General features: G+C 40.2%; 3 protein-coding genes across 4 annotated transcripts; 2 read left to right on the forward strand and 1 right to left on the reverse strand.

Annotated features, from left to right (window-relative positions):
* The first annotated feature begins 10,425 nt into the window (after positions 1-10,425).
* Positions 10,426-91,831, forward strand: arhgef39 (Rho guanine nucleotide exchange factor (GEF) 39). Of its 2 annotated transcripts, none has more exons than XM_075472544.1 (12): positions 10,426-10,501; positions 15,268-15,439; positions 17,386-17,480; positions 30,038-30,158; positions 33,618-33,736; positions 46,074-46,144; positions 62,949-63,077; positions 70,855-71,084; positions 83,435-83,523; positions 87,544-87,664; positions 88,970-89,058; positions 90,678-91,831. In XM_075472544.1, exons 2-12 carry the CDS (start codon positions 15,290-15,292, stop codon positions 90,715-90,717), a joined length of 1,254 nt encoding a protein of 417 aa, XP_075328659.1. In that variant the 5' UTR covers positions 10,426-10,501; positions 15,268-15,289; the 3' UTR covers positions 90,718-91,831. The 2 variants fall into 2 exon arrangements, with proteins under 2 accessions (XP_075328659.1, XP_075328660.1); XM_075472545.1 differs by having other exon boundaries at positions 90,681-91,831.
* Positions 91,832-97,382: 5,551 nt separating this feature from the next.
* Positions 97,383-107,818, forward strand: il17ra1a (interleukin 17 receptor A1a). Its single transcript, XM_075471997.1, has 11 exons — positions 97,383-97,653; positions 97,871-97,895; positions 99,880-100,026; positions 100,351-100,472; positions 102,900-103,026; positions 103,209-103,256; positions 103,338-103,480; positions 104,852-104,929; positions 105,021-105,096; positions 105,708-105,815; positions 105,953-107,818. Exons 1-11 carry the CDS (start codon positions 97,558-97,560, stop codon positions 107,419-107,421), a joined length of 2,439 nt encoding a protein of 812 aa, XP_075328112.1. The 5' UTR covers positions 97,383-97,557; the 3' UTR covers positions 107,422-107,818.
* A 9,232-nt stretch (positions 107,819-117,050) lies between these two features.
* tmem121b (transmembrane protein 121B) lies at positions 117,051-118,430 on the reverse strand. Its single transcript, XM_075472546.1, has one exon. It carries the CDS (start codon positions 118,383-118,385, stop codon positions 117,210-117,212), a length of 1,176 nt encoding a protein of 391 aa, XP_075328661.1. The 5' UTR covers positions 118,386-118,430; the 3' UTR covers positions 117,051-117,209.
* Positions 118,431-122,080: the final 3,650 nt, after the last annotated feature.

A 122,080-nucleotide genomic window follows, 5' to 3' on the forward strand; every position in this document is an offset into this window, starting at 1 on the left:
TTTATCCAAATATAGAGCTAGACTGTTTTTGGTATAACTGGAGTAATTATGTCATGATGTCTGCATTTACTGCATTAAATTGTACATTGGATTCCCAGGTTTTGCTGACGTTACGCACATAGACACACTGTATGAATTTTCTTCGACCTTCACCTTTCCTGCCTCAAGGACAAGAAATTCCTTTTGATTATGAGCTTGCTCACCCTCAGGTTGATTAATTCTCAAATGAATATTACCAGGAGATCAAACACAAAAAAACGTTTGGATTATCAACAGACATGCTGTTGCTCGCAGACTAGCGAAACACACATTTTAAGAATATTTTTTCCATTTAGCGCTATGTACTTGTTTCCATCATCTTGGGCAGCTGGCAAAGATTAAGCAAATTCTTTTAAGACAAGATTTTGAAACAGTAATTCATGCCCTCATTACAACTCGGCTCAATTACTGTAACGCTCTTTACTTTGGAGTTAGCCAGTCTTCCCTCAGGCGTGTCCAGTTGGTCCAGAACGCTGCTGCTCGGCTTTTAACCGGAGTCGGGAAGAGGGAGCACATCACCCCTATCCTGGCTTCTCTCCACAGGCTGCCAGTGCATTTTCGGGTTCATTTTAAGATTCTTTTATTTGTTTTTAAAAGTTTACATGGTCTTGCCACATCTTACCTCTGAGCTGCTTCAGGACTAGTTTTTTCCAGTTGCGTCTCCTGGCCAAAGTTAAAATGTTTTTAAGTCGTCATGACCTTGAGAAAGCCATCCATGCCCTAATAAGTTCAAGGTCAGACTATTGCAATGCACTTTATGTTGGCGTCTCCCAGTCTTCTCTCAGTTGCCTTCAACCAGAGATGGGGACTCAAGTCACTGTGACTTGGACTCAAGTTGACTCGAGTTGCTGTTTTGATGACTTGACTTGACAAAAAATAAAAGACTTGAGACTCGACTCGGACTTGGAAGTTAAAGCAGGGCTCAGTAAAACAGGGTTTGTTTACCATGCAATACACACCCCAAAGCTGTAGGGGGAGCTCCGTAGAAAATAGGCGAAAGTCTAGCCAGACTGTCGTAAACCCACCAGAGGCAATTTACGGTTTATTTTTCAAGACTATGGCAGAGAGTTGGAGAAGACGATACAATATGCATTTATTTTGAGCAACATCACAACTAAGAAGTTTTCTCAAAGCGCTTTACACACACAAACACACACATACACATTCACACCAGCTCTAGAGGCAGCCGTACGGCGCCATTTGTCCTGGGTCCACATGAGAAAGTGAACACAGTCACACACACACACCCAAATAGTAATAATAACAGTCCTAAAAAGATCATTCTGGAAGCGATCGTAACATAGCCTAATTTCATTACACCAAGACCTACTTCTTGGCGCAGGAAGACTGTGTATTTGTACAAATGTAGTTATACAAAAGTCCTTATAGCAACATCCACTGAAAGAAACCCGAACGGACATGTCTAGTCCCAGTGCTATAGCCAGCCGCTTCAGAAACAGAGAATTGTTATTTTAGATATAGTTCGTGAGGCAGGAACAATACATAACAGTATGTTCACCTTCACAGTTACAACTCAAATACCTTCAACTCCAGCAAGCCGCATTCAAAATTATTGTAATGAAAACGACAAGTTCTACACCGACATCACTGCTAACCTGCACACGGCAACTGCTCAACATTTGTCTATATACTAGCAGCTACATCCACTGATGAAAACGGTGTTTTGACTTGGAAAATGTAACGATCACCAAAAAGGTTCAATAGCTCCACATTTACTATGTCTAGGAAAAAAACTTAGGTTCTAAATATGAGCATAATGTACTTACGATTGCAATACAAAACGAGCCACTTTGGCATGGTCTCTTTCCCCGCTGTTCTAGGCTTTTTGGGTGGTTCTGCCATCACGATATCTATTACAAACTATATTACTACTCTAGAAGCTAACCGCATTCGATTTAGCCGTCGACAGCTAATGGAGAGAGGGTGTGTCTGTCAGGCTACCTGGCTCGGCTCAGAGCCCTTTACGACCTGCCGTGAAGCAGTAGTTCTCGGCTCTCGTGTGTCGCGAGACTTCCAGAGCTAAACAAAGCACGCGGCGCCACAGGCAAAGTTGCAAGCGCTGTTTCGGGCTAGGGCCACCAGATGGAGATGGAAATGTCACCGTTTTCATCGGAACGGGTCAGCCAAGCAAACTGATGATTGCCAAGCAATTTTATGACCATGAAAAAGTTGCATAGCATGTCTTTAAAGACTCGGCACTTGACTTGACTTGAGACACGATGACTTGAGTTTTAAGCATCTAGCATAACTTCGAACTTTGTTCGTCATTTGAAGATCCATTCTGACCAATAAGTGCTTGTCAAATTAGCTAATATTATCCTGTTAGCCTAGTCGGTAGTTAGTTAACGTTAGTTTGATATGCTACGGGGTGGAAAGATTGGACACATTGGCCAATGATGTTTACAGACAGTTACTTATATCTTGTCTTTTCACTTTATTAAGATCAGATTCTGCAGATAAAATTGAAATAATAAGGTGACTTTGACTTCGACTTGACTTGACCTGTTACAGGACTTGACTTGACTTGCCCAAGAAAAAATTACTTGGGACTTACTTGAGACTTGGTCCCATCTCTGCCCTCAACTTGTGCAAAACGCTGCTGCCTGTCTTTTAACCAACACTAACAGACGTGTGCACATCACTCCTGTTCTTAATTCCCTCCATTGGCTTCCTGTCCTTTATAGAATTGATTTTTAACTTTTAAATGTTTGTTTTTAAAGCTCTTACCGTTAGATATTAAGTGTTCCTTTATTGTCCACTTTTAAAACTCATCTTAAGACACATTTTTATTCTTTGGCTTTTAACACATCGTGTTTTATTGTTTCTGTTGTCTTTTCCATATTTTGCATGTTTATTGATTTTCGTCTGTACAGCACTTTGTCACAGCTACACTTGTTTTTTTAAACATTTTTTATATTTATTTTTTTATTTTTATTTTTTATACGCTACGCTTGTTTTAAAGTGCTTTATAAATAAAGAAGCAGTAGAAAGAATTAGTAGTACTTGTACAGGCAGCTATAAACTCTTTACACTCTAACAAAAGGCTGTTACAAATATCACTGATCTGGAATTTCAGCAAAAGTATGTGTTGGTTGTAATATTGTTCTCAAATCAACAACAATACACCCTTTACATTAGTTTTGGATGGAAGGCAATTGCCCCTTTAAGACATGCTTTCATCAATAATATGGCAATTGAGCATGTCAGTGCTGTGTGTGAATCCCAACCCCGAAACTTGTCAGTGCAATGGCAATCTGATAAAGAAACATACATTAAACATGACACAAGTCTGCGTTGCAGCAGTCCCATTACAAGAAAGGCACGCTTGCAGGTAAGATGGGTTAATGTGGCTTATGATCAGCTGTTTAGAAGAACCTAACAGATTGCATTAATGTCTTCCAAACTTTCCTCCTTCATTGCTTTGCTAACGCTGATTAGCAGCAGCACTGATTAGTTTTTTTTCTGTACCAAATAAATTCCAAAGAGAAAACTGTTCATGTGTTTGAGCTGTAAACGTCTGCTTTCTGCCATGTTAAATATTATCATACTGGCATTCACCACTGTTTTCTTAAATACAATGCTACATGTATGGTAGCTTCATGTGTGGCCTGAAGCTGATTTCGCTTAAGCTCCTAACTCTGTAAATAATAATAATGATGAATACGCACTTTTCATTAGCAAAAATCTCAAAGTGCTACAAAGTACAACTAAAATCAGGGATAAAAATCAACATCATGAAAATCATGTGGCGGCAGAATAGGCTTGCTTAAAAAGAAAAGTCTTTAAAGCAATACTATGTAACATTTGTACCTTAAAATAACAGCTTGAAAAAGTTTGTGCGGCTAGAATGAGTTTTAATATTACGATTGGCCTGTCTCCTGTGCCCTTCGGGGGTCTGAGTTGGAAAAACTGCGCTATGTAACTTTGCTGGACCGGCCCAGGAGCTGAGTGGAAGTACTTCGACTTGCTTTCTGGCACACCTACCGCAAAAACAAATAGACCCCTCTCACGCTCCCAGGTACATTTGATTACTCTTACCTTCTCGGTCGACATAGCTTGCACCTTCTGACTCCTCGCCGGTTCGTCAACAAACGTGAAACGTGAAAGCGAAAGGGTGTTGTATTTACGACAGTGTAACCGTACATTACCTCCAAGCCTGTAGGGGGAGCTCCATAGTGGGCTTTTTGAGAAGTTATATTGTATTGCTTTAAGCCTCTTTTGAAGTCGCCCAGTGGTTGCGGAGCTCTCAGATAGACCGGGAGAGAATTGCAGTAGTCGAGCCTAGAGGAAACAAAGGCATGGACGAGAGTCTCGGCATCAGAGAAAGAGAGAGATGGACGAATTTTGGAGATATTACAAAGATGAAAGAAGCAGGTTTTAAACAGATGCTTAATGTGATTTTCAAATGTAAGTTGAGAGTCCATTCTTACTCCAAGATTTGTAACGGGTGGAGAGGGAGATGTCTTGTCCAGAAAAAGAAATAGTCGTCAGAGTTGAAGTTTGAACCTGGTGAGGAGTGCCAATCAGTATGGCCTCAGTTTTCGAGCAGTTTAACTGAAGAAAATTCTGATTCATCCACGTCCTTATCTCCTCCAGGCAGGTAGTGAGGGCAGTGAGTGAAGATGGTGATGATGATGCTCCAGTTCTAATGTAAAGTTGTATGTCGTCAGCATAACAACATAAACTTTAGCAACATTTGAAACATTTTCAGGCGAGAAAGTAGTCGTTTAGATCCCCAACATGTTGAAAACCTGCCAAAATACAGGCTATTTACAATTTTGTTGCGACGAATTCGGCGCTACTAAAGCTAGCCGCAGTGAGCAACGCACTTCCGGTTATTTTCACAAAATAAAATACCCGTTGCCTTTTATCATAGGGAAAGCCATTACGATACAATTGGTGCTTTTGTTTTGAAAACAGGAAGTGAACCTACCCTTGTTGTAGCTAGCCTGAAACTGCCGTTTTGACAGGAAATAACGATCGGCGACGTCAAGTTACATTGCATCTTGGGTAGTTTGAGTATGAGTAGTAACCTCATGATGCATACCCAACATTTCGGCGAATCTAGTATGCATCTGGGAAAAAAAAAGTCAGTATGAGTAGTAGGAGAAGTATGCAGTTTCGAACACAGCCATTGTTACTCAAGTAACATACTGACTCTGATTGTTCCATGATTGTAAAGATGTAGAAAAGTTGCAAGGCACTTTATGTACAGTGTGATGTTGGATGAAAGTTTCGTGTCATGGATCTCTCCGTCACATCCTCAGGAATATAGAAACCCAAAAACGATTGACACCTGAATGCCGTGATGTATAAGCTTGATTAACCATGAATAAAGTCTCTTGTCTGAAAAGGGCTAATAAAGCCCCGTTTCCACTATGCAGTCCGGTACGGGTCGGTTCAGAACGGCTCGCTTATTTCAGTGTTTCCACTACCACGAAAGCGTACCGGTCCCATGGTACCCGTTACCATTTTCGTAACCCTTCTGCTTGGGGTACCTAGCACACAGGACCGGTTCCAGGCTCTGCTCTCCGTTGGTGGTGAGGAGGCTGGGCAGCGGGAGCTCGATGGCGCTGTGCGAAACCAAAAAGTTTTCCAGCTGATTGCCGCAAAAATGGCAGAGAGTGGTTTCAACCGAAACCGCGAGCCAGTGTCCCATTAAGCTGAAGAAGCTTCAAACCGATTGACGTAGTGACGCAAAACTGACCCCAAAGCGACCCGACCAGTACCGTAGCGATACGAAGTGACCCGAACCGTACTGACAGTGGAAACGAGGCTTTAGTAACAAACAGTAGCAACAAATAAGCTCACGTGTTTTGATGATGACTTTCTTTTCATTTTGGCAATTACATATTGAAAGAGGGAATTTGTGTCTATGAGTACTATAGTTGCACCAGAAACCCAGTGTGGGATATCATACTGTCAGTTGAAGACAGAATTAAATGCAATCTTATTGGTGCTTTTCTCTCCCTCCTTGAACAATAATTAAAAATATATGTGACTGCAACCTGGTTACAACGGATTAACCCTGTTTTGTTTTTTTTCCCTCTCTTTTTAAATCACATCAGTCATGGATTAAAGTAAAATTGGTGTCTTAATGTCCAGTATCAAAGGCACAAACATGTAAAAAGATTAGCTGCAGTTTGACAGAAAAGTCAGCGGTGTGAAAACACTGTAGCTCATGCCGTTCTGCTGTGCTGGGATGGAGCAGACTAAAGCTTTACACGATATCCTTGGCCATAATAGCCAGCGATAGGCACTCTGTTTTTTACAGACCGTGCTCTATCTTAATTAAAAGAGCAGAACTATAATCTACAACTCTGACAGCTTGACTAGATAGCATTTCTGTCCAACAGGAGTTGTTTGTCTGTAATCAAAATATTTTCCAAGGTGCAGCCCTATTATTAAATTCTTTTCATAGTGGAACTGACATTTACTTGCAAATTGATTTTGTACATCCGTAACCTTTGTGAAAATAAGCGAAACAATGACTGCGACTCATTGAGAAGCACTTTTCTATTAAAAAGTATGTGTATAGCTGAATGGCTGTGAGTGCTAATATTGTTTGAACAGTTTAAACAGGCTATTATACAAATGAATGAGCGGAAATAGTTATCTCTACTAAAACAAATGATCTAGTATCATTTTAGGATTGTTTGTTCTTGTTTTTTTTTTTTGTTTCTTTAGAAATTACAATGCCATTTGTAGACACAGCAGGTTTGGGTAGTTTAAGAGTAACAAAGCTAAAACATCTCACACATGAAATTAAATAAGCTGAACCGAATTTACCTTCAACTTTTCTGTGGATCCGAGTAGGCTGAATGCGGCCGGTTTCTTCTGCAAGCAGTATAATGCAGGTCCAAAGGTAGTTGGGTTACGATAAAGTGCCTCAGCCAATCAGAGTGGCGTTGACCGATTCAAACGTTAACGGTCGGGTTCCAACGCCCCCGCAAATTTCTAACATATCAAACCACACCAAGGGGACGTGGCAGTGAAAAAAAACTCACATCCGGATTAGTCGTTGCTACTTTGCCATATATCGGCCAAAACTGGCCCAAATATGTTTTAGCAAAGGTGGGCCAAGTGTGTTTCTTTATATGTGGGCCACTTTAGGCTCACATCCAGATTAGTCGTTGCTACTTTGCCATATTTCGGCCAAAATTAGCCCAAATATATTTTAACGAAGGTGGGCCAAGTATGTTTCTTTATATGTGGGCCACTTTAGGCTCACATCCGGATTAGTCGTTGCTAACTTGCCATATATCGGCCAAAACTGGCCCAAATATGTTTCAACAAAGGTGGGCCAAGTATGTTTCTTTATATGTGGGCCACTTAAGGCTCACATCCGGATTCGTCGAAACTCACTTGCCATATATCGGCCAAAACTGGCCCAAATATGTTTCAACAAAGGTGGGCCAAGTATGTTTCTTTATATGTGGGCCACTTAAGGTTCACATCCGGATTCGTCGAAACTCACTTGCCATATATCGGCCAAAACTGGCCCAAATATGTTTCAACAAAGGTGGGCCAAGTGTGTTTCCTTATATGTGGGCCACTTTAGGCTCACATCCGAAATTAGTCGTTGCTAACTTGCCATATATCAGCCAAAGCTAGGCCGTATTCGTTTTGTGATATTTGGCCCAAATGTAGCATTTACTACATGGGCCAGTTTAGGCTCACATCTGTTTTGTCCGGGCCAGAAGAATGCCTACAGTGCAGGATCGCTGCCTCAAGTGGCCCACATCCGCATGCTGTCTGGGAATGGTGTAGAAGAAAAAGAAAAACTTAATAAAACTACCTAACATTGTCATGATCTATGGGTTTTTCTTGGTTTTCCTTTATGTCATCATTTGATTCTTGCTTTTTAGAAGTGTCGCTGATAAGTTGACGTCCTGTTTCACACCTGGTTTTTTGTTGCCGATTGCCCTAAACTGCCGTTCAATTTTGTAATTATCCCTCAGTATATATTCTCTGGGTTTTTCTTTGTTCCTTGCCAGTTCATTGCCATTTTCTGTTGGTAACTCTGTCAGCCAGCCAGTCTGACCTCTCGTTTTTGTTTGTTAGTTACTTTACTTTCTGTTTGTTACTTGCTTATCCTGCTCAAGCAACTCGTTTGTTTAGTCAATTAAAGCCTCTCAGACCTTCTGCCTGTTTTTGCCTCCTTCATTGGTAGTGCTGCATTTGGGTCCTGCTCCCTCAAGCTCACCATCAATTGGGACAAACACAGACTTTGCTATCTTAATCTTCGGCATTCAATAATTTTTTTATCATACCGAGTCCTTTTAGGTCACATGAAAAGCAAAGCTGAAAAAGAACTTTAGTGCCCCTCAAGGAACTTAAAGGTAGGGTAGGAGATCCTGGATTTTGAGTCCAGCGAAGCTGCATTTTGAAAATACACAGGTAAAAAGTCCCAACCCTTTTTTTCACTTTCCCCCCGAAGGCACGCCTCTAGAATACATGAACGCGCACGAGCACAAAGGTGCACAAGCGCTGTTCTGACAGCAAGCATCGATCGTTGCTGTATTTAGTATTTAGTATATGCTAACTATGCGTTTAATAATGCTAGGTGCTAGCCAAGCTGGCTCTAGTTTAGCTTCCTGCCAAGCTTCTGGACGCGTAATTCGTTCACGGAGCAGGGTACGCACACAGGAGGAAGGAGGGGGAGGGAGGAGCAGATTGCAGTTTGATAGACGGCATCAGTATCCAATCCAATGATTGGATACCGTTTTTGCTAGATTGTACGTTCTAGAGGCCACTAAAACTTTTCATTTTTGTGTCAAAGCTTTTAATTAATTGGTTGCAATGGGGGTGTGAAGAGTATTTCAAGCAATATGTAAAAAAATGTTCCAGAAAAAGATCCCCTACCCCACCTTTAATTTAAGCAAAATAGCTATGTTTCAATATAGTCTGGACTAAATTCAGGTGGTGGTTTAATGAAATGACATGAATAACTTAATTTATCCCAAAGAGAAATCATTCATTTTTGCATGTGATTTTAATAAAATTTATTTTAAACTTTGTTTTTTCCACGCATACATACAGTTTTGTTTCTCAGTGCGAACAAAACCAAAGAGCTCATAAGAAAGAAGACAAAAGATGCACAGTAATGGATTTGAGGTGGAGATAGTGAATTTAGATTTAAGTACCACAGAGAACTTGTCTTAGTTATTCTACACCTCCACCATGGTTAAGAAACATTTTAAATATTTATGCTTATCAAGGAAAGTTAAGTAGCTTAAACTTCCCAGCCAAGTTCTTGTAAACTTCCACAGAAGATCAACGGAAAACACCATTTCACCCCATGACACCCATAAGCCGCTTTCGAACAGAGCAGTTCTAAGAACGCAGTTCTAAGAACGCAGTTCTAAGAACTGTCCTACTCGAATTTCGTTCTGATAACTGTCCTTCCCCAGCGAAACTGTTTCAGTCTGCATTCGCACATGAGTTGAGAATAAAGTCGACATGTTCAGAATAAAGTCGACATGTTGAGAATAAAGTCGACATGTCGAGAATAAAGTCAAAATGTCGACAATAAAGTCCACATTTCGAGAATAAAGTCCACATGTTGAGAATAAAGTCGACATGTCGAAAAATAAAGTAATCTCGATATTTCGACTTTATTCTCGACATTTATTCTCGACATGTGGACTTTACTGTCGACATTTCGACTTTATTCTCGACAGGCAAAATATTATTATTTTTTCTTATGCCTGGCCCTAATACTCTTCTGTACGAATGAGTGAAAAGTACTGATGAAATAAATTAAAAATCATAAATTCTTATCCCTAAATTACCATTGATGATAGTTATGATCTTGTGCAGACAGTTAATTTGATTTAGATTTAGACCACAAGATACACTAAGATCATATTAAATCATGCTGAATTTCCTTTATGTTTGACCAACTGTCATGTTTGCTAGTCTGATAGAGCCCTACTCAGTTGAATTGTATACAGCTGCAAATTGATGGGATGCTGGTTTATATATCTATATCTATATCTATATATATCTATATCTATATCTATAGATATAGATATAGATATAGATAGATAGATAGATAGATAGATAGATAGATAGATAGATAGATAGATAAATAAATGTAATATTGGTCATATTTCGCCTGCATAGAATATCAGCGGGTTGTACTGTCACAATGATAACTACTGCAGACTGTGTACCGTCATATATATATATATTTTAATTTAACGTAAAGAGAACAGATCGAAAACTGCTGAAAAACCATCTCACTTTGCTGAAACGTGTGACTCCACCCGCTGTCGCCGTTGCCTGAGTTTCAGGAAGGCGCAGTTTGAATTCCTCTTGAAGGAGCCTCCTTCCTCAGCCAATCAGCGCGCGCGTCAACATTCCATTCCGGAAGGAAAAAGCTCGGTCCTGAAAAGAGCGCCCTTGTTAAAAGTAGAGACGTTGCCCAAGTTAAAAGGTAAGCCTTATTTCGCTTCAAATAAAAGCCATGTAAAAAATATTTCATGTTGGCGCTGAATGACTTTTTTCCACACGAAACCGCGCTATCATGAGTGACATTACTTCATGAAAAAGTTTTGTAGAGGCTCTGTATGTTGTCTCCTCAAACCATACTAACTAACCGAGGAAAACTTTTTTTTTAATGAAGCATTAATGTTTGTGGAATATACAAAAGTTTTGTCATATCTTTTTCGATGTTACAGTTCGCAATAAGCTGGTGGTGTGGTGTTAGTTTGTCCGAAAGAAGAAGAGCCTTTTTTGCACGTCGTTTTATGTCAATGTAAAAATACTTTGAATCATTTGTCTCGTGAGCATCAGTGAGTTATATTGTTGAGATGAATATCAGTCGAGGTATTTTCTTAAACTGGTAAGAAGTCATGAAAACGTTTTATCGCTACAGTCGATTTCAGAGAGGTTATGTTTGGTCTGTGAGGTGTGGCTGTTGAACACTGAGATGGGCAATGCATTAAAACCAAGGCTTTGGTTTCTATCATTCTGTTTGTCATCTATTTCTGCTACTTTTTTTCATTGGTTTAGTGATCAAAATTTCACTGGAAGTTTGGTTAAATGGTGGATTAGCAGCTGGCCTTTCACTCATTTATCCTCTGTAAAGGGATAGTTCGCCTCTTTTGACATGAAGCTGTATGACATCCCATATTAGCAATATCATTTATGAACATCGACTTACCCCCCGCTGCATCCTGTGAGCCGAGTTCCAGCCTCGTTTTGGCGTTGACGAAAGTAGTCCGGCTAGTTTGCTAGGGTCCCGAAAATAAAGCGTCTTGCTTCTCAAAACAATATGCGTTCAAAAGAGTAATACTTTTGCATCACAAAATCGCTCATCCAGAAAAAGTTAGACCTCACAATCGCTTGGCACTATTTTCTCTCCCTTCGTATCACTGCGTGCTGCCACCTGCCGACACCCGCACCTGTTACGGTGTTTGCTGCTCGGAAGCAGGGGGCTGCTCGGTCTGCACTTCGGTCTGCACAGTTTACACAGCCCGCAGTGATACGAAGGGAGAGAAAATGGCGCCTAGCGATTGTGAGGTCTGACTTTTTCTGGATGAACGATTTTGTGATGCAAATGTATTACTCTTTTGAACGCATATTGTTTTGAGAAGCAAGACGCTTTATTTTTTAAGCCCCAGCCAACTAGCCGGACTACCTTCGTCAACGACAAAACGAGGCTGGAACTCGGCTCACATGACGCAGCAGGGGTTAAGTCAAATTTAATAAATGATATTGCTAATATGGGATGTCATACAGCTTCATGTCAAAAGAGGCGAACTATCCCTTTAAGGTCTGGGTGAAGGCAGGAGAAGGACTAGCTGTGTTTGTCCGCATAATTTCTTGTTGGTCCATCTGAATTTAACTGCTGACAGCGAAGCCTAGTCAACATGTACACAAACACTTTTGGCCTCACAGCAAGAAGGTTTCTGGTTCGATTCCTGGCTGGGGGGCCTTTCTGTGTGGAGTTCACATTTTGTCCTCGTGCATGCGTGGGGCTCTCTGTGGGTACACCAGCTTCCTCCCACAATCCCCCCAAAAATATTACCTGACTCCCGCCCTCTGGTATTCGCATACCATCTGGGACGAGCCCACAACCGACATGATTTCAAATGGGGCTATGTTTTCTAAAACTCGTGCATGTGATTGGATGAAGAATCTGTCCGTCATCTTGACTGACACGCCACTTCAGCCACTCCCAATGACTCAACCCGTGACGTAGCTCAGAGCGACACCAGGACCACTATGCAACCAGCTAGCCTTTCATAACAAACACCATGGCGGCAGATAGTATGAAACGGAGCGAGGAGCGATCAGTGAACGATTATTGTCGTATGTGCAAAGAAAATCTCAGGATTAAAGGCAACATTTGCAACAGCCAGCCATAACGCCGCCCATTCATCCAAAGTCCCACCCAGCGATTAGTGATTGGCTCTGATTATTTTCTAATCGGACGAAACACCAAGGACTCCCAGGCTCCTCAGATGGTTGTGTGAGGAAAGGGAACGCCCCCGCCTGTAGTTGGTGAACGCAGCCAGATGATGAGAGTCAGGTTACCAAAAATATGCGTGTTATGTCAATGGATGATTCTAAATTGACCCTAGGAATGAGTGTGAGCAAATAAGACGGGACATTACTCGTTGTACTAGAAGAAAAGAAACGACACGTTTTTAGTTCCGAGTGGTGCTCCTGTGCTGCTGAACACGTTTTCAGACACATGATCTTTCAGTCTCACAAACCCTCCACGACCCTGAACTGGATTAAGCGGGTATAGATAATGGATGGATGGATGGATAATGAAAGTTAATATTTCTCATGGAGAGCTAGAGATGTTTTGGTCCATCAGTTTTATTGTAATTTAAGGCACTTCCGCAAGGTCTAGATCAGGGGAGTCAAACTCATTTTCCAAACTCAGCTCCACATCAGCATAATCGTTGCCCTCAAAGGACCAGATGTGACTTATAAATGTAACTAAAATAAATGTAACTACTCCTTAATGTTTATTACTTATTCAAGTTACAAATATTACCTATATATTTGCATAGATGTAAAAAAAAAAAAAACATGTTTGCTTGTTGCTCTGTTATTTTATCATAAATACTATTAATTTGTCAGGTTATGAAACCCACATCACTCCATCAATCAACGATCAAACTATCCAAGTGAATAAAGAAAAATAACATCAAACACAAGTTATGACATTTACTTTGTTCAAAACTTGAAATATCAAACAAAGCTAGCTTTTACTGCCACATTGTTTTCGGTTGTGGCTTTCGCGAACACATTGTGCTGCGATCGCAGTTTGCCTTTTAAGTCTTGGGCAATTTGTTGTTTTTCTTTATGCCTGATGTTGGCATACTTGGCTCCGTGTTTGGTCTCAGAATGCGGACGTCGATTGGACTCTTTGACAACCGCCACCGCCTCACAACACAAAAGACAGACCGTTTTTTTCTCCTTGAAGCACAAACACGTATTCGCCTTTCAATCTTTCTTGAACATTTTTGGATCATTATTTGTATTTCTCAATTCCACTTGTTGGGAAAATCGCATCGATTTGGAAACATTGCAGTCTAGGGGCGGGATGCCGTCACTTCGCGCGTAACATAATTGGCATGCATTGTGGGAAATGTAGTTTTTGGTCACTGCACGTATTTGACTTATTTATTTTTTAGACAATCAGACCTTTTAAGCTCTCACGGGCTACTTGAGTTTGACACGTGGTCTAGATTATTATTTTTTTACTTTGTCCTAACATGTGATTCAATTTTTTTTTTTTTTTTCATTTTTTTTGGGGGGCTATTTTCCTTTAATTGCAAATGGTAGATTTTGTAGAGGGAATGATGATTGGGGGGGAAAGAAGGACGTGTCAATTTTATCGTCACACAATATAATCGGTTTTAAATCATTCAACGTACCCGATCATCATCTATTCCGATAATCTGCCATAATGAATGCACAGTGCAATATTTCCTTATTTTCTTTATCATTTGCATTCAGAAAATGAAAAACGATTTTAGGTGCAACAGTGTTTTTTTTTTTTTTTTGGTTACTTTTTGTGACCATAGACACTAAGTAGTTGAATAGAGAGTTTATGGTTAGCCAGAAATTTGCACCATATCTGGACTCAAGTACATAAATCTAGGCTCACTGCTTTTTAATAGGAGTAGGAGAACATGAGTCTACTACAGCATATTACATTATGTAACCTTTCAGTGAGATTTATCATTCACCACACAGGCAGTGGTATGCAATTGAGATCAGGGCCTTAGCGGGTCACGTTGAGCTGAAAGTCATGACGTTGGCTCTATTTTAAGCACTGGTCACCGTGGTCGGTGAAGCTGAAACCATATTAAATGTTGTCTGGTAGAATTATTGAATGTCTGACATTATAACCGCAATGAAAATGTTTGATTGACATTGAATTAAAGTCGGATTGAGGAAATGACCGACGGGAAATCGATAGCGTTTCAAATTTGAAGGGCACAAAATTGGTATAGATGCAGGACAAGTCATCGGTGCTGCAGGTTGTTTATTAGGAAACGACAAACTCTAAAATATCTTCAAGAGTATTGGGACAGAAGCTGTTCTACAGGCTTTGTATCGTGCAAAAAAACCCCAATTAATTTGATGTTATAGGGTCTTTTGAAAAAAAAAAAAAAGATAAATACTCATATGTAAACTGATCGTTTACCTGGTACCCTCACAGCAATAAACCATGATTGATTGTTTAGACTTGGCCAAAAGCTTTACAGTGACAGTATAATGGGTGACATGTGAAAATCTGCATTTTTCTGACTTATGCCTTACCGGAACATCGCTATTCTGGGGAACCCTAAACTAAACAGCAGTGCCAATGCTTGCAGTTATATGTTGCAAAACGAGTGAATGACATGAAAACATGTTTTTGTTGAGCTGGACTTCTTTTTCTTTTGTGTCAAAAGAGCGTTGCTGGTACATTGAAAATGAGAGAAGGATTTTCTTTAGTGTCAGTTAACACAGAAATAGTGCCGGTGTACTTTAGGGCATGTTTCGTTGTGGGCTTATTTATACGTTTCTTCATTTTGTTTTGATTTGTTTTTGAATTTCCTACATTTGGACAGACGCAGAACGGAAAATGTAAGCGTGCACACGCTGTTGTGTTTGGCATCTTGAAGTGGTCTGCTATCGCGATGCCCGTGGGTCTTACTAACCTGGTCTGATTGTTTTGTGTTTCTGCAGTGTTTTCCTCATCACCATCAACATGAGTTTCTCCCCTCATCCTTCCGTCCCCCCTGGGTGCAACAGTATCCAGGAACAGAGAGATCGCTGGGAGAGGAAACGCAGTCGAACTGCCAGGGAGTTGGTACAGACAGAGCAACGCTATTGCCAACAGCTACAACTTGTAACCACAGTATGTATTGTCACAATCAGGAATGCTTTGAGGTGTTACTATCAAAACATTGTGAAAGACCTTGTATTTGTTAGCGTCGCTTGAATAGGTATTTTTAAAATTTAATTTTGTGTAGCCTATATTGTGCTCCGACACTAATTTCAACACTAATAGTATCCCGTGGCCTAATGTTGTGGAGCAGAGTGAACTAGAAATAGATCTAAATGAGGCTAGTGCATGTTTTGATCAATGTTGGACAGGTTTAAAGAATCCACTCGATACCTGCTTTAGTGTTGCCTTCTTTCTCTCACAACAAAATTTTATGGTAACCACTGAATAAATGATAATTTAGCTTCTTTGCTAAATTCCCAAACTAAGCATTAGTAATGAATGGACATAAACAGACTCATAAGTCGGCTTGTTTCGTCCGTGAATGGTGGGGGTACATGTCAGAGATATTCTGTTGCTTCTTTCATCAGTAGTAAAACTGAACTTACTGCATAGATGTTGTCTCTTAAGTCAGTGGAAGAGTGATTATGTCAGATGATGCTGCGGTTATAGAATCAAGATTCAATTCAAGCGGAGCGACAGCTGGGAAATGCCTTAAGTGGCTGTGAGTTGACAAAGACTCGATGGACTGATTTTTCAATCAGAAGTTCCGACACGTTTGGCATTTTTTGGGGGGGAGGGGGGCAGCTTTAATAGGAATTTGACTGTCTTAATATGCAACTACACTTCACTAGTTTTACAGAAAGATGGAAAAGATGGAAGTTTAGAGTCTGTGCACAGCCCCATGAGCCAACTGAGCCCACTGGAGTATATACATGCAAAAGCAAGAATGACTCAAACCTAACTGCAGCATCTGGGTGTGTTATTCCAGGTTTGAGAAGCTTGATTTTTTTATTTTATTTTATTTTTTATTTTTTTTTATTTTTATGATTTCGGTCTAGTTTTGGGTGGACTAATATGATTTATTTTTTAAATTTTTTTTTTTTTTAAGTTGAATTTAAACATGCTTAGTCAAACTGCTTACAACGTGCATACAATACAATTAGTAGTCACCCTTGACTTGAATTGAAGGCGGCTCATCCTCAAGAGATTTCAGCTGCTTCTGCATATTGATTTGTTCATTTCTAACTAAAGTTGGTGCTGACTAGGGATGGGCAGTGATTTTCAACTTTTCAAAGAGCCATTAAACTATTAAGAAATAAAAATAAAAAGTTTATGCAACTGTTGTCTTGATTTTAACTATTTTGATGTACAATGAGCTTCGATTGTGTACAATCGACACAAGAATTCTTCGTCAGGCTCAATACAACCTATTCGGTACTATGAGCTTGGATGCCACCGGTGGTTCAGCAAGAAAAACATCTTCTATGTGGAACTCAAACAAAAGTGATGTCCATTTAAAAACTCACAGGTAAATCTAACATACGTTAACATAAGTTTTACCACAAGTAGGCTCTGCTATTTGAGAGTTAAACACGAGAGCATTTGTTTTTTTTAGCCCATGCATGAAGCCGTTTGTGACGGGTATGATGATGTATAAAATGTTTTGCATGGAACTTTTAGAATTGCATCGTGAAAAAGAGCGACAGCAAAATAAACAGACGTGAAAAAGGTAATTGGCTGTCGCCCGTACTTTCCCGTAACATGTGTTGCACAGTGTGGGTTAAAGGAGTGGGAGTTCCTGTTAATTGAAAAATTGGTGGCATAATTCACTGTGATTTCAAAAAGTATCTTTACTTGAAACAAACAGATTTGGACTTGAACAAAAGTTTAGATTCTTTATCTACCTTTAAAGTTTATATTATTTTACTTATTGTTCTCTTTATTTATTACCTGGTGTAAAGCACTTTGGTACATCGTAAGGATTGTCTGTAAAGGGCCACTCTCCTTCAGCTTACAGGTAGGAATGCTGAGCCATCACGTCCCGATTTCTTATTTTCCACTGTTGTTTTTCACAGTTCTTTGTGGAGATTTTGAAGGCCAAAGGAACCCTGCGGCAGGATATTAGAGAAGGCATCTTCAGTTCAATGAAAGACATTCATTCAGTAAACCAGTAAGTATTCTTTGAATAATTTAAAGAACAGTGCCATGAGGATAATTGTGAGGGACTACGTAAGGAGGAGGGAATTATTAGTTTTTCTCTTCTGTAAAAATACAGTCTAGATAAATTCCTATTTTACAAATGCATAGTCCTTATCAACATGACCAGCAGGAGTCTTTGTCATTATGTTGCACTTCAAAGGTATTCTATTCCCCGTTGAATACATTACAAATAGCCAGGTGTGATTATCACAGGTAAAAATAAAAGGACCATTTAGGACCATTATTTCTGCTATACAATTGTCATGAACTTTTTCAGCCTGTTTGACCATGTAATGCATGCCTAGATGTCAGATTGATCTTGATGTTTAAGATGTTTGATAAAGCTGAGGCTGATACATACATAAAAGTTGGTGCTTGTGCCAAAAGGAAAAACAACCAAATGTAAAATAATATACAAGAAATGTAGACATTGCATGCAATTTGCTCTACTAACACAGTTTAAATTGTAAGTTGTCTAACTTACTTATTAACATTGGGCCGCATGCAAAAAACATTTTCCTATTCTTATTCTAAATTTCTCTCACTTTTTTTGTATGAAGGTCTCTTACGAACACGCCACGTCAGATTAAACAAACGCTCTTAATTTCGGAAAAAAAGTGTGTTAACGACCTGCGTAAATGTTTAATGTCACCCGTGCGTATTTAAGTGCACGAGGATAGTAAATTTGCATACTCCACGCCCAAAGTAATACCATATAAGGCTACGCTTCCTCTCTCCTGTGCCAGGAAGTGTTAGAGAATGGCATCAAGGCGCAAAAAGAACAACTTTACAGGCTCCGAGTTTTGAAGTTCTGCTTTCAGAAATCCAAAAAGGAAAAAACGTCATTTTTAGCATGTCAGCAGTGGAATTATGGGACCTGCTAAAGAGAAGAAATGGGAAGCAATTACAAGTGCTGTTAATTCCGTTTCCCCCATAGTTCGTAATGTCACCAAAATAAAGAAGAAATGGTTTGATATGAAAATTGCTTTAAAAAAAAAAAAAAAAAAAAAAAGTCTTGCCATGGCCAGGCGCTCGGTGACTGCAACTAAAGCCGTGCAATCAGTTGTTGCCTCATCATGATGGCACTTTGATGGGGTGGTACATGAGGGGGGTCTTCTGCCATGTTTTCTGCCCTGGCTGCTTCAGGTAGTGGGAGACCCTTGGTCATGGCAATATTGTGCAAACGCAGCATGCCAGAATAATCTGGCATGCCTTCTCTGGGCTATGGAGCAGTTTGTCCCCCTCTGTATCGAGACACACCCACCTGGCCTTCAGCACACTACTGCGCTCCACAACGCACGGGTGCTTTGGTGCGTATATGTGTGCAGTCTATTGCTGATTATGTTTGGCAGTCCAGCTATGGCATGAAAGTCCCTCTTAATTTGTACTTGTTCGACAGCGGTATATGGGAATTTGATGTACCATGGTTGATAAATTGATGAGAGTTTAATGACCAAGGGGAGCGCACGACTCACAGAGGACTGGGACACACCCGATCTGTCTCCCGTGGCCAAAAATCCAAGGGCGGTGAGGACCTGGACGTGTGGTGGAATTGGGTTTGATCGTGTTTCTCTCTGGAGTTGTGGCTCTAGCAAGCTGCATATTTGCAGCAGCACAGTCCTTGGCAATCTAAATTGCGATGTTAGCCATTCGTCTGTCTGCGCAAGAATATCTACACGGTCTCGGAACACGCGCTCTCTTCCAAGAGCCTGACGCGCCAAGGCATCCAAAAGTAGCACGTCAGCCGCTGGTCACACTTCCCATTGACCTTGTTATATCCAGAGTCAAATTAACTTTCAATTAGTGCATAATTTAAGTAAAACAGAATAATATCAGCATAATTATGGGGTATAATGTATATATTTATTTCTGTTATCTTCAAAGTAATTAAATATACAATCCATTAGTCAAGCAAACTTGATTCGAGCGAGCTATTTTACATGACTCTTAGGACAGGTCTGGAACGCTGGTAAATTCTGTTAGTACTTGAAAGAAAACTCAAATACGAAAAAATTGGTGAATGCGCAAGTTCTCTTAAATCACTCGTACGAACAAATATATATATATATATATATATATATATATATATTGTATTTTTTTTTTTTTTGGACAAGTTTTTGCAGGTTAAGGGGCCTTCACTTTGAATGCATTATAATCTGCACTTGCCTTGGGAGGTTGTGTGCAGAGCAGGAGACATGGTGCATGCACACAAATGGCATCTCCCCTCCCCCTTGGCTTTTTACCTATTTTGTTACATTCTAACCTGTAAATTGAATGTTTTTAAATCTTAGTTCATATGATGGATCTGCAGAAAATGGTCTAAGTTGGTGAAATGAAATGAAATTTTCCAAATGTGTGGAAAAAGGGGCTTTGTTTTCACTTCAGTGCAGAGAACTTTAGCAAGCTGGACACAGCGCAGATCTGTTCTTGTACCTCTTTTGTTTTTGACACAATTTTGACGCATTGTTTCCTGTACCATGGCATAAACTCTGTTTAACTGGTTCCCTTAAGCCCTCATCCTCTGACTGACAAGCTTCCCTGTTGAGAGTGCTGCAATGAAGATTGAAGTATAGATTAAACAATCTGATGTATTGGATGAATGGTACCACGGCTCCCATACATCTTCATTATGACCTTGTTATTTAATCAATGCTTGAAACATAACGACAACCTCTTCTTTTGAAAATGGTCCATTGAGAAAAAGCGTCTTACTAACTGATTTACCAATCCATTGTGATTGATAAAAGATTTTCCGATACTTTCTCTTCATTTCTCTCTGATTTTTGGTATACACTCCATATCTGCGTGACGATATCAGGAGTAATTGATCATAACAGTGAAGATAATTGGCTCTTAATGATGGAGCTTTAGGTGACTTCCATCGGTCAAACATGAAATGTCAAGTGTTTAACTTTTTATTGTGCAAGTCCAAATGCATTAAACAGGCTCACTGCAATCAAGTTGCATGTTGTAAAAGGCTTGCTAATGCTTTATACAGCAGTTTTGTTGCCTTAGTTAAATGAATGCTGGACATCAAACCAACCAAAGCACCCTTTCTTAGTGGCACAAATGTATATTGAATGTCTAAACTGATTTAGAAGGACTTTTGAAAATGGCGGTGGGTCTATTGCTGACTGGTCAACAGAGCATCGTTGTCTTCTGCTCTGTTTTGAGTAGCTGTAACACAAATTTGTATGTCACCCAGTTGTATCAACACATAGCAAAGACTGTTTTGCACATGGCAGCTGTTATCTTTTCGTACACAAATGTTTTTTTCGGAGCCTTGTTTGAGGCTTAGCACTGTCACCTCACAGCAAGAAGGGTCCTGGTTTAAATCTTGGCACAGATCTTTTTGTATGGAGCACACTTTCCCTCTGCCTACGAGTTTTTCTGCAACTACTTCGGCTTCCTTTCACATACTTAAAAACATTTGGTTAATTGGTTATTTCTAAATGGACTATGGGTATGAGTTTGTGTTTTCACACGTGGTTGTATGCTAGGTACAAGATGTACAACCAGTGACCTCTGCCTGGTGACATCTGGGATAAGTTTGAGCAGAAATTTCAGGACTTTAAGGATAAAGGATGTTTGTGTGCCTCAATATTAAAATATTTTAATAATGTTGTGTTTTTTTTTTTTATTCACATCTCTTTAACTATGTTAAGTTATTGTGGTCAATCCAAAGGTTCTTACTGTGGTAGAGCTGAAGTATAGTTTTGATCAATATGTTGTTTAGTGGGTGTGCAGTATTGTCCATTATGTTGTGCAGCCTGTGTAACATTCTCATTTCTACAACGAGCTCCAAGGATTCCAGGGTTGTCCCTTGCACAGAGCCAGCCTTTATCGGTTTGTTGAGTTTCATTGTTTCACTGGCACAAATGCTACTACCTTAATGAATAACTGAAAGGGAAAATAGCAATTTCCACCTGAAACTTGTTGAAGATATCGTAGAATAGATCGTATAACAAAAAGTAGTTCCCCTCTGTCCCTTCTTGTAGACAACTTCACAACTTTTCCTTATAAACTCAAAGGTATCTATTGTTCTCCCAAGATGAAAATAGTGCTTAGCTTATACTAGTCCTAAGCTAAGTCCTACTAAAATCCACAATCATTTTTATTTATGTGCAAGATGAGATGACTCACTTCACAGCGAATTGTAAAAGTTTGAGGTGTACAAAGTGTTCAGGAATTGTGAAAGTACAATCCCCTGCAGTGCTATTTTGCTGTTGACCCTCAGCTAACGTCAAGACCAGACCATGCAATGCTTGGAAAGATTGTTTAAAAAAAAAAAAAAAAAAAGGAATCCCAATCGCTAAGATGGACAATAATTTTCCAGTCATTTAATTCTTAATTTTGGGTACCTGTAGATTCGTTTTGCACACATCATAACTTCAAATAGTTTATAATTTGTTCAGAATGAACTGGGCATGTATTGTTGTAATGTTTTAAATACTTGAACGCAGTTTTTCTAGAGAAGATAATTGTTTTGTATATGTGATTATCGTCCATCGACTCTTTTGGGCTTTCACATGCGCGAGCGTACAACTAACCGGTGAGTTACATGCTGTTTATAAAGTTGTTTTGTAACGTCCCCATGCCAGTAATGTGAGAACCATGCATATGGTTTTGATGGTAAGGCTTGTGACTTTATTGTCGGATGGTTTATAAAGTGGTGTGACGTTTCTTCAGTGTGCAAGTTGTTGTTTTACGTGGAAGGGTTAGCGCTTGCCCCTTAGCCACCACGTATTAGCCTCGCATGACAGGCTGCCCAAACAGCGCTATCTCCACACAGGCAGCGCAGATTTACACCTGTCTGTGTCCTACTATCAGTATTTGACAACCTCTAGCAATGGGATTGCGCTTCAAATGCCCCGGAGTTCCCCTTTAATGGATAGGAAAGTTCAGAGAGACAGGAAGCAGGGGGCAGAGAGAGGGGGAACAACACGCAGCACAGGGCCGTCCGATGCGGTACTTGAACTGGGGCCAGCTGCAGCGAGGACTATAGCCTCTTGTACATGGGGCGCCTGCTCAACCCACTACGCCACAAACCACCCCTGTTTTATCATTTGTTTCATTATTGTAAAAGTCTGTTGCTCACAGGCTTTTATTTTGTAAAAGTCTGTTGCTGTCTGCTGTGGAACCGGAAAAGAAAGTAATTGGCGGATCCACCAAACATGGAGAAGGGTACGGAACTTTTACTCGGCCATTTTCATTTTAAAGTTCTTCCAGACGGCGGAGTCGACAGAACCAAAGTCATCTGTAAATACTGCCAAGTTGAATTGTCTTCTCAGCGTAGTAGTTCCAGTCTAAAATATCACTTAAAGGCAAAACACACAACTGATACCAGCAAGTCATTCAAGGAAACAGACAGTGGAGCGAGTCTTCTACATAAAAACTACATAAAAATGCTGATGTTAAAAGTGTGTTTGCACAACAAATGTTATGACACTTTCATTCATATGGCAGCACATTTAAAATAAAACTAAATGCTAAAAGCTATACAATACTTTTGAATTCATTTTTGGGTTTTGTGTACAAATGCGATTATCAGGGAAATCATGTGATTAATTAGATTAAAAATTTTAATCGTTGCCCAGCCCTAATTTTTATATTAAAAAAATGGTGGCACGACTTATGTTTGCAATGTTGCATCTGAACAGACCCAAAGACTTCTGGAACAATGTCCTTTGGCAGACGAGACAAAATGTTCTAGAATGATGCTACACTAGTGACGGGCTGCCACATGAGCTTTGTTGAATTTTCTTGAGATTTCTTGGGATTTTTTTCTGTCAAAAAACGGAGTTGATTTCTATTTATGTATTTATTTTTTTCCTATGTTATGATACGGAAAGTTGTTTGCATTTAGACTAACTGATAGATCTTGATAATATAAGACCCCAAATCCAGACAAGTTGAAGAGATGTCTTGGATACAGAGCAGGAACAGCGTAGAGAGAAAGGAGGAGGAATTTTAAACCATTTTTTCCCCTTGATCGTCTTGGGAGATGTAATATCACTGACAGATGAAATGAATGAGCTTGGAGCGCCGCCAAGGATGCGGCATGAATTTTGGGAAAGTGAAATTATTAGTTTCACAGTGACATGGCTATCGAAACAACTCGTAACACCTCTCTACTCGATTTCCAGACTACATGGGCAGAGAGAAACTGCAGACAGAGGTAATAAGGGATTGCAGTTCTTGTTTTGCAACATATAATATATTTTCGGACAAGTCACTGAGAAAAGGTGTCTCAGCATCTCAGATCTTGAACTGCTGGCTGTGAGTTTCTGTCTCTGTTGTTTACCAAGTACATTTGCCTACCAATGCCGTGTTTGACCTCATCAGTTATGTTGCTGCCGAGCTACAGAAACAACACCCCTGACCTGTCATGGCCATCTCTGAAGATTTTTTTTTGTTTGTTTTTACCATATCTCTGTTTCTGCTACATTTCAACTTTCCAAAGGTTTATCAACTGATTTGTATTTACCTATAACAATAATTTATACCACAGCACTATCATTTTTCTGATTACTGAAGCATTATTGAACTGAATAAAATCTAACCGCACTAAACTAAACTGAACACCACAATGGAGAGTTTTGGCCACAATGCACAGCACTAGGTTGAAGAAAACCAAACACGACATATTAGCACAAACGCATCATACCAACTGTCAAACACAATGGTGGAGAGGTGATGATTTGGACTTGTTTTGCAGCCACAGCACCTGGGTACCTCGCAATCATTGAACTGACCATAAATACCTCGTAGTATACTGAAGTATTCTATAGTCAAATCTGAAAATAGGCAAATTGGTTCCTTCAACAGGACAATAATGCTAAGCACACCAATAAATCTGCAATGGCTGGAAAAGAAAAGAAATGAATCGAGGTGTTGCCCTGTTGTAGTTTAAGTCCATACAACAGTCTCATTTAAATGCTTAAAGGTAACATAACTTGCAATGTATAAACAAAAGTCAGCAAGCCTAAGTGGACTAAAGAGAAGTGTAAAAGAAGACTTAAAGGGATAGTTCGCCTCTTTTGACATGAAGCTGTATGACATCCCGTACTAGCGATATTATTTATGAACATTTTCTTAGCCCCTCCTGTGAGCCGAGTTCCAGCCTCGTTTTGGCGTTGACGAAGGTAGTCCGGCTAGTTGGCTGGGGCCACAAAAATAAAGTGTTTTGCTTCTCAATACAATATGCGTTCAAAAGAGTAATACATTTACATCACAAAATAGTTCATCCAGAAAAAGTCAGACCTCACAATCGCTTGGCGCTATTTTCTCTCCCTTTGTATCACTACGGGCTGTGTAAACCGTGCAGACCGAAGTCCCGACCGAGCAGTCTCCTGCTTCTGAGCAGTAAACACCGTAACAGGTGCGGCTGTCGGCAGGCGGCAGCACGCAGTGATACGAAGGGAGAGAAAATAGCGCCAATCGATTGCGAGGTCTGACTTTTTCTGAATGAACGATTTTGTGATGCAAATGTATTACTCTTTTGAACGCATATTGTTTTGAGAAGCAAAACGCTTTATTTTTGTGGCCCCAGCCAACTAGCCGGACAACTTCATCAACGCCAAAACGAGGCTGGAACTCGGCTCACAGTACGCAGTGGGGGGTAAGAAAATGTTCATAAATAATATTGCTAGTATGGGATGTCATACAGCTTCATGTCAAAAGAGGCGAACTATCCCTTTAAGTATGCCAGATATGAAGATACCAGTTTTACTTAATCTGGTGCAAACTGCACTAATGTCTTTTTAGATGCAATGTTTTAAAGGACACAACATTACACTTCACATGGCGATGTCCTAAAGCCACACTATTTTAGTGTAACGTAAGGGCTCAACGGGAAACATGAATTTGCATGGCTATGGCAGTCCCATTAGATGCGATCTTTTCTCCTTGGAAATATAACAAACTTGAAACTAAGCTAAAGCTCCAAGAGATACAAGCCTTGTTGCTTCCAGAAAGTGTAACTTACTAGGCTGGTATTCAGATTATCTGCTCTCTATCAGTTTGGAGTGGTTTCATCACAGACCAGTAGTATGATTAAGTTACATTGATTGAAATGCTCCAGCAACAAACTCATCCAACTCTATGCCAGAGCTATAGTTCTAGTAAGAAATAGTGCCTCATGTGGGATGTGTTTCAACACGGCATGAATTACATCCTGTTGTTCATTAAAGAAACAAAAAGTTTCTCTAATGCATCGTGTCTTATCATTGATGTGGAATTCTCTTTATTTATTTTGTTGATCAGTCATTCTTGTTTAACACCCGCCGCATGTGCTGTGTGTTAACAGCATTTCTTATTTCTTTCTCCTCCAAACGAAGGAAGGAGTGCCTCGGTCCAAATTGTTCGGTTGAGATTGTATACATTGCAAATGTTGCAATTGCTTGGTATTTACTGTGGATTAACGTGACACACATGGAATGCTAATGTCATCCCCATCCTCCCGCTGATGGCCAGACAATTTAATTGCTGTGAAAAAAGTATAAAAAATGTAATCCTTAATTTCATATTTATCATAATAGCCCACGGCAGTAAGAGAGAGGGGGGGGGGAACGGAAACACAGTTTTTCCCGCTCTTTGGCCTCGTTAGAATCCCCTCGCCTGCTTCTAAGTCTCCTGATTATGTACAGTGTCTACCTTGGCATGCAACTTCATTAGAAACTATTTAAATCAACTTCAGTTGCAAAGTGCTCCTTCTTGCAGGATGTACGCACAGAACATGCTGTAAGAAGTCTCTGGGAACATCATTAGAGAGTAGAATTGTGTGCATGTGTGTTTGTGTGTGGTACTTCCTCTAAGTTTAGATAACGAGCTCCTTCACAAGTGTCAACACCCCCATCAATTGAGTCCATGTTACTGAAATGTGCCTGACAGGCTGAACAGCTGCTTTCCCTCTGCCTTGATGCAGTTATTTTGTTCCTTAGTTCAGCAGGCGTGCTCTCTCTACAAAGTGGCCCCGGGTGCCCTGAAGGTAGAGCCACCGTGTGGGTCCCAGTAAATACATCGCCCACAGGGATAGGCTCTTAAATAACACCTCAGAACCTCGGTTGCTGAACTACTCATTAACAGGGAAACAATTCTCTGAAGATTGCTCCACTTCCTCACTTTCTACTAAACATGTCGGTCTTTGGTGAAAACGATGCTTAAGATGTGATCTTGCTTTGAGCTTTCTCAGGCAGTACCGTGCACTAACTCAAATCCAGAGCAGCTCAACAGCTCGACTCGGCTAACAGCATTAAGGATTGCGTGTGTCTCGCTCTTTACATTTGATGCTGAGCTTGTTTACATGCACTTCAAATTAGTCCATGGGCCATTACATCATATTGTACAAATGTATGGTACAGTTTGTTCGGTTGGTTTAGGATTGAATTTGGGAACATCAAAAAAAAATTCAGTGCCCAATGTTTAATCAAAAGAAATCCTCTCCTTTCTATTAACATGAACAGAATAGCATAGTTAAACTTGTTTGTTGTAGCCTCGCATGAGTTAAAGTTAAAGGGATAGTTCGCCTCTTTTGACATGAAGCTATATCACATCCCATATTAGCAATATCATTTATGAACATTGACTTACCCCCTGCTGCGTCCTTTGAGCCGAGTTCCAGCCTCGTTTTGGCATTGACGAAGGTAGTCCGGCTAGTTGGCTTGGGCTTAAAAAGTAAAGTATTTTGCTTCTCAAAACAATATGCGTTCAAAAGAGTAATACATTTGCATCACAAAATCGTTCTCCAGGAAAAAGTCAGACCTCACAATCGCTCGGCTCTATTTTCTCTACCTTCGTATCACTAAGTGCTATGTAGACCGTGCAGACAACGATTTTGTGATGCAAATGTATTACTCTTTTGAACACATATTGTTTTGAGAAGCAAAACGCTTTATATTTTAAACCCGTAAAATAGTCCGCTGTTATTCAAATCCAGTGTTTCCCGCAGGAAATTGCTTAGTCAAGGTGGTGAGTCGTCGGCCGGGACCAGGGGTTTTGCAAAGCATTATTACTTCGGTTTCAAAAATTTATTTTTTTATTTTTTTTTGGGAACGTTGGCAAGGCGGCTGTGCGAGTTTGCTAAGACGGCCGCCTTAACTATAGTGCGCTGCGGGAAACACTGAAATCAAGTTTGCTTGACTAATGGATTGTATATTTAATTACTTTGAAGAAAACATAAATAAATATATACATTATACCCCATAACGATGCTGACATTATTCTGTTTGACTTAAATTATTCACTGATTGAAGGTTCATTTGAATCTGTATATAACGAGGACAATGGGAAGCGTAACCAGCGGCTGTCTTGCTACTTTTGGATACCTTGGCACGTCAGGGTCTTGGAAGAGACCGTGTACAGACAGACGAATGGCTGACATCGCGATTTAGATTCCCAAGGACTGTGCTGCTGCAAATATGCAGCTTGCTAGAGCCACAACTCCAGAGAAACACGCCGATCAGTGCGCAGAAAAAAAGGATCTAGGTGGTCTTCTCCAGTTGCTTTGCGACTATCAATTGCTAGTAAAGCAGATAGCACTGTATATTTTGAAACAGGCTGAATCTTGAATTCCTGATCATTGTCTCTGGTGATATGTACATCATTTGCAGAGACATTTCCAGCCTGAGATGTACAGGAATGACTATTGCTATTATCGAAAATTTGACTGGCTAAAGAGAAGTGTTTGTTTAGAGTACAGCAAATGTCAGATTTGTGCTGTAATAGGCAATTATCAAATTTAATGGAAGGTGTGGTGGCAGAAGACCCCCCCTCATGGACCACCCCATCAAAGTGCCATCATGATGAGGCAACAACTGATTGCACGGCTTTATTTGCAGTCATCGATCGCCTGCCCATGGCGAGATGTTTTTTTTAAGCCATTTTCATATCAAACCATTTTTTTTTATTTCGGTGACATGGTATTAACAGCACTTGTAATTGCTTCCCATTTCTTCACTTTAGCAGGTCCCGTGATTCCACTGCTGACACTTCTAAAAATGACAGATTTTCCTTTTTGGATCTCTGAAAGCAGAACTTCAGTCTCAGAGCCCATAAAGTTGTTATTTTTGTGCCTTGATGCCATTCTCATGACTCAACACTCAACACTTCCTGGCACAGGAGCGAGGAAGCACAGCCTTATATGGTATCATTTAGGGCGTGGAGTATGCAAATCTACTATCCTCGTGCACGTGAACTTAGATACGCACAAGTGTGATTCATCATTTACGCAGGTTGATTACACACTTTTTCCGAAGTTAAGAGCGTTTGTTGAATCTGACGTGGCGTGTTCGTACGAGACCTTACGAAAAAAGTAAGAGAAATTTAGAATAAAAATACGAAAATGTTCTTGCATGAGGCCCATTGACTTACCCCCTGGTGCTTCCTGTGAGCCGAGTTCCAGCCTCGTTTTGGCGTTGATGAAGGTGTTCTGGCTAGTTGGCTGTGGTCGAAAAAAAAAAAGCGTCTTGCTTCTCAAAACATTATGCGTTCAAAAGAGTAATACATTTGCATCACAAAATCGTTGTCCAGGAAAAAGTCAGACCTCACAATCGCTTGGCACTATTTTCTCTCCCTTCGTATCACTACTTGCAGCCACCTGCTGACAGCCGCACCTGTTACAGTGTTTACTTCTCGGAAGCAGGGGACTGCTCGATCTGCACGGTCTACACAGCACTCAGTGATACGAAGGGAGAGAAAATAGTGCCAAGCGATTGTGAGGTCTGACTTCTTCTTGGACAACGATTTTGTGATGCCAATGTATTACTCTTTTGAACACATATTGTTTTGAGAAGCAAAACGCTTTATTTTTTAAACCCCAGCCAACTAGCCGGACTACCTTCGTCAACGCCAAAATTAGTCTGGAACCCGGCTCACAGGACGCAGTGGGGGGTACGAAAATGTTCATAAATAATATTGCTAGTATGGGATGTCATACAGCTTCATGTCAAAAGAGGCAAACTATCTCTTTAATTTAGCAGCACTGGTAATTAATTTACACAACATTGGGGTCGCATTTTCTAATATATCTAAATTCTGCAACATGCATTAAAGTCTGTTCTAATATGTTCAATGCTTTTTGTTCTGTAAATCACACACTGGTGAACCCTAACCCAATACCACTATATTGCCCATGAGCACTTTGGCATTTGGAGGCATTGGTTATCACACCGCCAGTTTTTTGACCAATTACCTCATTTGATTCGCCGACTGTGACCTTTTTTTGGATATGAGAGATCTTTTACGTCTGTGAAAAAGATCTCAAAATGACATTGAATATTTTTTGTTCAATGTTAAGAAACTTCCTAGAGTGTTGTGGCGGGGGGGGGGAGTAATTTGGTGCACTATTTTCAACAACATATATTGTGCAGAATCTAGCCAAGAATTTAAACTTATTTAACGAAATCTAAATTTCCAGTTCTAATACAGCTACAGTAAAAGTGTCCATCATTTTAATTAGCATGCATTCAACTTGCGATGTATTCATTTTTAATTTGAATTATATTTAACACATCTTTCTTTATCTTGCAGATCTCTGCTGGTACATTTGGAGAATGGGTACTTTGGCAAAGGCTTGGACCGTTTCTGTTCACATCTGCACTTCTACAACACCTATGTGGACAACATCTATAATGCCAATAAAGTGCTTGAGGTAGGAACACTGCATTTTCACACATTTACTACACATCTGACTCGTATTCCCATTTATTACTTTGCGTCAGTTGTGACTAAAAACACAACAACAGATGCTCTGTTTTTCTGTATGTTAACAGAACCAGCTTTAACGTTTCCAATGAAATTGGTACTGTAGTTAAAATAAGCTATGAATATTGATTTGATAAGATTTTGATAATTTGCGGTTTTACTGGGACTTAGATAAGGAAACTATATTTACAGTGACACCCTTCACAAACAATAGACCTGACACAGTGGGGTTGTTAGGACCAAAACTAGCCCTTGCGCTCACCGAGTGCATCTGGCAACTCACATTAGTTACAAAAAAGTGGGGGGGAGGGAGTCGTAAAAGGACCAAGGTCTCATTTTTTTATTGCCACTAGGGCTGTAGCGATACACTAATCTCACAATACGATACACGATATTCAGCCAATGATACAATTCGATTCGATACACTTACATCATTTTCTGGGGGGAAAAAAGGGACAGTGTGATTTGACATGAATCGTTGCTGATTGGACTGGTGGTCCAACCTTTGAACCGGAAGGACAACACAGCCAGACAAACAGAAACAAACAAACATGTCACATGTTTTGTAAAATGTGACCGCCTGGCATTGTATTGTATTACCTTAATGTTCTGTGTTTTCACTAATTGTAATGTCTGCCTTTTCAATAAAGTTTGCTTAAAAAAAAGAAGAAAAAAAATCCATACTCGCGGCTGAAATTCGATACTTATCGGGAAACGAAATATCGATATATATCGCAGTATCGATAAAATTGCTCAGCCCTAATTGCCACTACATCAATCTTCAGCTGTCACTGAAACCAAATTAAAAGTTGCTCATGCCCAAGTGAGGGGTTGAAACCAGGATGAAAAATCACGAGGGGGAATTTGAGGGATGTACTTTGATTCTCCCATTTTTTTCCCCGAACGTTTCTTTTAGCACAGGCTGTGCTGTTTACACCACAGTGTTCCTAAAGTCAGGAAATGGAGGACTTTAGTAGGGGTGGGACGATATGCTTTGGTCACTATTCGATTCTAAGGTGCCGATTCGATTTGTGTCACGATTCTTGATAATTGCGATTCTACAAGTATTACGATTTGATATAATCAGTAATTGCGATTTTCTTCCTCCTTAAAAAAAAAAAAAAAAAGTTGAATCATACATTTCTAGAATGAATGTCGTTCTCATAAGCAATGCACATCAGTCTGTCAGTCAGTCCAGCTGCTGACATTTATTTCAACTGAGACAAAAAGAGGTACATAACATGTAGAACATTTTTTTAAAGTTTACAGTTACAAAATGAATTGAAATGTCCACACAGCACAAATGTGGACAAGTTTTATTATAACTTAATGTAATGAATTGATGAAGTTTTTCTGCACACGGATATGATTTAATATAATCGATTCAGATCGATTTTTAGAATCATTGCGATATGTACATGAATCGATTTTTATTTTTTATTATTATTTATTTAGTTATTTATTTCTTTATTTTTTTCCCACCCCTAGACTTTAGACATTTACATTTAGTTGATGCTCTTATCCCAAATAACTTACAAATTAATTGAATATTCAACTTCAGTACAGTGGGGAACCCTGGCCAATGCGTTGGGTTCTTAAGCTATTTAAAGCACAGAATACAATTTAAAAACGCATAGATGTGCAAAGTAAAGGGCGGTTTATGGTCGGAAACCAGGTCGTCTGCGTGTGTGTCGCAGTTAACGCAGACATGCCCCCCCCTTACGCAGACACTCTGGTGCACCTCCCCAAAATTGTAACTGACCGCAGACAGTGCCGCAGATATCGTCGCAGGGAGGAGAGAAAGGAGGCCTCTGATTGGTCAACTCTACATCCGCTCTACACTATGCGTAATTCCAGTTTGCTAACCGGCTAATGGTGACGCTAACCGTGCTAACTGTGACGATTCTTTCGCCTCTCTGCCAGCTCCAGTAGTAGCAATATTTCTTCTATTTCTAGATCGATCAGCTGCATCTCAAAGTGCGCATTCGTCCAGTCGCCATTGTTGTTGAATGACCTCCGTAACCGGAAGAGAAACACGCCACCCACCACACCCACAATTCTAGCTTGTTCGTGATTGTCCCTCTTGCGTTGTGGCGTGGAATTAACATAGCGCAGACCGCTCTTCAAAATTGGGCATAAATCAAAAATAACTGCGTCATGTCTGCGACAAGCTCACTGCGACACACTGCTGCGAGAGTATACACGGCCCTTGAGTGCATGTTTATGTGATGGGAGAGGAGGTGTATTCTGAAATAAAAACCAAATTCATATGATGATATTCATTGATGTTATAAATCCAAATTTTAATTCCAAAATTCTGATAGCACATTAATAGCAAATTGAAAACTCTCACCAGGGTTCTAGCTAGCGCAAACTTGCGTCACGGCCCGCTACGCTATAATTTTGGACCATGGCGATGGCAGCCAAGAAAGGTTGCGCTGCCTGTCAGTACAACCGCAGACGAAACTGTAGCTCCAGGCAGAGGCACTCCGCGTCCGCGGCTCCTAGAATCTCTGGTAAGAGTGCTCCGTAGCCATGGTTACTCAAACACGCAGAAGCGCACACGTAAGGGGATTCGGCAGAAATCATGTTAGAATAGCTGTAGCCTATTTTAACCCGTCCCTATTTGAAGTAAGCAAAAACGGTCAAGGTTGCTGTGCTTTTTCAAAGCTTCTTACATACAATATGTGATGAGCTGATCAGGTTATCATTTAAGCTGAACGTGCAGTTGACTTGGCGCTCGAGAAAAGAACAGAAAACAGTCCTCTCCACGAAAGATGATGGAATAAAGCAACCACAAATGCTCTGTCTCTTTCTCTGTCCTACTTGTTGTCATACCTAGGATTTACCCTACTGTTTTTACCTCTGTCAAGGAGGTTATGTTTTTGGTCGCGTTGCCTGCGTCTTTACCTCTGTCAAGGAGGTTATGTTTTTGGTTGCGTTGGTTTGTCTGTCATCAGGATAACTGAAAAGTGTGTAACTTTAATAAACCTTTTTTTTAATCTCTATTCCTGGTTATGTCTAAATTTAAATGTCTTCTGACAAGGTCCATTATGAAGGTAACACACTGCCAAAAGCAAAGATGGGAACATCTCCCATTAAGACTTTATTGTTTTTAAAGTACAATTTCTCCCTTTGGGTACCCCTAGAAGGGCCAATTTTTACCTTAAATTTCCAAAATCTCCGCATCACGGAAGGGGAGGTCACCCCCCCTTCCGCACTATCCCCCCCCGGGCTTGGTCGCTTCGCTCTCTCGCCTACACCACTACGCTGTAATTTCATCCTAGCTAGAACCCTGCTCACTGCTTCTCAGATCACATTGGATTTTGCAAAGCTGGGTCTATAAATGTGTCAATATATAACACTGAGAATGACCTCCCATTATGTGTGTAATGTACTCTCTTAGATCCAGCTGAAGAAAAATAAGGCCTTCAGACGTTTCAAGAAACTACAGGAGGCTCGGCCAGAGTTCAACAACTATAAGCTGGAGGACTTACTTCAATTGCCGATTCAGCGGATTGCTCAGTAAGTTGTCTGCATTTTGTGAGAATAAAAAGACTAGGTGTCACTTTTCTGCTTTTCTGGCTACATAGACTTGAACCTAAGCTTGAGTCGAAGATTGAATTCTTCCTTTGAGTTCAATATGTTTCTTGTAAATTCAGCATATATCTCCTGACAGTCTGGTAACTGGCGGTTTGGTTTGTCAGCTGAAAGAAAAAAATAAAATAACATAAATCTAATCAGCTATTACTGTTGGTTACTGAACCCTCGCTATGCACATGGGGAATAATACAAAGTGACCTGGAATGATCCCTGCAACACTGTTCCAGCAACTGGAGGTTAGACATAAACTAAAGTGTAAACTTGTGTTCGTACCACAGGATCAAGACTCTTTGAAGGGTTTTATATTTTCACTACAGAGCAGAGAAACTCATTGCGCTGCTCGCGAGCCACATGCGGCTCCTCAAGCTCTAATTGGTGGCTCGCACTCGCATAGTATCTTATAACAATATGGTAACAATAACAATAAATTTTTTCAAATAACACACAGCGAATACTGCACAGTATTAAGTATTTTTTTATTAAGTATTAATTAAGACTTAATGGTGTTTCCTAAAGGGGGCTCTGTTAAACCTGGCAACGCAGCCCGCTTAAACCACCGTCACACTTGACCGCAGAGCACGCTAGCTCCTTTAGCCAGCGCGAGATGCAGGCAAAATGGATCGGTTTTTAATTAAGAAAGGGCAAAAACCAGCACAAAAACCATGCTCATCTTGAATGTCTCACTATGATTACAACAACAAACCACAAATACAACATGAAGAAAGTCAAGGACATGCATGCCAGCTCATTCCAGTATTAAAGGTAAATGTGGTCTTAATTGAAAATGTATTGGCTGTGTTGTTTCTTTTTTTGTGGGATGTTTTAAATGTAGAAATGCATATTTGCAAGAGGGTACTTTAGTATGTTGTCGTAAAAGTGGCTCTTCCCTTGATTTTGCTCTGCCAATGTGGCTCTTGTGAAAAAAAATAGTGAGTATCACTGACCTAGAGACTAAAATAAGTCATTGGAATATATTTTCACCTTTAAAAAAAAAAAGGCCTGGACAAGCACAGGAGTTGTTGTAAATGTTTTGTAACCACAACATTTAACCCAATCTAGGAGGAATAGAGTGCACACATCATCCACACTTCAACACTATCATGTAGGATAGATTATGTATTAAAAACAGCTTTAGGGAACTACCTCCTACTGTGGTACTGTGTTAAAATTGAAGAAATAGCCTGTAAATGATTATCTTTGAATAATGTGATGTGACATTGACTTAGTCAGGGATTGACTGCAACAAGAATTCATCTGATTTATTTTACTCGGTGCCACTGAACATGTCCAGGAAATAGATTCTTTACAAGAGAAATGTTCAGGTAACAAGGTAATCCCCCATAGAGATTATTGTTGTATTTTGCTTATTTTTCAGTCTCAAGCTCAGCCCTCTTTCACCATACATTTTTCTTTGTACTTCCCATCATCGTCATTGATTTCTTTTATTTATTTATTTTTGCCTTCTCCGGGAAACTCGGGAGACTCGAGGGACATATCTAATTGTAAGATGATTTTAAGTGGCATGACTACATAATCTTCCACAGCTGGTGCCTTACCTTTCTTCGGTTCTATTGCTGGAAATGGTAGGAAATTGTCACTTATCACCATTCAGGTATGATGGATGACAGGCGGAGCCTGCAGTCTTACATTGCTGCAAGGGGAGGAATGAAATCATTGCCTTTTTATTAAGTGGCACTTACTAGAGATGGCTTGAGCAGTCATTGACGTCCTCCTTGCTGACGTCATAATTATGACAGATATGGGCTCTGGAGTTGATTGTGGCAATGATTAGCTGCCTTCTCTGCTGCTATTGGCCGTGTTTGTGAGACAACAGAGATATAGTACTGTAAGAGATGGCAGTAATTGAAGACCTTGGGATAAATCAGTTCTAACCTGAGCTCTATTTGATATAACAAGCAAATGGCCCAGTGGTTGGCTTGTTGTAGAGCGCAAGCATTCTTAATTTACAGGCTACAACCCTAGACTATCCAAGGTCATTATCTCAAGGTTATTTATGTGCTTGGTGTTCAGAAAGTGTGAACCTGTGTGCTTTATGAGCCTTGCTTGATTTATTCTTAAGAGCACTTATTCTTGAAGTAGAATTTCCAGTTTGCTTTATGAGCTTAGTTCCATCATTATGAACACAGAGAGGTTCTTCAATACAAGGTCTAAGTTTTTGATTATTAATTTTTGTTAAATTGTCTGTCAATTTACCTTGTCCTTGTCATTTTTAAGAGAAGTAGTGACCTAAGATGGTTGATGGTTGGCCCAAGATGTGGCTTCAATTACCCTCAGGACCAATAAAGTATCTGTCTAAGATGTGCAAATCGCTTGTTCATGATTGATTTTTTTTTTCTTTCTTTTTTTCTTTTTTGGACCATGATGGAACAGACCACTCTTCTCTAAGGATAGATATCACTGGATTTCGTTAAGACGACACTGTTTGTTACCTTCCATAGTCTTATTCATACTACTCCCCATGATTGTAGCCAAGAAATATAGATGTTGTGTAAATATGTGAAAACATTCAACAATGCCGAAACATTCAAACTTTTTCTGTCATTTGTTTTTGTTTTTATCATTATAACATTAAGACAGAACGCTGTTGAGCAGCACTACTGAGGCATGCCCCACTGTTCATATACTTTCACAACTTATTTGCATGACCTCAGACACAGGGGCTGTGTTCGAAAATGCATACTACATACTTTCAAACTGCATACTTCCATTCTACATACTGATCGATCAGACAGTATGCAGACAGTTTACCCACAATGCATTTCGCTCCAGCCCGAGCCGAAATCAGCCGGTCTGAAGCTGATTTCACTTAAAGACATGGTTGGTAATCCTGTTCAGAAACACATTTTGTAATACTGGGTGAAATGGTCCATCTATCCTGAGAGAAATCTATACAAGATGTATTTAGAAAAAGGGATGAAAATAATCAGACCTCTGTGGCAGCTGCAGGACTGAGAAAAAGCTGACAGCAAAAAGTCGCCTACAAAAAACCAATCAGATGCCTCTGCTTTCTGCCTACGCCCCCCCTCTGCCGGCTCCCTGCTCCATGTGCGCATGCGGTTCTACCGGCTTTGGATGAAGCACTGACGGAATGGGGAGGGGGGGGTGGAGCTTAGAGGAGGGGACACTTTCGAATCTTGCTAGCTCTCTTGCTAGCTCTCTAGGATTACCTACCATAGCTTTAAGTAAACTCTCTAAACTTTAGCAACATTTGAAACATTTTCAGGCGAGAAAGTAGTCGTTTAGATCCCCAACGTGTTGAAAATACGTCAAAATACCGGCTATTTACAATTTTGTTCTGACGAATTCGGCGCTACTAAAGCTAGCCGCAGTGAGCAACGCACTTCCGGTTATTTTCACAAAATAAAAATACCCGTTACCTTTTATCATAGGAAAAGCCATTACGATACAATTGGTGCTTTTGTTTTGAAAACAGGAAGTGAACCTACCCTCGTTGTAGCTAGCTTGAAACTGCCGTTTTGACAGGAAATGACGATCGGCGACGTCACGTTACGTTGCATCTTGGGTAGTTTCAGTATGAGTAGTAACCTCATGATGCATACCCAACATTTCGGCAAATCTAGAATGCATTCGGGAACTTCTCGCTTATTCAAACTCGCTTACTAACTCAAAAAGTTAGAATGAGTAGTGGGAGTAGAAGGAGTAGTATGCGGTTTCGAACACAGCCAGGGTCTGCTTTGTTTCCCTATGGCTTCCGCTTTAGCGGGCTAGAAGTGATCACGAGCAGCCAGTGAGTAGCAAATTTCTTTAATGGAGGGTCAAATGTCTGCATCTTGGAGTAATCTTTACCTTAAGTTTAGTCCTATTCATTTGCTTTGGTGACCTGGTACATACAAGATCAAAGTAAAAATTCATAGAAAGAACTTGTTTAATTTAGTATGGACAAATACTATATAAGTTAAACTGATGTTAAGTATTGTACGGGACTTCAATGAATCACAATGTCATGTCCCTGAATAGTATAGCACCTCATGCATCTTGATTGTCTTGTAAGGTGTTGGTGCAACCAAGGGGTGTCCTCATAGTGGTAATTAATTGTTAAAATAGTTTTTTAGATGCAAACAAACTGAGTTTACTGTGAAGAAACTTATCAGCGCAGATGTTGGTGTAGACATAAAATAACCCAACATAACTTCTTGTGTTTCGTGCGAAACCTTGCAAAGACTCTGACGGTGTGAGCTGATTAGCAAATCAGAAAAAAAAAAAAAGTCTACGCGACTGAAAGTCTCCCTGTGGTTCAACAACAGACACACATTAGACCCATATCGTGGTCTAAACCAATCATCCGAGGGGCATGTGACTGCAATGGAGGATAGTCCATAAGACATTGAGCCATGAGATGTTCAGTTTGAAGCCCTTAAAACACTCGCAATTTTAATTTAGATTTTCTTTTTATTTCATTTATCTTGAGATGTTTTAAGTTTAAATTTCAGGTCGATGAAGCACTTTAAGCATCAACACTTTTTCAGTAAGTTTCAGTAAGTAGTTAGTAAGTTAAGTTCAGTAAGTTTGTAGAATTGTGCTTCAAATAAAGAACTTTATTTTGACCAGATTGCTAGTTAATCATTTACAAGTCAATATTGCCTCTATGGACAAAAAAATAAAAAAAGAACCTGTAAAACTGCAGTGTTAAATGCAATGCGGTTGAAAATTTGGGTGCACCTAACTTTTGTGCTGGTGCACCTAAGAAAAAAAGTTGGGCGCACCAGTGCAAAAAGTTAGTCTAGAGCCCTGCCCTGGCTCAGGAGTAATTCTTACACACACTCCACAGACACTCTTGGACAGCTTGAGTTTTACACCCATATATTTCACAGCCAACAATCGTTGCATATAAGCAGCCTTATAACACCAAGCTGACAGTTAGCCATCAGGGCGTCAATGAACATCTGTCTTTCAGGTATTAACACTCCTGAAAACCTAGCCAGGGTAGCATGTTTGCTCTTAATCTGGCTCCTAGTATTGTGTATGTGCTATCCCCACCCTCTGCACAGGCAGGCTACGTCTTCATGTGACAGATTGTGCTTCCTGGCTGACAGTTGAAAGTCATCTTTGTAGTGTGTTCAGTGCTGTTTTGCTGGTTCAGATGCTCAATGACAAGACAAGACCCAGCAGCGGGGGCTCTTGTCGTCGCTGTGTCTTCATGTCGGTTTGGCGTATACGAGCCCCAAGGAGAATGGGGAGTCTGACTAATGGCCCACAACTACGCTAATCACTCTCACTTGGCATTGTTCCCTGAATCCACCTGCCCTGACTCTGACCCCTGCAGCTGAGTAAAAAAACAGCCTTTGTATCTGCAGTAATGCATTTGATTTACTTGATTCTTATCTGTCAATTCAAGCAGTGAGTAAAAGTTCACAGAACAGCCCTGATTGTTCATTTATTTGTACTTTTTTCACTGCGAAACAGCAGGTTTCGACTGTAAAGTGAATTAAAGCAGACTTGGATGGCAGCACAGCATTGTCCTGTTAAGTCCCTCTGAAAGTTTTTGTGTTCACATTTCCGCAGACTTCATTTCTTTGTGTAAATCCCTGTTGGTCACTCATTTAGAAAATGATGAGACACTTTTCAGTCCCATTATATTACACCTCAGCTGCCCATACCGAATCAGAAGAGTACTTCTGGAATGCATGTGTTTTTACCACATAATAATGCACTCCTCCTTTCGAGTCGTTGAAGCAGGGTACATGCTAAGGCGCCCATGCCTTGATGTCTGCCGCCACTTCTTGTCTCTTAATTACAAAACTGAATCCTTGATGTATAGAAAGCAAAAATAATTGGGCAGATATTTCCTCTATTCTGTTTTCTTTACTGGTGATTGCAGGCGCCCAACTGACATGCCATGTCTACTATGAGAGAGGGAAAGCTTGCATATCATCTGCATATTACAAAGGCATTAGTGGATCCTACTTCCGCCACAGCTGGCACATTCCTGAACCAGAGCGTGCTTTCTGAAGCTGCTTTTTTCATCGGAGTATCTAAACTACTATGAATATGGTTCAGATTACATTATTGTCTCATTATCCTTTTTTTTTTTTTTTTTTTTTGCTTTGCTGCTAACGACCGAGACAGTGCAACTAAATGAGAGAGTTTCGTTTACGTTATTTGAGATGTGCTATAATAATGCTCATTAGAGTGTTTCCTTTTTGTAACACAGTTGCTTTAATTAGATTTTCTTCTTCACTTGGCACACAACGAGAACACTCGGAACAAGGCACACAACACTAATGATGCCTGTTACGTATTTGTTATTACAAGATGAGACAAGAATTGCCTCTTAAACGAAGAAGCCTGAACTAGAAGCGGTTTGGCTCTTATGTTATTTCCAATTAATTATCGACTACATGAGCAGTGCTCTTCAGCAACCATAGATCCCCGACCTTCAGCTCTACAGTTTGGCTCCTGTAAGACGGAACGTTTTTCACCACGACAACTTGTGTTTGACGGTAGAGATGGAATCGAAATGGTCAGTTCCAGCTGTCCATGGCTGAACTTTAAAAAGGGGACATATGAAGCTGAGGTTTTGATATTTGAATTTCAAGTAGATAGATGGATAGATTTTTATTTCCGAACATGTATGAAATGTATGTAACTATTTGTACATACAAAAAAAAAAAAAAAAAAAAAAATTCAATCACATAAAGTGCTAATACATTGTTCGAAAAAGGAATGGGAAGCGGTACAATACTTTTTTAGTTTCTCACCCCTTTTTAACTACTCTTCAGTTTGTAAATATCCTATCTACAATACACCTATATAAATATATGCCATATATACACTTCCTAAATATCTAAATAAATATATAATCACAAATTAAATATATACTACACACATATCCTTGTAAATATAAATGTAAATATGAATATATATATATAACTATCCCCATAAAAATATATACCATATATGCCATATACTAATTAAATTACAATATATCAATTAACCCTATTCTATTCATATATTTATCCCTCATTGTCCTCCGTTAACATACTTCCTCTTCCATGTACTTGTTTAAAAATATATATTTTTTGTACCTTTTTTTTATCGATTGATTGTTTCATTCATCAGTTGATAGATTTTTCTGTTGTGCTTAAGCCAAGTGGGTTTTCTGTCCATAGCATGTCAAAATGTATTTCAATATGATTTTAGGAAATTGTGCCAATAAAAAGTGAATTTAAGTGGTTGCACATGCGACATATCGATGCAAAGTGTTTTATAATATGGTGATCACATTCGGTACAATAATGCCAACAACAATCTAAGCAAAGATTAAAACATTGAGGCAGCTCATTGAGGCAAAAAAGTTTCAACTTTCAACTACTAGGAAGCGGCGAATTAAACATAATCTGAATCTGATGCTTGGCAGAGTCGGAGAGATGGAGCTTGAGGACTTTGTAGCGTGAGTGTTTTATGCTGACAATCCAAAGTCTTGACGTCCTCATTAAAGTAACATTAACATTGACGTTTTTGTTTTCTGGTCATTTTGCTCCTGAGGCGCAACCTTTTTGTGACGGTTTAGTAATCGTGCTCATTGTGCTGGTAGAACCGCGGTAAGCTAGCATCCTGCATGATGTGCATTTGACTTTGAAGTCCACTTAAGTGAAATCCTGCCATGCTGCGCTTCATTTGGTTTCTGTTGGCGACATCCGCGCCGGTCTGTTGGTTCCACTATAGGTGCAAACTCCAGCAGAAACGGCGCCGTAAACATAAGTTCCGCACCTCTGCTTAGTGTAACACAAGTTAAAACCTTTAACTCGCTGCATCATGAATACATCAGAGGGACCATTTAGCTTGAGCAGTTTGGAGACAAAGTTAGACGCAAGGCTGAGATGGTTTGGACATATGCAGATGTGGTTCATGGTGAAAGAGGACAGAAGAGGACAGACGGAGACAGAGGATTTGCTGTGGAGATCCCTAAAGGGAGAAGCTGAAAGAAGAAGTTGTCAAATAACCGCACAAGAGTAAATGTTCTGAGATAAAATGGACAATATGTTTTTTTTTTTCTTTTTTTTTCCATGTATAGAATTTAATTTGGGCTTCAATTGGGTAATGTGCCCTGGTAAGCAGAGGAATGGGCCCGTGTGTTTGTGAATATTGGATGAGCCGAGCTCTTTATTGCTCAGAAAATTGATGAAGCATGTCCAAACCTTCACTGGTAAAAAAAAAAAAAAAAAGGACTAACAGCTCTCAGTTTGGAAGCTAACTTTAGCAGCAATTAACCCACAATTTTGTCCTCTTTTAACAATGTCAAAACATTGCCAGCGTGGAAGCTTGCGACTGGGCAGATGGGGGAGAAAAAACAGGTAATTGGTTGAAATGATTCGATTTTTTTTTTTTATTTGTGGCCCAGTCCTTAATCTTTAAGAATAAGAATTGCATTCTTATTTGAATTTTTTTTATTTTTTTTTCTTCCCACACCTCGACTGCACATTTGCTGAACATTTTCCTAACAGTTATTCTTGAACCTCGGCCCATCTAGACATGGATCGATGCACTTGTTCAGACCACTTGTCTTGTCTTCTTTCACTACAACACTAAAACTTTGTGTTTCCTTACATTGGGACCTTCCACCTCATCTGATCGTCGAGAGGATGTCATGTGCCCTCTCAAGATCAACTGAATATAATGGAGCAAGTATTGGTGCGTTTTAGTCGGCAGTTTTAAAAGAGTACAGGATTGCTGGATTTTTGTAGCCTTGTAAAACAAAAGCAAGCTTTTAGAATGACTTATGTGTTGTTGTATTTTGAGATTATGTATAACCACTATCACTTTACTCTGCAACTCACTTCATGCCACCAAATGGTCCAGTGACAATGCTGTGGTGTCTGCAAGCATCACTAATGGTCTCTTTAAGTGGCACCACAATGTCTGTAAAATGGACTCAGACTAGAAGCAGGGAGGGGTAAAGGCAGAGACAGACACAGTGGAAATCAATGTCAACTGTCAATGCACCTCAAGGTCAGATCCCAGCAAAAATGATTAAGATTTTGGGGAGGCCGAATGTCTTCACAGCTGCTACTTAGATAGAGACTAAAAGGAGAGAGGAAAACACAAAAGGTTCATGGTACAGCTTTTGTTTCCCAAACGGCAGGGAGACTGTGCAAAAAGAAGAAAAGATACATATATATATGCGCAAAAAAAAATAAAGGGAACACTAAGATAACACTTCTTAAATCTCAATGAATGAAATATTCCAGTTGAAAATCTTTATTACTTACATAGTGGAATGCATTGAGAACAATGTAACATAAAAATGATCAATGTAAATCAAAATTATTATCCCATGGAGGTCTGGATTTGGAATCCTACTCTAAATAAAAGTGGAAAATTACACGCTGATCCATCCTCAGTGGAAAGTCAAAATGAGGCTCAGTAGTGTGTGTGGCCTCCATGTGCCTGTATGAACTCCCTACAACACCTGGGCTCCTGATGAGGCGGCGGATGTTCTCCTGAGGGATCTCCTCCCAGACCTGGGTTAAAGCATCAGTCAACTCCTGGACAGTCTGTGGTGTTGGTGGATGGAACAAGACATGATGTCCTAGATTGGACTCAGGTCTGGGGAACGGGCAGGCCAGTCCATAGCATCAATGCCTTCATCATGCAGGAACTGCTGACACGCTTCAGCCACATGAGGCATTCTCATGCATCAGAAGGAACCCAGGAACCACTGCACCAGCATTTGGTCTCACAGTGAGTCTGAGGATCTCATCCTGGTACCTAACGGCAGTCAGGGTACCTCTGGCTAGCACATAGAGGGCTGTGCGGCCCTCCATAAAAATGCCTCCCCACGCCATTACTGACCCACCGCAAAAACCGGTGATGCAGGATGATGTTGCAGGCAGCAGAAGGTTCTCCACAGCGTCTTCAGACTCTGTCACATGTGCTCAGTGTGAACCTACTCTCATCCCTGAAGAGCACAGGACGCCAATGGCGAGACTGCCAATCTTGGTGTTCTCTGGCAAATGCCAATTGCCCTGCACGGTGTTGGGTTGTAAGCACAAGCCCCGCTTGTGGACGTCGGGCCCTCATACCACCCTCATGGAGTCTGTTTCTGACAGTTTGATCAGAAACATGCATATTAGTGGCCTGCTGGAGGTCATTTTGAGCTGCACTGAGCATCTGAGCAACTTCTGTGGGTTGTAGACACCGCCTCATGCTACCTCTAGAGGTGAGAGCACTGACAAAATGCAAAAGTGACCGAAACATCAGCCAGAAAAGATGAAAACAGATAAATGGTCTGTGGTCACCACCTGCAGAACCACTCCTTCAATAGGGTTTGTCTTGCCTTTTCTTGTCTTGCCTCTCATTTCCACCTGTTGTCTGTTCCATTTGCACAACAGCAGGCAAAATTGATTCATAATCAGTGTTGCTTCCTAACTGGACAGGTTGATTTCACAGAAATGTGATTGACTTTTTATATATATATATTTAAATCCATATATATATATATATATACACGGATTTAAACCTAGAGAGAAACGTAGAAGCACTGCAGCAGTTATTTTGCATATAAAAATGTTTGGTAAATCTCAAAGTAAAGTATTTATTGACAATATTTAAAAGTATTAGTTTGAACTACAGTACAAACAGGTATTCAGATTCAGATTTTTATTTGTCACATGTGGATGTACACCCATAGTGAAATGAAATTGCAACAAACTCTGTTCAACTGTGCAAAATAGGATAAAATAAAATATGAAATAAAGATAAAAATAGAGTAGAAATAGAATAAAAATAGACTTCTGGAAAATATACAGTTATACAAATATACAGAATTATACAGAATTAAGTGGGGGGATTAAAGGTTCAGTATCCTGATGGCCTGAGGGAAGAAGCTCTTCCACAGCGGATCCCTCTATGAAGAGCTTTCCTGTCCTGAGCCGTACAGCTGCCGTACCAGGCGGTGATGCTCCCGGTGAGCACAGACGCGACTGCAGCGGTGTAGAAAGTCCTCTGCAGTGCTGTGGAGATCTTAAATTTCCTCAACCTTCTGAGGTGATACAGTCGCTGCCTAGACTTTTTCACCAGGGTGGAGATGTGGGTGGTCCATGTCAGGTCCTTGGAGGCTCTGCAGTCGTGGGTATAGAGGGAGTAGAGCAGAGGACTCAGGACGCAGCCTTGGGGGGCGCCGATGTTGAGGGTGCGTGGGATGGAGGTGTAGCTTCATATCCTCAACACCTCTGGTCGGTAGGGTCGCATTTTGAAAACTCAGTAAAAGCCGGAACTCGGCTCACAGGACGCAGCGGGGGGTAAAAAAAAATGTTCGTGCACGATATTGATAGTATGGGGTGTCATACAGCTTCATGTCAAAAGAGGCGAATTATCCCTTTAAGGGCCCGTTCGTGCTGATGTTCGACGAATAAATTAATATATTTTGCAAGTAATTCCAAGCCTCCTTTTTGCTAGTATGGATGTGAAATGGGTCTCAAATTGTATTAATTATGGTCTTAAAAAAGTCTTAAAGTCTTAAATTTGACTTGTTGAAACCTGCAGAGACCCTGAGCAGAGCAACTAAGCTGACACAAGATCTCACACACTCACACACTTGCCAGGGTGACGTGTCAATTAATCAGTCTGCATTTTCATTCCCGTCTTCTGTTGTGAATTTTTGAAGACATGGATTGGAACCAACAACATGTTTCACTCTTATTTATACACTTTTATACAAGTAATGCACAGACGAATCGGCCCAATAGGGGTGCCAGCTGATGTTCAGTTGAATGCACTCGGCCTATCAGCAAATTGATCTTGTTGTATTGCGTTGACTTTGCCCTGGAAAACAGTTTATTTACATTATTAATATATTTATTATTCATTTTTTTTTATCTCAAAAATAATTTTTCAAGTCATTGATTTGACAAAAAAAGTATTTTTCTTTTCTTCCTTTTTTTGTATACATTGTCATTTCTGTGAAAGGTTATAATAAAGGCTTTTTAATACAGTTTATTAATTGTGCTTATTCAGGTATAGCAAGATGAAGATTCGAAACACTGAAAAGCTATTTTGCTACTTTAATACACGCAGATTTAAATGTTTCCTTGGTCTCAAAGGGAGAATGACCAAAACAATCAGTATCTGCCATCAGCCAAGTTCCTATTTTTTTCCCCCCACAATCAGTGCATCCCTATGATTTACTTTACATTCTTACACATGCTTTTACCTTCTTCAGGTAAAATTTTTCATGTCAGACACTCTTTGAGCTTGTTTATTTTGTGCTTCCTCGCAGGTATGAGCATTTCTTACAGGACCTCATTGCCAACACAAGTTCAGACCACCCTGAGTTTGGGCAGCTTTCGAGTAAGTGTCTTTTCAGTCCTCTTTTGCTACCTCAGTAATATTTGACTGCATTACAATTGAAATATCTATTTTACATACCCACTATGGTCTTCCTCTTTCATCCAATTAATATTTTAATTTTTTATTTATAATTTAATTTATTTTATTTTATTATTATTAGTTTTTTTTTATTTTATTTTTTAAATTTCACTCGCTGCAACCAAAAACGAAACAAAAAAATTATTGAAAAAAAAAAACCTCTATGGCTGGGGGGGTTATATCACCATTCAAAAATATGTTCACCCAACTCGATACATTTCTTCCTGTGTGTGACAAACACTTTGGAGAGCCGGAGAAATAAGCCAAGCGGGTCAATTCGAACTTTTAAGGCTTGTCCTTCAACAGTTAGCTAAGACTGCTTCATCAAAAGACAGGCCTTCTTATCTTTATCTGAAGAACAAAGAAGAAAGCTATCTTTCCCTTTTATTCTTCGTTTGTTGTAATTGTCAGGGAATAACTTGACTAGTGGGGAAATTAAAAAAAAAAAGAGAGGGCTCAATATGTATCTAACTTCTAGTTTGATGTGGGTTTTGACATAATTAATTCGTTATGGATCAGAGGATATTAAGGGAGAGCTATATTAATAAATACAATTTCAACATCAACAGGAATCTTCATAATGACTAATTTCACTTGTCAAATAAACAGAAATCTGACTCAAGTGCAAATGTACACAAGGAATTATTTATGTGTATCAATTAAAATCTCATTGCTGGTGTGCTGCCTTTGCTTACAAATTAAATCCGCTTCTGACTCTTAAGATGAAGGTACATATCTTGCTGTGCCCCCCTTTTCCCCTCCTCTTCTCATTAGAGATCCCTCTTTTGAATCCCACTGTTTTTTTATTGGGGGGTTTGTATGCATTTGTATGTGTATGGCAAAATTTCCTGTAGTCAGCCTGGTTGTTTTGAAAGGGGAATTATTTAAAAAAAGAAATCAAGACAAATTATAATGTATCTGATTAAGCAAACTAGCAAAGAGAATCACAAGAGGCTTTGTTGTTGTTGTTTTCTCTTGTTGTTTCACTCTGTCTGTTTGCTTTTCTTTGTTTCTTTTTTCCCTCAAGCATTCCTTTCCCTCTCTCAGTGCATTGAGGCTGGATTTAATTGTTGTAATTGCAGTGCTTCAGGAGTTTTCATCAGCCCACTTTAACGTGACACTGAAATGCCTGACTTTGCTCTAAACGCAACCAGGTCTGACCAGACTGGAAGAAACTTTCAGAATTTTAACGTTAAAAGTTAACTGGCCTTGTCCTGTGATCCGGCATAATCTAAATGGAGAATAAATGGAATAAAGAGCAGTGAAAAGTGCAAGATGTGTTTGGAATGTCTAATGACCTAGATGTTTTATTAAACTCCCTACCAGCCCAGAACTCAGTCTGAGAATACAGTAATTAGTTGTATTTTTTCATAGAGGAGACAATGGGAAACGTTCCGAACACTTATAACAAAGGGATAAAGTTTTACATGGATGCCTTGTTTGGTTTACATTTGAATTGTTGTGAAGTTAAGTGAGCCAATTACGGCAACTTGTCAACACCAAAGTAACCGTGATCTGAGTCTCACTGCTCGGAAATAAGCAGGAAATTTTAGCATGAAATTCAAATCCATCTTATTTCGTTATTTTGAAGGTATAATTGATAAATTGTTCATGGCACTTATTACGACTTACACACAGTAATTGGGCGTGTTTCTAGCTTTGTTATTTGCTTATTTGTTTTGTAGCACATATCTCAAAGCTTTGTACAAGTAAGTAAGGTCAATTGTGAAAGAATTTTTTATACGTAAATAAATATGGGATCGTCTATTTCACTTAAAATGACTGGTAAGTCATCCGTTTGATGTTAGTCATAGTCATAGTGAACTTTATTGTCAATCTTCTATGCAACAGTACATTACACAGTGACTGAAATTGCGTTTCCCCAGACTCCAAATGTGCAGAAAGCTAAAATTGACACGTAACTAAGACATAAACTAAAATATACACTAAAGAGAAAAATTTACACTAAAGATAAAAATTTATACATAAACTAGCATATGACATAAAGTGCAGATAAATGTCATATACTAGTTTATGTATAAATTTTTATCTTTAGTGTATAATTTTAGTTTGTCTTAGTTACGTGTCAATTTTGTTATGTTCTCTTGATTGACTCATTAGGGTGGGTTATTGGTCCTCAGTAAATTCTGTGAAAACCTGTTTAAGCCACACTGCGTTCCCAGAGAAGCTCTGCTGTCTGAGAGCAGGTCGAGCGTATATACTCCGCATATTGCTTCTGCTTCTCCTGTACATTTCTCAGTCATGGTTTGTATTTATTCTGTGTTTGTTTGAAGTACAACTGAATACATACGCTTAATGTGTGAAGATCTAACAAAGATAGTATCTGCTCTGCTTTGAAAGCTGGGCTCGAATGCAAGACTATTTAACCTGTATGAGAAAAGGGAAAGATGTTTGGCTAGTGGCCACTTAAATGTCTGACTGAGTAAAGACACCAAGATTAGGACAATGTACAGCTTTGCCAAGCTACGGTGCTTCTCCTTATTAAAAAGAGGTGCATGCATAATATTCAGGTGGAACCTTTTAATTTTTATCCAGTGGGGGTTGCCTCTTTTAACAAATGTAGCTGTTGGCGAATCAGATTAGCCTATTATTGTTATTTCAGTAAATAACTAGATAACTGTGAGTGGAAAATAAGATCAGTGTTTGGTGTGAGGCAACCCTTTTACAATAAGTTTCCTCTGTACTTAGTTTTTCCAAGTACTTGGCAGAAGAACTTTCCTCTGTTCTGATGTGAATACTGAATTGTATTAAAGGGGACATATTATGCAAAACTCACTTTTTGCGGGTCTTTGTGTTCATATTTGAGCCTTTACTGTTCCTTTTAACACTCCAAGCGCGAAAAAAACCCATCCATCCATTTTCTGTAGGTCAGTAGAAAGACTTTGGTGTCAAGAAAAAAATGCTGCTGTGAGCCATTTGGATGGCTCCCTTATTGTGACGTCACAATAGGGGAATTTGCATTAACCTGTCGAGTCCCCACCCGCTCCCCATCCTCTACATTAGTTGAAGATCCGCCATCGTGTATCGAGCATCGAGCATCGAGCATGCGAGCGCAATGGCTACGAAGGAAAATCACACATGAAGTGTTGTGTTGTTGGCTGCACCTGTGGTGCGTTTCTGGAGACCCAGGTGTCCAGCAGCAGCTCCAGTCTCTGCCGGTGATACCTCCCGGTGGTTTTCACAGCCACGAACAGGTCAGCCTGTGTGAGCTGCTCCACCGCGCCGGGCCGCTCACCGCTCTCCTCTCCCGGGCGAGCCGCCTGAAATAAGTTGAGAAAACATCCGCGCCCCCTGCAGCCGGCAGCTCCTTCTGGTGTCCGCCAGTGAGCACGAGCATCCCGTGGAGCGAGGCTTCTACATAAAAACTACATAAAAATGCTGATGTTAAAAGTGTGTTTGCACAACAAATGTTATGGCACTTTCATTCATATGGCAGCACATTTAAAATAAAACTAAATGCTAAAAGCTATACACTACTTTTGAATTAATTTTTGGATTTTGCGTACAAATGCGATTAATCGTGATTAATCAGGGAAATCATGGGATTAATTAGATTAAAAATTTTAACCGTGGCCCAGCCCTAAGATAATCGCATTAATTTCAGGCCAATTGTTTGTACTCAAGCAGTTGAAATGATGGTGCTTGAGAAAATCTCTTTACATCCACTTATCAAGGAAAATCTAATTCTTTGATGAGTTTTCAGGTGGGCATATGTAGTGTGTGGCCTGCTCACCAAAGACAAAGAGAGATTGGATGAACAAATGTGCTGCATGCAGCTCTACAGCAAAAGAAGACGTTCTGATTTTGGATTGAAAAAAAAATGACTAAATAAATGATTACCATTAACAGTTTGTGAAGATAATGCAAGTTTACTCTCAAGCCCCTTTCACATATCCCTTTTCAAGCCAGGACTGATGTGCCCTCGTGGCACATTGACTCATGTGTAAAAGCACAGAGGCGGAACGGGGATCAAAGTTGATCTGCCGCTGATACGGCAAGTGAGGTGTTAAGTGAGGCAAAACGATCTTGCCTCCTGTGGACTTGCACACATCAAGCTGGCATCTCAAAATGCTCCACACTAACCAACAGTGCTGTCACCACTCATAATGTCACCGCTAATACTGAACGCTGCGTTGATATGAGGAGGAACAGCAGTGGTTTAACGAGGATGTCTCTTTTTTTTTTTTTCCTCACAGCTACCATTGCCCCTCCCTGAGATCCACTCAGTCTCCCCCGCATGCATTCAGTCCTCTTCCCCGCTACCAACTCAAACAATGCTTTGCAGTAATAAATAGGCATTTATATGGCCAGAAACATTAGCTATTGTAACATTTGTTTTTTGCTGATGGACAGCCTGTTTCATTTATTAATGGAGCAACTGAAAATGTTTAACGCATATCACAGAGATGGACATGAATTCAGTTTCGATCTAACGTAGAAATATATTTTTTCTTACCCAGTCCAATTTTCCAGTATAAGAAACAACCTTTCTATTTTTTTGTTACAGCCACATCTTTCTGACTTCAGCAAGTTTGATATGTGTCCTCATTCTTCACAAGAAAGCTTATGTAGGTGTTGGGTGGCCACGGCCCAAGGCTAACAGACTACCTCGTGCAGAATCATAGAGAATAGAATAGAATAGAAAAATACTTTATTCATCATGTGTAATTAGGTTTGTCATCAACCACCCGTGGCAGAGAGAGAGGCCCACGCCCACAACGTACTGGTGTGATCCCTAATCTGATGCACACATGAACAGGGCTGAGCAATTTTATCGATACTGCGATATATGTCAATATTTCGTTTCCAGATAAAGTATCAACTTTTTTTTTTTAGTAGTAACGTTTTTTTTTTGGTTCTTTTTGTTGTTTTTTTTTTTAAAGGGACACTGTGTAATTTCTTCCCCCATCTAGTGGTGCAATTTTATTTTGCAAATTCGAATGAATTTGCTCTCTAGCGCCTCGCGTTTTCAAATGTGCATTGCAACTTGTTGAACTACGGCAGGCGTTATGTGTCAAGATTCTCTTTTTCGCTTTTTTGGCGTAGAGGATCCCTTCTCCTGTGGCGTGGCATAACTATGGTCTTCCATTGCGAACAAAAGAGCAGGCCGTTCAGGCTGCTTTATACCAGAGAATGTCTAATGGCGTAGACTGGCTCTGTTTATACCTGCGTGCAAACGTGACGTCAAAATCATGTCATTTCCGCTTGCAGGCCTGGCGTTGGGGAAAACGCAATTCGAAGTGCTTTATGTCCCTCGCGGCACTTCGTCGTTTTTCATAGACCGGAAGGACATGGCAGCCTCCGTAGATTGCCCGCTCTATGTAGATACAGACAAGTGATTTTTCACTCAGGAGGATAATTAAGATTGTTGACAGAGATAATTTTACACCAATGAGGACTAATTTATGAATGAATGTTGATTTGAGCTAATAAATGACTTAATATATTACACAGTGTCCCTTTAAAATTTTTTTGTTTAATTTTTAAATATATATATTTTTTTTTAAAGTAAACTTTATTTAAAAGTCAGACGTTACAATTTGTGAAAACACAGAACATTAAGGTAATACATAAAATGCCAGGGGGTCACATTATACAAAACAGTGATAAATTAGTTCAGAAAAATGTTGTATAAAGTGCATAGCTCTCATGTTTGTGACATGTTTGTTTGTTTCTGTTTGTCTGGCTGTGTTGTCCTTCTGGTTCAAAAGTTGGACCACCAGTCCAATCAGCGACGATTCATTTTAATTCACACTGTCCCTTTTTTTCCCCCCAGAAAATGATGTAAGTGTATCGAATTGTATCGTTGGCTGAATATCGTATCGCTGGCTGAATATTGTGTATCGTATCGTATCGTATCGTGAGATTAGTGCATCGCTACAGCCCTACACATGAACGGCAAAAATCAAGAACATTGTCCAAAAGACTTGCAATTTCAAGGAGAACCACCTTGGTCCAGCCTATGTTTGCCCCAACACAACCCAGAAGTTGGCAAAACTCTGGGCACTTGTTCCACCACAACTGCACACTTAGAAGAGGGCCTCCTCTACAATGTTCATGATTGGGTTGATAAAAAAGAATTTGATAATATCTTTAAGCCTATGTTGTATTTATAAAGTGTAATACATTGTTATTAATTTTTTTGACCGGGCCACGCAACTTCAAAGTTGATCTCTCCCAGTAATTGCACATCATGTCCATTCCTATTTTCCTGAATGTTCACTGATGCATGTCAGTGTTTTAGTGTTCAATACAAAACACTTTGTGAAACAGTTTATTCTAACACAGTCACATGCTGCTGTTGATTTATGTTTCTTAGTTTTATACTGCATCCATTTTCTATACCCGCTTATTCCAATTTAGGGTAGCAGGGGGGGCTGGCCTATTTTAGGGGGTCATTGGGCGAGAGGCAAGGTACACCCTGGTCAGGTCGCCAGTCCATCACTGGGCCACACAGAGAAAAATGACACACAACCATGCACACTCACTCCTAAGGACAAATTAGAGTCACCAGTGAACCTAACATGCATGTTTTTGGGTGGTGGGAGGAAGCCGGAGTACCCGGAGAGAACCCACGGATACATGGGGAGAACATGCAAACTCCACACAGAAGGGCCCCAGCCGGGAATCATAGTCTGTCATTATTAAGTGATAAATATTTGTGTCGATAACTTGTTAGTGTTTCTTGTGCAGTTAGCCAAATTGTCTTGACTTTGTTCCAAACTCCTTCAACAAAATCCCCTTTGGTTAATTACTGATGAATCAGCAAAACTGATACATACCTCTGTCTTGTGTCGATCACAACTAAGCCACCGACCCTCTGCTTTGTGTTTTCACTTCAACATGTATGAGTGGATGGTTGTTTGGTCATTTTCAAACATTTATACAATATGGAGACGAATTCTGAAACTGCCCCAAAAACACCCATCTGGATGTTGATAGTTTTCATTTTATCCATTTATTTTTTTCCTATTGTTGTGCACTTTTTTTACCACCTGATGCTCCACACATACCTCCCATGTTGCTATGCCTCTTTCAAGTTAAAGGCTTTGTTCTTGCCTGTGCAAATCTCAGAGAAATACATTTCCAGGCATTGCTTTGTCAGATCAAAGTCCATGTCAGCAGAAGTGTACGGAATCTCATTCAGAAAGGTGCACTTGGAAGCGGTGTTTGGTATCTATATTCATAGTTTTGCAAACATTTATGCGTAACTGAAGTTCCGTTTACAAAACAGTTTTCTACGTTTTAATTTGCATCTGTCAGCTGAGTTTTGTCGTGTTATAAATTTGTTTTCAGTCTAAAAACTTTGTCTTTCATGTCTGTGCATTCGGTTTTACACTTTTACAAGAACCTAACACCTTATCTGTACCCACATCCTCCCTGTCATACCTCCATGTCACCGTTCGTCTCAGTCATGGCTCTTAACAGCCTCTACCCCATATCAGGACACACTGAGACCTCACCTGCCTCCCCATTCAGCCTATGTGTCTCCGGCAGTCAGGTGAAGATGCAGCTGAAGAGACTGAACAAGGCTGCGGGTCCAGATGGTGTCGGCTACAGGGTCTTGAAGATCTGTGCAGAACAGCTATGTGATATTCTACAGCATCTCTTCAACTTTAACCCGAGTCAGGAGAAAATGCTAGTGCTGTGGTAGACATCCTGCCTTGATATTGTACCTCATGCATCTGCATTCACTGACTACAGACCAGTTGCCCTAACATAACATATCATGAAATTTCTAGAGAGACTGTTGTTGGCACACCTAAATAAGCAAGTCAAAACCCAGTCAGGACCCAGTAAAGTTAATTTATCATACCGGGCTTTGTGTTGAAGATCCCATCATCTACCAGCTTCAGCGAGCCCACTATCATCTGGACAAAGCAGGCAGCACGGTGAGGATCATGTTATTTGATTTCTCCACTGCTTTTAATTAGGGCTGGGCGAGTTAACTCATTTGTTATTCAACGCCGATAAATATTTTATCGCGCATTAACGCATGTTTATTTTTTGGGGGGGGGGGCTTTTGTGCCTTTAATGGATAGGAAAGTTCAGACAGACAGGAAGCAGGGGGCAGAGAGAGGGGGAACGACACGCAGCACAGGGCTGTCCGATGCGACTCGAACCGGGGCCAGCTGCAGCGAGGACTATAGCCTCTTGGATAGTGGAGCGAAGCTTCTACATAAAAACTACATAAAAATGCTGATGTTAAAAGTGTGTTTGCACAACAAATGTTATGGCACTTTCATTCATATGGTAGTACATTTAAAATAAAACTAAATGCTAAAAGCTATACACTACTTTTGCGTACAAATGCGATTAATCAGGGAAATTATGTGATTAATTAGTTTAAAAATTTGAATCATTGACCAGCCCTACTTTTAATACAATTCAGTCTGCCCTGTTGTGTGAGAAGCTCTCAAAATCCAGGTTGGTGCCTCGTCAAACCACCTGGATTATTGACTACCTGACAGACCACAGTTTGTGAGCCTAAAGCCTGGTTTATAGTTGGTAACGCAAGACGCAACGCAAGACGCAACGCAAGACGCAACGCAAGCCCTTGCGCGGTTGCAAGCCCCCCCTTGCTTTCTTGCGTGTGTCACCTCAATTTTCTAAACTTCACGCAAGACGCAAGCAGGGCTATAGAGTAGCCACTCTGGACGCGAGCACAAGCCACTATCTACATCACATCTGGCGGCGTGTTCATCTTCTGGTTTCATCCCCTAATAAAAGACCGCTGTTTTCAAACGCCAAGGTAGAAAGCGAAGAAGAAGAAGAAGCATGAATCCCATAGACATAATATATAATGTCTATGATGAATCCACTCGAAGAGAGACTTGCCGAAGAGGTCCTGGCGGTGAATTTCCTTTCATCGTAGTAGGCTTGTCATTGAAAAAACCCGCTGCTCCACCTACTGTCCTGGCGGTGAATCGGCATGCAGCACACGCAACCGCCGACAAAGCAAAATGAAGCATAAACGTCTCGAGCCATTAACACAAGCGCAAGGGCAGTTAAAAGAAGTATAACTCAGCCTTAAAGGGTTGTGTGTCTGAGATGGTGGAGCGCCACAGGTCACTGTACTCTCACCATTTCTTTTCACTGAGTGTAAGAGTGTCTGGCCCCATGACATTAGTTCTTTTTTGCTCCCTGGGTTGAGTGGAAGGATCTTTGCATTGACTTGCCTCCCACAGGGTGGGAGTGGTATCTGTGGAATTTGGTGGCTTGATGAACACTTCAGACTCTTTATCACGTTCTTGATCCTTCGCTAAACTGCTTTAGCCAGGTCCACTGCTGTCCTCCTGTTACAGGCTGCTACTGCAGAGAAGTGCAGTTTTCATGTGGTGGGGGAGTGTGGCTGGTCTGATTTAAAAAAAAATGTTTAGGTTGGTGGCAAGTGTCAGAGTAACATTCATGTTAATAGCAGGATGCAAGTTTCCCAAGCAGAATATAGCATTATGACAAGGTGAACAGGACCACTCCCTTTACCTGTCAGCGGTTTTAAGAGTGGTTTTTAAGAGTGTATGTATATGCAGTCAAATTGTTTTAACAAAATTCCACATTCTGTGAGAAGTAATGCTTGATTACGAATTCAGTGTTCTTCACTACAACAAAAGGCCATTTTACCTTTCAACAAGCTTGCATCTTGTTTGGCTATTCTGGAAACATGCTCCAGTTGCTGTTGTTCTTCTGCTCTGGTCAGGTCATATTTAATCCCCCCCCCCATCCCCAGTGGTTGAAACACATTGTCATTACAAACTGAAGCCTGAGCTCTGCATTATTGAAATGCTCTTGACATTACTGCTAAGTACCACCAATGTTAGCAGATAAACCAGAAAATAATCACCATCACTGTTAGATTATCAGCCCAGTCAGCAATGGTTTGATGTGGTATACACTTTAGAGGGAAAAAAGTTTATCTAAAGAATTAACTGCCCTTGTCCAAAAAAAGGGGGAAAGAGCAGAGGCACTCTGAGATTTGTGAAATATAAAAAAGCCTTTAATATAGCATGGCAAGTAGGTTTAAAAACACAAGGGCCTACGCGTTGCGGCCATATTGGCCTTCATCAGGGCATAGACAAAGAAAATAAGTCAAAGCTTAAAATGTTACCCATAGGTGTCAAAGTGGGTGGAGTCTTCCTATCTCATCACACCATGTGACAAGTGAACACTTGCAGTAATTGGCTGTATAACTAATAACAATTACTGATGAGAGAGAGAGAGAAGACAATAAATTTCAAAAAGGGGAGAGGGGGAAAAAAACCAACAAAAAAACAATAAACTAGAAAGAGACAACAACACACAAGTCAAATGCATACAGTATTTCATAGGAAAAGGGAAAAGTCACATTCCTCATTTAGGCCCGGTAAAGAGGCTGGCTTCAGCTTACTGATCCAAAAGGTTTCTCTCTGGAGGAGGCTTCTCAGATGGTCTCCACCTCTAAAGGCTGAGTTATACTTCTTTTAACTGCCCTTGCGCTTGCGTCTTGCGCGTATGTTAATGGCTCGAGACGTTTATACTTCATTTTGCTTTGTCGGCGCTTGCGTGTGCTGTGTGGCGATTCACCGCCAGGACAGGAGGTGGAGTAGCGGGTTTTTTCAATGACAAGCCTACTATGATGAAAGCAAATTCACCGCCAGGACCTCTTCGAGTGGATTCATGCTTCTTCTTCTTGTAAATAGCCGGTATTTTGTCAGATTTTCAACACCTTGGGGGTCTAAACGACTACTTTCTCGCCTCAAAATGTTTCAAATGTTGCTAAAGTTATATATTTACAGAGTTTATAGCTTAAGCGAAATCAGCTTTTCAGGCTGGCTGATTTGGGCTCGGACAGGAGTGAAGTGCACTGTGTGTAAACGCTCTGCATACTGTCAGATCGATGAGTGTATGTATGTGCAGTCAAATTGTTTTAACAAAATTCCACATTCTGTGAGAGAACCTTTCAACAAGCTTGCATCTTGTTTGGCTACTCTGGAAACATGCTCCAGTTGCTGTTGTTCTTCTGCTCTGGTCAGGTCATATTTAATCCCCCCCCCCCATCCCCAGTGGTTGAAACACATTGTCATTACAAACTGAAGCCTGAGCTCTGCATTATTGAAATGCTCTTGACATTACTGCTAAGTACCACCAATGTTAGCAGATAAACCAGAAAATAATCACCATCACTGTTAGATTATCAGCCCAGTCAGCAATGGTTTGATGTGGTATACACTTTATAGGGAAAAAAGTTTATCTAAAGAATTAACTGCGCTTGTTGAGGTTAGCTGTTTTTTTTTAATATCATAGACTGACAACTCAGCTTATTTGAAAGCAACCAGCGCATTATAGGCTACAGGGCCTCTGTGGTGGAGAGCAGTATTCCACTAATTGGCATGATCATGGTTAGGCGCCCCTACTCATACATTCAAGAGACTGCCCTTCTCAGCAGACCATCATACCTCATCAAGACCCTTTGAATATTTTAATTTTGTACAGCTATTTAAAGTTGTTTGCAGGGGCACTGATGAAATCCAGCAAAAATTAGGCCCCGATGCTGAGCGAGCCTACAAAAACAAACAACTGTATCGAAACCACTTCAATGAATTGTCTGTATGCATGTGCAGCACTAGGTGGGTTTCAAGTGACTCTGTTACCCCCAAGCCAATGTTTCTTTATGGAATACTTTTTGTTTTGTTTTGTTTACAAGTCGCTTTTTCAAATTTCCATTGAGGTCAGATTTGGACAAGTGGGTTGAATTGTCGAGGGATGCTTCAGAGCTGATTGCTTTCATCCCTGGCTTCCCCCATTGTCTGCTGAACCCTACATTGCTCCCAACGCATTCATCATTGTGTAAGTGGGTGTATGATTTAGGGTTGTCCAAAAAAATCAGTCGTCGGATGCTAATTGATAATAAAACCTGGTATGGAATTAGATATTAATTTTAAACAATTTGACACGCATTTCTCCATCTTTGCAGCTTCTGCTGACTGACAACTTCATCAGCAGATGGAATACCATTTTTGTGCTGCTGCTCCTATTTTTAGTTGAGACCACTAATTGTTTCAAGAAGACAAAATTTGTCTGAAGCTGCTTGTTAAAAAAAAACTTTAATTATATTCACCTATACTTAATTAATTCAGTGCGGTCCATTCACAACACAAATCAATCCCATTTCTGACAAATGTGTAATAGCTCTATTCATATAATGCCTGTTCATGAAAAAATAGCCTAAGTAAGGAAACCATCAGATTGTGCCGAACCTTCACTGTGATTCAATTCCCTGTCCTGAGCATGCATAAGCCAATGGGCAATGGTGAAGAGGAGAACTCCCTATTTAAAGGTAAAGTACTTTAGCAGAATCAAACATTAGCCCCTTTCACACTGCGACCCGCTACCTTAGCGGGTCCAAATTGCACCTTCGACCCGCGTCGAGCAATGTGAACGCTTGGCGTGTTGGTGACCCGTGTCGCCTGAAGCCGAGTTCAGGGGGCGTTGCCTAGTGGCAGAGCGTCACACGAAACACATAAAATGCTGGGCGTGTACAATGACGTAGGCACAAGCCATGCGTCGGAGGTAGGGTTAAATACACCTTGAGGACTCGTTTTTGCAATTGTATATGCAGTTCATGGAGATGTTATTTTACGGGATGTGGATGGTTACAACTTGGGATGCCGCCAAAGAACATAAGCGGAGAATACAAGAGCATAGTCCCCGAAATGTGGCGGTAAATAACGTCCTCTGCTCGGAGGCTGAGGAGCTCGCGGACCTCCTTGTCTCCCCAGTTGGCCATATTAAAAAATGTCTCGAACTTGATGTAGGCTAAAACAGAGTAAAACTTGTCCTCACTCGTCGCTGTTGTTCTGAATCAGCTGTCCATTCTGTCTTTTAAACTCCTTACGTCACGCCACGCCCACGTCCAACCCGAGTCGATTGCGTTCACACCAAACTCGGCTCGGCAAAAAGACTAGGGTCCGACGCGGGTCGAAAGGCGAGTCGAGTTGACGCGGCAGCCCGGGTCGGCAGTGTGAACGCAACATCGGACACGCTAAATTCGCGAATTAAACGCGGGTTATTCCTCAGTCTGAAAGGAGCTTAAGAAAGATAGACCAGCTGCCTTGAACAGCTGGGGGGTGATGGGTCAAAACAGAGGCTCAAATAAGCACAAAAACACTAAGTGCTACAAGTGCAGATAAGTAAAAAGTGCTGAGAACTGAGTGAGGAAGGTGCATCATATAAGATTCACTGCAGCTTAGGCCTTAAGCATAAAAAATAAAAGGAATGATTCATCCGCATATGTGACAGCCCTACCTGTAAGATTAAAGAAGCAAAGTTTTATGCCTCATCTTGAAGGTAGAGAAGGGTGTATTCCTCCCAAATAAGGAACTGGTTGCACAAGAGAGGAGCCTGAAACCTAAATTCTACTCTTGAAAACTGTACAAACCCCAAGTGAACCTATAGTATCAGAGTGTAGTTGGTAAAATATGTAGCCATATGGTCTCTAAGAGACTTATAAGGGAGTAGAAGTGTTTTTAATTATATACTCGATTTTACAGGAAGCCAGTGAAGAGAAGCTAGAATTGGAGAAATGTAATTACTCTAGGTAATTCTCGTGAAAAAAATAAGGTTGGTGAATATTCTCCAGGTTTTCTGGGTTCTCAGAGAATATTTGGGACAGCACAATAACAAGGATTTTCAGTTGTCCAATTTTGAAGTCACTAATGTATGGATTAGTTTTTTTGTCAGAATGTTTCTACTTTTAACAATATTACGCGGGTGAAAGAAGGTGGTTCAAAGGATTTGTTTTAATTGTGAGTCAAAGGACTGACCCTGGTCAAAAATAACATCAAGGTTCCTCATGGTAGTACTGAAAGACAGAAGCAGAAAATTACGAGTCATCACGGCCTTTATGTCATGAAAACATACTTGTAGTCTGACCAGCTTGAATGGTTTTATCTAGATTCCTTGACAAATACAACTTTGTGTCATCTGTATAGAAATGTAAAATTTTCCTTTAGGCAAGGCAAGTTTATTTGTATAGCACAATTCAACAACAAGGCGATTCAAAGTGCTTTACAGATACATTAAAACAGTAGAAATAAAAAGCATTATTTAAATTTTAAACAAAAAAGAAAGAAATAAGAACAAAAGATAAAATCAGTAGTTAAAATGTGATTTAAGTTTTGAAACTCAAGCTTCAGATTTGGGATTTAGGGATGAATAAAGTATTTTTAAATTAAGTTTTATCTTATTGGAATTGACAATTGTGCTGTGTTTCTTATGATATTGCCTTACATAAAGTTGAAAGTATTTGTCCAAGCCTTATGTGCTTGAGGAACTCCACTATTTATCCTGGGTCTAGTGGTAAGTCTGATTTGAAGATGGCCACTATCCCTCCTCCTCCTCAGCTTGTGGTATGAGAAATGATAAGTTTCAGATAGCTAGAGTTGACTCAATAAAACATGATCCTCTTGTTGCAGTAGCATTTCTGTAAAAGAAAATGAATAAAATTGACCTTTATTTGTCCCACAAGGGGAAATGATGATCATCAATCAAATCATTTAATGACAGACTGGCAGAGGTCTAATGTTTAATAAATCATATGAATACTTTATTAGATTGTTGCAGCTTATTAGTAATAAGAATAGTATGCTACTGCCCCAACAGATGGGTGCAAAAGAAAATTACACCCTCCACCACAGTCGTTTTGTTCTTCAATTTGAGAAAATTGTAAGATATCCAGGTCCTGTGGTCACGAATGCTGTTTGAGAGGGTTTGAACAGACAGTTTGGTGGTGACGTGGTGCTGAGTATCCTTTGCAAAGCAGTGGATGTTTTGGTCATTCTTGTTGTTATTGCCCAAGAGAAAACATGAGGATATTCTGAGTAATACGGTTTGAGTAAGGGCTACTATTGGTGACATATTTTGTCATCCTCAGGGGTGGGCAGAGTGTGTGCCGAAGCGTAAATAGCAAATAACATCCATAATTTCGAACCACCTCCAAGCTTCTTAAGCTTAATGCGACACTGGCTCGCGGTCCGGTTGAAACCACTCTCTGCCATTTTTGCGGCAATCAGCTGGAAAACTTTTTCGTTTCGCACAGCGCCATCGAGCTCCCGCTGCCCAGCCTCCTCACCACCAACGGAGAGCAGAGCCTGGAACCGGTCCTGTGTGCTAGGTACCCCAAGCAGAAGGGTTACAAAAATGGTAACGGTACGGTCACGGAGCGGTACGCTTTCGTGGTAATGGAAACACTGAAATAAGCGAACCGTTCCGACCCGACCCGTACCGGACTGCATAGTGGAAACATGCCATTAGTGAGTTTCTGTGTCGCAACAAGTGTACAGCTAAAGAAGCATGTGAATATGGAGAAGAGGAAACGTGAAGAGCTGGACCAAGGATAGCCCTAAATTGGTTCCTCTCGCTTTCAACTTTTGCCCACTTGTGAAAAAATAAAACGCAGTTAGCGTATTTTTTAGAAGTACAATGAGACAGAATCTACTAATGTAGCTCTCCTCAACCTGATATTTCCCATTTAACCAGTCTTCTTCTGGGTCACTTCATGGCCTGTTCGCCCTGGAGTCCGATGGCGGTCACAGTTAGATAATGATGTGACCAAACCTTTACATTTAAATCAGCTAATCTAATTAAATTAGTGGCAAACAGGAAAGTCTTACGGTTTGATTTCAAAGAATTCAAAGGTTTTGAAGGTTTGACTTGCCTAAGGACAGAAAACAGACCTTTTCCTGATGGCCTGAGATGACCATACCAGACCAGAAGATGTGAGATGCACTTTGGCCCCACACCTATTTAAATCTTTACAAACCAACAGCAGTATTTTTTTTAAATGAACTCCTTGATGGACTGGAAGCTAGTGGGGAGACCTCAGGACTGCAGGGATATGATTCATTTTTCAGGACTCGAGCAGCAGCTTTCTGAATCCGCTTCGGCTGTCTGATCAATCTTTTAGGCAGACCAGTGAATACACTGTTACAGTAATCAAGCCTATTGAATATAAATGCATGGAGCAGCTTTTCTAAAACACTTTGACACAATAGTCCTTTGATCCTTGAAATATTCTTCAGGTGATACTAGGCCGACTTAGTCCACGATAACACCGAGATTTCTGGCTTGGTTTGTGTCGTGTTTTTAATATTCAAGACTGAAAATTCCCGATTTTTATTATCACTCTTTGTTGACTCCAAAGACAATGACCTCTCTCTGTTCCATTCCAATTGAGTAGGAATCCAGTACAGTGACTTAAAGGGTGATGAGACCTCATTGATGCTGCTTCTAAGAGTAAAGTTTCTACCCAAACGCACCTGGAAAGTCCGCTAGTTAAACTCTGGAGATATCCAGAGCACAAAGCTGTCGCTCAAAAAATTCACTAGCCAATCTCAACGAAGACTTCCACCAACCCTCCTGAGACATTTGTGCCAGAGCTGCGAGCAAAATTCAGGTAGCTCAAAAGAGAAGGGCTGTCAGTGCAACTGTAAAGATCAAAAGTGTGATCCGTTAGAATGGAGTAGGTGGATCTGATTACTAAAGCATGTATTGTCAAACCAATGAAAGACAACGCCTTATACAATTACATAAACTTTATTTTTGAAAAAACTCTAGTAGGACACTATTTTGTTGGTTTTCCCTTCATTTTGTCACCCTTAGTTTTTTTTTTTTTTTTTTTTTAAATCGAATAACTCCATTACGAATGTTTAACATGTTTTTGATGTTTTAGGGGCTGTAGCTGCAGTGTGCGAGGTGTCCCAGCGTATCCAGGAGAATACACGGTGCCACGAGAACCACCTGCAGCTTTGCCGAGTGCAAAAACTGCTGAAAGGGCGAAAAACAAGGGTGTCGGCTGCAGGTTAGACCCTATGATCACATATTCTTTTTATGTGCTTCATGAATTGCCTCCCATCTCCTTTCTATATCTGTTGCCTCATGTCCTTTGACTCAAAAGAGGAGGGAAAAACTAGACACACTAACACACACATACAGCTCACGTAGCTAAGGGGCAGCTAGCTAATCTACTATAGCTACTCAATAAACTAACGAATTATTGGTCGTTCTGTGGAAACGTAAAATATTTTGCACATCTCATCAGCATAAATTGAGCTGACCGTTTGTGAGGAAATGTTAATACCTTCTATCTATCTGGCTTTTCTGTTATTCATGTATTTCCCCTCCTCTGTTGTGGTTCTTCCTGTACTTGTCGACCGGTGGCTCTTTTCTTTTTTGCCACTCCCCCTCTGGTTGTTTGTCTCCAGAGAGTCGAGCCTTATTGTTGCGCAGCTTGCCCTGCCAATTTCCCCCAGGACCAATTAGAGTCCAGCTTCATCTCATGGACCAGAAGATAAAAAGGAAGCCTGTGTGTGTTTGTGAGTGTATGTGTGTGTGTGTGTTTGTTTGCTTGCTTGGGATATGCAGGCTTATTTTTTGGGGTGTAAGTGTTTGTGTAGGCTGAGAGCTGAAGGATGAATAGCAGCTCATCTCTAATGCCAGTGTGCGAAGTTTCAAACACTTCCTCTCATCTAAGTTCTCAAGCCCGCGCAAGTCTGTGGGCTCCCTTTTTTTTTTTTTTGCCAATAAAGCTCTAGTCCCACCAGGCAGATTTAAGAGTTGAAGCAGCACCTCCCCACCCTGCAACCTCATGCCGACCCATTATTCTTCCTCCCCACCATCATCACCTCTAATGTGGGGAAAAGACGAGCTCTGCCTTTTACAGATGAGAAGCAGTGGAGCCCCTCGAACATATTAAGTAGCTCTGTAGGACGAGAGGGGGGCAATTGTGAGAGACAAAGCCTGAATCAATGGGACATGGATACAGTAGACGGGCAGGCTTTCCGCTCCTGGCTGTAGCTTGAATTTAAAACAAAAACGTCTCACGTTTTTCATTATGTTTCACACGGATTTGATCTATTTATTTTTGTCCCAGTTCATGTACTGCCATGAGTGTTGTTCATTTTTTTTTTTCTGTACGAGTTTCTTCTGAGGCATCTGGAGCTTAACGGAACTATTTTACTGAACTTTAGATGAAAAGAATTAATAGGAATCTCAATACAAATCATGAATCATTGCCACTTTGGACTTTGTATTTTTGTGAAATTATATTAGTTGTTATTTCAACATACTGACATAGAACGTATCAAGACATAATAATAATAATAATTTAAAAAAAAAAGGTCTTGAAATGAGTTAAATGCTCTGATGAACACACTGGAAAAAATCAAAATCTTTGTATATTTTTCTCATTGAGTATCTCATTACACTTGATATAAGACACAATTGCCTAACAAGTACCATTTCAGCCAGATATAGAGACTTGTTTTAATACAATACAATCTTGAATATCTTGTTAAGTGAAAAAGTCTTGTTTCATATTTCATATGAAACAAGCTTTTTTTTTCATTTGAAGAGGTTTTTAAGCTAATTTCAAGATCACTTTTATCTCAAAAGTCCCAAATATCACATCTTATTTCAAGAAATCTTGACAAGCCGATTGTCACTAGTTCCATTGGCAGATTTCTTTGCTTATTTCAAGCAAAAACGTCTCGTATTTGTTGTTTTTCTTACTTATTTTTGGAGGGGCATTTTTTTCAGTGTTCGATTAGGTTAAGGTAGCCATTGGCTAATGTTTGTTAAAGTTAAATTAATTCTTCTTATTATTGATGTCTACTAAAATGTGTCCGTTTCACTACACTGATGGTGGCCCTATGTCCTTAGGCAACCATTTACTTATCAAGAATGTACATTGTAATGGCTTGTATGCCTATTTATTATCATACGTTTTATGTAATATTATATGGTGAAATTAATCAACTGAATGATATCCAAAACGAATTTAAAGTTTTGATTCGTCTGACGACCAAACAGAGCTTTGGCCCAGAGAGGGCAGATGTCTTTATGGATCATGTTCACACATGACTTCTTCTTTGCATGATAGAGCTTTAACCTGCATTTGTGGATGGTGAAGGGAACTGTGCTCACAGTGATTTGTGGAAGTGTTCCTGAGCCCATGCGGTGATTTCCATTACAGAATAATGCCTGTTTTTAAAGCAGTGTCGCCTCAGGAGCTGAAGATCACGGGTATCCAGTATTGATTTTTTTCCGTGTATCTCTTGGGCACAGACATGTCTCTAGATTTTTGGAATTTTCCGGATGAAATGATGTACTTTTAACAATATTCAAAGTCTTTGTAATTTCATATTGAAGATTATTCTGGAATTCTTCCAAAATTTGGAGAAGCCTTTTTTTTGTTGCTGAATCCTTTCACATCTTCCCTTATGGGAATTTCTGCCTCTTTAAGATGCGCTTTTTGTATCCAATAATGCTACTGACCTGCTGTCAATTAAACTAACTGCTTGCAACATGTTCCTTTAGCCGTTTCTTTTTAGTACCACTTACTTTTCCAGCCTTTTGCTGTCTCTGTCTGAACTTTTTAAAGATATATTGCTCAAATATTGACATTTTTCAGTGGCTTCTTTTGTCCGGTCAGCATGTTTGTCTGTTTGTTTATTCATTTTAGAAATAAAAAAAAGAATTGATAGTTTTGAAATGAAGAATTTTCTAGGCATGGCTACATTCACACTGCAGGCAAAAGTGGCCCAAATCTGACTTCTTTTTTTTTTTGCCCATTTGTGACCCATATCTGATTTATTTATTTTTTCTTTTCCTTTTCTTTTTTTTTTTTATGACAAACTGAACAACACAGATCAGATTTTTTTTCAAATCAGACCCAGACAACCTTCATATGTGGTCCGAAATTATAGAATAGAATAAAATGCCCTTTATTGTCATATACTATGTACAACGAAATTGGAGAGCTTATCCTGTGCTCAGTGCAAAACAATTAAAGTAAGGCAACTCAATGTGCTTTACATAAAGACAAGGCATTTAAAAGAACAGCATAAAGCAGCATAAAAACAAGCAATTTAAAGAGAAAAAAAATAGAATAAAAATTAAAGCACAGTTAAAAGCAATCAAAGAAGAGGGGAAAAAGAAAAATATAAACTCAACCATAAGCACACCGAAAGAGAAATGTTTTAACCTGGATTTAAAAGTGCTTACAGTTGGGGCTGATTAGTAAAAAAAAAAAAAACAAGTAAAATTTTTTTTTTTTTTTAAAGTGCAGATGTGCACAATAATAATATAACAGTAAAAGTATTTCAAGAGTATTGCACACAGTGTTCAGTGAGAACTGTAGCAGCAGTTTTCATGTAACTGTACATATGATTTAGTTCAGGGTGTTGATGGCTTTAGGAAAGAAACTGTTTCTCAGTCTGTTTGTCTACCAGACGGCAACAGCTCAAACAGCTGAGAACTGGGATGGGAACTGTCCTTGGTGATGTTGCGAGCTCTGCTGTGGCACCGGGTGGAGTAGATGTTGTCCAATCAGGGAGGGGAGAGGACGGCCAACTATCCTGTGCTGCTTTGGCTGTCCTCTGAAGCCTCGCTCTGTCAGCCTCAGTGCAGCAGCTTACTGTCCAGATTGTTCCTCCTGATGACTCTCAGGAGGTGTAGACGCTGCTGAGTCTTCTTTATGACAGCTGTGGTGAGGTCATCAGGGATCTGGACTCCCAGGAATCTGAACGTGTGGCCTCTCTCCACACGCTCGCCGTTGATGTAGAGGGGAAGCGGCTCGGCTCTGTTGCTCCTGAAGTCCATGATGATCTTCTTTTGTTTTTGCTGTGTTCAGTGCCAGGTTGTTGTCTGAACACCAGGTCGAGAGCCTCTGCACCTCCTCTCTGTAGGCTGACTCATCTCCCCTCGAAATCAAGTACTCCATGATGTAATTGAGAAGATACAAATCTGATGATTTTTAAAGCAACCTCAGTCTGAACGGTCATGTCGTATTTCCTCCGACGGCTGAAATGTTTACTCATACGACACAGACACAACCGGCACGTGTTTAAGAAGTTAAACTTAAACGTTGTCTCCTTTGTCTGCGGCGCTCTGCTCTCCTTCCTTCATGAAACGAAGAAGTATCGCCTGCGCTCGATCCTGACTCTCTCTAGCTGTGTTCGAAACCGCATACTTCTCCTACTACTCCTACTAACTTTAACTTTTTTTAAAGTTCCCGGATGCATACTAGATTCGCCGAAATGTTGGGCATGCATCATGAGATTACTACTCATACTCAAACTACCCAGGATGCAACGTAACGTGACGTCGCCGATCGTCATTTCCTGTCAAAACGGCAGTTTCAAGTTAGCTACAACGAGGGTAGGTTCACTTCCTGTTTTCAAAACAAAACCACCAATTGTATCGTAATGGCTTTCCCTATGATAAAAGGCAACGGGTATTTTATTTTGTGAAATAACCGGAAGTGCGTTGCTCACTGCGGCTAGCTTTAGTAGCGCCGAATTCGTCGGAACAAAATTGTAAATAGCCGGTATTTTGGCAGGTTTTCAACACGTTGGGGATCTAAACGACTACTTTCTCGCCTGAAAATGTTTCAAATGTTGCTAAAGCTTACAGAGTTCAGAGCTTAAGTGAAATCAGCTTCAGGCCGGCTGATTTCGGCTCGGGTTGGAGCGAAATGCATTGTGGGTAAACGCTCTGGATACTGTCTGATCGATGATTATGCCGTATGCAAGTATGTAGTATGTAGTAAGCGGTTTCGAACACAGCCTTTTTTTTGTGTGACGCCCGATGTGATCGTCCATGATTAATATCACCATCATGCAGACCATGAACACGGTGGCCTCCCCGCTCTCCATATTAGCTTCTTTGTGGTGTTTTTTTCTTCTCTCCTTACTTTTCGCAGGTTTTGTTTTGTGGTTGAATGTGGAGCTAAAGTAACACGTCACTGTCGCAAACGGTTGCGTCGCATCAGTCCCTATCAGGTCCCGACTCATTCGATGTGCGAATGCAGACTGAAACAGTTCCCCTGGGGAAGGACAGTTATCAGAACGAAATTCGAGGAGGACCGTTCTTAGAACGGCTCTGTCCGAATGCGGCTATTACGTCTTCTTCTGCCCATGCGGGCCACTTCAGGGCCGTAGACTGTTCACACTAGAGTCTGATGGCGGTCACATTCAAATGATAATGTGAACAAACCAGTTGTATCTTGTTACCTCCCAGGTCTACCATATATCTGTCAAGAATGTTGAGGCTGAGAGGGATCTGTTGTCGTTATGGCCCTTGTGTTTTATTCAAAGTTCTCCTAACTGAGAAGTGACTCTAAGATCATGAGTTGCATTTCAGTGACTACATGTTCAGAAGGTTGTACAAGGCTCAAACAGGGTTGAGTTTAACTATAATTTAATAGAACGATCACAGCCACTGCTCTAATATCCGTGCAACACCTGAAGGAATCGTCATATGTCTCATGACTGTTTTTTTTTTTAGATTTTGGACCCAAGGCATTTTAAAACCAATCTGACCACTGCTTGGCCTCACCACTTAATCTCAGTGGAGTTGTCTGGTGCTGCAAATGTCCTCTCTGAGCCCCAGAGGCACAGCTCCTGTCACTCAGGCTAACTACAATCACGGGCTACAAGCTGGGGCAATTACAAAAATTATGTTTGACATGGGATGAATTTTCATCTTATCTATCCAAATGTCAGCTTCTTGCTTATTAGCCATTATCATACTGCTGCCACTCATATTGAAGAGATGAGCTTTCCTCAGCAGCTCCATCCCAGCATGATTACCCCCCGCTGAGTCCATCTTGCACTTTATTTGGTCTTTTTTGTTGCCTTCAAACAGCCCTCATTTATTCAGCGTAGCTTAGAAAGTTTAATTATTTTTGTTTTCAACTGTTCTGCAGTTTGATACGGGAAAAAAAGCTTCTTTGCTTGGCTTTTAATGTCGATTAAAAACCTGCGTTGTTGCTCAATCTGAATGCGTCAGTGTGTGTTATTGTAGATTGGGGCTCAATATAAGTCTGTGAAATCTCTATGCAATGATTAAATCAGAAACTTGAATAGAGTTCTTATCCAAATCAGCTCTCAGTATCTGCAACTAGCTTGGGTGTAGGTTGTATATTTAAAACACTTTAAGGTATCTAGTCTTTCACCACACTTGATTTTGTTGTGTGCATACACTGACTTATTAACACCTTTTTAACCAACTTTATTATGGTAGTTGTAGGATTAACATCAAATAGCTGCAGTTAATATGATTTGCTTAAGGGTTGTCGAATAGCATAAGACAAACAGCACCAGCTAAAAAAAGGAGATGTCTATATCATCGCTACATCCATCAGGCATGTTTTTATTTCTGCCTTTAACTCACTGGCTGCCAGCCATTTTCAGTTCAGTGAGACCCATACTGCCAAGTGTTTTACAGTATTTTGACTGATTTTCCAAGACCCACAGAAAAATGTGTCTTATGACTATGTACACACCGAAATTACCAAAAGAAAGAGTAGACTCTCTTCTTTCATCAGGAAAAAAAAGTTTGTTTCTACCATTTTCAGTCCTTTAGTAATAGACAGTAGAACATAGGTTGGTTTCACCAAAAACAGCTGTTTGACCAAAAAAACGGAGAAAACACGCTTCTTTTTTTGTGCAAAGTGGCACTGCTGCCACCTAGCGGGTAATTTTGCCAGTACATTCTCTGTTTAGTGTTTACAAGCCTAAGATTTAGTGACAAACTCCGCTAGATTGTCCCCCAGCCCGCTCCGTTAAAAAACGCAATTGACGTCTATAGACATCTTTGGCAGTGAAATTTTTTTTTTTAAATTGACGTCTATAGACGTCAATGGCACTGAAAGAGTTAAAGAGCCTGAAGAGATAAACCAACTCCTGGTTCTTTTGCAAATGGGGATCGGAACTAAAACTGAAATGCTCTTGAATTAAAACAGCAGTGTTGAGTTTCTCAGCAATAATAAACCTGTGACAATGGCCTTTTGTTAAAGGGATAGTTTGCCTCTTTTGACATGAAGCTGTATGACATCCCATATTAGCAATATCATTTATGAACATTGACTTACCCCCTGCTGCGTCCTGTGAGCCGAGTTCCAGCCTCGTTTTGGTGTTGATGAAGGTAGTCCGGCTAGTTGGCTGGGGTCCCGAAAATAAAGCGTTTTGCTTCTCAAAACAATATGCGTTCAAAAGAGTAATACATTTGCATCACAAAATCGTTAGCCAGAAAAAGTCAGGCCTCGCAGTCGCTTGGCGCTATTTCTCTCTCCCTTCGTATCACTACGGGCTGTGTAAACTGTGCAGACCGAGCAGTCCCCTGCTTCCGAGCAGTAAACACCGTAACAGGTGCGGCTATCGCTAGGTGGCTAAACGCATTGAAATGAAGGGAGGCAAAAAGAGCTTCTTCCCTTTTTTTGGTAATTGATGAAAGATGGAAACCTTGATTATTGCCTCTTCATACTACTCAGTCCTTCAGTTTTACATCTCCGACAGCAATGACAGCCCTCCTCTTTGATGTGGTCATATAATGTCGGCACTCATTTCTCATGAAAGTGTTTCCCATTGTCCCATTGGTGATGTGCTTTGTGCAGTTGTCTTCCTCAATGGGAAATATTCTCACCCCAAGATCCTGAACACTCTGGAGGAGTTTGTCCACACATCAGTAACAGCTTAGTGCAACTCGATGAAGCCCAACTTTTAGACTTTACAGCATCTGTTCAACTCAGACGTAGCAGCTGAATGTCTGTTTGTCTTTCCTCTACTCTCTCACAGGGAGGTGGTACATCCGCGAAGGTTGGCTGAAGATGGTTCCTCCTAAAGGTGTGGAAGCCAAGCCCAAGATGTTCTTCCTGTTCTCTGACATGCTGTTGCAGGCAACGCGCTGCAGCGCACTGCATCCCACCAATGGCGAGAAGTTTGCAGGCCAGCACTCCTATCCACTGCAGGACTCCACCATTGAGAAAGTGTTTGGCCACACCAGAAGCAAGGGAGGCCTACTCAGCGTGAGTTTAAAAAAAAAAAAAAAAAAAAAAAGCAGCACTAATATAGCTTTTTCCTATGGATCCAAATATATTTGAAGAATTGTGAATTACATATTTGTTCACACTTGATTTTTGGGTTAGGTGATAGCCTTTATATGCACAAGCCCACATGATGACAGTGTTTATTAATCAGCCCTACCTTTTACAAAGAAACTCTCAAGGGGCAATTGTTTTTACTCATTTTACTAAGTGGGGCTCTTAGTTGATGATCATTATTAGTCAATTTTGAAAATCTCTTGAGGTCTTATAAAGTAGACAGCTGGACTAAAAGGTAGATTTAGGACCAGATGAAGTGGATGTATCCATTTTTGTTAAGATTCAAATTTATCATTTCAAAAATAATCTATTCTTTCCAGCCCACCGGGTGGCAACGAGGGGGATATGACACTCATCTGTATCGACTTTTTTGCCTTGAAAAACTGAAAAATCATCGAGAAAAATAGTTGACTGACAGCTTACACTAAGACACTCAAAAGTGTACACTCACTTGGATCTCAGTGCTGATAATAAATGGGCTTGTCACAATAACACATTTGCCTTTACACGTGTACATTTTACATGATACAGTTAGCTCTATTTTTAGACTTAATGTCGCCCTTTTTTTACATACGGGTTCTGACTTCTCTGCGCAAAAAAGCATCCTCGTTACTCCGCTGCTGTTCCTTTTGTGATTCACACGTATCAAACAGGTAGATCAGCACCATATAAATACATACAGCAAGCTAACGTCTTGGAAAGCTGTCTCCAGCAATGAAAAGCAACACCAATATTTACATTAATTTTACCTTTTTTTTTTTTTCTATCTCATATCTTTGCTGCTGAACAAAGTGGGAGATAGCAAAGGTAATGTTTGCTAGCCTGGAGCATTTGCTATAGTCGTTTTTGCTGTATTTTCACTATCTATTACTCTCTATGTGCTCTGTCAGCTGGCAGTTAGTCTACTCTTCTTCTTCTGTTGTCTCCAGGGCAGACTACTCTCGTCACATGTAGTGACTGAAAGTCAGACAGGAAAGTCTGGTCTGCCCTTAATAGTTTCTCAGTTTTATATATCAAATGCATAGTACTTCGTCATTTTTATGTAACATTGTGGGGTATTGCTTTTTGCGTTTCTGTTGATAGCTGTAGGTTAATTTTTTATTTTTTTTAAGCGTTTCTTTTCTTCAGAGAACACCTTTTAATAAGTGATTTGCTGAAAGTTGCAGCTGATGCTAATGGTGGTTGCACTATGCTATCAGAACTCACTTCTTTTTTCACACTCCCTTTTACACTTCCTCTGACATTATTCTTGAACACATTACAGATACTACAAATTGCAGCTTTGAGTCTTGCTCACCTGGAAAAACTTCCTTACCTGTGCCCTGCTCAGCTGGCATGAGTGTGTCTGGCTGTTGCTATTTGCACAGAGGAAATCAGATTTCTGAACGCTTAAAATGCCAGTCTGCGGTCGAGTTTATAATCATCCATTTCTGGTCGTGTGCCGAGCAATTGCTGCATCACAACCACAAGTATAATTGAAGCATTTATTCACGAAACTGGTATTTTCACGGTATTTAAACGGTATTTTCAACGAAATATATTCTCTAAAAGATGATGTGTGCATGTTTATGTGAGCTGTGTGTGTTTGCTTTCATAAATTGCAGATAAGGACATGATCAGTGCCAGAAAAAAAAACATGGATGTGGGACTTTATAGTCCCATTTGGGTGTTTGGATCTTGTTAAATGCAAATTCAAAATTTCATGCAGGTGATCTGTGTAATTTATTAGGGCCTGGTGATAAAGACAATGATGGTTGGGGCTGAGCAATTTTATTGATACTGCGATATATATCGATATTTCATTTTCCGATAAAGTATCGATTTTTCAGCCGCGAGTATAGATTTTTTTTTTTTTTTAAAGCAAACTTTATTGAAAAGTCAGACGCTACAATTAGTGAAAACACAGAACATTAAGGTAATACAATACAATGTCAGGGGGTCACATTGTTCAAAACAGTGATAAATTAGTTCATAAAAATGTTGTATAAAGTGTACAGCTCTCACGTTTGTGACATTTTCGTTTGTTTCTGTTTGTCTGGCTGAGTTGTCCTTCTGGTTCAAAGGTCGGACCAGCAGTCCAATCAGCGACGATTCATGTCAAATCACACTGTCCCTTTTTTCCCCCCAGAAAATGATGTAAGTGTATCGAATCGTATCGAATCAAATCGTATTGTTGGCTGAATATCGTGTATCGTATCGTATCGTGAGATTAGTGTATCGCTACAGCCCTAATGATGGTTGGTCTTTTACCTGATCGTGTTTCAGCATGAAGTCCAACTAGCATCAACTCAGTAGTTTAATAACCTAACTGTAGGACCTGATTACAGCAAAAACACTGAATGTAATAGGTGCAAGTACATCAGTTAAAGTTTAGTAATATTCTGGTATGCTGTGCCTGGTTGTGCATAACAGGTTATCGTAGTCTCTGAAAGAGAGGCATGCTGTCACATTATCTGGCAATGAGTTGCAGCAAAGCAGTGGCTTTTCAGGGCTGGATCCAGAACAGAAAGAACGGATTTAAAGTTTGGCTCTTGCTTCAAAACCAGCACTGGAACCACTTTGATGGAAAAAAACTAAAACAAAATGTCTTTGGCCAAAACACTGAAACCCACATCACTCTAATGTGTATACATCACTCTAATGTGTATACATCTGTTTGTGAATTAGTTTATGGTGGAGAATAAGTGCTGCATGTCTAACTTTTTGTGAAAGTGTAAGAGAGAAATGCATGTTAAAGCTCTTTGTAGAACCGAGATGATGTTTGTTGAGGCTACATACAGGACTGTGGTTCTTTCTAAAGGCTTTCGAAAGGTCTTTCAAAGTTTTTCTTTGGACATTCGGCTGCTTTGTCTGACCCATTTTCAGAGAATTGGATTCTATCTTTTGTCGTTGCTGTTTAAGCCACTGACTTATGAATCATTTAAGCCTAAAGAAGTCACTTAAGTCAAGGGAACCAATGTTGTTTAGATATGCACCAACTGTTCTACTAAGTTCTAATTTCCTTTCTAAAACAAAAAAAGATTTAAAAACAATAGAATAAACTGCATTTTTGTTTTTCAGCTTTTTTTTAATTCATCTGTAAAACACTGACTGTCTATAACGTTTTATACTTTCTCCCAAAGCTGCACCAGACTGCAGGGTCTTCTCTCCTGTTGTTCAAAATTCAACAGAAAAGAAATTGCAATATATCAACTTTTATACATTAGATTATAAATCCTTAACCCTTTTCTTTTCTTCTTTTTTTTTTACTCACCCTGAGATATATAAAAGTGCCTCAGAGAAAAGGACAATTATTTTGTGAACCTCAAAAAAAAAACAACCTGAAATGGAAATAAAGTGCCGTAATTGTACTTTTGGGAATGAACACAGATGTACCGGGCAATAAAAAGAGGAATTAAACCAGGTACCTTTAGGCTGTGTTCAACAAAATGCTGTGTGCAATCACAGAAAGTGCACTCAAACATTAATTGCTTGTTGGCAAGCGTCTGTGGTTGTCGCTGTGTAGATTCTGCGTTTACTGGCGGGCAAAAAAACTCAGATTTCTTGGAGCTCTGTGCATAGTCCAGTCTAATTACAGAGAGAAAAAGCTTGATTTCTCAGTGCTATCCACATGGAAAAGGAGGGAGAAAAAACTTCTCATGGGCCGATTACTGATTAAAACCTTGAAAATGAGCCAAATCCGATAATCAGTTGACATAGTTTTTTGTCTTACATCTTTAGTTGCGTCTATAAAAAATGCCAAAGATAACAGTTTGACAGAAGTTAAATTGTATTTTTGCACCAACATGGTGACTCTCACAGAGCTTTTGGCTGAAAACTTGGCATATCTCAGCATGGTGTGCAGCTTGTCCTTAAGAATTTGAGAAACTAAAGAAGTGGAGGACAAAAGAACCCAACTATCTATGGCAGATGAACAGCATATGAAAGTGATGTCCTTAAGATTTAGGGGGAAAAAATTCAGGCTAAAGACCTGAAATGGTGACCTGAGAGATTTTTTTCTACAACTTTTTCACTTGCATATCGCAGTCATGTCACTTGAGTGAAAGGCAGGTTTGGTGGAATTCTGCAGGCACTGTAGATAGATAGATAGATAGATAGATAGATAGATAGACGACTTTATTAATCCCTTTGGAAGGTTCCCTCAGGGAAATTGAAATCTCCATCTCACTCGCACTCAGCACTGTTATATACAGAAATGTACAAAATGTACAAAGGACACAACAGTGGAAAACACCCAAAACCAGAACCCGTATGAAGATAATAATGATAATAATAATAATACTGTTATGATATTAGTATACTAGTAATAGTAATGAAAATAGTAATAATAGTAAGAATGATGATAATAATAAATAATAATATGTATATAATTTTAAGTATAAAGTAAATAGATAGTAGATAAATAAAGATTATTGCACACCACAGATACTATTGCACGTTTTTGCACTGTTGGTTAGACAGACTGACTGACTGCCACCTGTCCTACAGTCCCTCTGTCCTTCTGTAACCCTTCACCTATGTAATTGGCGGCTCGCACTCGCATAGTAGCTTATAACAATATGGTAACAATAACAATAATTTTTTTCAAATAACATACAGCGAATACTGCACAGTATTAAGTATTTTTATTAAGTTTGCGTTTTTGTAGTATTAAGTATTTTTATTAAGTATTAATTAAGGCTTAATGGTGTTTCCTAAAGGGGGCACACTGTTAAACCTGGCAACGCAGCCCGCTTAAACCACCGTCACACTTGACCGCAGAGCACGCTAGCTCCTTTAGCCAGCGCGAGATGCAGGCACAATGGATCGGTTTTTAATTAAAAAAGGGAAGAAACCAGCACAAGAACCATGCCCATCTTGAATGTCTCACTATGATTACAACAACAAACTACAAATACAACATGAAGAAAGTCAAGGACATGCATGCCAGCTTCCGCTCATCCCAGTATTAAAGGTAAATGTGGTCTTAATTGAAAATATATTGGCCGTGTTGTTTGTTTTTTTGTGGGATGTTTTATATGTAGAAATGCATATTTGCAAAAGGGGAACTTAGTATGTTGTCGTAAAAGTGGCTCTTCCCTTGATTTTGCTCTGCCAAAGTGGCTCTTGTGAAAAAAAATAGTGAGTATCACTGGCATAGGGGTACAAATGGAGCTAGAGTGTGCACATGATCCACCCCGAGCATTTTTTTTTTTTTTTTTTTTTTTTTTTAAGTATTTTTTGGGGCTTTTTATGCCTTTAATGACAGGACAGTGTAAGAGAGACGGACGGGAAGCAGGGGACAGAGAGTTGGGGAAGACACGCAGCAAAGGGCCGCTCGGTGCGGGAGTCGGGGCCCGCTGCATCGAGGACTAAACCTCTGTACATGGGGCGGCTGCTTAACCCACTACGCCACCGACCGCCCCAACCCCGAGCATTTTAAAAGTGGAGATTATCGCACTGCAAGAAAACAAGTTATCACTTTCTGCTTTGTTTTTGCTTCAGAGAGATCTTTAAGAAAACGTGTCTTTGTTGACCCTCTTCAGCTTCCCCAAATTCTCAGCAATCTTGGATCCGTAAACGCAGTTTTTGGTTTCCCTGCCAAGCAACATGGTCAAGAAAAGGTTTCGATTTTTTTTTGTTACACTTGACGAAAGGCAATTTGATGAACAAGAACCAGTACAAATGCTGGCTTTATGGGGAGGCTGAAGCTAAAAGTCGAGCTGCTCCAGCACTAAAAGAGCACAAGCCTGAACCTCAAGCAGTGAGTGAAACTGTTTCAAATGTCTGTGTTGGCATTAGAATGGATCTCAGTGCAAATGGTACACATTGCTACAGCTAAGGGCGCTAATGGTATTTTGTGCTATTACATTTATACACAAGAATGTTTCCATTTTTTTTCTTCTACAACTACTGTCGACATGTTATTTCAGCTGTCAAGGAGCTACTTGTATTGTGCTGCGAATCTACTTCTCGAGATTCACAGCAGCTATATACATGGAGTAGGGCTGTGCAATATATCGAATTTCGATCGCGATAACGATATTGGTGTCAAACGATCTCAAAATTAATAATATCGAATATAAACGATATTATTTAAAAAAAAAAACTCTGAACAGAGATTAGCAACAACAACATTGGAAATGGAAGATATAGGGCAGGCTCAGTTAATTGAGAAAAAAGGGAGAAAAAGATCGGTGATCTGGGACCACTTTAGATTTGAAGAAAAAGATATAAGTGTGTGTTTCAAAATGTGAGCTTATACACCCTTTTCTGTATGGATATGTCTAGGTGTTTTAGTAAGGGTCGTTTGGAAAAGAATAAAATATAGTCATAATTATGACTCATAATACAAAATATACAGTGTTAACAAAAAGGTACTACTGAAGCCTATAATAATTATACTGTATGTGCTTAGCACTCAACAAGGTGTAGCTCTAGTAGAGGTAGACCTAGGCCAGCAGAGGGCAACCCATGGGATATTTTTTGCCGCTGGCAAAAAAAACCCATATATATATCGTTTAAAATATCGTGATATCAATATTGACTGAAAATATCGTGATATTGATTTTTCCCATTATCGAGCAGCCCTAACATGGAGGCTTAATTTCGCTACCTCCCACTGCTCCCTCTGCCTTTGATATGGTAGAATTCAGTAAAACTGTTCAGAAAAGGGAGCTGCACTCTCAATTATCCTCTCATCCATTAAATATTGCAGTTACAGTTTAAGAGATAAATCTATGACATTGACTTTTCTATCCTTAATATTTATCAGGTTGTTTCATTGAATAGAGTCAAGCTTGATCTTTACTTTAAGTATGAATATATGTGTTTCGAAATACTTATGTACGGAAGCGTATTGCATTCACTTAAAAAAAAAAAAAAAAAAGTTTTTTCTGTCTAATTTATTTTTGGGTTTGTTTTTCAGGTGCAATTTTTTTCTGTTTTTCTGTCAAATAATTTTTTTGGTTTGTTTTTCTGGCTATTTTTTTTCTGTTTTTCGTGGTCATTTTTTCTCCCTCTGTTTTTTGGGGTAATTTTTTTCGGAAATATCGAGATACTTTGAAATCCCGCGAGATTATCCACCCTGCAAGTGACTCCGGTGGACCTAAGGTGACTCCTGCCCCCACCCATACATGTCTTCAGGTGCCTGCGTAAAGTCAACAAACTAAAAGTTATACCGACTACACGACTATCTCCCAGTGTCTTAAACCCAGTTCAAAGTAAAACTTGATTAAACTAAACAAACCAGTCATGTTTGCTTCCAATAAATCAAGCCCTCATAATGGATCGAATGCGTTGATTGTTGCTTTCTAAATTAAAAAAAAAATAATCCCAAAAACCAGAGGGAGAAAAAATTACCCCGAAAAACAAACCAAAAAATAAATTAGACAGAAAAACAGAAAAAAAATTACCCCGAAAAACAAACCAAAAAATAAATTAGACGAAAAAACAGAAAAAAAATTACCCCGAAAAACAAACCAAAAAATAAATTAGACAGAAAAACCTGAGTTTTTTTTTAACTTATGAACTTGTTCTTTTTCTTGTTTTTTTCCTTTTTTTTTTTTTTTTTTTTGTAACCACTTGTTTTTTTTTCTAAACACAACCTGCTTCACTTGTGATAACTCTGAATCAAATTGAGGCCATGATTTTAGTTTTTTTAATATACATTTATGAGTTGTTATGAGTAATGTTTTAATGTCAAGGCTTCCAGAAGTCAAGGTAAAGTCTTCAAATATTTGAATCTGTCAGAGAAACATCTCATAAGCCAGTTTTTAATCAAATGTAAAAGATGGCATACCGTACAGTTTTGACAACAAAAAAAGGTTACGGAATAAAAATTTTATGAAATTTCATTTAATTTTATTAAATTGATTTATTCTTTTTGTGAGAAAACGCCGTTAAAAGTACAGATGAGGAAGAAAGTAGGACGTGATTATCCAATAATAATCCAATTGACCATCATACAGTTTGAGTTAGCAGTATGATTTATTTTTTTATCAGCAGGCCAACAGTATGATGTCACTGTTGAGGGCAGTGTTTATTCAAAGCATCCCTTTAGAAGCTGATGGGTAGATTATCATTCCAGCTTTAATGCTTTGAGTTTGTCTGCCATCCAGATATTACTCATATTGATGGGGCCTAATTCTGTTTACACGGTCACATCATGAAGATGTGTCTTCCTTATGAGGACGGAAATCTTGTCCCTGTAAATTAAATCAATTAAGGAGAAAAAGGTGTTTTTTATGGTGACAGTAAGAGTGAGCGTAAAGAGTACGCTAAGGGTGAGCTTTAGACAATTAGTAGTTATGGTTCCGGGTTAGAATGAAAGTCTAGGAAATTAATAGAATGCAAAATTATGTGAGTGTGTGTGTGTGAGAGGAGAGAGATGGAGAGAATCTCCTCGCTGTTGGATCAGATTAGGTTGCAGATCCATCTCTTCCGGGCCTCAAGTAAATGCATCTTCCTCAAGCCTGTCGCCACTCTCTGGGATCTCACTGCAGCTTATCTAATGGCAGAAGTGGCATTTCATTAGCCTCTTATCCCACCGAGGCCCGCATGCATACTCAATAGCATTACACATAATTTCTCATAACGACACATTATTGATCCCAGGCCCTTACCTGGGCTCAAGAAAAAGGGCTGTCAGCACTCCAGGGCCTTCCTCATCCAGGACCATGAAGAATTAAGGCCAAATTAAATTTGACAGCTGTAAATGCCAGCGCAATCTATATGCAAAATTTGAAAGGGGAAAAAAAAAGAGGACGAGAGAGAGAAAAATTCCTGCTTTCTTTTTTTTTTTTTTTTCCCTCAACCTTTTGGTCACATATGTTTGTTGAGAGCTGGATATTATTTGTCTCACCCCACTTTTTCTCCGTTCTCTTCCTCTCCCCCTCGCTGTCTCGACCTTCCTTATTCCCCTCCTCTGTCTGTCTTCAGCCCTCCTCCTGCTAATATTCCCTCGCTGCTTGAATATTTTCCCACATCCCTGACAGATTCTCTTTGATGTATAAATAATCAAGCTAAATTATGTGCAGCGATCAGGCTCTCTGCTCTGCCGTTCTTATTATACAAACTAATTTCTACCTAAGAGGGTCAGATTTCCTGACAAATCCCTAATTACCGCATTGCAATAGAAGTGGAATTTATTTATGCATAATTCAACTGCAGTCTACCAAGTGGTGAGTGCCTAATTGTATGAACCACTCAATTTTGCCCAACTCACTGAACCTACTAATTAGAAAATACTTTTCTTGATGCCACATTTGAAATCTTAATTTATATAATGTGTTATAAAAGACATTCCCTCCCTCTGTGTAAAAACGGCATTATGTCGGATGAGCTATCTTGTCTTCTCCACAAAAGCCCCTGTCCAAATGCACCTGAAAGTGATTTCTCTGTCACCGCTCGGTGATTTGATTTAATAGAGGCAAAAGCCATTTTTAAGTTAACTGTGAAAGATCAGCTAATATGGCGGAAATTGGGCCATTTTGATTTTCCGTACTGGCTTTTAGTTATTCTGCTTTTAAAAATGCTAGTCGTCTTTTTCGGTGGGCTTCCGTTGCTTCTTTTGACAACTACAGTGTAAGGTCAGTTTTAACAAGAGACAAGAGACAAGAGGGCCTTTTTCTTTCCAGGTGCCCACAGAAAATCAAATCCTATAATGCGATTACTACTTAACTTGACTTTACTTCTCTTTTTCATTTTCTCTGCTTTCAAATTTCAGTTGGAAGTGAAATCTTGATTAGCGCCTTTAACAGCCAGCAGTGGACTTTTTTTTTTGTTTAATAACAGGAGAGGTTTTGACTTGATTCGGGCTGCCCTCTACTGTCTTCAGAACGTCGCTGCAGTCAGCCAAGCCTCTGAGTTCTACAGATGGTGCAGCTCTGAAATTAGAACCAGACACGAGCAGCCAAAAGTAATTCTTCACAGTCCCCCCCCCCCAAAAAAAAAACAACTAATACATGAATCAAGAGACGTTTTTAGAAGAGAAGACTTTGCTTTTGCCATCAAAGTTTAGTGAAAGTCAGTTAGACAGAATGTGAAGGTTGGAAAAAAAAAGACATTTTTAACTCGATGTTCAATTAAAAATGGTGCTAAAAGAGTGACATTAAGTCTCTGGCAACAAGGATGGAGTCGCCACAGATGGGCGTCCTCCCTGAGTCTGGTTCTGCTGACAGTTTCATCCTGTCAAAAGGGAGTTTTCCTCTCCACTGTCGCCTCGCATGTACTCATCCAAGATTGTTTCAAAGTGAGGTTTTAAAGCGATCCATTGGTTCACTATCATATAGACTAAACATCTGAAGACTTCATTAATTGGATTGCAATGAATTGGATGAATGAATTGCCTTGAGATGACATTTGCTGTTATTTGCAGCTATATAAATAAAAGTGAATTGAATTGAATTGAGGGATATTTATTCTGTTTTCTGGTTTTGTATTAAAACCAAAACACAACACAGATATGACACTAGATATTTTGGCGGTGCAGAAATACCTTACCATTTTCATACCATTTTTTTTAAATATAAAATTGGTTTGATCCTTTTTTCTCTTTCTTTTATTTTTCAGAACTAAAGGAACAAAAATTCCGAGCAAAAAAAAAAAGAAGCTGTTATGACTTTGTTGTACTTTCTATGGCTTTTCTGACTACTTGAATCGTCTCCTCGTCGAATGCAGAGGGGTGATTCAGATGTCAGATTTCGAGTTGGATTACCTGCTTGAAGGAGTTTTACAATCCTCTCCATTGTTTCCACTGACAGCTCTCTTTGTTTTCACCATATCTCCTGCCAATCATCCAGGTTAAACTCTTAATTAAAGTGATTCTATCTTTTCTTTTACCTCTTCTTGATCTGAATTTTTATTTTTTTTTACTTTTAAAGGAGTACAATTTTACTTGGTTCATTATTTATTTACTTATTTGGTATTTTTACAAAGCCAAAATATTCGGCTAATAGATCTTTTTGCTCATATCTGCTTTTTATTTTTCTACAATATAAAAATAAGTTTAGTTAACGTATTCTATGTGTGGTCACTCCATAACTTTTATCTGTTATCCTCCCCCTTTTTTTCTTTTTTTTTATGCCAGCAATATGTTTAATAGAAGATTGGACAGAGCAAAAAAAGCTGGAAACATTGCATAATGTTTGAAACTAGCATATGAGCCAACCATACCTGTCTAGTTTGGCGACCTTGGATAAGGAAGATTTTTTTAATATGAAATGAGCATCCCAGAGAATCTTTCAGAGGTAAATATGAGGAAGAGTTTACCTCTTTGACAGACCGGTTGGCCATGGGCAAATCAGAAGATAATGTCTATCATGAAAACCGCGTGTGTTTTCTTTTTTCCCTTTTTCTTTTTGGGGAATGTATTGTTCAGTTAAGCAATACAATGCCCAAACTTTTTTCACCAGACCACAACAGCATGGCCCTTCATTAAAAGTTTAATTGCTTAACTAGCATCCTTGTAAGCCAGACGTGTCACCCACTGAAAATATCTGACACACAAGGATACAATTATTAAAAAGAAGAAAAAGAAAACCCAAAAGGTCCATCACTAAAATCCCACAGTAAATATGGTAGGATGGAGAAATATTTCACTCTCCAGATCGCAGCAATTGGCTTCCATATTTCCAAAGTGCAGTTAATGTTGAAAGAGATCATGTAATACACTGACAATAATGTAATACATTTTCCTTTTAACTGAGTTGCTTACATAAAACAAAAGAATAGCACATCATTTTCAAATTATTTAAACGATTGATTTGCTAACTTTGCAGTATTTTCAAAAACATAAAGCATTTCAGTTATTTGCTAATCATTGTATTCTCGTTTTATATACATTTTACAAAGTACAATTTTTTTTTTGTCACATTGGTTGAATAATACTAATATATCATCAACTGCTTCTTTAGGGTAGGACCACCATGGACTTAATAAGCTATCATCATTTTAATTTTCTATGAGTTTGTCATAAAAAGACGATAAACGTTGTAAGAAGTTGTAAGCGTACAATGTTTTCTGCCTGCCGTGCATGGGTTTGATTGTAAAGTGCACAACTTTCCAGAATACAACTGGCTCATTGGAAAATAGATGGATATTTTTGTTCGAGCAACTGCATGGCTCATTGCACCAGCATTCGTCTCTTTGAACTAAATGTGGAAGCCAAGCTGTTATGTGTTCGCATTGTGTAGTGTGCAGGACCAAAAATACACATTATAATACTGTTGCTTTCATCCTTGATAAGATGTCTACCACACAACGATAATAATCATCTCTGCCTCCTCTTCCTCCAGTTAACCTTCCCCAAAGCCAAACTCCTGCTGATGTCAAGCAACCAGCAGGATTTCAACGACTGGTATGAGTGCCTGAGTTCGGCTATCAGGTGCGTACCTGCTATTCACACACACACACACACACCTAATTTTGTGTATCTAAACTCTGAGCACACTAATTGACACATTCCCTGGCTCCTTACCCTAACCTTCATAACCTTAACCATCACAAATGTATATCTGGGAGCTGCTCTGGCTCAGGAGGTAGACCAGGTCATCCACCAATGGGAGTGTGAGGAGTTTGATCACTAGCTTGACTGGTTTGTGAGTGGGTGTATTGTAAAACAATTCAAAATGTGCAGCCAAACAAATAGTTGGACACACAAAGCCTCTTTACGTCTACAAGCAAACTTACAGTAGATGCTTTTACTGGGGAAAGTTTTAATTAGGGCTGGGCGAGTTAACTCGTTATTATCGCGTCAACTTGTTAATTATTTAACGCCTATAAATATTTTATCGCGCATTAACACAGGTTTTATTTATTTATTTATTTATAAATAAAAAAATATATATTATTTGGGCTTTTGTGCCTTTAATGGATAGGAAAGTTCAGAGAGACAGGAAGCAGGGGGCAGAGAGAGGGGGAACGACACACAGCACAGGGCCGTCAGATGCAGGACTCGAACTGGGGCCAGCTGCAGCGAGGACTGTAGCCTCTTGTACATGGGGCGACTGCTCAACCCACTACACCGCGGACCACCCTTGTTTTATTATTTATTTTATCATTGTACAAGTCTGTTGCTCACAGACTTTTATTTTGTAAAAGTCTGTTGCTGTCTGTTGCGGAACCGGAAAAGAAAGTAATCGGCGGATCCACCAAACATGGAGAAGGGTACGGAACTTTTACTCGGCCATTTTCATTTTAAAGTTCTTCCAGACGGCGGAGTCGACAGAACCAAAGTCATCTGTAAACACTGCCAAGTTGAATTGTCTTCTCACCGTAGTAGCTCCAGTCTAAAATATCACTTAAAGGCAAAACACACAACTGATAGCAGCAAGTCATTCAAGGAAACAGACAGTGGAGCGAGGCTTCTACATAAAAACTACAGAAAGATGCTGATGTTAAAAGTGTGTTTGCACAACAAATGTTATGGCACTTTCATTCATATGGCAGCACATTTAAAATAAAACTAAATGCTAAAAGCTATACACTACTTTTTAATTCATTTTTGGATTTTGCGTAAAAATGCGATTAATCGCGATTAATCAGGGAAATCATGTGATTAATTAGATTAAAGATTTGAATCGTTGCCCAGCCCTAGTTTTAATATTAAAAAAAAAAACTAAAAAAAAAAAACATTTTTCGCTTGAGGAGATTTGATAAAAACAGAAACAGTGCGTGTGTATTGTTTACATATTTGTATGTTGGCTGAATTATCTTCCTTAAACTATCTTATGCAAAGCATGTTGCTCATAACCAACAATTATTCATGGTGGACTGAGGATTGTGTAGGGATTTTCAGCAGGGATGAAAAACACACTCTTTGTAAAAACAGACTCGTACTGTACCTCAGGCCAGTCTGACTCTCAGACAGCCTTTCACCGTTGATCAGCCAGACCTCAGCAACTCTGCTCTGTGCCCACCTGGCTCCGGCTCCTCAGAGCACGGTCCGGGTCAGCTCGACTACGTGGTTACACTGAGAGCCCTGACCTCGATGTGCCCAACTAGGTTAATTAGTTCATCACTTTGTCAGAAAGGAGACTGTCAAAGAGCTCAGGCCACCCCACAGATGGGGTCCCAGGCTGTGGGCAGACGGCTCTAAACTCCAGGGAGTGTAATTATGTGTGGTGGAAGACCGATGAGAGGACAGGCTGAGGGGAGCAGGGGTCAGCTGTACTCACACCACTGGAGAGGAGAGTCGGGCTAAAGGGTGTGTGACTGACAACACATAGCTGAATTATTGATTTAGCAAAGACTATGGACCGCTCTGACTGACACCTCAGATCTCTCTCCATGATGTTGAAAATGGATAATGTAATATTAGATTGTAGGCATTGTATTAGGGCTTTTGTTGTTTTTCATGGCAAAATACCCATTCAATCATTATTATATAGCACCAACTCACAATTGAGGTTGGGGCAATCCAGCTCCAGTTTGATTCAGTTAAACTGGAGCGTTACATGTATATATGTGTGTGTGTGTGTGTGTGTGTGTGTGTGTGTGTATATATACATATTTCTGTATGTATATGTATGTTCTGCCTGCCCTGTCTTTGTGTCATACTCTAAGAATTCAGAATTCAAGATTGCCAATGATTTGTTCATCTAAGGCTACGTGCCCACGACAACGCTCTGAAGCATAAACGCAGATGTCAGTTTTTTCCCTCCACAATTTATCTGCGTTCTCACGAGCGTCTTGGGGTGGATATATGTCTACCCATGGGAACAGGAAAGATGTATAAAACTCGCAGATGTAGTATGTACGCCCCGGACGTAGGTGGCAGTAGCAACAATACCTTTGGTATTGTTATATGAGTTATATATTAATAAATATGAGAAATGCCTGTTTTGTGGCTACTTCCTCCGCGTCAGTTGGAAGAAAATGGCGAAGCGCGGCAGCAACAACAGTACGCCTTCAAACTTTGTTTGGACAGATGATGAGGTCCAGTTGCTCCAACACGACACTGAACTTCAAAGCCAGGAAGGCAGTGGATAATGTGGATTGGGAGAGTGTCCAAACTAAACATAGTGAGATATGTGAGTCGTTAATGGAGAACTACCCACTTAACGTGTGCAAAAAACGCACTTCTGCGTTTTGAACTGTTCCTACGGCGACGAGATGTTGGATCGTTTTCAAGATCTCCACTCTGGAGGGCGTTTGCGTTTTCTCCGTTTTGAACTCCTAAAAACGCCGTCGCCGTGTGCAAGATAGGCACATCTGTCGAAATGTTCTGCGTTTATCTGTTGTTACCGTTGTCCTGGGCACGTAGCCTAAGTTGCAGAGATGGGACCAAGTCACACATGTGCAAGTCTTAGCTTTCAAGTCTCAAGTAAGTCCCAAGTAATTTTTTCTTGGGCATTTCAAGTCCTGTAATAGGTCAAGTCAAGTCAAAGTCAAGTCACCTTATTATTGCACTTTTACCTGCAGAATCTGATCTTAATAAAGTGAAAAAACAAGATATAAGTAACTGTCAGTAAACATCATTGGCCAATGTGTCCAACCTGTCCACCCCGTATCACATCAAGCTAACGTTAGCTAACTACGGACTGGGCTAACAGGATAATATTAGCTAATTTGATAAGCACTTACTGGTCAGAATGGATCTTCAAATGACGAACAAAGTTCGAAGTTGTTGTCTGGCTGTCCGAGATGTTGATGCCGCATGTCTTGCACTGTGCTGTTCGTCTTTTTGCCGTCAAAATGGTAATTACGAAAGCCGAAGACAACGACTCTCGGTCCCCCTCCCGCTGACATGTTGATGCATATCTGATATGAGAGGGCGAGTCTCTCCAATAAACACTTAAGGTATGTAGAGAGGGCATCACTGATTGACAGGGTAGCGATCCAATCATGACGCCATTCTCAGCCTGCGCTCCTACCGGGTAATCGATATTATTTTTCCAATTAATTTATTCATTTTATATTCAAACTGAAAACATGAACTGAATAACTCTCAAGTCATTCCAGTCATCGTGTCTCAAGTCAAGTCAAGGGCCAAGTCTTTAACTTCCAAGTCTGAGTCGAGTCTCAAGTCTTTTCTTTTTTGTCGAGTCACAAGTCATCAAAACAGCGACTCGAGTCCAAGTCACAGTGACTTGAGTCCCCATCTCTGCTAAGTTGTATCCATCACCTTTTCATCCTGCTTCATAAACTGCTGTAACTTTCAGAGTACAGCAAATACTCTGTGAAGGGGGTGATGTCCTTTGTGGCAATAATCATCAGTTTAACCTAGTTTAGGAACAGTTTGATATGCACATTTGCAAAGAGAGTGGTTCAAATATTAGAAATACCCCAATTAAACAAACTAACATATACTATCGACATTTTGGTCGTCCGAAAATGAGGATTTATCATTCAATGATTAAAATTTACAGTTAAACTTGATGTGTATTTTTTTTTATTTTCACAGGAAGTTGCAGTCCAAACCGACAGTAGTCCATCAAAGAGACGAGGTGTGCCACAAACCTCTCCGCTCTGCCGTCGACAGCAACAACACAACCAGCAGCAGTTCTGGCAGGAAGAGAAACGTGGTGAGTTTTCAATCAAAAACTTCCTTTTATTTCCCAATCTAATTATTTCCTGAGCACACCCAAAGAGAGGTCCTGGTAGAGAGTTGAAAGATCCTGCTCTCATTAGGTTGCCATCAAGCAAAAATAAAGCAAAAAAAAACCAGGAAACCTGTGTCAGTTCGGGATTATTTTGGGCCTGCCTCCGTGATTAGTTGTGCATCAACTTAAATAGCCAATTATTGACGTGGTTTGGTTTCCTATTAAAACAAAATTAAGATCTGAAGTTAGAATGTTAAGACTGAAGATTTTTCTTTTCTTTTCTATGCATTAGACACCTTTAATCTTTTGGAATTGAAACTTGGGGTCAGTTAGAATCAGAACTGATATTATTCAAACTATTTTCAACTCTAATCTACATCATTGCTATTTGCCTCTGGTTCTAGTTAGGACTGGGTCAATCTAAAAGCCCAATGGCTTGCATGACTTTTTTACCTGGGATCTTTTGGGGAATCTTAGACTGTGTTCCAAACCGCATACTACATACTACATACTACATACTTGCATCAGCATACTCATCGATCAGACTGTATGCAGAGCGTTTACCCACAATGCATTTTGCTCCTACCCAAGCCGAAATCAGCCGGCCTGAAGCTGATTTCACTTAAGCTCTAATCTCTGTAAACTTTAGCAACATTTGAAACATTTTCAGGCGAGAAAGTAGTCGTTTAGATCCCCAACGTGTTGAAAATCTGCCAAAATACCGGCTATTTACAATTTTGTTACGACGAATTCGGCGCTACTAAAGCTAACCGTAGTGAGCAACGCACTTCCGGTTATTTTCACAAAATAAAATCCCTGTTGCCTTTTATCATAGAGAAAGCCATTACGATACAATTGGTGCTTTTGTTTTGAAAACAGGAAGTGAACCTACCCTCGTTGTAGCTAGCTTGAAACTGCCGTTTTGACAGGAAATGACGATCGGCGACGTCACGTTACGTTGCATCTTGGGTAGTTTGAGTACGAGTAGTAACCTCATGATGCATACCCAACATTTCGGCGAATCTAGTATGCATCCGGGAACTTAAAAAAAGTTAGTTAATAGGAGTAGTAGGAGAAGTATGCGGTTTCGAACACAGCCTTAGTCTCTGAACTCCTGAATTACCACCACATGAAACTTAAGAGTGCGGGGGACATGTTTAACCCCCAAAGTCAGTCCTGATCAGCAACTCTTACTCTTGTGAAAGGTTTGATTCCAAGTTTTTTTTTACAAAGCGCTAATCTTGGAGCTTGTAATATATCATCAGACTGATAAACCTCTCTTCTCAGGAGCACACTGAGGATGCTCTGAAGCCATTACTTGAGCAGGAGGGCAGCGCCCCTAAGAGGATCAAGCAGTCTGATGCTCCAGAGCAGAGGTGAGACTGTTGTAATTGTTTCATTGGTCTTAACGTAGCTAAATGCTCGTGTGACAGCGAATGACAGGAGCAAATAACTACTTTGGTGATTAATGTTTGTTTAATTATGACGCCACAATGGCGTCGCGACTAATCGACTTTAATTGGCTTGATTAGTCCACCTCAAAAATCGCTTAAAATGCCCATCCCTAAAGCTGGGCATACACTGTGCGATTTCTGGCCCGATTTCGACAAGATTTTCACTCGTGCGACTATTTTGGAGATCGGGCCGAGTTTTGGCTCAATCGTGCGTCTCGCATCGTGTAGTATACATGGGGTAACGACAAACGATTAAGCCCTCCCGACCACCTCCCGATCGATCGGATGAAAATCAAACTTGTTTGAAATCCTGGTCGCTCCTCGTGAGGCTCTCGCACAGTTGAAGCAGCTGGACGAGCCGATTGACCTCATCCTGTCACACTACGCATGCGCAAACATAGGCACGGAAGAGAAAACTGTCAACAGAAGAAGACGACAACAGAACAGCATGGCGGCGACCGGCGACCGAGTCCGACGTGTCGTGCAGTGTGAGCAGCCAGATCGCATCAGACCATCGGGTCGTACAGTGTGAGAACAGGAATCGTGAGCTGTGACGTTTTAACCCTTGCGATTCACTTGTACAGTATGAGCAGCAGCTGAATACCGCGATTGAAAAAATCGCACAGTGTATGCCCAGCTTAACACACACAGTTGGATATAATGCTTACCATAAATTCCGGACTATAAGCCGCTACTTTTTTCCCAGGCTTTGAGCACCGCGGCTTATAGTATGGTGCGGCTAATATGTTTTTTTTTCCTTTTTTTTTTTTCATGCCGCCAGAAACCTTTTACCTCATAACGGACCAATAAAATTAACGAATATTTCACAGTGGTCCAATGAAATTGTACGATAAATCACACACACTTACACTACTAAATTATTGTAAATCGGTTATTTGTACTCAATCAATCTGGCTGAACAAGATGAAGATTTTTTTTTTTTACCAGCTGTGTTACAAGCACTATTCAGAAAAAAGCATTTACTTTAAATACAGAAATATTTAAATACAGTAGTATTTGTGCATTACCGATAGGTATTTAAGTTAAAACCATCGGTGTTACAGGCACTGTTCGGGGGAAAAAAAGCATTCGCAGTATATATTTGTTTATGTTACCTTTAGCATTTAATTAAACGTTTAAAAATCCTCATGTGTCACATCTTTCTGTGTAAATATCTCACATTACAATATGGACACCCGCGGCTTATAATCCAGTACGGCCTATACAAGCACAAAGTGGATTTTCTTTTTAAAAATTAGAGGGTGCGGCTTATATTCAGGTGCGCTCTACAGTCTGGAATTTACGGTACTCATTTTGTGTAAACATCACATCGGATGTGAACAGTGTCTGTCTGTGCACTGTAATATAATAGTTGGTAGCATGTATTTTCATCATGGTTAACTTCTGAATTCCAAAGATTTGAAATTAGCTGCTGTATATTCATAATGTACAGTTTTACATTAGAGGATATGAAGATATTTTAGAGAATGATGGCTCATTTACTTTCTTGTTGTGCAGATGATCTTTTTCTTTTCATCCAGCAGTTCAGATGCAGCCAGTTCCAGCTGTGTGATCCTGTGATGGAATTCTTCTGGTACTGGGTCTGAAATCATCATGGGAGAGTTTTACTTTAAATTCCTTTTTTTTTTTTTTGTTCCGTTGAATTGAGCTAGTTATGATGCACATGCAGCTGTATTGCTTGTGCCATTGCTAGCTCAATTATTGACTGTTTAACATGACACGAGCAGAGCTTTGCACTGTTACTAACAGCAGCGTCGGCTTTCTCCCTTCTTGTGCAATATAAACCGCTTTGATATGCTGCTCCCCGAAAATCCGAATGAGCAAGTTTTTCAGTAACGGCACAATTAAGTCAAAATTTGAATTTCCAAAGAGGCAGAATGATTAAATAATATTTCACGGTAACAACATTGTTCCATTATTTTACAGTGCAATAGTTTTATTAACTTTATTCACACGTTTATCTTCTTTGATTCCAATATTGTTTTGTTGATAGTCATTAATGAAAATCTCATTTTCTATTATTGGCCCCTTTTTGATATTGAGGGTGTTTCATATGCCAGCCAATGCCCACACATATCGGAGGAACCGAATCAGTGCTGCCATCATACATCTGCCACACGCTGCTATAACTGTTTATTTAACGCACACTCGTTCCAATTCTACGAATGTCTGTTTTGTTTCATTGATTTCCAGATATACACTCGTTACTTAAAGCTTTAACGTCTGAGACCACTGTGGTGAGTTTTGATTGTAAACCGCAGGAGTGTGTTTTACGAGCTGCTGTGGATTCCACAAATGACAGTCTGTGTTCGTTGTGGAGTTTCATGTGTTATCTGCCTCCAGGCAAGACAACCTGGTTAACAGATATGAATTTTAATTTACCGACTTTCCTTTTCTTTCTTTTTTTTTTCTCATTATTCGACATTTCATGAACTTCATTATACCCCTTAATCATGCTTTTCAGAAACATTTACATATATGATCTCCTCATCTTTTTAACATTAAGATTCTTGTGTATTTTGCTGATTATTTTTGCTCTTTTTACACTATTTTATACTCCTTTTTTCCCCTGCTATGCCATATAAATCTGATACACTGGTTTCTAATTATAAATGGAGATGGAAATTGTAATTTTCCAATAAAAAAAAAAGAAATCATTGTTTATCGTGTATTATCTTCAACTCGGCGTCTCTCAACCAAACAAAAGAAAAAAACAAAGGATCACATAAACTGAATGATGTTTTTTTTCACAAATAAAGGGATGATTAAATTAAGTGAACCTTTAAAAAAAGTTTTCAGTTTCTGTCATCCACAGTTTTTTGCTCTTTTAAATAAATAATAATAAAATAGAACAATTTGATCCAAAGTAACTGAGGTTTTCAATAGTCTTAAACTGTCTAAGTCATGTGATATGTTTTTCAAACACCAACTGAAATCACGTAACAAAATGTGACCCAAAAAAAAATTTGACGCGTTCAAAGAAAAAGTGTCCCTTTAGATCAGATTTGACTCAACAGTGTAGCAAAAACAACAGCGCCTGATATCTCCGAGTAACAAAGAAATCCGAAACTTAAACCACGTTATATACCAAGTTCAGCAATCGGAAGCAATGAAATTGTGTTCTTAACAAAATTAGGATTCAAGTTGGAATGTGAGTCCTCATGTAGTAGCAGGCCAGAGTGATGCTGATGAAGACATTTTAAATATTTAACACGTCTATATGTGGACTCTGGAGAGAATGAGTGATTCTGTTTCTATTTTGGATGACAGATGATGGGGCATCACTTCATCTGCATCGGCTACATCGTGTGGAAATCAACTCGCTGATCATTTTGTCTTTAACCGGAGAGGATCGATGAGGCTTTTGCTTGTTTTAGAACTCTAGGACACTTTATGAACATGGGAGGCAGAGACGGATTCGCCAGCTATGTGACATCTTATCAACTGCACCAGCTGAGACGATTTACCATCCGTACAGTACAGTGCTCCTACTGGACAGCAGGGATTATTGCTCGAGGTTCGATGACATACACTATGGCTGTGTTCGAAACCGCATTCTACATGCTACATACTTCCATTCTGCATACGGCATTGGCTGTGTTCGAAACCGCCTACTTCTCCTACTACTCCCACTACTCCTCCTAACTTTAACTTTTTTAAAGTTCCCGGATGCATACTAGATTCGCCGAAATGTTGGGTATGCATCATGAGGTTACTACTCATACTCAAACTACCCAAGATGCAACGTAACTTGACGTCGCCGATCGTCATTTCCTATCAAAACGGCAGTTTCAAGCTAGCTACAACGAGGGTAGATTCACTTCCTGTTTTCAAAACAAAAGCACCATTTGTATCGTAATGGATTTCCCTATGATAAAAGGCAACGGGTATTTTATTTTGTGAAAATAACCGGAAGTGCGTTGCTCACTGCGGCTAGCTTTAGTAGCGCCGAATATCGCCGGAACAATATTGTAAATAGCCGGTATTTTGTCAGGTTTTCAACACGTTGGGGATCTAAACGACTTTCTTTCTAGTATGTAGTCGGCGGTTTGGAACACAGCCATTCTGATCGATCAAACAGTATGCAGAGCATTTACCCACAATGCATCTCGCTCCTGCCCGAGCCAAAATCAGCCAGCCTGAAGCTGATTTCGCTCAAGCTCTAAACTCTGTAAACTTTAGCAACATTTGAAACATTTTCAGGCGAGAAAGTAGTCGTTTAGATCCCCAACGTGTTGAAAATCTGACAAATACCGGCTATTTACAATTTTGTTCCCACGAATTTGGCGCTACTCGCGTACTAACTCAAAAAGTTTGTATGAGTAGTAGGAGAAGTACGCGGTTTCGAACACAGCCACTATTGCCAAAAGTATTCACTCACCCACCCAATTTATTAAATTCAGGTGTTCCAATCACTTTCGTGGCCACAGGTGTAAAAATTCAATCACCTAGGCATGCAGACTGCTTCTACAAACATTTGTGAAAGAATGGGTCGCTCTCAGGAGCTCAGTGAATTACACCGTGGTACCGTGATAGGATGCCACCTATGCCACAAGTCCAGTCGGGAAATTTCCTCGCTACTAAATCAGTCAACTGTCAGTGGTATTATAACAAAGTGGAAGCGATTGGGAACAACAGTAATCCAGCCACCAAGTGGTCGGCCACGTAAAATGACAGAGAGGGGTTAGCTGATGCTGAGGGTGCATAATGAGTAGAGGTTGCCAATTTTCTGCAGTCCATCGCTACAGACCTCCAAACTACATGTTGCCTTCAGATTAGCTCAAGAACAGTGCGTAGAATGCCTCATGGAATGGGTTTCCAGGGCCGAGCAGCTGCACCCAAGCCATATATACCCAAGTGCAATGGAAAGGGTCGGATGCAGTGGACTCCAGAGCAGTGGAGACGCGTTCTCTGGAGTAACGAATCACGCTTCTCCATCTGGCCATCTGATAGATGAGTCTGGGTTTGCCGGTTGCCAGGGGAACGGTACTTGTCTGACTGCATTGTGCCAAGTGTAAAGTTTGGTGGTAGGGGGGTTATATTGTGGGGTTGTTTTTTAGGAGCTGGATTGGGGCCCTTAGTTCCAGTGAGAGGAACTCTGAATGCTTCAGCATACCAAGAGATTTTGGACAATTTCATGCTCCCAACTTTGTGGGCACAGTTTGGGGATAAACACATTCCTAAACCTTGTGGAAAGCTTGCCCAGAAGAGTTGAAGCTGTTATAGCTGCAAAGAGTGGGCCGACGTCATATTAAACCCAATGGATTAGGAATGGGATGTCACTTAAGTTCATATGGGTGTAAAGACAGATGAGCGAATACTTTTGCCAATACAGTGTAAGTGCATTTCTAAAATGACAGATGTTTGCCAGTTGCTTTCATCACACAGTGTCTTTCCTTTAAAAAAATGTAGTGACAACAGTGTGTATGTGCACATATAGATAAAAGTTTCAATTTTATGTAATGATTTATTTTTTTTTTTTAAAAGTTCAGCATTTTAAAGTGTTATACTGTTATTTTCATAAATAAGCTCAACTCAATTTTCCTGGGGAAAAAAAAAAGAAAAGATATGCCGGTGTGTAGAAGCCTGTGTAATCTGAGCACGGTGTTGTGGCTGTAGCAGCTCATCATATTTCAGATTAAGAAAAATAGATGCAAAAGATGAAGAAAAAAAGGAAACTAGGAAAACATTTTCAGTGATGATAGCTGTGACGGCATTTAGGTGAATTCGGATCAATAAAACATCTAAGAATTTCAAATCAAGCAGATACATCCAGGAGACACCTGATGTGATGCAAATGGCATGAATACCCCTTGGCCCCCTCATTTCCACGATTTCTCCATCCTCGATTCCTCCCCTCTGGGATTTTAATGATGGAGAATGCACACTTAAAAATGCAATCAAAAAATAAACAGAAACCCACAAGGTGAAATTCTGTAAAATCTCAAATACAAAAATATTGAAAGTACAGAAATATTGATCAAGAAATTCAATTTCAGTTCAGTTTTATATACAGAGCGCCAAATAACAACAAATGTCAGGAAGGTTTTAAGGCTAATCTTAAAAGTGCAGAGCGCCTCCTGAACCCAAACTGGAAGCTGGTTCCACAAGAGAGGGGCCTGATAAGTAAGGGCCCCGCCTCCCATTCTACTTTGATAAACTCCAGGAACCACAAGAAAGCCTGCAGTCTGACTGCAAAGTCAGGGCTTTTGTGTCAGTAGCCAAAATTATGAAAAAAAAAAACATGTTTTTAATGTAGTGTATACAGTAACTAATACTTTTACCAGAGTGAGCCGTTAAGTTCCACAGTATTCTGTGTTTGGACTGAGACTTTTCACTTTATATACTTCCACTATAGTTATTACAGTACCATTGCCACGCAGATGACACTAAACTGTACTTATCTATGAAGCCAATCAATTGTTCAGATGACGAGCATGTCTCAAAGACATTAAGGCCCGGGTGACTCTTAATTCTCATTTTTTGCTTCTAAATTTTGATAAAAGATTAGTTATTGTCTTTGGACCTAAACATCTCAGAAACACTCTATCTAACCATGTAGTTATCTCAGCTTCCAGTTCAACAGTGCAGAACCCTCAAACAGATTTTTTTGACCAGGATCTGTAGTTTCACTCACAACTGGCTTGCTCTTGGTTTCTTTTTATTATTATTATTATCATTAGTAGTAGTATTTTTATTAGAATTGATATTATTATTGTTGTTGTTAATATACAATAATTGTAAATATTTATCAATTTTTTGAGCTACTTGACTAATTTGAATTTCCCCCATTGGGGGATGAATAAAGTATTTTTCTATTCTATTTTCTTTGGCTGCCTTCTTTCACTTGCTTGACACTGTCGAAATTGGAAAGTTTGTGCACAGTACTGAAAAAACGAGAGACAGAGAGGAAAAAAAAAGCTAAAAGAAACCGAAAACAAGATGGACTTGTATGCGTGCAGTAACAGAGTAAGTAACAAATAAAGCAAGATTTCAGTCAGACTTTGAGTCACCAGGTAAGATGAAAACTTTCATTTAAAAAAAAAGTGAAAACTAGTTGATTGAAGGGCCACACCAAAACTAGATATAGCTGCTGACTAGAGAAACTATTTATATTTTATTTGGCTTTTCTTTCATATATTCATCTATGTATTTTCACTATGTTCACTCTTCATTTGTTTTATTATATTATTTATTTATTTACCTTTTTGTGCCTATTTTATGCTATGATCCTATTGTATTATAATTTGTATTTAAGTACATTTCCGTAGACATATGTACCAGTAATGGGAAATGGGGGGGAGGGCTCGGGTTGAAAACATGTTCACAATGAGTTAGTCAAATACTTGTCTTGAATACGAAAAAATCCAATAAACAGAATGTTTAAAAAAAAAAAAAAAAAAGATGAAAACTTTCATCTTTATCTGGCTGTCCATGGTAGTACATTAGATATGACGTCACACGGTGTGAAAGGATTCTGCTGCTGCAGAAAGTCCTCTTCTGCCATCTGGTGGCTGTTACAGCACAGTGCAGCTCTTAGCTGACTAACCCCAGCACGTCCAACCGCCACCCTCCCGCCTCCTTTTTAATTTTTTTTTTTTTAAATCTATACTGAATGGGTCAGACATTCTGTTCTTTGTTATGTGAGATAATTACAACCTTTCTGTTAGCATGATAAGCACGTAAGATTTAAAAATAAAAAAACGAGAACTCCCACTTTAAAGGAGTGTGGTGGACGGTACAGGAAGATGTTCCAGGAGAAAAAATGAGAGGGAACTGGATTGTTTTATGATTCATTCACAGGTGCGAAGAAAAAAAAGAAATTAGAGGGTAAAAACTTCCTGGTGTATTTGAACTGTCAGCGTAGTTTTTAACCAGCATCTCTAAACGTTACCATGCTGTATGTGTCACATTTTTCTTGTAAAAAAAAATTAAAAATTCAAATCCAGTTTAGTGAAATGTTTGCGGCTGTGTACAAAAATAAAATCCATAAAACTATGTCGGGTCATTTTGCTTAATTGGTCTGATGGTGGGGATGTCGGGGTCAGACTGATAGTTAAGACTTCAGACTATATCTCTATCCACCCCTGGACAAGAGATGAGCGAAGTTAAAGTTAAATACGTCTAAATGACAAACAGCGACGTTACAGAATATCAGTTATTAACGGAGTCAGTTGCGTAGTTGTATGAATTTCGAAGCGACGTGAAGGACGCATGACACAACTTTTTCCTCTCATCAGCGAAGGGGATTTTCACTCCGAGGCGAACAGGAAGTCAGTCATTAAGCGGCACCTACTGTAAGGTCTACCGTCTCAAGGTGTCTCGTCTCGCCATAGTTTTTGGAGTTTGTTTGAAATGTCAGAACCGACACTGTAAAGGGAAAGCAGAAAGATTGAAAAGATGAGCCTTCGTCTCGCGGTGCTGGTGTTGGTGTACGCGACGCTGTCGTCCGCGGTGCGGAATCTGTCAGGTGGAGCGCTCAACTGCTCGCGACAGGTGAGAAAAATGGAGGCGGTTTTTTGGCTTGTTTTACCGACGTGAAAGTACTTGCGTTTTAATTGTGTAAAAGATTAAAATAAATATTCTAAAGGAAGAATCTACTGGATTATGGGTAATAATGTTTCCCAGATACACAAAACAGTAACAGCGAACAATAACAAATTATAGAAAGAGTTACTGTATAAACTTTCTTTCTTTCTTTCTTTCGCCACAGGATATCAACTGTACAGCCACATACAGTGAGTGAAAATCTACTCTTCTAAATATCTGCTGACGTGCTGTTTTATGTGCTGTTTTTTTTTCTTGTTTTTGTTTTTTAACATGTACACTGAAAAAAACAACTCATAAGATTTACTTTAAAAACACTTTGTAAGTATTTGCCCTCAAATGATTTAAGTAATATTTAATGCTGCAATATCAGGTAACACTCACTTGCCAGTATCCAGTAAATTTTACTTACCATAAAACATAACAGTTTTGAAGATATTAAGTAACATTTACTTCATTACAAAAAACAAGTTATATTTATTTAAACAAATGAAGTAAACTCTACTTGTTTTTCATAGGCAGGAACATCATTTTACTAAAAAATTTTAAGTAAATTTGATATATCTGTAGTATTTGCTGTTATGAAGTAACTTAGTAGATTTTAACGATACACTTTCAGAGTAAAGTTTATGTAGTATTTCTAGGTTTATGTACATACAACTATTAAACATTTAAATTATATGAGGAAACCTAAGTGAAACTTACTCTTCCCCCATAATTCATGTATTACGTTTATAAAATGTTTCATTTTACTTAAGAAGCTCTAGTTCTTACTGAATCTTAAAAATACAAGGTAGAAATGATGACAGTTACTCTAATAGAGTTTACTTCACCAAAAAGTCCCTTTTTTCTGTGTGGAAGACTTCCGAACACCTTTGAGCTTTAGCACAAAAGCAGAAAACAACACATTGTTATTTATTAAGCTATTTTAGGTTAATTCGTTACCAATAACGGCTTCAATAATTTTCCATGTCTCCACTGGGAGCTTGGGGAACTTCTAAGGAAGGATTGGAAGGATTCGTGCCATCTCTCTGGTCTCCTTAACAGATTCTTGATGAGATTTGGTTTCAGAGGGCTAGGTCACTCCAGACTGTTGTTTTGGGGGTTTTTTTTGTGTTGAACGTGTCTTTTTTTGGAAGCTCCAGCTTCACCTCAGGCTAAGTTTTTCTGCTGATTGACTGGGAATGAAAAAGATCAAAAAGCACGTCAAAGAAACAGTTCAAATTTGCCGCATCTCTTCCGCAAGGGTCTCTAACTAAGTTCAAAGTCATTTGCTATTTTTTTTAATGAATTTTTTTACGTTATTTCCTGCCAGAGAAAATTGCACGAAAAAAAAACAACCCAAAACGAACAATGAATCAAAGTGTTCACGCAGATCATTTATTTCGGGCCTTATTAAATCATCAGGTACTTTATTTTGCAATATTTCATAAATGGACGCAACAACACAAAATCCATTTGTTTTTACTGTTTTTGCAGACTTTTTGTTTAGAGCTTCCAGGTTCACACTCCTGATGTAGGTCAGAGTTCAGAGAACGCCTCCAGCGTTTGTCGTGATAAAGCAACAGAACTTGTGATTGTAAGATGAGAAAGTGATCGTTTAATAATGCAGAGGTGAAACAGGCTGAGTGGTGCAACTTTTTTTTTAAATCTTATTATATGACGAAGATAAACTAAACACAAATATTCTCCAACTAAAAAAAATACAGGTCAGAATTATCTCACTTAAAAGCTGAATTACAGATGAAGTCATCCGGTTTCACTCAGTTTAATATAAACAAGAGAGATGCTTGATTTGGTGGAACATATTTCAATTCAATTCATTTTTATTTATATAGCGCCAAATACAACAAATGTCATCTCAAGGCACTTAAATAATAAAGTCCAATTCAAGCCAATTGGAATTCAATTCATTGCAATTATAATTATTTATAAAATAATCCAATTCATTCATATAGAGCGAATTCAAAAACAATTTCCTAGCTAAGGAAACCAACAGATTGCACAGATAGTTTGTACTTTTATTCCGTCATGGGCCGCATGCAGACAGTAAACTGGTGCATAGGAAGTAACACGTACATTTCCGAACCAAACCAAACCAATGTCCATGCTTGAAATGATTGTGCGCATTTCACAGCTCTCCGCCATTCAGTGCGTGTGCGTTTCTTTGTGCAGCTAACTGTATGGACCCCGGGTGGCTGAAAGTTAACGACTACACCCCCAGTGGTCCAGAGGAGTTGCAGGTGTCTGTCGACACCAGGTGGGATGACAGAGGACAGCTGCAGCCTGTGCTGCATGCTAACTGGAAGCTGAAGGATGATGGTGAGTCAGTCTGTTCTCTGCAATTCTTCTCAGTGTACAACACTATGATATGTGTGATGTTCCATCTAATGTCATGGCCAAACTTAGGTCAATGGGTCAGATCCGATTGGATTTATATTTGTAACACTGGTAATATTTATCAATGCTTAGGATTAGGAAGATTAATCAGTAGAGGTAACCAGCAGCCCATTGCCAATGCCCCTGAGTTAAAGTAACAGTTGTGTTTTGTTGATCCATTTGAGAAGAGTGAAATAAAATGTCATTGTACTGTGGTGCACACAAGGTATTGAGGCAAATAGTAACTTCTGCTGCATTTGTTACCAGGTAGTATCCGCGATCTGAAGGCCACGGAGCTCTATGTTGTGGTGATGTCCAACAACGAGAACGTGTGCATTCGATACTCTTTCAACGAAGTTCTTATAATGAGAAGCCGGTCATTTGAAAAGGTGGGTGACGCAAAGCCTTGTGGGAAATTTCAAAGATTTGCGTCCAGGATACAACGCCAGTCCACCTGTCCCGATGAGCACATTCTCAACTCGAACGCAACAGACTGCAGTCAGGGCAGCGAGGGTCAGAGAGGAGGTATTGCTTGTTAAAGGGATAGTTCGCCTCTTTTGACATGAAGCTGTATGACATCCCATATTAGCAATATCATTTATGAACATTGACTTACCCCCTGCTGCGTCCTGTGAGCCGAGTTCCAGCCTCGTTTTGGCGTTGACGAAGGTAGTCCGGCTAGTTGGCTGGGGCCACAAAAATAAAGCGTCTTGCTTCTCAAAACAATATGCGTTCAAAAGAGTAATACATTTGCATCACAAAATCGTTCATCCAGAAAAAGTCAGACCTCACAATCGCTTGGCGCTATTTCTCTCTCCCTTCGTATCACTACGGGCTGTGTAGACTGTGCAGACCGAAGTGCAGACCGAGCAGTAAACACCGTAACAGGTGCGGGTGTCGGCAGGCGGCAGCACGCAGTGATACGAAGGGAGAGAGAAATAGCGCCAAGCTATTGTGAGGTCTGACTTTTTCCTGGAGAACGATTTTGTGATGCAAATGTATTACTCTTTTGAACGCATATTGTTTTGAGAAGCAAAACGCTTTATTTTTGTGGCCCCAGCCAACTAGCAGGACTACTTTCGTCAACGCCAAAACGAGGCCGGAACTCGGCTCATAGGACGCAGCAGGGGGTAAGCCAATGTTCATAAACGATATTGCTAATATGGGATGTCATACAGCTTCATGTCCCAGACATCTTGCTGTACAGAAGCTCCTCTGTAACTGTTAGCTTAAGAGTTTCCATTAAAAAAAAACACGCGCTCGCCTTGAATGTGACGGTAGCGAAATGTCTCAAAAAGGTTGAAGCATTCTGCTGGACCTTTTGTCCCGTTCTTGTTTGTTTGCCACACAATCCCTGGCAAAAATGACAGAATCACCACACCTGCAGGGTGTTCATTCAACAATTTCTTTTTTTTTCTCAAATCAAGTTGATGAAAAAATTGTGAAATCATGAAAACAAATACAAACAGAAGATATATTTGGCTCTGGCTGTTTTTGGCAGCTTAAGCTGGGAACAGCCGGCATCTTTTGCTGATGAGTGGTTATCCTTTTGAAATTCTTTTCTATAGTTTCCACTGAGTCACGTCTCCTGTGAGTCATCCAGGTGCAATAGCTCATTAAGCTTTGCATATTTAGACTGGTTCAGTTTTGTTTTAGGAATGAAAACTAAAAGGAGATCATTTGTTTCTTCTGTTTGATCTAAAATGTAAAAAAAAAAAAAAAAAAACGCACTGAGTGAATGACCTCCGAGCCTGATGAGTCTGTAAATTTTGCCAGGGGTTGTAGTTGTCTAGCTGCTCAACAGTTGTAATAGATTGAGTAATGTGGTTTCTTATTGTCTTGGCTTGTCTTGGCTTGTCTTGCCTTTCGAGGAAAAAGGTGTTGTTTGGATGGGAGCTCATGTTGCTCTAAAACCTGGATGGTGCCTTTTCAGATGTGCGAGTTGCCTATTTTCTAGACAACAATGCACCCTCATATCATCGGAGATACAGGCTTTTGAACTGAGCTGATAACAAGACACACAATCCATCTCCTCTTTAGGCCGACATTCATGGCAACCGTGGTTTTCAAAAAGAACTCAAATTCAGATCATCTTCGGCCACAGAACAGTTTTCCACTCCGTCTCGGCCTATTTTTAATGAGCCTGGACCCAGAGAGGATGTCAGTGTTTCTAAATCGGGCTCACTTATGACTTCTTCTTTGCATGATAGAGTTTTGATGGAATTTGTAGATGCCGCAATGAACTGTGTTCACAGACAATGATTGCTTGAAGGGTTTCCTGAGCCCACGAGATAAATAAAAAATGGGGAAGTTTTCAAAAAGCTAATTGAACTGGCAAATTGAATAATGTATTTATATTAGGGCAGGGCAACGATTCAAACTTTTATTCTAATTAATCACATGATTTCCCTGATTAATCACGATTAATCGCATTTGTACACAAAATCCAAAAATGAATTAAAAAGTAGTGTATTCAATTCAAGTCATTTTTATTTATATAGCGCCAAATACAACAAATCATCGTCAAAAGAGGCGACTTATCTAAGTGCACTTGTCATCAAAGCTATTAGCTAAAATTAGCTAAAAGCTAATAGCTTTTTGGTGTTGAAGGGGTCAACAGGAAGTGGCTCTATTAGCGATAGTTGAAATGGGTACAGCGCGGAGTATGACATGCTTAGTGCCTCTAATCCGATTCATTCACCGCCATATAGCCAAGGATAATTACCCTTGCTCAACGCATTCTTATTGTAATTTAGCCAATTATCCGATCCTTTCAGTGCCATGTAACCCCACTGAGTGTTATTTTGTATTCTCAGTGGTCGTTCTCTTCTGACACGCTGGTGTTGGACCCTGGTCACACATACAAGGTCTCCGTCTTCAACATCCCCAAACCCGAGATGTACCACAGTGACTATGACGTCAGCACAACTGTCAGAGTCCCTGGTGAGTTTGAAGTCAAAATCACCATTTAGTTGATTTCAAATGGTGAATCATGGTTAACGTTTATTAAGTGTTTGTGGGTTGTTTTTTTTTTTTTCCACTCTTCAAACATGAAGATTAAAGAGCGGTCGAATAAAGTAAAATCAATGCCAATAGTAATCACTTTCTGGTTCTCATTTCCTTAGACTGTAACGATCCCAAAATGAAGATGACGCAGTTTTGCACAGAGAGAGGTGAGTCGCATACATATTGCAAAACATCAAGAGTGAGGGAATCTTATGAAAGACTGCTAACAAGTCGTCTCGTTGCTGTAGGAAGTCTGTGGCAGCCGAACATTAGTCTGACTCAGTCAGCAGACAGTTTTCTGGCTGTCAGCTTCAACCCCGACACACTGTGTGAGAAGTACGTGGTTATTGTTCGGTGTGACTCTGTGTCACAGAGACGCAGCGTATATAAGGTAAGGTTACATGTTACAAGGTTTCAGTAGCTTAAGAGTGCCTGTGCGGTCGGCATATTCATACACAGGATGAATGTCTCTTCCGTTTGAGTGGGTTGACATGGATATTTACTGTAGCTGCTCATTGCAGCAGATTGTAGTCTGATTAGCCTAGCTTTTACCCCATTTTTTTTCTTTGTAGTACAGGAAGTAGTTGACTGCCTTGCGGCACAATTTTTCTGCTGACTCAAGGAAAGGCTTCTTGTTAGAGTTGTAAACAATATGAATGTAGCCTATGTAACTCCAATATAATGCACATCTTCTTTGCAGTTCCCAAGTGCTCTAACTGCACATTGTTAACATTCATACTACATGTAATAATAAAAACTTAATGCATATTGCCATAAGAACACTCCCATTTAAATTTGGAGCAATAAACCGCTGAATAAGCACAATGATAAATGAAAATACAGCTTTCATTCTCCTCACAGAGAACTATGCTGCACTTCGGTAGAAGTGAGCTGTCAAGATACTTTATACTGTATATTTATCTTCTTTTTTCAACAGTGTATAGTAGAAAAAGTCTTAAATAAAGGGTTGTAAAGGAACAAGTAATCATCGCTGACCATTTGATCAGCCCAGTCTCTTAGCAAAACATGAAATACTTTGTGCTACTACACAGAAATAACTCCATGAAGTAACCAAAGTTTTAACAAACTGACTACTTCTCATTTACCTGGTGAAAAGTCCCCCTTTTAGAAGTTAGAGGGTAAAAGAGTGGAGCTAGCCAAAATGGCTATTTTGCCATTTCCCTTTGCTTCCACTCGCTGTTTCCTTGCCGTTTTACACCGTGCAGACTACTTCCTTATCGTTAAAAATGAGGTTACGGTTCTGTTAGGAAAACAGCTTGGCTTCCATCAGAAAAAGAATATCCATTTCATGGATTACAGGCTGCCAAAATGAATCCCAAGATGAGCTTTAGCATTTAGCATGCTAGCCAGGTTAGCCTTGGGCTAACGCAGTCGTCGTTACTGAACTGTGAAAAACTGCGGCTCATACCAGACCATGATGATGATATAGTGAAAGCCGTCATTTTTTTATGCTATTGAATGATAATTTGTCATACTGAGATGTACTTCTCTCTTTTTTTTTTTTTCCTCTTTTGAGAACAAGTTACAGCAGGTGTGCAGTTAAACACCCTCTTTCAGCCATAGCCTATACTTTTACCTGACTACAGATTTTCCTGTTCCTGTTATGATGTACAATGATTATATTTAAATAATGTAAACCTCTTGCAATCGTTTTTATGAATATTTTCATGGCAGCAATTCTGTACCCTCAAATGATGTGCCTGAATACTAAAAACTGTGCACGTGACAACGTTTCCCCCAGACCTTTTCCCCAGGGACCCTGACTGTAACATTCAAACGCGATCAATGGCCGCTTTCATGCTGCCAGTTTTATGCTCAGGTAAATATTGAGGTATGATCTTGGTGTATATCTAAGATTTTAGAGGGGGATACATCTGTATTTACCATTACTTGATTTTTCTTGACTGCAGATAAATCCATATTTCCCACAATGTCACAATGACTGTCCACGAAAAGAAGGAAGAACTCTAAATATTTGCCGGGAAGGTATGGAGTTTAATAGAATATATAATTCATGCCTGAGTGGGGACGTCACTGAATACACCGACTGATGCTTCTTAGCCTCAATCATATTCAAACTGGGCACCAATCATAAAGTTTATGATTGAATTCACAGTTTTTTTTCTCATGCAGCAAAAAGCATGTATCCAATTGGTGATCAGTTATTAGAATAAGTAGAATGATGTCTTATAATAACATTTATTATTACGTTGTTTACTTTTAAGTCGGTCTATTCGTGTATTTTTTTATTTTATCAAGAAGTACATCATTTTATATTTATTATTGCACTTCACCTTTGAATTTAATGTGAACCAGGACATCCATCCAAACTTGATTAGAATATAACAAAATGTAGTGACACTATCAAGTTTTGAGACGAAAGATCCACAAAGACCGGCTAAACTGGTTTTTGCCTTTAAATATTCTTATGGGGAAATCTTTCAGTGGATAAGCAACAGTTTTGTGTGTGGCCCAGAAAGCCTGATGGCTGGTCTGCATGACTAAAACAAAATTCATTGGAAATCTGTTGAAGTGACACTGAGTCTGCTTTCAATCAGAGGAGCTGCTAATAAATATGATATATATTATTCCTGCAGTAAAGGAAAAAGAGAGTCCAGATCTTCCCTACACATTCATCGCCATAGGAACGGTGTTGGCGTGTACGATTATGGCCGTTTCTATGTGCGTTTTCTGCAGAAAGCGAGGTAAACGATCCATTTTTTCTGTTCAAATCTCTTTCAATTTGTAACTTCAAAATGTATAGAAACCTAAAGGCTTTTTCGTTGTTTTGTGGTTTTTGGGTGATGACAATTATTGATGCTTTTTTTTTTTCTACTTTCAGGCAATCCTGTTGTTGCTTCAGTAACTGGCATCGCTGAGAAACAATGGCAGCAGCCACTTAAACAACCTCCAAATGTGCTGGTCATCTACTCCCAGGACCACCGCCTTTACCGGGACGTAGTGCTGAAGCTCTGCGCCTTCCTCCAGGCCAAATGTGGCACCAAGGTGCTGGTAGACCTGCTGGACACTACCTCAGTCAGCATGGTGGGTCGTCTCCGCTGGCTTGAGTGGCAACGCCAACAGCTGAAAAACCCCGCTGACAAGATCCTGGTGCTGTGCTCGCGGGGTGTTCAGGCAAAATGGAGGGCCTTGTGTGGTCAAGGGCAGGTGACACTGAGGGAAGATGTCCTCTCTCCCACAGATGACATGCTCATTCCTTTCCTCAATATCTTTCTGCCAGACTTGCACCAGGCAGGCAGGCTCGGCAAATACATGGTAGCTTACTTTGAGGACATCAGCGGTAAAGACGACGTGCCGTCTGTTTTCGACATTGCGGTCAAGTACAACCTGATGAAGAACTTCGAGGAACTGTACTTCCGCATCTTAGACACCGAGAAGTATCAGCCGGGTCAGGTCAACCGCATTGAGGGAATCGGTAGGGACGAATATTTCAACTGTCCCTCAGGGAGAGCCCTGAGGAACGCCATCGAAACCTTCCAAGCCTATCAGTTGGAACATCCCGATTGGTTCGAGAGGGAGTGTGTGGTCAGCGAAGAGGAGGTTGTGACCGAAGCCGACCGGCTCATTGACCAGCTGCAGATCCCTCCCGTCTTAGAGTGCATCCCCCCAATCAGAGACGGGCCTCCTGTTTACACTTGTGACGTACATATCAGGAACAATCCCAACAGCGTTCACGTTCTGACACCTGAAGTGAACCCAGAGCGCCGGCTGCCATCCGTGGCAGAGCTTCTACCTGTGGTGAATCCTGAGTACGAGCACGAGTTTTCAGCACGGCAGGTGGAAGTGCTGACGGGTCAGCCGCTGCATCTTTACAGCCAGACTCCAGAGCCTGTTTGGAACCACCAGCCACTTCCTGGCCAGAACTGGCTCTCCCTTGAGGAAGAGCCCTTGGCTCAAATGCCCACTGAGGACGATGAAGAGGACTCCTCACTGCCTGTGAGCCATTCAGACCAAAGATACTTAGCACCACAGAACTCTCTGGTCTCGAGACTTTCGGATTTCCCACGTCAAGTCGACGTCAAGTCGAGCACGTATTTCCCTTCTTCTGAAAGTAGCCCCTCCCAGCCCGAAGAGGTGGAGGAGGAGGAGGAGGAGGAGGATCTGGAGCCAAGCGGAACAGATCCGAGCAGTGGATCCGATCAAGGCTACATCTCCAGAACATCTTCCCAGCCCGAACCCGCTGCTACAAAGGATACAATGGTGGCTTTGGCAAGTTTTCAGGAGTGGCTTTTTCAGCGGAATCTTGGACATTATGACGAGGTTCCTGAAGAGAACCGATATGAGCAGTGAACCTGACTGACATTGCAGCTGCCACCACGATCTATCTGAAAGAGCTTCACTTATATGGCCAGTGTGAGGATAATGTTTTATACGTATTTAGTTTTTCATTACTGACTTTCTGAATTTTCTAATAGATGTATTGTTTTTCAAGAAAACATGGATGTTCCTTCGCAGAAGATAAACGTTGACACTGCAACAGTGCTTTGGACCTTTTCTCGGCTGATTTTCAGTGGGTTGGGAATTTAGCTTACGATGTCCGACGCCTGCATTCTCTCAGGTTTTAGGCCCAATCTCGGGGGGGGGGGCTGCTTAAAAAGTCACTTTGATTACATTTAAGATTGTAATTGCAGTGTGTATTGTTGTTGTAAAATCAAAATAAAATCAGACATTACATCTCTGCACGTTTCACAGTCTTTCCTCTTGATTTATTTCACATGTCTACCACATTATACTGTCTTACAGTACATTGATTATATCAGTACAGATATATGCCACACAACTTCACAGCACTGGTAAAACCCTATCTGTAAACAACAGCAATGTCCCCGTAAACAAGGTCGAAGAAAAAGAAAAGCTGTGCAAAAAACATTGAACTGCACAAAGGCGATCATTTTAATGCAGGTACTGTTTTATGTTTGGTTCATTAGAAGGTCCATGAAAGCATTTCGTAGCTTCTGTGCTTCCTCACACAGGTTAAAGGCCCCTGTAAAGTCCTTGGGATTAAACTGCAATAAGATGTATGTGTGACTACAATTGACAATATTAAATAGGCTTTATAGCAGCACTATATATGCGTAAAAGCAAATGTTTCGTATTTTACTGGCACATTGTAATAATACAAACTGGTATAAAATATATAAATATGTTCGCTGTAGCGATTAGCAACAAGCAGGCTGTTGTTCGTGAGAAACGAAGCCACCGCTGACTCACAGCTTCCCGAGCATGAGATGTTAGCAGAGTTAATGAGCGGCAAACTTAAAACAATATGAGGTCCGAGATTCCAGCAGAGGACGGTCTTTGTAGTCATGCAGTCTGTGGACGCAGAATAACTGTGACGACCTCACTTTCACTGACAGCTGAAACCCTTTTCATGGAAAATAATTCACTAGTTCAGCTGCACAAGTTACAGTCAGACAGACTGTCAGCTCTCCCACAAATGTCTTCATATTGCGACCAAATGGGTTAGAGGAGTTACTATTAATAAAAACTGCCTTTTTTTCCTAAAAAAAAATCCTGCATAGAATTAATTTGAATGATTAATGTTCAAATATGAGTACGGGTCTGAAGGATCTTTAAATACCATTCCAGTACTCGTAGAACCATCAGAGCAGTTACAGTGCTTTCTGCGTTGGTTCCAAAGTTCAAGTTTTTCTACAATATTTTCACACAATGATTCAACGTTGACATTTACCCAGTTCTTTTATAGGGATGTGCTGCTTTTTTTCCTTTTTTTGTCTGGGAAAGAAAAGGAAGGCATAGGTTGGACATGAAGTAAAGATCTCCCTGTGGTCAGCTCTGTCCCTAATCCGTAAAGAATCCCAACCAAAAAGGGGTAAAAAAAAAATCATTTCAAAAAGTGCAGTTTCATTATTTACACGAATGCATACAATGTCCATATATTTCTATATTTCTTTACACTTGACATGAAACACTGTTTAGAAATTCTGAAAGCACGTTTTGCCCAGGGATACATGTGGGTGGGAGAAACACCTTCACACCTAATAATACGACTCCATTTTCACACGGCACCAATGCAAATCACAAAAAAAAAAAAAAAAACAGTTCTAAGGGATCCGACTTCACATTATCCAGGTTTTTACTACAACCAAACTGCTTTCACAGCCGTTATATGAATCTACATTTCAGCATAATTATTTGTGGTTTTTGTTGACCCCTTCACCTCCTGAACCACAGCAACCTCAGGTAGTCAAAGATATGATTCTTCTTTACATTTTACACCACATCCAAGCTTTTTTTTTTGGCATTGGGGTTGTATTATAACTGCATGAACTGCATAAAAGCTCTAAATAAATGCAGGTTATGTGGGAGCTATTAAAGGCAAAGATTTTAAAATAGAACGTTTGCTCCAAATTGTAACTGCAGTGCTGTCGTTGCGGGGGCGTTCCTCGGGAGTGCTCGGCTTCGCTGGTTCTGTGAATGGATGGGGAAGAAGCACTTTGTGAAAAATAAGGTGAGAATTCAATGAGGTCCATTGACATCTGATGCCATACCTGCTCAGAGGTGTAGGAACAGGTAGTAAGAAACCACTGGCTGCTTGGAAAATGGACACCTGGACACCACATCTAAGCAGCTAGTAGTATTGGGGATGTGTTAAATATGGGGACATAACAATAACTCTGGTATGTTCTTTCATAGTGTGCTTTTCTCCTCACTGCTCCTCCTGTGCTGCACAGAAGGCACCGCTCACCAAAAACCATACCTACATTAGGAGTGCATTCATCTCTAAGACAATAGGCAGTCCAAATAGTTCATATACCTCCACCTAATATTGCACTATTGTACCATCTTTCTCACCATTGTACTCAGTCTGATCATAAACTTTGAACTTCAAACCGCTACAAGCGCTTAGAAGAGCTCGTCAAAGTAGACGGTGGCATGAAGTTCCAACAGCGAAAAGAAAGCATGCCGGCCCGGTTAATGTTCAAGATTCAAATATTGCGCCGCTCACCGAGAGTTGAGAAGAAGCTCGGCGCCAAAAAACAAACAACAACAAAAAAAATAATAATTAGGAAATAGCTTTTTTCTTCTTTATCTATAAACTCGTACCCAGTATTTGATCAAACAAATAGAAACTAGGCAATATGTTCTCAGTGATCCGGGTCATGGTGATCCCAAGTTCCTCAAGAGAAGGCAACTGGACTTCCCTATGGTTCTTAAAGACATTCCACCTCTCATCACCAGTGGTGGGGAGTGATTCATATAAGCCATGGTTACATGCACAGTTGAGCTGGTCTACAGTTACAGCTCAGCTTGGACATTCGACTAGACCACCGTCCCAGTAACAGTATACATGCACAGGAGAGGAATCAAGTTATTGACCGAAATATGTTCGTAGTGTGTATGTAGTTTGGAAACATTTAAGAATTTCTTCACCTAAAAACTCCTAAAAAGCACAAGTTAGTTTAGCTGAATTCACTGCATAGACGTTGTCTTTAAAGGGATAGTGTTATCGTCTGTGAACAGCGCCTACTTTAAACTGCAGCATTTTGGTAGTAACAGGTGGTGGTTTGGGGGGTGAAATGTATTCTCACGCCTTCATTTTGTCATGTTTTGGGATTGAATGTTTTATTTGGGGTTCTTTGGGGTTTTTTTTGGTTGTTTTTTAAATTTTTTTTTAAAATTGGGCTTATTTCGGGAGTGGTCAGACCAAGAAGTAAATATACATTAAAGCTTTTTTTTGCGGGGCTTGAGATAACGAAGCAATGTGGATGTAATGATAAAGGTGCTTTCTAATTCACTGCGTGCACATGTCATGCAAGATTGAAACAAGGAAATAGCATTTATTGTCTTCACGGTAAAAGGGGTGGTGTATAAAGTGTAACTAACATATTGTGTATTAAAAAAAAAAAAAAAAAGGGATAGTTCGCCTCTTTTGACATTAAGCTGTATGACATCCCATATTAGCAATATCATTGATTAAATTTGACTTACCCCCTGCTGCGTCCTGTGAGCCGAGTTCCAGCCTCGTTTTGGTGTTGATGAAGGTAGTCCGGCTAGTTGGCTGGGGTTTAAAAAATAAAGCGTTTTGATTCTCAAAACAATATGCGTTCAAAAGAGTAATACATTTGCATCACAAAATCGTTCATCCAGAAAAAGTCAGACCTCACAATCGCTTGGCACTATTTATCTCTCCCTTAGTATCACTGCGTGCAGCCACCTGCCAACAGCCGCTCTTGTTACGGTGTTTTCTGCTCGGAAGCAGGGGACTGCACGGTCTGCACTTCGGTCTACACAGCACGCAGTGATACGAAGGGAGAGAAAATTAAGCCCCAGCCAACTAGCCGGACTACCTTTCGGCAACACCAAAACTCAGCTGGAACTCGGCTCACAGGACGCAGCAGGGGGTAAGTCAATGTTCATAAATGATATTGCTAATATGGGATGTCATACAGCTTCATGTCAAAAGAGGCGAACTGTCCCTTTAAGTTACTTGGTTGGGGATTTCGTCAGATGAGGCTGTTGTTATAAAATCAGTTTTTTATTAGAGCAGAGCGACCGTCTGAGAAACGCTTGAAGTGACCGCCAGGGGACACACTGGCTGATCTTCAGTCCCAGCCTCTCATGTTTTTAGCCGTCTGACAAAAGAAAGAGAAAAATATGTGAATGAGAGCAGGTTTGTTGGAAATTCGGCTGCATTGATATATACTTACACTTCACTGTTTTTTACAAAAAAGATTTGGAGCGTGTGTGGGGGACACTCGGACCATCTAAGTGTCGTTGAGCATATACGTGCAGGAGTGATTCGGTCCCCAAACCTGAGTGTGCAACTTCCTAGGATTTCAGTCACCATGCATTTCAAAAGTCTACTTTTTGTCAGATTAATGCAATAATTCGATTTTTTTCCAAGTGTCACGTAAAACATGCTTACTGTGAGGGTGGTTTATGTCGCATGCATGGCGCAGCTGATGGTTTTGTGGGCTATTGGGACCACTGTTCCCTTTGAGTTCGTCACAAATTCAGACATCATGACAGTTGTTTCTATGACATGAATCAAGGGGAAGTCCAACTGCTTTCTCCTTACCCTCTCAGGATTAAACTTTGGCATGGGGGAAAATAGCGATTGTCATCAGTAGTGCTGTGACTTCTCACACCTGCGCTGTAACTTTTGTGTCTCGTTTTTTCGAAAAGCGACAAGGTAGTGAATTTGCTCCCTTGCGAATGTATAAATAAGAGACCTACGATGTTCTCCAACGTGCCTATACATAAAGGAGAACTTTTCTATTTCTATTTCTGCGTTATTTAGAATCTTGACGGCATATCGCACAGAAGGAAGAAATATAACCTTCCAGTCATACCAAAAATGCAAACCTCCCTCCCAACACTGCATCTCTTCTCTCAATGCCAAACAGGAAGTGTTGCCCTGCGACAAATTCAACGAGTGTTCACCATTTTAACAGCATTTTTCAACTTAAAAATGAAAAAAAAAAACAAGTAGGAGGAAGACAACAAACTAAAAAGCCTTGAAATGAACTCTCGTCGTGGGAGTGAACAGCAGCCTGTGATATATTCGAAGAGTCGGAAGTGGTAAAACAGCGGCACAGCCAGGGATACCAACCAAGTCCGTTTGACAAGGACCGTAGAGCGGCTGTTTGCTATGGCACTGTCTTTTAGCGTGGTTTGAAGTCCACAAACAAGTCGACTTTTAGTAGTCATTAGCAGACACAGCTTTTAGAATCCAGTACAGGCCAGCAGACGACATGGTCATCAACAGAAAACATTTGTGGACATGGGAAGAGCAGAGCCCAAGTATTGGGAATCAAACCACAGGATTACTCTAACAGCACCTTTAACATAACACACACACACACACATCTGCTGTCCCTCTGAATTCCATTGGAGTACAGTGGAGAAACTCGATAAGATCTAATATGTCACAGTTTGCTCATTTGGAAAAGGCCGTTGCCCTTGTTCGGTTTCGACCTGTAGACTGGTCCAAAGAGGGAATGTTGTAAAGATAGTACCAACGACACTGAACCTGTCCTTGAAACTGGAAATCCATTCACTAATGGGGTGGCAAATCATCATTTTCCGTGCGGTTCAGAGTGTTTTGTCATCTTCAGGCCTTCGACGTGCAGTTATCTGAAGTCATTTCCGACGATATACTGAACAAGTCTGCTTGGAAAATCCTTTTGACTTCTAAAAAATACATCTTAAAAAATGTTCAAACCATTCTTATTTGGCATCATATGATGTTACATTATACAATAACTGCAACTTATTGATTGAACACAGCGGGTCACATCTCAGTCACCAAATGGGCAGCTGACTCGGGGGGGCCCTCACAAGCTATGATACATTTGGTAATTATTATGGGGCAATTTGATACATCTCAAAGTGGTTTGGGTAATACACACCACTAAATGGCAAAAAGCCCTAATATTGTTTCTGTGGTTACGTGGTTATCGAGCTTACTGATCTGTGGAGACACTGTGTGGGGATCCTGTGCTCAGCTGGTAAAACTAAGCTGACGTGCTGCTCAGATGAAGAACTCCTTTTTTTTTTAACCAGATGGAAAAATGAAGATGCTCTGTGATGTTTTTAGCTCAGGTATCATCTTCCTCTTTTTTTCAAGGACTTCATGGGATGAAGTAAATGTTGCTAAGCAGGGCTGGAGATTGCGTTGACCACGAATGAACACCCTTGGTGCCAGTAGCTGCCGTGGGGCCAAGGGGCCCCAGAATCGCAAGTCAGAACAGTGACGTCTGTTTATGTTTCTCTTGACATTATTCTGGTAACGCTCTGTTTTATAATGTCATTTTGGTGCCATCATCTTTATTTCCTCTTGACCTACAAAATGCTGTCAGATAACCACAATTACTAATTAATTAATAACCCACTTTGATTTTGGGGATAGAATTTGTCTGGTTTTTAAGATAGCTATTTCTGAAAGTTTTGTTGTCCATTGTGTACAACATAGGCGGAAGTAATTAGGACTCAATTTCTAAATTTAATTTCATCCACTTGATTTCCTTTTACTGCGCATAATTGAAATGGAACAGACAGGCTATTTTAGGAACAGATGCCTCATTAAAGGGATAGTTCGCCTCTTTTGACATGAAGCTGTATGACATCCCATATTAGCAATATCATTTGTGAACATTGACTTACCCCCCGCTGCGTCCTGTGAGCCGAGTTCCAGCCTCGATTTGGCGTTGACGAAGGTAGTCCGGCTAGTTTGCTGGGGTCCCGAAAATAAAGCGTTTTGCTTCTCAAAACAATATGCGTTCAAAAGAGTAATACATTTGCATCACAAAATCGTTCTCCAGAAAAAGTCAGACCTCACAATCGCTTGCCGCTATTTTTTCTCCATTCGTATCTGTGCGTACAGCCACCTAGCGATAGCCGCACCTGTTACGGTGTTTACTGCTTGGAAGCAGGGGACTGCTCGGTCTGCACTTCGGTCTGCACAGTTTACACAGCCCGTAGTGATACGAAGGGAGAGAAAATAGTGCCAAGCGATTGTGAGGTCTGACTTTTTCCTGGAGAACCATTTTGTGATGCAAATGTATTACTCTTTTGAACGCATATTGTTTTGAGAAGCAAAACGCTTTATTTTTGTGGCCCCAGCCAACTAGCCTACTAGACTACTTTCGTCAACACCAAATCGAGGCTGGAACTCGGCTCACAGGACGCAGCAGGGGGTAAGTCAATGTTCATAAATGATATTGCTAATATGGGATGTCATACAGCCTCATGTCAAAAGAGGCGAACTATCCCTTTAATAAGCCACTTTGATTTTGGGGATATAATTTGTCTAGTTTTTAAGATAGCTATTTCTGAAAGTTTTGTTTTCCATGATACACAACATAGGCGGAAGTAATTAGGACTCAATTTCTAAATCTTTCTTCCACTGATGTCCTTTTACTGCGCATAATTGAAACGGAACAGTTGGGCTATTTTAGGAACAGATGCCTCATTAAGATGTCTATTAAAGAGCCGTGACATCAAACTGTAGTTTTAGTGTTCTACTCTTATCGGTTTATGATGATTAAAAAGAGCTGGGCTGCTTATGGGGTCCAGCGGGGCTCCACAGGCCACTAGATGTCCAAAAAGCTGGAATCAAGTTCCCGACTTTACAACTGCACCGAAGAGGAGGCAGAAACGCACACCGAGTGCAGTGGCCCTTTCATTTTGGGTTTTCTGAATTATTTCTACGGAAGCCCAGAGCGGCCATGGTACGTATAAACTTTTTCTGATGGTTTTCTCGAGATAACGAGTTAATTTAGCGATGGTTTTCGAGGCCACTTTTTCTCCCCAGTCCGCCCCTGTTTATATTTGTTTTATGTGTTCACAATTTGTTTGTCTTGTAGAGATAACTTTCATATCAGCCCGCGTCATTTAAGGAGACGGCTGGCTGAACTGCAGCTCAATAGGCATTTAAGGTCACTATAGTCACATGACTTATCAATAAATCATTAAATATACAATAATTTCCACAAACGTCTGCTATGTAGGTTATCTGTGTGCAAATGCAGTCTCACTCACATAGCCGCTAACATAACAATTGTCTCGTCTCCATCTCCCTGTTAGCATTAGCATTAGAGGCGGAAGTGCTGAAGTGGACAGCCTCGTTAACAGCCTTCACTACTTGGTCCTCCTTCCTCCGCCGCTGGGGCAACATTGGACCCATCATCACCTGGCCTTTTTTTGGTGATAAATAAATCTAAAGTTTTCTGCTTTCTTTTCATATTTTAAATTAATTAGCAAACAACAAATCCCGCTAATAACATCAGCTTTGACCTCCAGGCTCCGTCATCTCGTGGGAGGGGGGGGGGATTTCAAAAGGGAAGATGATACTTAGATCAATTGATTGTGTTGTTCAGAATTTCATTTGTAATTCATTTATATGTATTAAATAATAGAATAATCAATACAAATGGACACAGAGTAATTACATAAATTCATTTTTCGAAAAAAAGAAAAACGAACATTTACATTTTCCCCTGGAGCCAAGGTGTGGCAGCTGCCATACCTTGCCATACCCAATTGACGGCCATGTTTGATTCATAGGCTACTTTATTCGGTTTTCAATGAAAGGGGGGTAAAAATGGGTACACCTTTGCCAGAAATACATATTAAGACATATAAACAGGGGCGGACTGGGGAGAAAAAGTGGCCTCGAAAACCATCGATAAATTAACTCGTTATCTCGAGAAGACCATCAAAAAAAAAGTTTATACGTACCACGGCCGCTCTGGGCTTCCGTAATTTGCAGTAATTCGTATAAATTTTTGTTTCCCACCAGGGGCGAGGCTAGGGTATTTTTAGTGGTGCCAAGGCACCACCGTGAGATAGCTCGGCACCCCCTGACTCAGCACATATTTAAAATATTATATTATGCAAAAAACTTGCTCTGCCCCCGCGCAATACTTTGGTGCGACTGGCCAATCTGGCAACCTTGTGTGTCTGGCAACCCTGCTTCAAAACGAGGCTTGTGACCAGTCCACTTATCAACTAAATCTCTTCTGATTGGTTGGCAGTGGGCCCTTCTTAATCCACACAGAAAGAGACCTTATTTATTTAATTAATGAATTAATGAATTTATTTTCAAAAGGCATTCTTGATATTATTAGCCTTGGGTGATTACAAAGTGTGTTTTTTTTTGTTTGTTTTTTTTTGGCTCAAGGATGCATTATTTTAGTGACCATTTTATTTATTTTCTAGCATTTGTTTTTGTTTTAACTCTTTACTCCCAAAATAAATGTTGAGTTATCTTCAATATTTGTCTCAGGCCTCTCCGTTATCCCCTGAAAAAAAAAAAAACGAGGGGGGGGGGGGGGGGTATTCGTTACGTTTCGGCCACAGAGGTTTTTCGGCTGCATGGGGTGAAAAAAAAAACAAACAAAAAAAAAAACAGGGGGGTGGGGGGTCGTAAATCAGTGTCACCGCCACTGCCTCTGTGAGCACTGGGGGCTGGGCACCCCTAAGCACCAGATCCTAAAATCGCCCCTGTTTCTCACATAAATGAATATGAACGTGCACACTCCCTCCGACACACTTTTGCCTTATTCATACCCTTGTTGCCTAAAGTGTCTGACATGGCAGCTTACACGGCTCTATGACTGGGTGACCGCCAGGGTGTTGACATATCCGTGGGGACACATGTCATTCTCGGACACGCAGTGGGAGAACTGGGCCGGGTTGTTCCCGCCGGACAGCCTGCGGACCCCCCGCAGGGCCACGCACTGCTCCACCAGCTCCAGCAACCTGCACGCTAAGAAGAAGATGTTTTTGAACATGAACACCGGCACGGGCATCTTGTAGACGTACACCTGGAAACAGCGGACCACGAGCAGGGGCGCGTTGACCACCAAGCCCGCGCAGAAGCGCGCCCACAGCCACCGGCAGCGCAGCTCGGACGCGGTCAGCTCGTAGAGCCACAGCACCGGCGCGGCCAGCGCCACGAAGTACACCGAGAGCACGGTGTACTTCAGGCAGGCGGTGGGGATCTCGCTCCTCAGGAGCATCTCCACCAGCGTGAAGCTGTCCAGCAGATCCAGGCACGTGCCCATGAAGCATCCCTGGGAGTGGTGGCGCGTGGAGCCGTTTAAATCCACCACGATGGAGTTGATGAGGCAGAAAAGCAGCGGCGCGGACAGCAGCACGACGACCTTAAAGCCGGTCAGCCCGCACGGGACCTTGAGCGCGATCAGGTCCAGGATGGAGGTCTCCAGGATGAGCACCACTTTGGGCGTGCAGGCGATGACGTAGATGAGCCAGGCCAGGTAGGCGTAGGTGAACTCCCCGAGGTTGCAGCCGAAGATGGAGCTCTTCTGGTGGAAGCCGCACGCCCGCTCCCGCTGGCTCCGCGCGTTCTTCAGGAAGAAGATCCCCCAGCCGGAGACCACCACCAGGTCCGTGGCGATCCACGAGCACCAGTACAGGTCGGTGAAGACGATGAGGTAGAAGTCCAGGACGCCGCCCTGGAACACGAGCAGGAGGAAGCAGAGCGCTTTGTACAGCAGGCTCCTTTTGGATCTGTGCGCCAGCAGCGGGGCGCTCTGCGCGAACTCCCCCGATGTCATGGTGCAGGCGGCGGCCGCGGATGGGCAGACCAAGGGCCGAAAGCTGTCGCTCTCCTCCGGGAAGATGCTTCCGCTGGTGGTCTGGGTGTCCCGCCTCCCTCTCCGCTGGCCGGCTTCAGAAGAGGATGAAACGGGGGAGTCTGGGCAATAGCTCGCTTCGTGTTGGAGATCGGCCTTCAGATAGTCGTTTCCAGATTCTGAGATCATTGTATTTGAGCTGTCGCCTTTCCCTTGTTCTCCGCTGTTCTTCCTTCCTGGTGAAATTTTGAAAGGTGGAGACAGAGAGCAAAGAAAGGCGCGGACTCTGGTGGAATGGACTTTTGGAAAGAAACATTAGGGAAAAGGAAAAAGTTTGCTTTGTGCCATTTCAAAGTGGGGGACAGAATTTAGGAATTTATCAAATCAAATTTGTTTGTGTAGCACATTTCATGTACGAAACAATTCAAAGTGCTTCACATAAAATAAAAGCATTGCAGCAGGGAGTGGAAGTTAAAATTAAAAATACATAAAAGAATATAAAGAGAAACAAATAAATGAATTTAAATTAATTTAAAAAACGAGCAACAGTCCAGATAAATTAAAAGATAGCGTGCAGATTTCATGCATAGACACATGAGAAAAGAAATGTTTTTAACCTGGATTTAAAAAGGTCTACATTTGGTGAAAGTTTAATCTCCAATCTTTTTAAAGTCAAAAGATGGTCTCCCCCCCCCTCCCCCCCTCCCCCCCAAGAAAGAAGCACTAAATGATTTTATTTTTTTGTTTTACCTTGACAAGCTCATCACAACATCTCTTAGATAAGCAACCGCATTCAACAATTTCTTTATTTAAGCGTTTATGTTTCTGCAGTATTATGTCACAATGTGCTAATAATTTTTTTTTAAAAACAAGAAAACGTGGAGATGCTTTGAATTGTTGTTCAGTTTGGAAAAATGAATGGATCTTGAAAGAGTTATTTTCAAGAGAAACTTGAACAAAAACCTTTCCCTGATGACTTAATGAACGTTTATGGTATAAAGCCAGTTTCAGTACACCAAACTCAAAGCACTGCGGCACTGAGAGATAAAAAACTAGGGCTGGGCAACGATTAAAATTTTTAATCTAATTAATCACATGATTTCCCTGATTAAACACGATTAATCGCATTTGTACACAAAATCCAAAAATGAATTCAAAAGTAGTGTATAGCTTTTAGCATTTAGTTTTATTTGAAATGTGCTGCCATATGAATGAAAGTGCCATAACATTTGTTGTGCAAACACACTTGTAACATCAGCATCTTTCTGTAGTTTTTATGTAGAAGCCTCGCTCCACTGTCTGTTTCCTTGAATGACTTGCTGCTATCAGTTGTGTGTTTTGCCTTTAAGTGATATTTTAGACTGGAACTACTACGCTGAGAAGACAATTCAACTTGGCAGTGTTTACAGATGACTTTGGTTCTGTCGACTCCGCCGTCTGGAAGAACTTTAAAATGAAAATGGCCGAGTAAAAGTTCCGTACCCTTCTCCATGTTTGGTGGATCCGCCGATTACTTTCTTTTCCGGTTCCGCAGCAGACAGCAACAGACTTTTACAAAATAAAAGCCTGTGAGCAACAGACTTTTACAAAATAAAAGCCTACAAAACAGGGGTGGTTTGTCGCATAGTGGGTACAGCAGGCGCTCCACTGTACAAGAGGCTATAGTCCTCGCTGCAGCTGGCCCCGGTTCGAGTCTTGCATCGGACGGCCCTGTGCTGCGTGTCGTTCCCCCTCTCTCTGCGCCCTGCTTCCTGTCTCTCTGAACTTTCCTATCCATTAAAGGCACAAAAGCCCCCCCTCAAATTAAAAAAAAAAACAAAATCGTTAATGCGCAATAAGATAATTATCGCCGTTAAATAATTAATGCGTTAACGCGATAATAACGAGTTAACTCGCCCAGCCCCAATAAAAATGCATACTTATATACATATATATATATATGAATATAGAAACTAAACAAAGTTAAAAGGGTGCTAGATGTGTTGCAGTTCGTAAGCCATATTAAAATCACAGACATTTTCTCCCACAAACAGAGCGATAGAACCAGTCCAGATGCTTAGATATCAGTTTGAAAGTAGGTCTCAACTTCAGGTCAGTTTGTCTTTTGAACCGAGATGTCTTACACTCCACCTTTTAAATTCACTCCATTACTATGTGAGAATTCCCAGCGCTTCCTTTTGACAATTTATGAAGTTTTTCACTTTACGGGTGTTGTGAGGTGGGTTTTTTCACTGCTACAGTTGAAAGCAACAAGAACTCGAGTTTTGCAAGTTGATGAAACCCGAAACAGTGATCTAAAATATGCTGAAAAGCTTAACAGAGTAGGCCAAAAAAAATGCAGTGCTGAGGATTCCCTTTCATCCCGAGTGATAAAGGCAGCGGCGTGACATGTCGACCCGTCAGGGATCAGAAGTGGAATGAAACACAGGCATCTTCTCAACTTGAAATGCTTTTAATTCAAACAGTCATGACAAAAAGATGTGGACTCCACACAGTCGACAGATTGATAATAAACTTTTAATTTCAAGTTAGAATGGATGGCTGTGGAACAAAAAAAAAAAAAGAACAAAAAACATTTCAGTGTAAACATTCCAATAGAGTTCAAGAGGTCTGCACTCAGCCGTAAAGCTTCGCACGTATTGTTAAGGGAAGCTAAAGGGAACAGTACATGTATACCGCACTCTGCTGCTTAAGGACATGAAACGATCTCAACTCCACGACTCTCTGAAATAAAGAGAGCACAAGCCTTTCTAATCTCGAGCACCGACTCCTCAGCCTGGTTCTAGGGAGGACTCGCCTTTTGGTACCAAAGGTGTCCTGAGATCCATGATAGTGGAAAGAAGAAGATTTTAAGTCGAGTCTATCGTCCTTTTTTTTTTTTTTTTTTTTTTTGTCCATTTGACCGAAGTTTGCCGATGTACGGAGCCAGTTTAATTTGGATGCCAAACTACGTGCAATCGCAGAGAAAAGAGTCGCCTGGAGGCCAGAACTGACCTTTACTAACCTTACTCGCAAATGAAACCCCATTCAGTAGATACAGGTGTGTTAGATCACCACAAGACAGACGCTTCAGTTACTGAGCAGCTCAGAGAATTTCTCCACCGATGGCTTGAAATATATATATATATATATTTATAGGAGCAGTCTGACAATGCAGACGTGTGCCAGGGTTAAATTTGGGGAGGGGAAAAACACACAGATGCACCAAAAAAAAAAAAAACACACATAGCCTCCTTGGCAGAAGTAATAAAGGCAAATGTATCCTGGCCAGGTTACTGCAGTCCACCTTCTGGCCACAGAAGGAAAAGTTACAAGATGACACAAAAATATCAGTTTTAAACTGATATTTTTGAAAAACACACACAGATGCAGTTTTTGATGAATTTTGGAAAAAATTTAGAAATGTTTTTGAATTATTAAATATATATATATATATATATATATATATATATATATTTATCAGTTTTAAACTGATACTTATATATATATATATATATATATATATATATATATATATTTATCAGTTTTAAACTGATACTTTTGTGTGTTGATCTTCCTTTTCAAATCTGGGAGGATTTTAGTAGGGGAAAAGATTTGGCCGTCCACACACACACACACACACACACACACACACACACACACACACACACACACACACACACACAATGCAACAATTATCCACAGAGGTCACAAGACTGTGAAGTGTTTGTAAAACTAAGAACCCCCCCCCCCACACACACACACATTTAAACAAATCCACATATATTTTTGTACATATTGAGCAGCAAGAAGAATCTCATGCAGATCTTTCCAAAAGTTTACAAAACAAAGTGTCACAAAACAACAGGATTCTCAGAATCCCGTATAAATTTTGTCTTACTGTA

This window comes from Odontesthes bonariensis, chromosome 8 (genome assembly GCF_027942865.1).
Source record: "Odontesthes bonariensis isolate fOdoBon6 chromosome 8, fOdoBon6.hap1, whole genome shotgun sequence".
NCBI classification, from domain to species: domain Eukaryota; kingdom Metazoa; phylum Chordata; class Actinopteri; order Atheriniformes; family Atherinopsidae; genus Odontesthes; species Odontesthes bonariensis.

Excerpts from the sequence above, each read along its gene's own strand:
- il17ra1a (XM_075471997.1), top strand. The coding sequence starts at position 97,558 with ATGAGCCTTCGTCTCGCGGTGCTGGTGTTGGTGTACGCGACGCTGTCG. Across the intron at positions 100,027-100,350 it reads CTGGAAGCTGAAGGATGATG|GTAGTATCCGCGATCTGAAG; the intron begins GTGAGTCAGTCT and ends ATTTGTTACCAG. Across the intron at positions 100,473-102,899 it reads GAAGCCGGTCATTTGAAAAG|TGGTCGTTCTCTTCTGACAC; the intron begins GTGGGTGACGCA and ends TTGTATTCTCAG.
- arhgef39 (XM_075472544.1), top strand. The coding sequence starts at position 15,290 with ATGAGTTTCTCCCCTCATCCTTCCGTCCCCCCTGGGTGCAACAGTATC. Across the intron at positions 15,440-17,385 it reads AGCTACAACTTGTAACCACA|TTCTTTGTGGAGATTTTGAA; the intron begins GTATGTATTGTC and ends TGTTTTTCACAG. Across the intron at positions 33,737-46,073 it reads CCGATTCAGCGGATTGCTCA|GTATGAGCATTTCTTACAGG; the intron begins GTAAGTTGTCTG and ends GCTTCCTCGCAG.
- tmem121b (XM_075472546.1), bottom strand. The coding sequence starts at position 118,385 with ATGATCTCAGAATCTGGAAACGACTATCTGAAGGCCGATCTCCAACAC.